Genomic DNA, 144,179 nt, shown 5'->3' with positions numbered 1-144,179 from the left:
AGAGGATTCACACGTTTCAATTTCTGCCGGGGTTCTTGTGTCCCAGCCTTACAAAGCGTTCAGCAATCTGGAGAAAGGGGCTGATGGGTAGATTCAAGAAGGAGTCTAAAGATGAAAGATAATTTTGAAAGGCATTGGGGGTCAGAGGATCTTCAGCTAAAGGAGCTAGAAAACTACTCCCTGGTCTAAGGACCCCATGCTATTTATTTAACACAATTTGTCCTAAGGCAAGGTGGAGATATACACTTCAAAGGGTAAGGTTACAGAAGCATTGTCAGTTTGGGGAATAGCCTACAGCTGTTCAGGTGTTTGGCCAATAGAAGGCAATAAAATGCTCTGAGCTGTCTGGCAGCAAACAATCATATATACAAATCTTTAGATTTGGGGAAATGTCCTATTCAGGTTTCTTGGGAGATGCTTTTTAGCCGTCCCAGATGACTCAGCCCTGCTGACATGCTGAAACTGGCTTCCAGCAAATTTCAAAACTAATTATAGAACTATAGTCATCAAGACAATGTGAGTTGGCATTAAGGATAGACATATAGATTAAGGGAATAGAATTGAGAATTTATGGCCAATTGATTTCAACAAGGATTTCAAGGCCATTCAATTGAGGAAAGATGTCTTTCTTTTCTTTAGAGAAAGCGGAAGGGAGAGGGAGAGAGTGAGAGAAACATCGATGTGCAAATGAAACATCCATCAACTACCTCCTGCATGCTCCATACTGGGAATGGAACCAGCAACCTTTCCTCACACAGGACAATGCCCAACCAACTGAGCTACACTGGCCAGGCCAGGAAAGAAGTCTTCCAACAAATGATGCGACAACAGCTGAATAGCCAGATGCACACCTTACACAAAGACCAACTCAAAATGGATCGTAAACTAAATGTAAGAGTTAAAATTATAAAACTCTTGGAAGAAAACATAGGAGTAAACCTTTGTGACCTTGGGTTACACAAAGCCTTATTATATATAATAAAAAAGTAATATGCAAATTGACCATCATCCAACACACAAGATGGCCACCACAAGATGGCCAGCAGGGAGAACAGTTGGGAGGAACCAGGCCTGCCAGGGAGGGCAGTTGTGGGCTATCAGGCCAGGAGGGGAGGGCAGTTGGAGGGGACCAGGCCTGCAAGGGAGAGCAGTTAGGGGTGACCAGGTCTGCAGGGGAGGGCAGTTAGGGGTGACCAGGCCTGCAGGGGAGGGCATTTAGGGGCAAACAGGCTGGCAGGGGAGCAGTTAGGCATCAATCAGGCTGGCAGGGGAGTCATTAGGGGGTGATCAGGCTGGCAGGCAGAAGCAGTTAGGGGCAATCAGGAAGGCAGGCAGGCGAGCAGTTGGGAGGCAGCAGTCCTGGATTGTGAGAGGGATGTCCAACTGCCCGTTTAGCCTGATCCTACCAGAATCGGGCCTAAACAGGCAGTTGGACATCCTTTGAGGGGTCCCAGATTGGAGAGGGTGCAGGCTGGGCTGAGGGACACACCCCCCCATGCACAAATTTTGTGCACCGGGCCTCTAGTTAGATATAACACCAAAAACACAAGAGGCAAAAGAAAAATAAATAAATTGGTTTGCATCACAATTAAAAACTTCTGTGCCATTAGGAAAAGGAAAAGAAAACCCACTGAATGGGAGGAAATATTTGCAAATTGCCTATCTAATAAGGGATGTGTGCCCAGAATACACAATGAACCCTAACAACTCATATAAATAGTAAAAAGACAGCTCAATTTTAAAATGGGCTAAGGATCTGAAGAGACGTTTCTCGAAAGAAAATACACAACTAGCCAATGAGCACATGAAAAGATGTTCAGCATTGTTAAGTCATTAGGGAAGTGTAAATTAAATCCATAATAGGATACCACTTCACACCCACTAGAATGGCTATAATAAAAAAAAAGACTTTTAAAATTAAATGTTGCAGAGGATGTGGAGAAAATATAAATTTGTACATTGCTAATGTGAATGTAAAATAGTATAACAACTGGTATAACAACAACTGTGGGAAACAGTTTGGCATTGTGTCAAGAATAACAGTTACCATATAATCCAGCAATTCCATTTCTAGGTATATACCCAAGAGAAAATTTTTTTTTGTTAATCCTCACCTGAGGATATTTTTTTCATTGTTTTTGGTGGTTTTTGTTTGTTTGTTTGTTTTTAGAAAGGGTAGAAGGGAGGGGGAGAGACAGAGAGAGAGAGAGCCATCAATGTGAGAGAGACATAGACTGGTTGCCTCTATGATCCGACAGGTGCAGGATCAAGCCTGCAACAGAGGTATGTGCCCTAGGCCAGAATCAAACCCATGACCCTTCAGCCTGTGGGCTGATGCTCTAACCACTGAGAAAACTGGCTAGGGCTCAAGAGAAATTAAAATATGCATTCATACATTCACACAAAAACATGTGCACAAATATTCAGAGTTGCATTATTCACAACAGTTTAAAAATAGATACAACCTAAATGTTGATTAACTGATGACTGGATGAATAAAATGTGGTATATCTATATAATGGAATTTTATCTGGCAATAAAAAGGAATGAAATTCTGATATATGCTACAACATGGACAAACCTTGAAATCATTATGCCAAGTGAAAGAAGACAGTCTCAAAAAAACACATATTATATGATTCTATTTTAACGAAATGTCCAGAATGGGCAAATCCATAGAGACAGAAAATAGATTAGTGGTTGCTGAGGACGGAGGAGGAGGGTGTAGAGTGATTGTTCATGGTTATTGTTTCTCTTTGAAGTGAAAAATAATGTCCTAATATTATATTGTAGTGATGGACCCACAACTCTGAGTATATTAAAAACCATTAAATTGTACACTCTAAATGGATAAATTTTATGGTACATTAATTATATCTCAATAAAACTATTTAAACCAACAAAGGGTAAATCCTTGGTTTCATTATTAGAAATTTACCACATTTACTAGTAATACTTTAAACAGAAAGAAATTTAAAACAGGAAGTTGAGTTATTTCAAAATTATTGAAAAACCTTGAGAGTGGGCTGGGCTTCCAGGAATGACTCAGAACATCATCACTATACTGCTTACCCATGGGAGCTGCTGCCTCTGCCACAGCCCAAAAGCTTGGGAACTGTTGCGTTCAGAAACTCGTCATTTTAGCTTTTAGGGATCAGACACTACTGATCAATTCCTCCCCCACCCCACCCTCCTTCACAAATATACCCTGACCATCTCTGGACACCCATGAGTTGGTGACTGAACACTGAGACCGTGGCTGCAGAAATCTCAATGCCTTCATAACCAGCAGGAACAGCCAAAGCTGCACATCGCACACATGTGCACTTAACAGGCATGATCTAGTTGGTCACTAAACCCTAGCTGCAAGGGAGTCTGGGAAATGCAATCTTCACCCTTCCAGCCCCTGCAGTACAGGAAGGTACATAGAAAGAGGTCGAAATGAATGTTGAATAAGCCAACCCACCATCACCAACGGCTGCAAGGATGACCACTGCTTGCAATAATGAAAACATTGGAAACAACCTAACTGCTTGCAATAATGAAAACTAACTATGCAACAGAAGGTGTTTGATAAGTTAGGCTTCATCTATCTGATGAAATCCTAGACAACGAATAAATTTGTGTTGTAGAAGTAAATGTTGTGACTTGAAAAATGTTAGACACACACTGAAAAAAGGCAGGTGACCAAATAATACTTACAGGCAACTTTCACGAGAGCAGGAACCACCTCTGGCTTGTCCTGTGTATCCCAGTGGCTGGCACATGCTTGGCACAGAGTAGATGCTCAATAAATATTTGTCGGATGATTAAAAGTGATTTCATCTTTACAAATTAAAATCCTTTACAACCAAAGAAAAAGAAGCGTAGTGGGAGGTAAAAGGGAGTAAATGGTGATGGAAGGAGACTTGACTTGGGGTGGTGAACACACAATACAATATACAGATGATGTTTTATAGAACTGTACACCTGAGACCTATCTGAGTTTATTAACCAATGCCACCCCGATAAAGTCAATTAAAAACCATTTACATATGCACATAATTTAAATATGATATAGCAACACTGAAAGAAATACAACAAAATGTTAACAGTTGTTCTCCTTGGTGGTGATATTTGGAGTGACTTTTACTTTCCTCTTTTGGCTCTTCTGTATTTTACAAATTTTGAACAGCGAACATTCATTAAAGCCAATTAGGAAAAACCCACAGATGTTCTGTTAAAGCCACGGAAAGAAAACATGCCTGCCTCATTTCTCTGTCTCCCACCGGTCCTGACACAGGGCTGAGCCCCAATTCACGCTTGGCGACCAAGTGCGTGTATCTCCACTTGCTACCTGAGGGATTTCTGGGTCACTCTCAAGGAGCCTGAGGGTGGAATTAAAGCTTCTAAAGTAGTCCTGACTCTAATACAGTGGTGCTTCTTCCAGAGAAAACTGGCCAAGTGCCAAAGCCATGTGACCTTTTCCCAGTCCCAGTCTCCAGTGCCTGCCTAGGCTGTGCGAGGTGAGGTCATGCTCAAATTCTTTTAGAGGAGATCAATGATTCAGCTCCTCCTGTACCCCCGTCAGGCCCTGGGGACATTGCTGCATTGGCTCCCAAGCCAGCAAGGAGGCCTGACCTCACTGCTCCCAGCTGTGCTCAGCCAGGCAAAGGCGAAGTGGGGGCGGTGGAGGGTGTCTGTCCTCTAGGGCTGTCTCTTGTTATTGCGAGGAGCCCTTCCGTGTGTGGTTTCAACCACTTTCACATACACAGCTATTGAGGTTTCAGTTCACATGGAGAAGAGTGTAGAGACCAGGATGAGGAAAGTGAGAATTCCAGCTGCCACCCAGAGTCCCACTTGGGATAGTGAGGTAGAGCAGTGCTTTTCACGGGCTGTGCCACTAGCATTGTTTAAAACATGCACTACCTGAGTATTTAGTCAGGGCCACTGGCCTCTTTTCCCTTAGATTAGTGGTTCTCAACCTTTCTAATGCCACGACCCTTTAATGCAGTTCCTCATGTTGTGGTGACCCCCAACCATAAAATTATTTTTGTTGCTACTTCATAACTGTAATTTTGCTACTGTTAATGAATCACAATGTAAATATCTGTGTTTTCTGATGGTCTTAGGCTCTACAGCGGCGGTTCTCAACCTGTGGGTCGCGACCCACAGGATGAGAACTGCTAGCAGGGTCGCTAGCATGTTTGATAGTCAGCACCAGCCATCACTTTCATTCAGCACACCCATTAGTCAGATGGGAAAACTGAGGCTCTAAAGGGGAAGGGACATGGTCAAGTTCACACAACCAGAAAAGGAACGTGTACAGAGAGGTCTCCAAGATCAATCATGCTCTTCAGAGGCTCCAGGCAGGACCAGAGGGAGAAGCAGAGAGGGACGTCACAGAAGGATGGGAACTGGTCTTTCGGGAACAGCTTCCCTCACAGGACCTGCAAACAACCCCAGCCTCAGGCTCAGTCCAACCTCAAGAGACCATGTGGGAGAAAACGCTTCCGCCCCTGACCAGCTGGGCACCATTTCCCTTTTTGGCCTTAATTTGCTTGTCTTTTAAATAGGGCCCTGCAATTATGATAATCACTAAATTCAGGCCCTAAAATGTCATAGTTAATGATTACATCATTATCGTCCCCAAACTCATTCCTAACCATGTCACTCCCCCATATAAAAGCTTTCTCATGGCTCCCTATGGCCTAACCTGAGCCTGGTATACAAGGCTCTTTGTGATCTGGGCCCCACTAAGATTCCCAGGCTTAACTCCTTGCAAGTACCCCTAAACTCCAGCCACACTATTTGATACCCCTTCCTATAAATTCTCCACACTCTTCCTCACCTTTGACACTTTGCCCCTATATGCACAGATAGGCTCCATTGCATCAAATGCTCCCCTTTGCCTGATCTGCCTAACTCATATTCATACTGTAAAACCCAGACTCAGCATTGCCTCCTCCATGAAGCCTGCCCTGATCTGCCCCCACAGAGATTCTCTTCATTTGGGCTTCCTCAGGCTTCAAGCTTTCCATCAACACAACCCTGAGCACCGTTTATGGGAATTACTGGATAAGATCGAGCACCTTGTAACCTATTTCCTCCACTGACCGGAGAGTTCCTTGACAGTAGGAATGTGTATTATTCATGACTCAGTCCACAGTAGGTGCTCCATAAATGTTCAATAAATAAGTTATCCAATAAGTAAAGTAATCTCTTTAAAAAGCACTCCCACAGCTCTGTCTCTAGCTCTTTCGGGGTCTCTAGACCATGTGAGCCCTGTCTGGGCCTTAGTGTCCCTAGATATAAAATGGCAAGGCTGAACCAACTGGCCTCTGAGGGCATGGCCTCTCTCTCCCCACAAGCCGTGACAAAACAGAGACCCAATGATGCTATCAGGTTACTCTAAAGCTAGTTCATCGAAAGAGGAAATTGAGACACAGAAAAGTTAAGCAATATCCATGGTCACACAGCACCTCATATGTGTGGGCCACATCTTCACCCACCATTGAGTTTCCTTTAAGGTCGCATACTTCCGCAGACGCGGCAAACACTTCTCAGGCACCCGTGCCATGCCCAGGCCCCCTCATCAGGACAGAGACGAGCGTCTCAGGCAGAGGGAACAGCCGTGCCAAAGCTCTGAGCTGGGAGCACGGCTGGCATGCCAGGGATGGCAAGGAGGCCAGAATGGTGGGAGCTGAGCGGCAGGGAAAGAGTGGCGGGAAGGAGGTCAAAGAGCAGCAGGGTCAGAACATAGATGATTGGCGGCCTGGTGGGAGCTCGGGCTGTAGTTGGAGTGAAATGGGGAGCCATTGCAAGTTCTTGAGCAAAATAGTGGCATGACCCGACTTACATTCAAGGGATCCGTCTGGCTGCTATGTGGGTGGGAATGAAGGGGAGGGACAAGGGCAGAAGCAGGAAGCCCTACTCCAATGAAAGGCAGCAGGGGCTTGGACTAGCGAGGTGGCAGTAAAGGTTGTGAGAAAGGGTTGGGTGCTGGAGATATTTTGAAGGCAGAGCCATCAGGACATATTGGGGCTGGGGCCTGAATTGAGGGGGGTGGGAACAGAGAGTCAACGTTGACTCCAAGTTCTGGGGCCTGGGCAGAAGGAATGGCAGCGGTGCCATCCACGGAGAGGGGCCGGCTGGGAGGACCGGGTTGGGGGTGGAGACCAGGAGAATGGAGGAGGTGATGGGAAAGCTGGGTCTGGAATGTAGGAGTGAGGACAGGGCTGAAGATGCGAACATGTGAGTCATCCCTATACATACAGATCGTGTCTAAGATGTCAACGTAAGCAACATCCAAACCTGTAAGAATTTTTGTGAGTTTATCTGAGCCAAACTTTTCCAGGAGGCCGTGTCTCAGCAGATTGAGAAAATGCTCCAGAGAATGATAGTTTTGCGCCTCGTTTTCTACATTTCAATTAAAGGGGGAGGCATAGGTAGGGTGATATGAAATTCATTGGTGGTAGATTAGGGAGGCGGCAGAAAGCAAAGCGGGGCCGGGAGGGGGGGGGGGATCTCTGGGATTGGATGAAGAGTAAAATGAATAGACACATACTTCATTTACCTTGGTGGGCATAGGAGAGTTAACAAGGACCATTGACAGCACATAGAGGTGGTATGCATGTCAGGGAACAAGAAAACAATGGAGGGTTCCGTGGTCTTGCAGAGATTGAGCCCTGAGGGGTCTGGAGAAAGGGATTCCTCAGGCATTTCAAAGCCATGCTACCCTACACACAAAGACTAAAGTAAAGACTGATCCTTATCAAGGGAGATTCCTGCCCAAGACGTGACTCGTGACTCGTGACTCCAGTCATGACTCCCTTCCAGTCAGGGAGTTTCAATTTCAGACTGACCCCTGTGGCTACGGTAGGTCTCTGAGCGGGTAAGGTCGCCTCACAGGCCTCCCCTGAGCTTGTCAGCTTTGGTATGCGGCACAAAAGTCACAAGGCTTGCTGACTCCTCCTGGGGTTGGTATGGGGACTGAAGGAGACGATGATGGAAAACACAGGTCCCTGCACACAGTGAGCGCTTAGCGAACGGTGGCCACGCCGCTGTCGATGTGGCGGCTGTCACTGGGACAGGTGACTCTGGGGTTAAGCTGTGAAGGACAGACAAGCACGAGGAGCAGTGCAGGCAGAGGCACGGAGGTGTGAACCCGGCCGCACCGCCTCCCCAGCCCCGGCCTCCATCCTCTCCTGCTGGGACACTGACACCAGCCTCCTCTCTGCTCTCCCGTGTCCCTTCTCCCACCCCCGGAACAACTGGCCCCGCACAGGAGAAAGGCATTTTGCAGAAAGCATGGTTTTGTGGCTGGGCACGCCCCGTCCTGCGCAGGTGAGTCAGTTTCCCCACGTATAAAAGGCTTTCACACAAGCATTGGAGGTGGCTGAGCTGGGGTGTGCTGCTCCCTGTGAACCTGGGACGGGGATTAATGAAGGCCGGAGTCCACCCCGCCTCTGCCCTGGGGTGTCACAGGGGATGTCCTATCTGAGCTCCAGCAAGGCCATCCTGTGGGTGTCTTGGAGCTGCTGATCTAAGAGAAATGCACTTTTCCCAGGGCCACTTGATGGCTATGGGGTAGCAATGGGGGTTGGGGAAGGGAGGTGGCCTTCTGGGTTCAGCTGGTGGGATGTGTCAGAACATGGGACTGGGACGCTCAGGGAAGGGACAGACAGAGCATGAAACCATCGCGACAGAGCCGGGGCTTGTCCCAGCTCCAGAAGTGTCACCCAGTGACCTCGGACAAGCTCCTGCTCTTTCTCAGCCTCACTCTTCTCATCTGGAAATTGGGTGACAGAGCCACTCATCATGCAGACAGAGAACTACTCAAGAGAATGACAACCTAGGGTCTTGTGGGGCCAGATGAGGAGGAAAACAAACCAAGAAAAGGCCATAACCTGCATAAGTCTTTTTCACACAGAGCTGGCACACAGTAGGTGCGCGACAACACCAGCATCCACTCTCACCCAGGCCCCAGAGCTGACGTGAGGGAGCAAATGGAAACGAGGGCCTCGAAGCCCTTGGAAATAATGAGTCATGAAAATAGCCAACATTTGTGCAGCTTTCTCCTGTGCCCAGTGCTCTGCCTTGCAATTACTCCTTTCTTCTTGAATTTGGGAGGTCAGCGCTCTCCTTATCCCCATTATTGGGGAGAGAAAACGGAGGTGCAGGGATGTGAAGGTGTTTGTATGAGGTCACACAGCTGGGAGGCCGTCATCAGCTCTGCCTCCAGGCCTCCACAGATGGCCTCCTGAGTACCCAGAGAGGATGGTGAACTGAGAAGGTGGGTCCTGACGTAGGACTTGTCCTGATCCGAGATGAGGAATCCGTCACTTCCCTCTTCCCATCTCTCCACGCCCCCAGCAAGCCACTGTTGCTTAGGAAAGGACAGGGTTAATCTAATTTGAACCTCCAGGACATGCATAGGGTGATTCATTTTATTTTTTAAAAAGAGGAAGGAGGAGGAGGAGGAGGAGAAGGGGGAGGAGGAGGAGGAGAACCTCGCCTGTCAGGTCTCATTTAGAAACCTGAACATTCTGAAAATATTGATGAAGAAAGGGGCTGCATCATGGGAATGATGCTATCCAATGTGACAAGGGGATTTTTTTCTTAGGCCAGAAAGGCAGAGACTGAGAATTGCTCTTCTGGGGGTCAACCAGCTGGGGTGTAAGCTCAGGAGGCCATCTGTGGGGGAGCAGTGGGGTGAGGGATGCGCTCCCATCCCCCACTTGCTCCATTTCCTGTGATTGTTTATCAGAAGATAAGGCCTTGCTTACTCCACTCTCACAGTCACAGCAAGTCGAAATCACAGACCCTAGCGCATCAGAAATTCACTTCTTGGTTTAACCTTCTCATTTCTCAAATGGGCAAACTGAGGCCCAGGGAAAGGGAGAGAAGCACTCATTCGATCAACTGTCAATCAATAAACATTGATTAGAACCCATGATGCAGCTGGTCGCCTCCTGCCAAGGTGACCAGGGATATTGAAAGGCAGCAGGCAACCTTCATGACTTCAGCTTGGCTTTAGGTTCCCGCTGTGTGGTCTAGGGGAGGTTATTTAGGTTCCCTGAGCCTCGGTTTCCTCTGTAAAATGAGGAGAATAACCTTAAACCCCATAGTTGTTGGAAAAGTCAAATCAGGGAACTGCAAGGGTCTCTATTCAGCTCTTTGTTTGCATGAACAGGCACAGATTCAAGGCAGCTTAACAACATCCAAAAAATCAATTTTGTTTTCGGATAAACACGTGTGAGTCATGGGGATGACTCACACGTGTTTATCCAAAAACAAAAACATACTACACACAGAGCTGTGCCTGTACGTTTACAGCAGCTCTATTCAGAACTGCCCCAAACAACCCAAATGTCCTTCAGCGGGTTAATGCATAAATGAACGGTGGTACATCCATTCAATGGAATGCTGCTCAGCCATAAAAAGGAGCAAATTGTGGACCTACAACAACATGAATGAATATCAACTGCATTGTGCTAAGTAAAGGAAGCCACACTCAAGGGCTATGTACTGTAGGATATCATTTTTATGACATTCTGGAAAAGACAAAACAATAAGAACAGTAACCAGATCAATGGTTGCCAGAGACAGAGGGAGGGAGGGAGAGAATCACCTGCAAAAGAGCAGGAGGAAATGGGGGATAAAGGGTGGTGATGAAAATGTTCTATATCACCATTTTGATGGAGCAACACGACTGGACATGTTTGTCAACTCACTGAGCTACACACATGAAAAGGGTGAATTGTATGTAAATTGTAACTCAGTAAATCCAACATGAAAAAAATAAAACAACAAGCTAACAAACCTAGCTTCAGAAGAGACAAGAAATGAAATGGGCCCTAACCGGTGTGGCTCAGTGGCTAGAGCGTCAGCCTGCGGACTGAAAGGTCCCAGGTTCGATTCTGGTCAAGGGCATGTACCTGGGTTGCGGGCACATCCCCAGTGGGAGGTGTGCAGGAGACAGATGATTGATGTTTCTCTCTCATCGATGTTTCTAACTCTCTATCTCTCTCCCTTCCTCTCTGTAAAAAATCAATAAAATATTGTTTTTAAAAAAAAAAAAAAGAAATGAAATGGTCCTAGGAATGAAGCCGTGAACTTGAACCATTACGGGCAGACGTCGGAGACACTGCAGGTTTGGTCCCAGACCACTGCAATAGAGTGAACCTCACAATACAGTGAGCCACCCAATTTTTGGGTTTCCTGGAGCCCATAATAGTTCTGTTTACACTATACTGTAGTCAATTAAGTGTGCAATAGGATTGTGTCTAAAAAAATGCATGTATCTTAATTAAAAATACTTTATTGCTAGGAAATGCCAACCATCATCTGAGCCTGTTTGAAAAATAGCACTGATAGACTTGCCAGATGCAAGTCTACAAACCTATTTGTAAAAAATGCAGTATCTGCCAAGCATAAGCGAAGCACAGTAAGATGAAGTATGCCTCTCTTTAGAACTTGTGTCAGAGCTGTAAGATATAAAGTCCCAGGAGAGAATCGGATTGGCTGAGTTCGGGTCCCAGGCTCGCCTCTAACTAGAGTTGTGCAGGGCCGCTTGATGGACAACCCCACCAAGCCTGTAGAAAAGGGTCCTTACTCAGAAGCAAAAACGTAAATTGTACAGAGGACCCCATCAATTGCAGAGGCCTGTAGGTCTTGGGGTTTATTGCCCTGGACACTGATGTCTGCCCTTCCAAGAATAAGACCAAACTCCCCATCTCTGAGGCGTTGGGACATGGGGGACTGCAGGTCCCCCTTGGATGTGAAAGTTGGGTTTCAGATGAACTGGGTCAAGCTGAGTGTGGCTTCAGTCCTACCAGCATTCAGTTCAGGCAGGTAGTCACTCCAGTGGCTCATCAAACAGGCAGGAGACACAAGTGGTCGGTCATCTAAACAAGTGTTCAGCCTAGGGCGTCATTTATTTCCATGAAAGAAAGTGTGTTCGACTCTTATTGACTGAAATGGGTGTGTCAGGCAGACACAACCGGTGACTCAGCCTAAGGTGGGGAGAGGCTGCACAATCGGTGGTTCATTCCCTGTCTCCCTCTGGCCGCCCCAAATGGCCATGGGAGCTTGGCCAGAAACTAGCCCCAAGGCGTAGCTACCCTTCATGACATCCTAGCAGAATCGGTTACAAGCATGGACTTCGGAGCACTCACTCGGCCCCTTCCAAACTGGGTGACCTTGGGCACGTCATTTCACCTCTCTGGCTCCCCTTTCAACAAAGTAAACGATTTTCCAAGCAGTTTCTTTGATTTTAAGTGTGTGTGTGTGTGTGTGTGTGTGTGTGTGTGTGTGTGCGCGCGCTCCAAAAGCATAGTTAGACATAAATAGGGTTGCTACGTAAACCAAAACTCGGTGTACTGTCTTCGAAATTCCGAACTTCAGATGTGGGAACTCTCACCGGCATAGGGGGATGATGAATTTCCTCTTTATTCCTCTTTATGTGCTGTGCTTGTGGGTTTGGTTTCGTAAGACTGTGCCAATATTGACAAAGTTTTTTAAATGGGCTGGTGGTGGAATTTTTTTTTTGGGGGGGACATATTAATTTTCTTTTTTATCTCTGTCTATATTTTTTCTACCTACTAGTACTTTGCCAGAATTTCTTTATTTTGGAGTCTTTCCATTTTTATGAAAGCTCGATTCTAAATGTAAAACAGGTTATTCTTTTCTTTTGAAAGCTAACCTTTAACTACCAAAGTGGTACATACAAATAGTCCTCCACTTACTAGTACAACGTTTCTCACCTCCCAGGGGACCTGAAACCAGCTTTAATCACCACCACTTGCTCCCAGGCAGGGCGCCCATACCCCTCCCACCCCTGTCAGCAATTTGGAGTGTGTTTCCAAACTTCCTTCTATATATTTACATTCACACATCTAATGTGGACTTGTGCTTTTGTTCTCATAGAAAATAGACAGTCTTGTGGAATCATCCCCCGCATAACGTCCCCCCCCCATTGGCTTTTCCCCCTCCTAAGAATTATGACTTGCAATTGTCTCCCTGTCCATACACAGAGGACTACCTCTTCTGCTCTTTAACTGCTGTGTAATATTCCAAGGCTTAACTTATTTATCCTTCCCCCTTTGCTGGGCACTTAGGTTGCAGCCAATGTTTGCCATAACATATAAAGCGGTAGAGACTCCCCCCGGTACACATCCCTGGGGCACACGCGCAAGTGTTTCCGTTGGGTTTTTAATTGGAGAATGGGACAATATTTGCAAAGGCTTCTAGAGTTTTATTATTGGCTTTTTTTTTCCCAACCACCATAAAAAACACACCCATGTTATTAAGATGTAAGTCATATCTCATAAAATGCATGTGTTTACATTGTGCAATTCAATGGTTTTTAGTATATTCACAGATTTGTGCAACCATTCCCACAATCTAATTTTAGAACATTTTCTTCACTCCCCCCCTTTCAAAAGAAACCCTGTTCCCATGAGCACTCACTCCTCATGTCCCATCCCTGTAGTTCCTGACATCCATTCATCTGCTTGCTGTCTCTGTGGATTTGCCTATTCTGGGCATCCTATCTAATAAAGAGAGAATATGCTAATTGACCATCACCCTCTCACAAAGATGGTGGCGCCCACAGCCAATAAGAAGGGAATATGCTAATTGACACCCTCAAAGATGGCGGCGCCCACTGCCACAAGATGGTGGCGTCCAGTCCCCTTAGCCCCGCTGGGGCAGCAGGCACACAGCACAGCTGGGCCCACCCCTAGGCGGGTCTGGCCGCTCCACCCCCACCCCCAGGTGGGTCTAGCCGCTCCACGCGCCTGCCTCCAGAGTCCCCCAGACCCCTCAGCCCCCCAGCCACCCAGGGCTGGCCCGAGGCACAGGCAAGACTCGGATGGTGGCTGCCCAGCTGCCCAGGGCCGCCCAAGGCTCAGGTAACCAGGGCCGGCTGAGGCTTGTGCTGCTGGCAGTGGCAGCAGCAGAGGTGTGATGGGGGCATCACCTCCCACCCCTGAGGGCTCCCAGACTGTGAGAGGGGGCAGGCCAGGCTAAATTTTCATGCACCGGGCCTCTAGTTTTATATAAATGTAATCACATAATATGTGGTCTTCTGTGACTGGCTGCTTTCACTGAGCATAATAGTTTTGAAGTTTCCACATGTTGTAGCATGGATCAGTACTTTTATTATTATTGTTGTTGTTGTTAAATAATCAACCATTCTTTTTGAGTGCCAACTCTCTACCAGGCATGGTGTTAATCCTCACAGAAAACCTATGAAGTAGGCACTACTTTGTCCCCATCATACAGATGAGGAAACTGGGATTAGAGAGTGCTGTGACTTATCCATGGTCGCACAGCAAAGGGAATGGCAGAGCTGAACTTGCACTGTGTCCTTGTAGCTGAGCCATGCTGCTGCTAGAAGCAGGGAGGAAGTGAAAAGTGTCTCATAGGCCCGATGTGCTCATCACAAAATCTCTATATTCATAGGATGCCTCTAGGTCACTGTCATGACTGCTGCTGATGGCCCTGTGAGGCTGGGCAGCGTGAGCAGGATGGTTTGCCCAGCTCCCAATGGCCCCAGACGTTACCAGCGTCAGAGGCCCTGGTTCCTCTTGTGCGTCTTTTCCGACGGCTCCCTCCCTGGGTACCTCCCACGCCCGGTATTTCTTCTCCCCAATCCTAATGTCTTAACGTCTCATCTTTGGGGACTGCTAGATCAGGTTAGGATGTTACATTTTGATTAAAATTGTATGCCAAGTAAGTGATAATTGGTTGTGAGTAAGGGTCTGAAGCGGGTTTTCCTATGAGTAAAGCACATTTTACTGCCTGTAATGGGCAGGACTCCACTCTCCAAAAATCCTAACACTCCCCATCCCCTGGGGTGTCTGGACAGTTAAGAAATGGAAGCACTTAATGGTGACAATACTAGAGTCAACTTCCTCTCCTTGGATCTTACTCTCTTTCACTTCTCAGGATCTCCTTCTCTGAGCCCGGTGGGCTAAGCGTTTTGAGTTCTTTTCTTTGGAGACTGGTATTTCAGGTCACACAGCCTATGAGAAGGGGCCCTGGGGTGGAGTCTGGAGCTTTCGAACTCCATGTCAGTCCTTGTCACGCCAATTCAGCATGGATGACACCAGGCGAGCCTCATGTTCCATCCCACTCCCATTACAATGCAATTCCCAACGGCAGATGGAGTAAAAGCAGCTTTCTAAACGTTCAAAATCGAGGGGCGCGGTGCAGGGCCAGTTGTGGCTTCTCTGCAGCGTCGGGAGCACCTGCCCCTGCCCTAACTTGCTGTGGGACCAGGGGAGATTGTTTGCCCGAGGCCTCTGAGGCTCAGCAGAGGGCCTTCTACCCCTAACAGATGTGACTGGAGAGTACGTTGGGCTCAGACCGCTCATCTCTGATGGAGGCACCAAGGCTTCTTAGAGGCCCCAGCACCACACCCTGGCTCCTGGTGCTGCCATGGACAGCTGGCACCACAGATTTCACCAACCAAGGCTCTGAGCTGGGCTAACCTCCAGAGCTTGTCCCAGGGCTGGACAAGTCGCTCTCTCTCTCTCTCTCTCTCTCTCTCTCTCTCTCTCTCTCTCTCTCTCTTTCTGCCACAGGTCACTTATTTATTCAACAAACATTTGTTGAGCAGCCACTAAAGCCAGGGGGGTGGAGGGAGACAGAGGAGCACACACACTGGGCCTTAGACAAGGCAGACTGTGACTGTCCTGTGGAGCTGGGGGCTGGGATGGGGTTCTGCTTTTATTTATCTATTTATTTTTTTAAATATGTTTTTGTTGATTTTCGGAGAGAGGAAGGGAGAGGGAGAGATAGAAACATCAATGATGAGAGAGAATCATCTATGGCTGCCTCCTATACGCCCCCTACTGGGCATCGAGCCTGAAACCTGGGCATGTGCTCTGACTGGGAATCGAATCGTGACTTCCTGGTCCATGCATGGGTTGATGCTCAACCACTGAGCCACACTGGCTGGGTTGATTCTGCTTTTACAGAAGTGGAAACTGAAGCCTCAGTGGGCTCATGGCCCACAGAGCTTGAGTGGCATAGTTGGGCCTGAGACCCTACCCAGGGGACAGGGCAGCGGGAGAAGGATGTAGTGTGACAGTGGAGCCGAGGACACCATGAGCAAGTCAGTGTTTCCATTTTAAAAATGGACACATTGGGAGGGCCACCCGGATCAAGGGCACTGTTCTCCGCTCCCCACAACCGAGGGCACATAGGTCCTGCCTCCACAGGCCACCAGCCATGCTCCCTTTCAAAGGGCATGAAAGGTCACACCTACCTCTTGACCTTTTCTCCAAGTCTCCTGTTCTCACCCCTACCTCAGCCCATCCCACCTCAGGGAGTCTGGCCCTTCCCTCCCTGGACTGGATCACGCCAGACGCTGCTCATCTGCCATTAGTCACCAGTTGGTAGAAAAGCGGAGGCTTCCAATGCCTATCACAGTCCCACCTACACTGTCCCGTCTCCCTCTCCCCTCAGCCCATCCATCCAGGGCCATCTCTTGCCTAGGGACCCCTCGTCCTTGGGGAATGGCTCAGCTGAGCCAGGGCCTGGGAGCCCAGCTGTGCTGTGTGACCTCAGGCAGTTTCCTCAACCTATCTGAATCTGAATCTTTTTCTTTTTCTTCCTTTCCTTCCTTCTAGTTAGTTCCCCTTCAGTTCTCTCTGACTCATCTCTCTCTCTCATGCCAAAAACATGCATTGAATGTCCGCTGCCCACCAGACACCATCAGAAGCAGGGCGGGCGTGGCAGGATATAGGGCTGATCCCTGAACCATGGAAGAGTCAGTGCAGGCGTTTAAACCAAGGCCAGATTCGATGCCCCACTTCCTGACTATGTGACCTTGGGCAAGTCACTTCACCTCTCTGAGCCCGTTTCCTCATTTAACAAATGACAACAATCATATTGTGAGATTTAAGTGGGGCATCTGGCTGGTAATGGGTTACTCAAAAGTTCTAAAATGTCACCTTTATCTCTACCTCAAGGCCTGGAAATCCTTAAGAAAGTGAAGGGGTGACCTCTCTAATGGTGGGGTCCTTGCATCAGCGACCCTGGGTCTAAGACTTATTTGGGAGGCAGGGCGTCCTTCTGAGCACCCCACAAATAGTCTACATTGTTTGCCACCTGCTTCACCTACACATAAGAACCTCACTTTTGTGGAGGAAGGGGACTCCTGATCTTAAATATGCACATAAAATGTTCTATGTACAATTTATTGAACATCTACCATATGCTCAGCACTGAACAGACATTGACTCTAACCCCTAGAAGCGGGAACTCTTATTACACCCATTTTATAGAAAAGGAAACTGAGGCTCAGACACATCTAGTAATTTGCCCAGGGTCACACAGCCCGCTCTAACCATTGTACAGCACTTCCCTTGCACAAAACGATGAAGGCCCCTGTCTGTTCTGAAGGGGAACCTTGAGCCCATGACCACCCTCCCTGGGCCTCAGTTTCCCCTCAGTAAGCTGGAGTTTTTAATCATTACTTGTGCAATTATGTAAGACAAGGCAGGGTTTCCCAGTAACCCCTGAACAGATAGACAAACTGAGGCCTGAGCAGGGCGAGGGCCCCCTGGCCGCCGGAGCCTTCATTGTCCCTCAGGACCACTTGTCATTTTTTGCTCCAAAAAGCAGGGACCCGGTTATCCAGTGCGCACTGTTGACTAGGTCCCGGCCTCAGTCATTTTGATTGAGCCTTACTCCAGGCCCGTGAGGGACGAATTCTTGCCCCCGTTTTGCGGAGCGGGAAACTGAGGTCTGGAGAGCTGAAATACCTGCCCAGGGCCACACAGCTGGTCAGGGCAGAGTGGGTACTGGCTTCTTGACTGATGTTCACTCATCCTGCTCCTTCCTCTGAGCTCTCGCCAGCTGCAGGGGACAGATTCTGTAACAGTATCTGTAAAACCGGGCAGTTACGAGCGAGGTTCACTCATTTCACAGGTCAGCAGGACTCAACGCTGTGTCCTGAGTCTGTTCACTAAGACCCAGGCAGGGCCCATTTGACCCAGGGACAAACACCCACTAAACAACACAGGCTTGTTCCCTGCACTTTGTCCCACGGGAATGGGAACTGGGACCAGTTCTGTAGCCGAAATCCCTCAAGAGGTATGGAAGTTATTGTAGAAAAAGGGCTTGAATCTCTTGCCCCTGCATCTCTTGCTCAGACCTCACGGTAGGTAAGAAGCATAGAAGTCTGGGGGAGTAGAGGGCCCAGGAGGAGCGATGCCGCACCCCCCTGCCCTGGATGCTAGTGGGAAGGGTCAGAGGTTGAGTTCCTGGAAAGTTTTCTTTGTTTCCTTCTGGCACACGGCGGGCCTGCAGGGATGAGAGTAAATGGGAATGGAGGGAGGATGGGGAACAGGTAGTGATGAGTGGCGGCTGGGTGAGTGGATGGCTAGATAGATGAATGGGTGGGCAATGGATGGGTGGATAGATTAGATCTATCATCTGAGGGACGGATGAGATGGGAAGATTACCTGGGTTTTGCTCCAGGAAGAGGTGAGCCTGTCTCTGTGGGTATGTCTGCATCTGTACACGAGGCTGTGTCTGCATGTGTGTCCATCATATGCATCTTTGCATATCTGTGGATGCCCCCATCGGCTTCTGTGTCCTTATCTGATGTCATGTTGGTGTTTCTGTGTGTGTCTGTGAGCTGGGTGCATCTGGACACCTGTGTATTGGTATGTGGCTCCTGGTGGGTACCTGTGTGTCTGCCCGTGTCTATGTCCTGGCGTGTCTCCATGCTTTTAACTTGATTTTGTGTCCATGTCACTGTACGACCAGGTTTGTCTGTTGTATGTATAGGAGTGTGTCTGTGACTGTGTGGGCTCCACATGTGTCTGTATCTGTATGTGTGTATTTTTCTGTCCAGGTGTCTGTTACCCAGGGTCTGACACTGTGGGTCCAGGTGTGCCTGTGCCCTGATTTAACTGTGTGTCCTTGCTGTCCCAGCCCTGCACTCTGTCTGCTCCCCCAGGGGGAGCCCTTGCCTGGCCACCATTCCCTCCTCCCTCTAGGGCTCCTGCTCTGGCTGGCCAGCCCAGAGCGTGGGCCCAGACTGGGCAGTAGCAGCCTCAGCAGGTCCCCGCCTTCCCTCTCGGCCCCGCCTCCGGCCCGCCCCCGAGCGGGCTATAAGTTCCCTGCGCTCAGCCTCCTCCACAGCGGCTGCCAGTGGTCCACCCCGGAGGGTCCTGCCACCAGTCCCAGGAGACACTGCCACCCCTGACCATGGCCGAGGGTGAGTATTAGGGTCAGGGCTGCTGCTCCTCAGGAGCCCTGTGCCTGGCTGTCCCTCCCTGGTCTCGGTGCTAAGCCAGTGCAGCCGGGGTCAGGACAGGCTGCGGCTCAAATCTTGGAGAGCAACATGCGGTCTGGGCTGGGTGAGGGCTGCCTGGCTCCCAGTCCTGGCTGGGCTTGGGGCCTCAGTTTCCCCATCCCCAGGGCATAATCATTGACCCCTGGCTACCTGGGTCAGATGAGGCAACGGAACACGAAGGCGTGTTGTGAACTGTGAAGTACTATGTAGTGGACATTGTTCCTGTCCTCAGTCAGTTAGTTGGGCTGGTTGCTGTGTGTCAGGTGGCATAAAGCTGTGCAGGGGGCTGTTGGCCTGGCCTCAGAACACCTAGCTTTGGATAGTCCCTGCCAGCTGTGAGGAGGCGTGCCTGCTGAGCCAGGCCGTGTGCAAGCCGACCCTGGCCGGCTCCTTGGCACCCAGGGGCCAGAGAGGAGGTTCCAGCATCCTGTGGGCGAGTGGGCTGACAGCAGGATGTCCTCTTAGGTCCCTCTGGCTCACAAGTTCTGCACCCCTAGTCCTCGGCCAATTGTTGAGTTTCAGTTTCCCCTTCTGTAAAATCTTCTTTTTTCAAAAAAAAAAATTTAATTTGAGAGAGAGAGAGAGAGAGAGAGAGAGAGAGATCTGGATTTGTTGCTTCACTTATTGATACATTCATTGGTTGATTCTTATGTGTGCCCTGACCAGTAATTGAACCCGCAACCTTGGCATATTGGCATATTGGGACAATGCTCTAACCAACTGAGCTACCCAGGTGATAATGCCAGCCCTTGGTACATCTGTGAGGGCTGAGAGGAGTGGAAAAGGGGCTCAATTAATTTCCCACCTGCCCCCCCACACACACACACACACACAGCGCTACCATGCCACCATGCCAGGGGAGGGAAATCTACAATGAAGGATGTCCCTGCAGTAATGCTGCTGGACCCAGCATCCCAGTGGGCTCTTGGGTCAGCTCTCCATTTGAAATGACCACTGCAGTCCGGGAAGGAGCTGTGGGGAGAGGGAATGTGGACGGGGCCATGGGCCACTTGGGGCAGGGATGAGTGGGAGGAACCATGAACCTGCTTGACCTGCTGTGTGGTCTCAGGTCCTTCTCTGGGACCCAGCTCCCCGTGTGTGGGATGGAAAACCAACTCAGGGCTGGCTGTGCCATGTCGCCAAGGTGGCCCCTTGTCCCCAGTGCAGCTTCTTATCCCCATCCCCAAGAGTGGGGCTCAGTGGCCTTGGAGATGACAGTTATGACGAGCCTCCTACCCCAGTGCCCGAGGGGCCACCTCCTACAGGAGTCCCCCGGGCTGGAAGGCCTCGGGTCCTTCTTCCGTGCAGAAATCCTGAGATTTCAGACCCTAGGGTTTCTGCGCCTTTAAGCTGGGCACGACTTTTGGAAATCCTTCCCCAGACAATAGCCTCAGAGCAGGGACTGTCCATCGCTTGGTCTCCCAGCGGGACAGCAGTGCTCTCTCTCCTGCTAAGCAGCCCAGCGGAAGTTCTGCTCCGTGTGCAGGTCTCTCCCGCAGTGATTGCAGGGGCACGGCTTCCCGGCGTCCCCTCCCTGGCTGTAGAATAACACAGGACACAGAGGAAGAGGGGAAGGGAGGAGAGGCGGGAAGACGGAGAACAAGCCCTGAGCTGTGAGTGAGGTGGCTACTAGTGCGGGCTCCACAATCTACTGCCCTGTATTCAAACCCCAACGCTGCCATTTGCCGTGGGACCTGGGGCCACATAATGCCTATCTCTGCCATGGCTGGGCACTTCGCACCTCCCTTTTGGGATATCCCATGGCAGGAGGCAGGAGGCCTGAATTGATGTCCCAGTGGAAGGACTGACTTGTAGGGTGACTTTGGGCAAATCCCCACCCTTGGGCCTCAGTTGGCCACATACTTCCCAAGGGCCCCACAACTCTGAGAGTCTGCCTTGCCCTCTTCCCCCACCCTGTGGGCTTCCCAATCTTGACCTTGAGCTTGCCAAGGTTTATGAAGTTTGTGCTTCCCTCAGACCCCACCCATCCCAGCACCCCTACCCCTGCCCTGGTCGTCAGCTCCCTCTGAAATATAAATAGACTTTTCACATATCAAGCTCCTGCCCTGAGCTAAGCCCGGGGAAAGGGTGTCCCAACATCCCCAACATCCTCTGCTAGAACTCACTGCAGCCCTTTGAGGCTTCAGCGAAGGAGGCACAGAGAGGGAGAGACATCTGTCCAGGGTCACACAGCGGCACAACAGAACTGAAACCTAGATCCAGAAGACTCCAAAATCCCCGTCATTTTAAAAACCTTGTGTTATGGAGAATATTGAACACACATAAAAGTATAGAGCGCCCTGCTGGTATGGCTTAGTGGTTGAACGTCGACCTATGAACCAGAAGATCACAATTCGAGTCCAGGTCAGGGCACATGCCCAGGTTGAGGACTCGATTCCCAGTGGGGGGCATGCAGGAGGCAGCTGATGGACCGATGATTCACTCTCATCATTGCTGTTTCTATGTCTCTCTCCTTCTCCCTTCCTCTTTCTGAAATAAATAAAAAAATTTTTTTAAAGTGGTGAGAATGGGGGGGGGGAGGGCATGTGTGGGTGTGGGGTGGGGGGTAATAGTAAGATATGTACACATATAATACCTCAATAAAAATATTAAAAAAAAAAGTGGTGAGAATGGCATAATAAATGTGCATGTTCTCATCAGTCTCAACCAGCACTAGCCTGTAATTGCTCCTGCCTCCTGCACCCTCAGCTAACCCCCTCCCCGTTATTTGAAAGCATTGTTTCATTTGTAAATATTTCAGTATATGTCTCTAAAGGCTAAAGCCTCTTTTTTAGATATAAACAAATGAACAAAAATCCCTTAACATCACCATTATTCCATTAGTATTCACATTTCCAGTTGTCTCATACATGTAATGTTTTAAGTAGTAGTAGTTGTTGTTTTTTTAATCTGATAGCACAACGGTTAGAATGTCTCTTAAATTCCTCATTATCTATAGGGTCTCCCTTTAACTCACCCCCATTTTTATTTGTTAAAGAAACCAAGTACCTTGCCTTTTGTTTCCCTCAGTGTGAATTTTGTTGTGTCCTCGTTCTTTGTTTAAGATGTTCCTCAGTCCTCTGTATTTCCTAAATTGAAAATTGAAACTAAAAGGCAAGCCTGTGTAATTAACCTATCCCAAATACTGCCCTTGCTTTAACAATAAAACAAAACAAAACAAAACAACACAAAAAAAAACCTGTAATGATAGAATAGCTGGAGTTTACTAATCATTTATTGTGCAACAGGCACTGTTCTAAGCGAAGGAGCATGGTAGGGGGTCGTAGCTGGCTGAGGGATGCCCCCCGGGCTCATGCCCCTCATTGTCTCCGTAGATCTGATTGTGGAGAAATGGGACCTGGAGCTGGAGGCCAATGGCCGCGACCACCACACGGCAGACCTGTGCCGGGAGAGGCTGGTGGTGCGGAGGGGCCAGCCCTTCCGGCTAACGCTGCATTTCCAGGGCAGGAGCTATGAGGCCAGTGTGGACCGCCTCACCTTCAGTGTCTCCACTGGTAAGTACCGTCACACCCTGCAGCCTGCACTGTCCTGCTCTGTGCTTTGATTGTCCCCTGACAGACAGTGGAGCAGGTGACTCCATTGCTCTTTGCCCCCAGAAAATTCCCAGGAGTCACTAGCCCATTTCCCAGATGAGGGAACCGAGGTGCAGAAAGTTGAGAGATGCCAGCCAAGGACACGCAGCTTTGTAAACAGTCTGTGCTTCTGGACAGCTTGGTTCCTAAAAACCTGTTATCATCAGGGTTGGGGTCAAGATCTTTTGTGCTCATCCCCACATCAAAACAACTTTCCAGCTCTTATCAATAGCTGCTTCCCAAATTCCACACAACCAGCCAGGCCTCTGGGATCAGGCCCAAAAGAGGTCTGGGTGCTGGAAAGAACCCAGCTGGCTCCAGCCCTAGGGAGGCTGCCTCAGGCTCAGGGCTGCACGGACAGACCTGGGTTCTAGTGCAGACTGGGCTGCCTACCTGCTGTGTGATCCGGGGTAAGTTGCTTAGCCTCTCTGAGCCTGAGTTATCATGTGAAAAGCAGTCACGGTGAAGCGTTATTAAGTGAGAAGGGCCTTACTTGGGGGAGTGCCCTGTTGACGTCAGTGGCTGTTGCTGATTTTGCTCCAGTGGTGGGTAAAGGGACATCGAGACCCAGCCACCCCATCCCCAGATGCCCAGTGCCCATTCCTGGGAAAGTGGCCTTGAAGGCCGAAGCCATTGCTTTGGTTTCCAGTGGGAACCACTCCTTTGAGGTCATCGAGGGGCCACCTGGCTGGGACTCTGGCCCAAGGGTGGGAAAGGCCAGCTGAGGTCTCCGAGGGCAGGCAGAGCATCGAGCAAGAACTAACTGCACCCATCTGGCTGAGGCCTGTGTTTATTTACCTGGGAGGCCGTTTGATAAGGCTTATCAGAGCGCCTGCAGACTGGCCACGGATATCCCCTTCATCCCTTTCCTCCCTCCCCTTCCGCTTTGGGCAGGGGCACACCCACTACCCAAAGTCACCCCCACACACCCCGCACCTATGGGGCCCTTTCTAACAAAGGGGCCTCCGGCTAGTCTCAGTTCCCCTTCTGTAAAGTGGCAGGTCGGAGTACGTGACAGTGGTGCTCTGGGAAGAGCCAAGCGTAGGATGATGAAAATCACATCTACGGAGCACCTACTGTTTGCATGCCCGTTCTAAATCCCCCATCTCGGAAGCACAAGGAGCCCCCATTTTACAGATGGGAACATTGAGGCTCAGAAAGGTCACGTTACTTGCTCGGGTCACACGGTGTCTAGGAGGAAAGAAAATTCAAACCCGACCCTAGAGTTGAAGTTTTTTGTCACTGTGACCCCACAGCAGGCCCCTTCAGGTGCCTGCCAGGCCTCAGTGTATTCCTCTGTGAAATGGAATGTAGACAACCACCAGCCTGGCAGCCTGTGATTTCCCCCTTTTTTCTTCTTTCTTTTTCAAGGTGTCCCCTTTCTTTCTCCTCGATTATCTAAGTGTTGGATAGTTAGGGTTCCAAGTTCAAGGTTGTGGAGGTAACCAGCCTTCCCACCCCAACAACTAATCTCTGTTCTCCAGTCTTTACCAAATTATCTCAAACCGTAGCCAACCTGCCCCGGCCACTTCCACAGCCCCGGCGGGCAGCCACGGACGGAGGTCACAGTATCTCTGGATGCACACAGCTTCCCCTGTCTGAGCAACTGAGACCCTCCCCGGGGCCGGGGAAGCCTGAGGACAATAGAAGGAAGCCAGGCCTCCCACCTCAAGGCCTGGCTGGTGTCAGCGCCCAGCCCCGGGCCTGGCCTGGGCACCCTAGAAGGTTGGAACATTCTCGCGTGGGATCATCCTGTCCTACCTCTTTAGGGAAACTGAAGCCCAGGGAGGGCAGGTCGCTGGCCAAGTCACCCACAGAATGAAGCGTGTGGCCTGACCCCACACATCCCCGAGGGCTGTGTGTTCCACCCAGACAGTCCGAGACCTGACAGGCTCTGTTATGGGGTACAGACCACAGGAGACAAACACCACCTTTGTCACCGGATTAAAGCTACACTCCCTCCAAGGGAGGGCCAGGGCGTGGGGGTGAGTGGGGTGGGAGTGAGACCAGCCCGAAGGAGTGAAAGGAACTCTTATGAGGCTAATAGAAGGCTTTGCTCTGGGAAGGTTCCCCTCAGCCACCACCCTGGCCTCCTGCCACCCTGGTCTGGGATAGGGCCCCGGACCCTCAGGTCCCCAGAGTCATTTAGGCCCCACAAGAGTGCAGTGTGGAACCGCAGCCCGGGAACTTTCAAAGCCAGCTTACGTGAGCCGCGGTGAGGCCCGGGACAGCCTGTCTTCATGCCCCCTCCAGGCCCCTTGGAAGAAAGGGCCGTGTGTGTGTGTGTGTGTGTGTGTGTGTGTGTGTGTGTGTGCACGCCTAGGTGCTCCGTTGTCCTGGGACAGAGAGAAGGGAAGTATGTTTCCCGACCTTTCCTTGGGGCTGGTATGTCAATAGAGACTGTGGCTATGGGGCCCGGCACAGGTTGTAACCGTGGTGACCAGGTCATTGATCTTCCAAACAGGGACAACTCTGAGAGTGAAAGGGATGCCATTCATAATTATACTAGGACTACAGGCATAGACTGGGACTGTCCCGGCAAACTGGAACATAGGGTCACCCCAACTTGACCCCTCTTGCCTCAGTTTTCATTTTACTCCAGTCTTCAAAGTGTTGTATGACCTGAGAATGCTGATTTTTAATGGTCCCCCTTTTTTAAATATTTTTTTTAATTAATTTCAGGGAGGAAGGGAGAGAGAAATAGAAGCATCAACGATGAGAGAGAATCATTGATGGGCTGCCTCCTGCACACCCCACACTAGGGATCGAGCCCGCCACCTGGGCATGTGCCTTGACCGGGAATCGAACTGCGACCTCCTGTTTCATAGGTCGACGGTCAACCACTGAGCCATGCCAGCCAGGCTTTAATGGTCCCTTTTGATGATACTGAAGATAGCTCACATTTCTGTGTAATTACTACTTCCCAGTCACTGTTTTTTTTTTTTAAATATATATTTTATTGATTTTTTACAGAGAGGAAGGGAGAGGGATAGAGAGCTAGAAACATCGATGAGAGAGAAACATCGACCAGCTGCCTCCTGCACACCCCCTACTGGGGATGCGCCTGCAACCAAGGCACATGCCCTTGACCGGAATCGAACCTGGGACCCTTCAGTCCGCAGGCCGACGCTCTATCCATTGAGCCAAACCGGTTTTGGCCCAGTCACTGTTTTAAATGCCTTCTGTGAACTCTCACTGAATCCTCTAAAGAGTGTTAGGAGGTGATGGCGACAATACACAAGACCTTTTATTTATTGTGCACTTACTATGTGCCAGGCACCTTCTGAGGCATTTCACATGCCTCATCTTCTTTAAGCTTCAGACTGACTTTGTGAAGAGGTAGTGCGATTGGCTCCATTTTACAGGTGAAGAAACCGAGCCACAGAGAAGCTAAATAGCTGTCCAAGGTTACAGAGCCAGTTTCAGACCTGGAACCAGACGCTCCCAGGCATGTGGTCTAAACCTATTTTCTTCTTTGATGAGAAAAGTGCAGATCCGAGAAGCCTGGTGACTTAGCTCAGGTCACACAGCGCTCAGGGCCTGAGTGGGGGAACCAGAACAAGATAGGTTCTCGGGCCCCAGTACTGCTGGCCTCCTCCCTCAAATGCCTACTGTGGGAGACTGTGAGCGTCTAAAGGCTCACAGCTCACTCCTGGCACCCAGGCAGGGTCCCTGGGCCGGTGTCAGGCCTGTTAGTTCATGATTATATTTGGGCCTGGGTGTGGATGGTGGCTGGGCGTTGGGAGGGAGCCCCTCCGTAAGAGCAGGCCCCGTATTGTCAGCAGCAGTGGGCTGGGCTGCAGGGAGGGAGGTGGGAGGTTAAAAATAAACCTTCCTGGGCAGCTGCCCAGTCGAGCAGAGAAGGTTCTGTTTCTCTTTCCCGCCACCCAAGTCCAGAAAGGGAGGCCAGCCGCCCTTGCCCTCCCTGTGACTCAGACCTGCCTGCCTGGGCCGGGCCGTGCCCTCCACCTGAAAAAGCAGCTATTTGAGGCAGGCTCTCTGCCTCCCTGAGCCTCGAGACCCCCTCAAACCTCCCAGGGGGCATCCTCTGGGCATGAGAGGTGCCGAGGGGACAGCCAGAGCCCAGAAACCTGGGCTCAGATGCCAACCTTGCCCAGGGATACTGAAGCAAGCATACAGCGGGCACATGCATGCTTGTTTTGATTTCTGACCCTGGGATAGCCTCCGTTTCCCCCCTCAAGGGGTCCTGGGGGAAGCAGGGAGTGCCCAGGCATTTCATAAAGTGCAAACGGCAATGGGCAGGTGAGAGACGGCTGTGAGCACTCCTAGGAGCTGTCCTGGAGATCCAGAGGCCAAAGGCTGGAGGGGCCACCGGGGATCCCCGTCCCATCCTATACGGAGTCTGGGCTTCTTTTCCTGAAAGGGAAGAAGGACGTTAGCGGGTAAAGGAACTAGGCAGGAAAGGCGGGCTCCCGGGAGCATCTACCCAATTCCTGTCCCTGCTGCAGGCGGGCAAACGGAGAGGGGGATGGGCTTGTCCAAAGTCATGCCAGCCCAGAGCAGCGTGACGGACCCTGCCCCAGGCTGCACTGACCCCTCTCCCAGGAGGAATCTGTCTACAGCTCGTCGTGCATTCCTACAAAACCACCCTCCAAGGTTGGGGTTTGATCCCCCTTTTACAGATGGGAAAACCAAGGTTCGGGGAGATGAAATCTCTTGCCAAAGTTCTCTCAATGGTTAGTGGCAGAACTGGGCCTTGAATCCAGGCCCAAGGACCCCTGGCATGTGCCCGGCCCCTGCCAGTCCTGACTCCCTCCCTCCCTGCCCACCCCTGGCTCATGGCCCCTGCTTTCTCCTTCCACAGGCCCAGCCCCCAGCCAGGAGGCCGGGACCAAGGCCCGCTTCCCGCTGTCCGATGCCGTGGAGGAGGGTGCCTGGACGGCCTCAGTGATAGACCAGCAGGACAGTGAACTCTCGCTGCAGCTCACTGCCCCAGCTCACGCCCCCATCGGCCTATACCGCCTCAGCATGGAGGCCTCCACCGGCTACCAGGGCTCCAGCTTCATGCTGGGCCACTTCACCCTGCTCTTCAACACCTGGTGCCCAGGTGAGGCGCACTCCACCCATGGGCAGGAGGGAGGTGGGCAAGGCCAGACGCACCCATGGGGGCTACTGAGGGTGGGAGGTGGGGCAGAAGAGACATCAAGGTGGACTGAGTGAGGCCCACCCTGTGCAGCTCCGTGCTCAGCTCCCCCAAACCCTGCGATGTGAGGACTCCTCCTATTCCCATGTCCAGAGGAGCAGACAGGCTCACAGAAGCACAATGACTGGCCAAAGCCTCCCAGCCTCCAAGCCATCTTATCCCGTGTCTTGTCCACATGTCCCCATGGCACTGTGAGCTGGGCGTGGAGGTGGCCCGGGGTCGGAAGCTCCACTCAGGAATGGGGTGCCCATGGCTCCCACCTGGTACTGTTTCACGAGGCTCTGTTTTAAACCTCACCAGACCGGCAAGTGAGGGGAAACCAAGGGAGGTGGCGGGGTGGGGTAGCCAGGAGAGGGGGGCAGGAGCAACCAGTGCCGGGGGAGAGGTCAGCAGCCTCGTGTCACAGGCAGGAAACTGAGGCTCAGAGAAGTGAGGTGGCTTCTGGCAGCTCCTTCAGTAAGTGGACGAGGCTGGACGACACTGGGGAGTCAGAGGGGACGCTCAGGAGGACCGAGGCCAACCTGAGCCGATGGGAGGAGGCAGGCGCTGCCACATCACCTCTTGGGCCTCAGCTTTCCCATCCGACTAACGAGGCAGTCAGCTGGGTTTCCTTCCTGCTCCTACACAGCAAGGCGGAGAGGGAGGCCCTGTGGGTGGGCCTCAGCCGAGGAACGGTGTCTCCCCTCAGAGCCTCGGCCCAGGGCAGAAATTCCGGTCTCTCCAGAGTCACATAACCAGCTTCTCACAGGCCATTGCTTTATTTTTTTTTTCTTCTCCACTTGGGGGCATTTGATAACATATTTGAGCAGAAAGATGTTTTATTTTCTCTTGTACATACTTGGGCTTTTATTTGTCATTATAACAGTGAGACAGGAGACCGTCCTCTTTCTAAAACCTCAAGCACTGCAGAGACAGCCACCCCTTGTCACCCCTCCCTGGGGAACACCATCATAGCCACCTTGGGGGGCTCAGCTCCTGAGATTTGGGCTCATGTGCCGGAGATATCACTGCATTGAGCTCCTCTGTCTCCTTAAACGTAAAAGGATCCCACAAATGCATCAACCCACTGGGTTGTTTTTCTTCTACAACATGTCTTGAGGATCTTTCCACATTCATCTGCACACATAGACTCGTTTTTTTTATGTGTTTTTATTGATTTCAGAGAGAGGAAGGGAGAAGGGAAGAGAGATAGAAACATTGATGACAGACAATCATCAATCGTCTGCCTCCTGCACGGCCCTTCCTGGGGATTGAGCCCGCAACCCGGGCATGTGCCCTGACCGGGAATCGAACCGTGACCTTCTTCTGGTTCATGGGTCGATGCTCAACCACGGAGCCACACCAGCTGGGCCATCCGCTCATTCTTTTTGAGCACCTGAGGGACCATATCCTGTCCGTGTGGCTCTTTCATTCATCCGGTCCCCTCCGTCAGGGTCTCACCATGGGGAGGGTGGGGCAACGAGCACCCTTGCTTTCGTGGCCGCATGGGATGCTTTCTCAGGACAGACCCGGCCTTGCTGGAGCCGCTGTGTGCTTGCTTTGGTATAGGTGCTGCCGAAGCGGGCACACGCGTGCTTGTTTTGATGTCTGACAACCTGCAGGGCTTGCAGCCCGTTGGCAGCCCAGCCCGTGGAGCAGGAACATGCAGTGTCCTCCTGCCACCCTGCTCTGTGCGATTTCAGAGTCCAGCGAGCAGGGAGCAAGGTTCCGGGGATGTCTCCTTCCTCTGGAACTGTCCCCTTCCTGCCCGCGGGTTGGCGTGGCGGTCAGCCAAGCAGCACGGTGACTAAAGTGACCCACATCCCAGGGTGGGAGCCTCGAGGAAGCAGTGACTGGAAAGCAGGAAGCTGGGCTCTGTGGGGGGTGGGCTGGACGGGGACACTGTTCTCCTTCTGGGGCAGAGGGCAGGATCCGCCCGTGAAAGGGGACCCCCTGTCCCTGCGCTCCACATGGGCAGGATCAAGTGCCCGTTACAGTGAGGCTTCTGAAGTGCCCACCCTTACCTGAGCTGGGAACCTGACCGGGGGACACCCAGCGTGCCGACACGCTCACGCCGATGGGAAAACACCCGTGGGCATTTCTTTCCCTTTCATTCTCTTTCCCACACTGCCAACTGATTTATCACCACATGGTTCTCTTATCCTAAGGCTAATTTTCATTGCACAATTTCCCGAGCCAGAGAGCAGGGTACATAAGACGCTCAGCCATTGCCACGTCTGCCTTCCTCCAAGCAGTACGAGCGGGGGTGCTGGTCACTGCAGAGGGGCCCCAGGGGCCCTGGCCGCTGAGTTCTAGCCCGGCTTTGCCAGGAGCGCCGGCTGCGCTTTCTCAGGCGGACTTCAGAAGGCACAGGGCCTGGGGCCACCATTCCTTCAGGGGCCCACAAAAACATGTCAATTGTTTTAAAATCAGAAGAAAACAATAAATGTTTAGGCCAGAGACTTTGTCTTACTATATAATATTACTATATCTATCATTAAAGCAATGTAGTCATGAAATATATTTTTAATATATACATTTTTTTTAATGGAAGCAAAAATGCCCAAAGGCATAACGTGGCTCTGGAGTTCCCCTTCCTCCGTTTCTTCACCTGTGACATGGAGATGGTGAAGGCCAGCCTGACATTTAACCTCCTGCCCTCTGGCCCCGGCTACCTCCGCTCCCTTGTCTGTCCTCACTAGTCACAGGGAACTAAGTGCCCTGCGTTTTTCAGCAACTTGGCTGTCTCTGGTTCCCGGCTTAGCATGTCGTCAAGGCAGCAGACGCCACCTGCTCCAGGTGGCTGTGCCTAACCCCCGAGCTGGACAGGACCCCCCTCCCCAGAGCCGCAGACACACTCTTCCTTGGCTTTCTCTCCACCCTGAATAGTGCTCCTTCCTCACGCTGGCTCAGGCTTTAGCTCACGAAGCACCTTTCAGATCTGCCACCCATTGTGCTCACAGGGAACACAGAGAGGTGGGCAGAGAAGGAGACCTGACCCGCTCAGGGCCACACAGCAAGTGAGGACCAGAGCCAGGGGGCTCCCCACTCCTGCCCAGGCTCCTCTGCCTTTTGTTTTAGCATCAGTTTTCCCATTCTTAAATATTCTTGAGGCTCAATTTTTCCACCTGCAAAATGGGGCTTTCATGGATCCCTTCTACATAGGGCTCTTGTGGAGAATAAGCAAGCTATTATATACCACACTAGAAGCCCGGTGCACAAAATTCGTGCACGGCGGGGGGTTGTCCCTCAGCCCAGCCTGTACTCTCTCCAATCTGGGACCCCTGGAGGGATGTCCAACTGCCCGTTTAGGCCCGATCCTGGTGTATATCCAAGCTATTATATACCACATGCTTATCACAAATCCAACCTGGCGAATGTTGGATGAAAGGCAGCCCGCTGTTGCTGTCACTAACTGATAATACAATCTCTACCATTGACATGGGATTATGTGTTAATGATTAGTTTTTCAGATTAAATGATAGAAAGGCTTCTGAGACGCCGACCTGGCCCCGGGGAGTTGGCACCCCGGATGCCAAGTCTGCGGGAACCCTGGGCCTCACCAGACCCAAAGCTGAGGCCCCTTCCTTCCCACCCACAGCGGATGCTGTGTACCTGGACTCAGAGGAACAGCGGCAAGAGTACGTCCTCGAACAGCAGGGCTTCATCTACCAGGGTTCGGCCAAGTACATCCACGGTGTCCCTTGGAACTTTGGGCAGGTACGGTCTCACCCGGCCCCTCCCCACCATCTCAGACCCACTGTGTGCTGGGCCCCGGGTCTGAGGCAGTCAAGCTGCCAAAGTGTGATGGGGCCTCAGAGCCGTCCACCCCATGTTGTCAGCATTCAAGGTCCCTGAAAGGGAGGCTCAGAGACAGTTCAGGCCAGGCCTGAGGTCACACAGCGAAGGGTTTGTGTGCTGCCGTGGGAGCAGCAGCCCCAGATATTCAAGGTGGGAGAGAATGAGGGGAGCCTGTAGGAGTTGTGGGCAGGCAGTCATTCCAGGAGGGAGAAGGGGAACATTCAAGGCCATATACCAAAATAACAGGCAGCACTTGGCGAGTACTTACTGTATGCTCAGCATGTACTGAGAGCGGGCTTTAAACCTTTATCTCCATCGGGGGACCTCAAGCTTAAATATACATCAGAATCACTGGGAAAGTGTGTCAAATAACACATCACTGGGCCCATCCCCAGTTTCTGATTCAGTAGATGTGGGTGTGGGCTGGGATTCTGCATGTTTAACAAGTTCTCAGGGGATGCTGATGCTTCCGATCTAACGTCAATACTTTGGGAACCGCTGGTCTGGATATATCAGCTAGCTACTGCCGAATAACAAACACGCCTAAACCTGAGAAGCTTAACTCTCTGGGTCAGCCAGGGCATGGCTGTCTAGGCTGAACTTGTCTGACCTCAGCTGGATGGTTCATCTCTGCTCCCTGTGGTTTCTCATTCTCCCAGGCCAGCCTGGGCTGGTTCTCCAAACCATTGCTGTTTTCCTCTACCATTCAGCCTCCCATAAAAACTCTTGAGACAGTGCTGAGAAAATTCATGAAGCAAGAACTATCTCACCCCTGACCCCTCAACCTCCTGATGTAAAGGAAGGGAATAACTGCCCTCAGGGGACAGGGCAGTTCCTGAAATAGGCACCATGTGATCTGGGCTTTGAAGGAGGTGGGTGCATGTCTACTAGGCCAAGGGAACTGCATGAGCAAGAGCTTGGAGATGGGAAAATGTATGCCTTAGAAGTATCCTGTGGCCTGGGGAGCACTGTACTTATGAAGGAGGCCCAGGAGGTGAAGTGGGAGAAGTCAGCAGTGTTCAGGTTGGAAACTGGCCTTAATGTCAGGCTGATGGCAATAGGGAGCCACAAAAGGGTTCAAGCCGTGGAGAGAGACCTGTGATGAGGCCTGGTTTGGGACAAGACCATCGAGATGGGGAGCAGGGGGCAGACGGAAGAGCCTTCGAACATGACAGAGCCGTGGTCCAATGGAGTGACAAGGAGGGAGTCCTGCTTCTGATAAAGATAAATTTGAGTTGCAAGGATGAGAAGGTGTGAGCCATACAGAGAGTGGCAGGAAGAGCGTCCCAAGCAAAGGAAATAGCCAGTGCAAAGGCCCCGCGGTAAGAGATGAGATCCAAGAGGGGCACCCCGGCCGCAGATCATGCAGGGCCTTGCAGGCTACAGAGGAAGATCTAGACTTTGATGAGTACGGTAGAAACAGAGGGGTGACGAGATTACCAGTAGATTTATACCTTTCTAATCTACATCCGTTCCAACCAGAGCAGTGTGTGTGGGTGGGGTGGGGGAGGCGGGGGCCCTCATCCGCTCTGCAGGGTGAGTCAGGTTTTGGGGGAAGTAGGAGATGTGGCTGAGCAGAGAGGGCAAAGGGACACTGGCAGGGCCTGAGGTGACTCTGAGGGTAGAGAAGCCCCAGGGACACTGGGCTCCCCACTCAGCGGTCTCTACTCCAAACCCCCTGGACCCCCCAGCCAGACCCTGGATGCAGGCACACCCTTTTCCCGTTCTCATACACTCAGTCTTTGTCCCACCCCAGCCCCTCCTCGGCCAGGAGCAGCTGGCATCACCGTCTGTGTAAGGCAGGCTGACCCCCCCCCCCCTCCTCCTCTTGTTTCCTCTGACACAGTTTGAAGACGAGATCCTGGACACCTGCCTGAAGCTCCTGGACGTCAACCCCAAGTTCCTGAAGAACAGTGGCCGTGACTGCTCCCGCCGCAGCAGCCCCGTCTACGTGGGCCGGGTGGTGAGCGCCATGGTGAGCGAGCAGCAGGGCCCACCCGAGGGGTCCATGACAGAGCACAGTGCGGGTTCCCAGGGGGTGGGTGAGCCTCAGCTAAGAGAGCTCGTATTTAGAAAGACAAAATCTACCCACATGAGGATAGTGTCACGTGATCCCTCCAAGCAGTTCATTCGTTCAGCAAATGTTTATCAAGTGCCGCTATGTCCCCGGCCCTGGAGGAACAGCTGGGTTGAAGACATGTGTGGTCTCTAACTTCAGTGAGTTTATGTTCCAGTGGGAGAGTGAGCGGAGACAGACATAACCAAAACGTCAAGTGAATGAGTTGCATCGTCATAAATAATGATGCAGGCGCTGAAGGAACCCAGATGTGTGAGAGTGTCTGACCGCAGGGCCTAACCTCAGAGAGGGAGGGGGCCTCCGTGAGTGATGATCCCTGAGCTGATATACTAACTGGGAGGAGGCGAGCCTTCCAGACAGAGGGTTCTGCTTGTGCAAAGGCCCTGACTAGGTACCGACTCGGGAGGTTTGAAGAGCAGAAGGGAGGCCAGTGTGTTGGAGCAGAGTGAGCACGGCGGAGCAGGGGGCGGGCGGGGCTGCAGAGGTGGGCAGGGGCCAGACCACGCAGAAGCCTGGATTTTATCCTCGGTGGGGAAGGGAGTTGGGGGAGGGACACAATCTGGGCAGGAGCCAGAACTGGTCTTTGTACTCAGATCACACGGTGCCATTCCCCTGCCACCCCGTGGACACAGTCACATCTCCAGCCTCGCGTTCGTGGCCTCGACCCCTCTCCACCTCCTGCCTTCCCTTTCTCTTTCCCGCACCCTGGCTGCCAGCCCCAACCATCTCTGATGTACCACACAGCCTGTCACACCTTCGCACCTGCTGTTCCCTCACCCTGAGACTCCCTTCCCTGCCTTTTACTATGCGCTGGACTTGTGCTCTACCTGGCACAGCCACCGCCCTCTCCCAGACTTGATCCCCCTGATGCCCTGCTGGTTGCAGGTCAACTGCAATGACGACCAGGGTGTGCTGCTGGGACGCTGGGACAACAACTACGCGGACGGCGTCAGCCCCATGTTCTGGATCGGCAGCGTGGACATCCTGCGGCGCTGGAAGAACTACGGCTTCCAGAAGGTCAAGTACGGCCAGTGCTGGGTCTTCGCTGCTGTGGCCTGCACGGGTGAGCTGCACACTGGGGTGTGGGAGGGCCTGGAACCTTTTCTCGGCTCCATGAGCCCTGGAAGTGGGTGCAGAGAGCCCTGGAGTGGGAATCAAGAGGCCCAAGGTCTCGTCCTATCTCTGCCACCAATGCCATCAATGTACTGTGTGGCCTGGAGCCAGTGGCTGCCCCTCTCTGTTCCTTTTCCCACAATGAGGGATGTTATTGGGGGGGGGGGGGAGGCGCAGCATGGGCTCACGGTTATAGACTTTGGAGCCAGGCACACCTGAGTTAAAAATCCCCACTTTTCCATTCACTTGCTCTGTGACCTCGAGCAAATGACTTCTTTCTGATCCTCAGTTTCCTCATCTGTAAAATGGGGACAACAGGTCTACCTCCCAGGGTGGGTCTGACATAAAACTGATCGGCACGGAACTTGGCCCCGTGTAGGTCTTCTTAGGTCTGACCATGAATAAGTTGATAATATTATCATCAATGTCAAGAAAGAGAGCACTTTCTAAAATGCAGAGGAGGAAAAGAGAAAGCAATTTAAAAAAAAAAAAGGGGGGGGGCGGGGGGGGAATCACTAAAAAAAATTCTTGAAAATTTAAGCCCAGAGAAAGGTTGAAGATTGTTCCAGAGCTGATGATGGTGCTTTGAGAATGGGTTAGCATCAACCAGTTGGGAACATGGAATCAAGGGTGGAATTCAAACCCCAGCTGGGCTTCTTACCATGTGTGTCCTTAAGAGTAAATCACTTAACTTAAATGGGCGTAATAATAGTGCCTTTATTCTGGGGTGATGTAAAGATTGAGTTAGCATATGTGAAATGTTCAAATTATTTCATATGCATAACAGCAAATACATACATAGTGCTGCGGCCATTACTACCACTATTATTATTATTATTATTATTATTATTATCATCATCATCATCAGGCAATCTAAGAGGCTGATCTTGGGTTCCTAGCTTCTCTGACTCTAAGACCAGTACGCAGGCCCAGAAAGGGGTCCCAGCAGCCCCCACACTTTCCTCCACTCCAGCAGGCTGGATGGGGACAGCCTGACCCCATTTCCCAGCAAGCCTGCCTCTGCTTTTCCTTCCCCATCTCCACTCCTCCACGACTGTCTGCCCCCATGACCTCTGAATTCCTCTTTCTCGTGGAACCTCCCTCTCCTGCCCCTTTCCTCCGAGGGGCCTACAGCACACCTGCTCGGAGAACCCCATGGGTTTCCTGGAGAAGCCCCATCTTTGTGGTCTGAGTCCCTGCGCTCCCCTGCGGATGCCTTCTTCCCCCGGGACTGTGACCACCTGCAGGTTTAGCTGCAGATCTTGCCCTTGACTGTCCTCTTCCCCGTGGCCAAGGCTAAGTCAGGGTCCTTGCAGCCTCCTCCCAGGCATGGCGTGTAATGGAACCAGGAAAACTTAGGCAAACCAGGGGCTGTCTGACTTCCTTGGTCCCAGCATTTCTTCCCGAAGCCAAATGGTGGGTTGGTCCGTGGGCGCTGGAGTCTTACTGCCTAGTTTGATCCCAGCTCCACCTCCAGCCCCTGGGTGGACTTGGGCAAGAGAATTGGTGTCTCCAAGCCTCAGTTTCCTCACCTGTAGAATGGAGACAGTGGTGACCAACCCAATTCACAGGAAGCTTGTAGGATCCTTAGCACCGTCTCCGGCTCAGGTTAGGTTTGCGTTGGGGGTTGCCAGGGGAAGCTGTGATTCCTCATCTGGGTCATGGGGCATTTTCTGGACAGACAGACATTTGCAGTGATGGGCACTGTGACACACTCTGCTGGTCCACCCTGGGCACTGGCAGACTGGACTGCCCACACCCAGCACCTCTCTGAGTCATCACAACATCCAGACAAGCAGCTATTATTAGCTCCTCTCAGAGGAGGAAATGAAGGCTCAGAGAGGGGAAGTGTCTTATCCGAGGTCACACAGCTGGTGGGTGAGTGGCACCGCCGGGCTTGGAACCACGTGTGCTTGACTTGGAGGAAGCCTCCCGGCCTTAGACTGTGATGGAGGCTTCCCAGACACCACCCCTGGGGACAGGCATGGTACCTTGCTCCTTGGGCAGTGGGGACAGGATCCTGGTGGCATGGCGGGGCAAGGCCTAGGTTTGGGCCACCAGCCTTCGCTGAGGCAGCGGCCAGTCTGGCCTCTGCCCAGGCCTCAGGGCACAGGAACCAGGCAAGAGGCTCCTTTCCTGCCTCCCAACGCCCACACATCTGGCCTGAACCCTGGGCCTAGTGGATGGCAGGCAAAGTTCACCTCCCTGCCCCCACCCCCCTGATTTAGCAACTCAACCTCCGTCAAAACTAAAAGCGAAACAAAAGTCTTGCAGGTCATGTTGGTAGGGCTTTTTTGCTTCACTTCTTTTTTTAGCTATTTACTTTCTGTTTCCTACCCTGAGAATGTGTTACTTTTACAATATACATTAAAAAGCACCTGAAAGATGGGGAAGTAAAAGCCCCATAATTCCATCTGTCAGGAGCACCCAGTACCGCCATTCGGGCAAGATTCATGCCTGGGGTTCCCTCCTCTCCATGTGCTTTGGAGTAAATGCAGGACCCTCCTCATCCATGACTGTGTCCCAGCACATCTGACGACACTGCACCTGCACCCTGACCTTATTTTATAGAAGAGGAAACAAGGCCGCGAGAGGCGGAGGGACTGGCCCCAGGTCACACAGCAGGAAGCAGCGAGGGCTTGAATGGAAGGTCTCCTGACCTGTGTTTCCTCTTCTGCCTGTTTCACTGCTTGCCCCCCACTCTGAATCTCTATCCTTCCTTCATTCCTCCCTTCCTCCCTCCCTCCCTCCTCCTCTCTCTACCTCACCCACACCTTCATCGCGTTTGGCAAGATAGTCTGTGCCAGGCCTATGCTGGGATACGAAATAAGACAGATCCCTCCCTGCCTCGGAGGACTAACTAAAGACCCCCTCACGTGCCCACCCATGGAGAATGATGATGAATCCCTAGTCTTGGTATGAATGCAAACAATGGGGCAATTTAAACCCAGCCATGTGGCTTTCCTGGAGGACAGAACAGCACATGCCAATGCCCTGTGGCTGGTGGGAGTGTGGATGCTGGAGGAGCAGTGAGGACGCCAATGTGGCTGGAGCAAAATGTGCAGGAGGCAGTCAGGGGCCAGACCCTGCAAGGCCAGGGGGCCACAGCCGGAGGTCTGGCCTTGACCTCAAGGGCCACGGGGAGCCATTGCAGGTTTAGCAGAGGCATGTTGATGTCAGATTTGCATTTTAGACGTTTCTCCTATTCGCTGGGGGTACAGAGTGGACATGGGGCGACTAGCAAGGTGGACGCCATTGTCTGGGTAAGGGGATGACCCACCCTCACCACTTGGACAGTGGGTGCAGTTTTCACTGGGGTACAGATGGGCATGTCTTCAGATCCTCAGCCCGACCCGTAACCCCTCTCTCTGTCGTGTCCCCCCTCCCAGTGCTGCGGTGCCTGGGCATCCCCACCCGAGTCGTGACCAACTACAACTCGGCCCATGACTCGAACAGCAACCTGCTCATCGAGTACTTCCGCAACGAGTTTGGGGAGTACGAGGGTAACAAGAGCGAGATGATCTGGTGAGGTGGGGCCCAGGTTGGGGGTGGGGCCCTGTGGTCTCCAGGAGGGGAAATCTGGGAAGGCTTCTCAGAGGAGGTCACATTTGAATTGGGTTTCAAATCTGAATAGTTTGTACAAGGGGAAACGGGGTGAGGGGAGGGCTGTCCAGGCAGGGGGAACAGCAGGAGCAAAGGCCAAGAAGAGAAAACACAGCGCAATACGTGGGTGGTTTCAGGGAGTAGTTGTCGGGATTCTGGAGGCCAGGATAGGGGCCTGCGCTTCCAAAGGCAGCGGCTGTCACCCCACCCAAGGCTTCCAACTGGGAGCAGGTCTGGAGGGAGAGACTGGAGGTGGGGTGTGGTCCGGGCAGCAGGGGATGAGGCCTGAACCAAGGCACAGCCTGTTTCCAGAGGCTGGAAAAGAAGGGACAGAGCCAAGAAATGAGGAGGAAACCTCAGCTGAACATCAGGAGCCACTGCAAGGGGAGGGCGGTGGGAGAGGCGCTGAGAATGACACTCTGCAGGAGCGAGCACCTGGCCAGGGCCCACAGAGGGAAGAGCAAAGAGGAGTGTCAGGGGGCCATGCTGGGCTCAGCGGAGGACCAGGCGAGTGTGGCCTGTGGGGAGGTGAGGAAAGCCCGAGTGTGAGTCCTGGCCGACATTCCGCTTCGTTTCCCAACAGGAACTTCCACTGCTGGGTGGAGTCATGGATGACCAGGCCGGACCTGCAGCCGGGCTATGAGGGGTGGCAGGCCCTCGACCCCACGCCCCAGGAGAAGAGTGAAGGTGGGTAGGCGTGTCCCCACTGCCTAGATGAGGAAACTGAGGCTCAGAGAGCACTCACCCAGAGTCCCTCCGCTGGAGAGCACAGGGCTGGCATTCTAACCCAGGTCTGGCTGACCCGAAGGTCACCGACTGGCCCATCTGGTGCGGGGACCTCACTGATGTGATATGCTTCTTTGTCCTTTGAAACGTCATTCCTGCCCGCTGTGGGAAACAGAGAGTAAGGAGAAGCATAAAGAAAATATCAGATAGCAACTTGTCCTCTCCCTCCTCACAAAGCATCGTTAACATTCTCACACAGTCACCTCCAATTAGATGCTTGTTTGCATATGTGTGTGCAGGCGAGGAAGAGAGAACCAAGGCGAAATTGGTGAAGCCAACTCAGAACATAATACCTAGGGTTTACAAAGTAAACCAATTACATTGAAATAGAGTTATCAAAAATTTTTAAAAACAAATTTGTAATATAATCACATAGATTTCATATGACAAGATCTAGTGGTAGAATTAATACATTAGGTAACTTGGTAGCAGAGATAAACGTTCTCTCCAAATATCTGTGGCAACCATGAAGTGATATGAAAGTATCTGTGGTTTTCTGGGAGATGAGTCATACGTGCACCTAAGATTATGGTTTGCCTGCTTTCACGGTCGAAGGAAGTGCTGTCCCCGTGCAGTGAGGAGAAGGACCTCACCTTCCCCCATCCAAGTTCACGGACCCCTGAATTCTATTCGTTGCACCTTGGGGGTCCGTGGACTCCAGGTTAAGAGCTCTGGCTGTAGGCGGCCTTTTATGCTAATTTGTCACTTTTCCGAATGCCATTAGCATCTCTCTACCAGGCAGTGTTCTGTGATTTGAATTTGAATTTCAGGTTATCGTGTTCCATCAAATGGACGCACCATTATATAGTTACCCGGCCTCCAGTCCTCAGCTTTCAGATGTGTGGCCAGTTTGAGGCAGCTGTAAACCACACTGAGGTAGACGTTGGCGCGGGTGTTAAACCAGTCAGAGGCCCTGCCTTCTCTAATGCGGCCAGCTGCTTGGCTCCCTCGGCTCCTTGGGTGCTTTGGGATAGTCTTCTATTTTATTTATCACTTACACGGCACCTAGTATATGCCAGTCCTCACTAGGAAGGTATAAATAGCATCCCCAACAGGAAACCGAGGCTCAGAGAAGTTAAGTAACTACTGCAACGTCACCCAGCTGCTAAGAGCTATGATTTGAACCCCAAAAGCTGGGCTCCAGGGTCTCTATCCTTAATTCTTAGCTATGATGCTTTCCTAGCAGTGGAGTCCCTGAGTCCAAGGGCTTTATGGCCTCGAGACTTTTTGCCACGTGTGGTTGACTTGTGGAAGGGTTTGGAGGGTGCCATCCTACCCTCATCCCAGGTGCATCTCTGCCTCCTCTTTCCCCCAACCAGGGACATACTGCTGTGGCCCAGTTCCAGTTCGTGCCATCAAGGAAGGCGACCTGAGCACCAAGTACGACGCCCCTTTTGTCTTTGCCGAGGTCAATGCCGATGTGGTGGAATGGATCCGGCAGGAGGATGGGTCCATGCACAAGTCCATCAACAACTCCATGGTTGTGGGGCTGAAGATCAGCACTAAGAGTGTGGGCCGTGACCAGCGGGAGGACATCACCCACACCTACAAGTACCCAGAGGGTAGGTGCCCAGAGCCTTCAACACTGCCTTGCAGATAAGCTGCCGGTTTTACCAGCCCGGAGTGTGTGTGTGTGTGTGTGTGTGTGTGTGTGTGCGTGCGTGTGTGTGTCTGTGTGTCTGTGTGTGTGTGTGTGTGTGTGTGTGAGATTTGGCAGTCTGCATACAATGGCCTGTAGGTTACTCTCCATTCCAAAAAATTCCTTAGGAACAGGTTATACTTACCAAACACACTGGAAGACGGTGGTAGAGGATAATTTGTTTAGGAAAATGATTCTATATTCCACAGAAGGATTCCATTTGGTCTTTAAGCCTCACTTTTTGGGGGGTTGGCTTGACTCAATAAAACTGAAGGGGATGTCTGTTATATAGGAGAGGCATGCATCGTAACAAAAATGAATGATGTCCGTGTTGTGTGTTAACAGCGCTCACCAGCAGTGGCACCTGCAGGTGTAGATGGGCAATTCCCCACTTTTTCATTGCAATGCACTTGTACTAGAGAGGCTTGGAAATCCAGGGGGCCCTGGAGGAGAGGTTCTGGAACTCGGTCGTGTTTATTTTTGCCGTAGTTCTCAGACAGCCGGGGAAGTGCGCAGGACGGTGGATGGGGAGGGGTTAGATGAAAGAGAAATGGACCAAGAGAGATTTAAAGATAAGATGGGTTCAATCTGGCACAAAAAACGAGACTTCTTTCTGTTGCTAATGTTAAATCAGTAGGAGGTGGAGGGAAGGACGTGGGTTATTTTTAAAATTGGATTCCAGCGCATCTGACAGCCAGTCCAATGCGATTGATGTTTCTAAGCATCTGCCCAGCACAGCGGGGCTCACAGGGATGACGAGGAAACCAGACCCCGGCCCACATCTGGCCCACATCTGGCCCTCACTGACTTCCCAGGGCTGGCTGGGGGGTGGCGGTTCCGAGGCCGTGCTCTGGGTGGAAAGGATAACAGAAGGAAGAGATGTTCCCGGGCCTCTGAAAGGTCCAGAGAGGATGGTTTGACAGGAGGAATAGAGATGTGCCCCCAACAACATGTTGGGGAGAATGAAAGGAGCATAGGAGAGAGGTAACGGGAGGATAAGGAGGGCAGCCTTTCCTGTTGGAGAGCTCCATGGGGGGGAGGGGGCCGGGGGGGGGGAGGCAGGGGATCAATTCTGTGCAAACACTTGCAGGCGAGAAAGTTCAAATTGTATTGATGCTTACTACGCGCCAAGCACTATGTATGTGACATAAAGATAAGTAAATACAATCTTAGTCCTCAAGCAGCTCAAAGGGCAACCACGGAGACAGAAAACAGTTTGGTGAGCTAAAAAACCGTAACTGGCAACAGGCAGCTGTGAAGCTCCAGAAGACACTGTGATTGATTCATCCTGCGGAAAGGGCTCATTTGGGGCAGGGTCTTGAGGGATGCATAGGAGTTCACTTTGGAAAATGAAGAAAATATTCTTTCCTCCTCCTTGGCACAGAAATGTAGAGATGACGCTCTTTCGGGGCTGGCTCTGAGTCACCCGGACTCTGAGAGGCCAGCTTGCTCCGCCCCAGCCTCCTTCTTATTGAATTAGGTTCCAGCCATGGAGATCTCTTGCCTGTCCCCACAGGGTCCGCAGAGGAGAGGGAGGCCTTCAGGAAGGCCAACAACCTGAACAAGCTGGCCGCTAAAGAGGAGACGGGGGTGACCATGCGGATCCGCGTGGCCCGGAGCATGAAGATGGGCAGCGACTTTGAGGTCTTTGCCCACATCACCAACGACACCGCGGAGAGCCACGCCTGCCGCCTCCTGCTCTGTGCTCGCACTGTCAGCTACAACGGGGCGCTGGGGCCGGTGTGTAGCTCCAAGGACCTGCTCGACCTTTCCCTGGAGCCCCATTCTGGTAAGGCCCTTTGTTCCCGGGCCAGTTATGGACCACAGACCGGTGTGCTAGGAAGGGCCCTGAGCCCTGGGCGTGTGCAGTTTACCTCCCCATTTTCCAGGGGAGAAGACTGAGCTCAGAAAGGTTAAGTGGCTTTCTCAGGACCACACAGCTGGGATGTGGCAGGAATGAGACTCGAACCTGTGCTGTCAGCAGCTACACTGCTTTGTTCCGTCTCATGTTCCCAGACTCTCGACTGCTCTCTCCCAGCTAATTCCTTTCCTCTGTCTCCAGCAACTCCCGCAGCCAGGAGCCTCTCTCCCCTGGAGGTGCCCAGCCTCTGAGGGAAGAGGTCCTGAACGCTAGGGCCATGTGGCTGCTGAGCACTTGAAGCGCCGCTGGCACAACTGCAGAACTCAAGTTTCCGTTTCCCTTTGTAAACAGCCGCGTGTGGCCAGAAACTGCCACAGTGAACAGTGTCGCTGTCATGGTGACAGGAGAAACTGTCCAGTCCGCTGCGGAGAGAAGGTTGTCCTCCTAGCCCTGGTTGTCTCCTCATAAATGTTTAGCCCTGGCGCCTGTCCCGTCCGCCCTGTAAGGCAGACCCCCTTCCCCTCCCTCCTTAGTTCCGTGTCTCCCCTGTTTTGGGGTAAAATAATGCCAGTAGATGACCCAGCCCTCAGCCCTGGGCAGAGCCTCTGCCTGCACGGTCGTCTCCTGGGTCCCTTTTGTTGCCCAGCTTTGTCACCATGCCGGGTTGTCTTCCTTAAGACGGGGTCATCTGGGGCTGGGTCTTGAGGGATGCATAGGAGTTCACTTTGGAAAGTGGGCAAATAAGCCTGAGGCCCTGAGAGGGGTTGTGGCCGCTGCTGAGGTCACTTGGGAAGGCGGCCCAGAGCCCTCCTCCCGCCGCCCAGCAGCCCAATCCTGCCATTTGCGTGAGGAGCCAGAGGCATGAGAAGGGCAGAGGGGTCATGGAGCTGGGAGAGGACCTGGGGGCAGTGGAGTGAGACACTGACGGTCCTCTGAGGGCCGTGCTGGCTGCACCTCCGTGTCCCCCTCAGAGACAGGAGAGTCATGAGCTGATAGTGTGGGACTGCCTGGCCAGGAGGGGGCGCCCCGCACACTGTGGGCACTTCGTACCTGGGAACTATGCTAGGTCGCAGAGCTGCGGCGAGGCCCAGGGCCCGCGTGCTCCGTGTTTGTGCAGGTCGGCCCGCCCTCTCCTCTTGCCTGCCGGCCTGCATGTTTCCGCTCCTTCATTACCTCTGCCTCGGCCCTGGGCCCGGGGGCTGGCGTGTGGGGCACAGCCACCCAGGTCCTGAGGAGGCCTGTCTGTGTTTCAGGCCGGGGGGGCCTATGGGACTGACAGTGCCACCTCCTGGTTTTGTCTTGGGAGCCACAGGGGCACTCCTGGAGCCGCGTGTCCAGAGCAGACGCTCGGTCAGGGTCCCTGAGCAGGGCCAAGCCCTCAGGACAGAGTCACTGGCACTAGGGCTGGGGTCCCAGCACGTACACTGGTGAGAGATGCCTTTTGAGGCCAGTCCGACTGGCTTTGAATGTGGCCACTCCCACCTCCTAAATGCATGGCCTTGGGCAGGTGGCCATGCCGCCTGAGCCGCAACCCGTACTCATCCGTTAATTGGGGCAGCAGCGTGCCCACCTACCCGGCCCCTGTGAGGACGCGTGCTCAGGAGCCGGCTGGAAAGTGTAAAGTGGTGCCGGGCGTGGCGGGGCCTTCGCTCCTCCCCGAGCAGAAGTGCAGACGGGCGTGGGAGGCGAGAAGCCCCCCGGGCCTTGCCTGATCGCCTGCTGCGCCAGGTAGTGGTCTCAGTGCTGGGCGCAGTGTTGCCTGAGCCCTGCTGCCCTGGGTGGCATGGCAAGGACCCAGCTTGGCCCTAAGCATCCAGGCCCTACGTGTCAGGTGTGTGGGGTGGTCAGAACTCCCAATTCTGCTGACGGGCTGCGGGTGCCGGGGTGTTTCTCTTCTCCATCCCAGGCCTCGGGTTCCCCGTTTGGACAAAGCCTGATTCATCTTAGTAGAGCCCTTCGGCCCATTTGTTGGGATGCATACATGTCATGCCCTTCTTGGGCTCAGAGCCACTTCAAAGGGAGGAAGTGTCCTTCCTGGAATCTGTGGCAAGACGTGAACTTCAGCCTGGACCAGGGATAATGATTTCCTCCCGGGCCTCTTTGCCGCCCAGATGCCGTCGGTCCCACGGAGCCATGTTCCGCCGAGGCATCCGCCAAGCCTGTCAGTGTTTCTCCTCATCCTGGGGATGCGTTCACACAGGGGGTCCTGGACCCACAAGGGGGCCCAGCCTGCAGGGAGAGGGCAGAGGACGGTACCCTCAGGCTGCAAGGCGGAGCTAGTCCAGGGGCCCTAGGGGGCCTCCAGTGTCAAGCTCAACCTGGGATAGGTTCTGTGACTCTTGAAAAACCCCACGCTTTGGCTGAGTTGCACATTATTCTCGGATGATAAGATCTGGGGGATTTCCATGTGCTAATGGACAGGAAGCTGGGCCCAGGACGGCAGAACAGAATCCAGTCGCCCCCACCCTGCCTCCTTGCCCTGCTGCGTCTCTCCCTCCCCTGGCTGCCCCTCCCTTTCTCTCTCTCTCCTCCCTGCCCCCTCCGGGGGGGTCACTGGGAATGCAGCCCATTGGTGATCACGCCTGCCCGCAGCACCCTCCAGAACAGGCCAATCACCTAAGGAATGACGGAAACCACCGGACAAGTTTCCTTCTCTCGGCCCGGGGCCAAGGCCGTGGTCCCCGCCGGTAGAAGGCAGTTCTCGAAGGGCCAACCCCACCCGGCTCAGCCTCCTGGAAAAGTCAACAGCTGGGCCGTGGCCTCCGGGCTCCTGGACCACAGTGTTTCCTTTCTTCCCTGTGGAGTTGGTCAGACTTTCCACTCTGCCCCACCAGGAATTTTCTCTCCTTTTTGTCCCTTTTGGCGGGAGACTGGGTTTTTCTTCCCCTAATGTCATCTGATCAGAGGTTGCGGCAGATCCACCCTGGGAATGAATGGCTAGAGGGCTGGGCACACGAAGGCAGCGTTTTCCACAGGGTGGGATGTGGATCATCTGTGAGAAAGGGACTCTCTCAGGTCTGCGCACTCCTTCAGATGACCTCACGGGGAGCGTCTCAGCGGGTGCTAACGGGTCTTCGCATCCCAGCCCTTGCTAATCTCCCTTTTGAACAGTTAGCTCAGGTCTCAAACTGAGAGCCCTGAGCAGACAAGACTATCTCCCCGGAATTGAATAAGCATGACTTGGCTTGTGTTTATTTTTTACCAGTTACCTTCTATTTATGGCGAATGAGATTGGTTTGCTGCAAATGATGATGAAACGTTTTCGCTGGTTAGAATAGGCTAGAAAGTATAAATGAGTGGACTGAAAGAAAAATAAGGAGCAACGAATTAGGATACTCTCAGAAGTGTGAAAAATCGTGAATGGCTGGCGTTTGGGACATGCTGGTCTAGTGGTGGGGGAGGAAGGGGGCAGATGGCAGGAAAAGAGGCACCAGCATCTCCTGTCACGGCACTGGGAGGATGGAGAGAGGCACAGGGATGATGACGGAGCCCAGGGACCCTCCCTCCAGCGATCCTGTGTGGCAGGGGAGGCCCAAGAAACAGGGATCTGTCCAAGGCTCTCGGTGACCAATGGGACAAGCAGTGCCTGGCTCAGGCTTGCGTATTCTCAGTGCTGTGTTCTTTTCCCTGCTCTTTCCTGCCTCCTACAGGCCTCGGTGTTCTTGTCAGAGGAATGGGCTGACAGTCACACTTGGTTTCTCTGCAGTGGGAGGGGTTGACCCTGCTTCCTTCTTTCTTACTCCCGCCTTGCTGTGCGGCTCTTGCTCTGAAAGGGAGGAAGTGTCTCAGCGCTGCCGATTGTCTGGGGAAACAAGGGAGAACAGGGAAAACAGAGAGGGAGGTCATCTTCCCAGGCTCACACAGCCGTCATTGGCCAACCAGGGCCCGGCCTCCTGATCTGAGCACCTACCGGCACAAGTGTTTCTTTGTCTGTAAAATGGTACAGTCTTACCGACCTCATGGGGGACGGCGAGGTCCTGACTGGCTGAGTGACTTGCCCAGCATCCCTGTGAGCAAAGCGGGGAAGGCAGGATCAGCACCCAGGCCTGTCAGTCTCCAGGCCTTCCCCGACCAGCTGTTTTACTCCCCCTGCCCACCTCCTCCCTGGGCACCCTGGAGCCAGGGCAGGCAGGGGGAAGGCCTGGGATCTGCCCAGCCATCCTCCAGCTGTGTGAGCTCGAGCACATCCCTTGCCCTCTCTGTGCCGGTGGAAATGCAAGAGGAGAGGTGGGGCTGTGTCCTGGTCATTACATGTGCTCTCCCCTCCCCCCTGCAGAGAACAGCATCTCCCTTCCAATCCTCTATGAGAAGTACTGCGACTACCTGACGGAGTCGAACCTCATCAAGGTGCGGGGCCTCCTCATCGATCCAGCTACCGACATCTACCTGCTGGCCGAGAGGGACGTCTATCTGGAGAATCCAGAAATCAAGATCCGGGTAAGGGGCTGGCTGGGCAGGGGCCCAGGGCAACCCCAGAGCTGGGGGAGGGCAGGCCTAGTGCCCCTGCATCCCTGCTCCCTCAAGCTCGTTGACACCTCAGGGATCCTCATGAAAAGCATCATGAGGCCCAAAGCATCATGGGACTCATATAGCCTCTAGGGATGAATCCTAGAATCTCAGCGTGGTAGAGTCATGGCCTTCACGGATCTCAGAGTCATGGACCCTTAAAGGCTAACCTCCTAAAGCTAGATCCCCAGAGCCTGGGACCCTGGTGGGACAGGGAGGGTGGAGGAGTCAAGGGCATAGACTCTGAAGTCTGACTGCCTGGCTTTATGGCTGGGTGGCCCTGGGCACGCTACTCTGCCCCTCCGTGCCTCAGTTTATTCATCTGTAAGGTGGGCGTTGTAAGGATTAAATCTGCATCCACAAGAAGCCCATAGAACCATATCCAGTGCATTGCAAGGGCTCAATAAAAACTGACTATTGTCACCATCATCATTGTCGTCGTAGTGATTCACTTCAAGGAGCCACTCAGGACCCCAAATGCAGCAGTTACGAGTAAATGGTGAAGAGCAGAGGGTGAGGGAGTGAGCACCGTGTGCCAGATACTCTGCTAGGAGCTTGCACGTTATTCGCTCAGCAGTCCTTATGAGAACCCTGCAGCCAGGCATTTCTCTCCCGCGAAGAAACCAAGGCTCAGAGAGGGTAGTGACTTTCGGGGTCACACAGTGAGGAAGGGGCAGAGATCAGCTGGCTCCAAAGCCTGTGATCTTCCCACTCGAGGCCCTAGAACAAGGGAGGCGGTGAGCCCCTCTGGGTTGTGTGGAGCCTCCCTGCCGCTCCATGAAGGAGGCTGGGCCGGTATCACCACCGTGTTTTCCAGATGAGGAAACTGAGGCACGGAGGTCAGGAGTGAGAGTGGCAGGATGGGCATGGCTATGTTCAGCAAACATTGGGCCAAATTGCGGCAAATGCAGAGATGGCCCAGCCGGGACCCTGCCTGCCCTTGAGGGGTCCTGGGCCCCTCCCTCGATGCCGCCCCTTACCTCTGCCCTGTGCCCTGCCCCAGATCCTGGGGGAGCCCAAGAAGAACCGCAAGCTGGTGGCCGAGGTGTCCCTGCAGAACCCGCTCACCGAGCCCCTGGAGGGCTGCACCGTCACTGTGGAGGGGGCTGGCCTGACCGAGACACAGAAGACCGTGGACATGTGAGTGTCGCTCACTCCAGCCTGGGGACGGGGAGCAGCGGGCAGATGCTGATGGGGGGGCACCACGCTCCGGCCCATAACCCCTCCTCTCATCCACACACCCACCCCACACCTGCCTGAGTACCCTTGGGGCAGAGTTCCCCCCCTCTCATCCTCTCAACACCCACACCCCTGTGTTCCATGCACGTGTCTCACACATCCCGTCACTAACCACCTGTCCCCAACGCACAGGCCCTCACATAAACACAGGCATCTGCACCCTGAATGTCTACACGTGTGTCCTAGATGCACGTCTATGTACAGATGCACACATGAGCATATACACTTATTTTTCACTTTATTATTGGAATGTAACTTACATGCAGTAAAGAACCCAAATCACCCATGTACAGCTCAATGCATTTTCACGCATGTGGTCACCTGAGCACACCCACTCTTACCGCAAGCACACCATCCGCTTCCATGTGTGCATGAGCATACACACACACACACACACACACACACACACACACACACACACACACCGCCCCTCTATACAAAGCAGGCTGCCCAGGCCCCCGGAGAGCAGCGGATCCATTTATTTCAGTCTTTATTGTCAGCATTAAGCTGGACATCGGTGGGTACAGAGGCTCTGTGCTAAGTTCCCTGTATCCACGTGTCATGCTGGCCTGACCCCATCGTGGGCACTGGGCTTGGCATCTCCTCCACCTCCTCCTCTCTCTCCACAGCCCGGACCCCGTGGAGGCGGGGCAGGAAGTCAAGGTCAGAGTGGACCTGCTGCCTGTCCAAGTGGGCCTCCACAAGCTGGTGGTCAACTTCGATAGCAACAAGCTGAAGGCCGTGAAGGGCTACCGGAACGTCATCATTGGCCCCCCCTAAGGGGCTGCCGGGCCAGCCCCACCTCAGCCAGCCCACAGCCCCAACTTGGTCCCCAGTCTTTCTCCCAAGCTAATGAGGAAAATGTGCCCCCCCTTGGGCCCCAGACCCATCTTGTCCCCTGAGCCTGTTCCCACCCCTCACCCATGAGCGATGTTCTGTGCCTCCACAGCGGGGCTGACTGGGCTTGGGATGGAGAAAAAGAGACCCACGCCTCCCCCTCCAGCCCGGATGCCGTTTGGAAAGCAACGATCACCCCCACATTGTCTGCTCTGTACCACAGTCCCTTGGAGCACAAAGGAGACTGTGAGACAGGCTCCCGAGTTGGCTGGATCAAGGAACTCAGCACCCTAGCGTGTCCTGTGCCCCTTCCCCAGACTGTGCCCAGGCCCCAGGGGTCCCTGGGAGAGCCAGCGCAGGTGGGGGTGGGGAGGGTCCCAGGTGAAGGACGGGCTTGAGCTCCTCCCACATCCCAGAAGCTCCGGCCCACAGCTCTCCCCTCCCCTCCTCACGATTGTGAAGCACCTACGTGCAGGTGCCTCCTGTACTTGCTGGTACTCTCCTGGCTGCCAGCCCATTTAGTCACCACGGGAAACGGCAGAGCGGGAGCTGATTTCTCAAGGAGGAGACCGAGTCTCGGAGGAGGGAGGTGGCCCGCGGGCACAGGCGGGCTGGTGGGTATTCCAAAGGCTGGGGAATGTGAAGGCCCGGGAACGGAGCACAGGCCTCTGACTCCGAGTCCAGCGCCCTGTTCATGCCACCAGCCCTGACCTGAGGGTGTCAGGGAGGCCATCTGGGACCTGATCCAAAAGGACGCAGTTGGGGTGAGGAAGTGGGAAAGCATTGGGAGAGGTGGGAGCCCCAGGGGCAGCCAGCCGCTGCCTTCTCCTCTCTGGGCCTCGGTGTCCTCACCTCCGAGGCCCTCTCAGCTCTCCCGACGCCGTGTATGACCCGGCAAGTCCTACTCCCTGGCTCCGCAGAGCTTCGGCCACATGCCCGGGTGTTTCCAAGAGTGAAACCAGGACCAGGACCACGGCTCTGCCCCCAGCCTATCCAGGCCCCACACCTGTGCCCAGGCACCTTCCGTCAGACCCCAGTTCCAAGGGAAAAGAGCCCCAGAGGCCCCTGTCCGACCCAAGAGCCTACCCAGCGCAATGCCTAGACTTCACAAGCGCCTTAGCTGCCCCTGCTGCTCACTAACCAAGTGGGTCCGCAGCTCGGCCGCCCCCTCTTTGCAGGACCGGGGCCCTGGAACACAGCTCAGAGAGCTATGAGCTGTCATCTCTGGCTTAATCCCCCACACTCTCCACGTGACTGGGTCTCCCTAAGGCTGGAGGAGGGGGAAAGGGAGCATTCTCCGTCTGGAGTGGGGTCCCAGCCAAACAGGGTCCCCCAAAGCCCGGGGAGGGCCTGGGGGAGCGTCACGCTGATGCACTTAGAACTTGCTGCTTCGCGCAGGGGACGAGTCACAAAGGGAGCCGACACATCTGTTTTATATATCGCTCTGTCTCTCTAAGGTTTTATAAACGCTTTCGGGTTCCAATAGGCAGTAGATATGCTTTTGAGCCACAGGGAGCGAGCACTGAAATAAAAGAGTTTATTTTGCACATTCAAATAAGGTCTGTCTGGTTCTTTTCATGCTTTTGAGGAGGGTGCGTGGGTGAGCTCATTCACCCTGGGACCAGCCAGGTCCAAACTTGACTGGCATTCAAGGCTCTCCAGCCTCTTTCTCAAACAAAACATGTTTGGGCCACAGTGAACTTCCCGTATCTCCCCAACCCGGTGTACTTGCCAACTCCTTAGCTTCCACCGCACGTCTAGTTGCCTGAACCTCGTGTCCTTCCCCTTCCTTGCCCATCTGGTGAACTCCTACTCATCCTCTAATGCTTAGCAGCAAAGACGCCTCTTCTGTGAAGCCTTCACAGATTTCTCCTCAGGCCCCCAGAGCCCTGCAGCGTGGACCAACTCAAACATTTGCCAGTGAATTTCAGTTCCATGTTGGTATATCTGTCCCCCTTGCCATTCTATCTGACGTTCTCAGGGGCGGAGGCCAAGTATCTCTTAAATACACGTTAATAAATGCTGAATTGGTAAACCAAAGTATTTGAACTCAGCTCTCATAAAACCAGTGCCGTCCAAAAGAAATGTAACATAAGCCACATTAAAAAAGAGTGAAGAGCTGAAACCGGTTTGGCTCAGTGGATAGAGCGTCGGCCTGTGGACTGAAAGGTCTCAGGTTCGATTCCGGTCAAGGGCATGTACATTGGTTGCGGGCACATCCCCGGTGGGGGGTGTGCAGGAGGCAGCTGATCAATGTTTCTCTCTCATCGATGTTTCTAGCTCTCTATCCCTCTCCCTTCCTCTCTGTGGAAAATCAATAAAATATATTTAATAAAAAAAAAAAAAAAGTAAAGAGCCCTGCCGGCGTGGCCCAATGGTTAAGCATCGACCTATGAACCAGGAGGTCATGGTTTCATTCCCGGTCAGGGCACATGGCCGGGTTGTGGGCTCAATCCCCAGGATGGGTCAGGCATCAATGATTCTCTCTCATCATTGATGTTTCTAACTCTCCCTCTCCCTTCCTCTCTGAAATCAATAAAAATATACTTTAAAAAAAAAAAAAGACACAGGTGAAATACACTTTATCTAATATGTCCAAAACATCGTTGCTTCCTCACGTAACCAATATAAAAACTATTAGTGAGACACTTTACAGTCTTATTCTCACACACTGTCTTTGACATGTGGTGTAGAGTTCACACTGACAGCTGCCTCCGTTCAGACTGGCTGCACTTGAGGTCTCCATGGCCTCAGTGGCTACGGGCTACCACAGTGGGCGGGGCCATGTCCAGACGGTGATTCCAGGAGTGTGGGGACTTGGTCATTCACCTCACCCCCTCCCCACTAGTGTTTGTTGATTGGATAGATGATAGAAGACAGTCTCTGGTCCTCAGGGAACCCATGTTGGAAGACATGACCTGCTCCTAACGATAAATCAAAATAAACGGGTCACATTATCTAGGTGCTGGATCCTTCTGTTCCTTGAACCCTGCACCCTGGTTCAGGCCTGCACTGCTGAACATTTTACCAATTACTAACTTCCTGGAGACGGAAACCACTAGCCACTTCAGGCAGAGAGCGAGTTCATTGGGAAACTGGTGGCAGAGGCCTCCGAAAGGTGGGAGAGCAAAGAGAGGAGTGTCACCCAGCAATCGGGAAGGAGCTGCGCCACCGGACGGCCAGCCAGGAGCCCCGGAGCCCGTCAGTCCGCACCACCTCGCTGCCGGAGGGGTTGTCCCTGCAGCCCTGGTACCGACAGAACCGCTGGACCTACAAAGCCTGCCCAGTCCTCCTGCCTTCTCCCCACTGGCAGAACCTCCTCGGAAACTGGTTGGCCAGGGACTCTGGAAAATATTATTTCCAGGCTCCAGCCCCCTGAAAACAGAGATGGCCAGGCAACTGGGGATGGAGGAGGGGATGGAGTTGAGTAGCTGCTTCCTCTGAGAAGTGCACCCTTCCCATGATCTCCACCTTGGAACTCTTACTCAGCCTTCAAAACCCTCCTCTGTGAAGCCTTCCTGGACTGCAGCCAGTGCTTCAACCTCTGGCTCCCCTCAGCACGTTGTAAAAGCCCATTGCGACACTCCGCAGCCTGTTAGGAACAGCTGTGTGTGCGCGCCCTATGTTCTGGAGCACCCTGAGGGCAGGGTGGGCACACACCCCTGAAAGGGGGCCACCAAGTGGACTCTGGACTGCCAACTCTGGCTCCCGGCCCTGACTGCCCACCCCGCACAGGGCAGGTCTGCCAGTGCTGGACAGATGCAGAGGTCTCTCCTGAGCAGCCCCTAAGCCTGCTCCAGCCCGGGGGAGCCCACTAGCCAGGAACCCAGCAAGGAGAAAGGCCTTGCTGGTCACACAGGCCCACTTTACAGACAGAGGAAATGAACCTGAGACCCTGCTCGCCAAGCCGGATGTGAGGGCCGAGTCTGGGCCCTACGGTACAGCCCGTACGTGCGCTGCCACAGGGCAGCTCCGTGCTGCTGGGCCCCCTCCAAGCTCGGCTCACAGCCCTGGCACCAGGGGCCTGGGCTCTGGAGTCAAACAGTCGCAGGATCAAAGCCTGGCTCTGCCACGCTTATGCAATGTGGTGTATAGTTCACACTGGCAGCTGTCTCCATTCTGCCACGGATCCGCAGTGTGGCTTCAGGCAGGTTCTCAACCTCTCTGTGCCTCTTGGGCCTCCTCTGCTGAGTGAGGACGAGATGGTGTCTACTTTCATGGCCAACGTGCAGGTTCAGGAAAGTGGTGCACGGAAAACAGAGCTGCCCCTGGCCCATTGCAACCCTAACACCCACCTTTCCTCCAGGTCAGGAACGTTCATGTGCACTGAGTCGTTTACTCCTCAAACAGCCGAGTCGTGTAGTCTCCTCCGCACCCCCCCTCCCCCGCACTAGTTTATAGCTCTCATTGCAGAGCTGGACTTGAACCCAGGCTGCTTCCCGTCCCCAGGACACAGCCGAGCCCAGAGGAGGCCCGATTTCCACTGAATTCTCCTTCCCAAATTGTTCCAGAACACGTGGGGCAGAGGCCTCCGCACAGCCCTGGCGGCCATCGTGGAGTGTCTGATTGGGGCCATCTTCCCACCCCCAGAGTTCCTCTCCTCTCCAGCTGCTCTTGTTTGCCTAGGATGCCTGCCAGCTCACCCCTTGGCCTCAAGCCACGTCCAGAATAACAGAATGCGGATAGACTCTAAGAAGGAGCAGCTGAGGGTAGAGGGCCAGGCCAGAGCACGTGTGCCGGGAGGCCAGGCCTGGGTCAGCGCGCCCTCCTGGCCTCCCTGCTTCCCTGCCCCACGGGCCCAGGCAGAGACGCAGAGACACACAACTGGGGAACCGGGAAGCCCTGTGTTCTGTTTCAAGAGCCGAAGTCCAAAGGGACCCCTTAAAAGCAGAAGAGTTGGGAAAAAAAAAAGATGATGCATCAGCCCTAGCCTTGGCTCAGTGGATAGAGTGTCCACCCGCAGACCGCAGGGTCCCGGGTTCGATTCCGGTCAAGGGCACGTACCTCAGTTGCAGGCTCGATCCCCAGCCCTGGTCGGGGCGCACGAGCTGTAGGCAACCAATTGATGTGTCTCTCTCGCATCGATGTTTCTCTGTCTCTCCCCCTCCTTCCCACTCTCTCTAAAAGTCAATGGAAAAATATCCTGGGGTGAGGATTAACAACAACAACGCATCAGCCTTGAGAACCCAGGATCTGTAATGACACGCAGCACCGGGCCCCTCACAGACCTCAAGTGAAGCAGAGGCAGCAGACACAAAAGGCCATTATCGACAGAGCTGCGCTCACATGCAGCTCGTGAGCAGGCGGAACTCATCTGTGTGTGAGAAGTCGGGGCTGTGTTTTCCCTGGCGGCGGGGAGGCAGGAATGGAATGGTTTGATTTTCCTCATCTGGGTGCTGGGTAAACAGGCACACTCAGCCTGTGAAAATGTGCCAACTGTACTGTTATATAATGGTCCTCTCTTTGGATGTATGGTCTACGTCCATAAAATTTCAAAACATTTGGTTCTCGAAGGTTCTAAACTTAAGTTCAGAGGGGGGATGGAGGAGAGGGGCTCAGCTCCAGGGTGCTCTCCATTCTTCTTCTGGGAGAGGGATACTAGTAGGTGCACCTCCAGGGATACTGTGAGGCTTAACCAAGATGTCCCACGAGGCTGCAGGGCTAGGGCTTGTGCGTCTCATTTGCTGTGAACAGCGTGAGGCACGTCAGTCAGCAATGAACACGCTGAATGAATGAACATAAAGCTGGGTTTCTGTCATCTCGGCCAATCTTCAGAACAGGCCATAGAGATGGTCATCCCATTTCCCCAGTGGGGAAGCCGAGGTGCAGAGATGTCAGACAGCTCACTCGAGGTCACCCAGCGAGCCGATGGTGGAGCAGGAATTAGAATCTGTTGACCCTCTCGACCACAGCATCTCACAGCAAGGCCTGGAAAGTGGAAGGGAGGACTTGATCCCCAGACCCTGGGCAATGGAAATGGTAAGTCTTTCCCCATCAGCACCCCAGGGTCTGAGAAAGCCAGAGCTAGAGGCTGGGCTCACAAACAGTTACCGCATGACCCAGCAATTCCACTCCAGGTATACACCCAGCAGAAGTGAAACCATGTGACCACACAAAAATTTGTACAGGAATGTTCATAGCAGCATTCTTCATAGTAGCCAAAAAGTGGAAACCACCAGAAAGTCCTCAACTGATGAATGTATAAATAAAATGTAACATATCCCATAAAAGGAAATATTCAGCAACAACAATGAGTGAAGTCCCAGTACACGCTACAACATGGATGAACCTTGAAAACATTATACTCAGTAAAAGAAGCCAATCACAAAAGACTCCATGTTGCATAATTTCATTTATATGAAATGTTCCAAAGAGGCAAATTTATATATATAAAAGGCTAATATGCAAAGTGTCCCCTCGGGAGTTCGACTGGGAGACCTGGAGTTTGCTCACTTGCTATGATGTGCACTGACCACCAGGGGGCGGCGTGGAATGAAGGAAGGTCCCAGCCGGCAGCTGGAAGGCCCCCGATAGGCCCTGATCACCAGCCAGGCCTAGGGACTCTACCGGTGCATGGATTTCGTGCACTGGGCCTCTAGTATATAGAGAAGAAAGTAGATTGGTGATTGCCTGGGGCTGGAGGGATTGAGGGACTGGGAGTGGGTAATGGCTATAGGATATGGGTTGTTGTTTTTTTGTTTTGTTTTGTGTTGTTGTTGTTGTTGTTCTTTTTGGGGGGCGGTAATAGCATTAAAGCAGATCGCCAGTGTGAGGTGAGATGTGCCAGGAGAGACCAGGGCTCAGGATAATGGGACCAGCACAGCAGTCATGAATAGGGTGCCAAGCATCCTCTCAAGGCATCACCTGCACGAACTTGCTGGGCCCTCACAACATACTGTGCGGAGGAGCTGGCATTGCCTCCTCCGCTCCACAGGGAGGAAGCTGAGGCCCAGAGAGGTGACACGACATATCCAAGGTCACACAGCTAGAAAATAGTGGAGCCAGGACACCAACCAGGCAGGCTGGCTCCACGGCATTTGCTCCTAACCTCCTGCTCTGTTGTCCTCTGTCACCTGACGTGGGTTTATGAAATTAGAGGGTCTTTGACAAGGAAGTCAGAGGAGGCCTCTTTGAGAAGCTAATGAGAAAGCTGATCCCTTAAGGAAGACGAGTCAGGCCAGGAAAGTGGGGTGGGCGGGGGGCGGAGGTGCTGAGGGCCAGGCAGAGGCCATTTCCCAGGAAAGTGGGGTGGGCGGGGGGCGGAGGTGCTGAGGGCCAGGCGGAGGCCATTTCCCGGGAAGCCGATGGCGCGGAGCTCCGGGACCCTCACTTGCACGGCCGGCCACACAGGAGGGTCGGAGGCAGCTGCTGCAGCTCCAGGCAGGACCCGAGCCAGGGCACTCTCAGGGAGCATTTCCATGTAAGCACTTCTGGGGGATCTCAGAAGAAAGGAATCTGAAGCCTGAAAATCTCCAGCAATGTGCTGTGATTTCTTTTCACGTTCTTAATAAATATTCCTTTTTTTTTATTTATTGATTTTTCACAGAGAGGAAGGGAGAGGGATAGAGTTAGAAACATCAAAGAGAGAGAGACATCGACCAGCTGCCTCCTGCACACCTACTACTGGGGATGTGCCCGCAACCAAGGTACATGCCCTTGACCGGAATCGAACCTGGGACCCTCCAGTCCGCAGACCGATGCTCTATCCACTGAGCCAAACCGGTTTCGGCAATATTCACTTTTGTACCCAATTATATATTCATCATTTTTATTCTTTTTCTTAAAGATGGTGCCCCCAAATTAAAATGAAAACCACGGTGTTTTAATGGCAATCATGAGCCAGGGTGCCAAGCATCCTCGCACCAGAGGAGATAAAACAAAGAGCCCCCGACACACAGTCTCAGTGAAGGCGTGGAACCAGGAAACGGTCAGGGGCAGTGGGAGAGGAGAGGAGATTGAAGGACCACTTGGGAAGCTATCCACAGTATCTTCCCAAGCAGACGAACGCTCACTCCCTACGAGGCCGCAATTCCTCTCGTGATGTTTACCCAATAGAAATGCCAAGTCTGGCCCTGACCGGTTTGGCTCAGTGGATAGCGTCGGCCTGCGTACTGAAGGGTCCCAGTTGGATTCCGGTCAAGGGCATGTACCTTGGTTGCAGGCACATCCCCAGTAGGGGGTGTGCAGGAGGCAGCTGATCGATGTTTCTAACTCTCTATCCCTCTCCCTTCCTCTTTGTAAAAAAATCAATAAAATATATATTTTTTTTTAAAAAGAAAAGAAAAAAGAAATGCCAAGTCTGGGTGTCCTCCGAAAACATGTGCAAGAATGTTCATAGCAGCTTTTTCTTACACTGTCCCAGGGTTGAAAACAACCTGAACATCCAACGCTGGCAGGGTGGTATATACACTGCGGTCCAGTCATTCAACGTAACAGTCTAAGAAGGAGAAAGGCCAAACTGCAGCTACGTGCACGATTGCTGGAATCCCACAAACACGTTCCACACAAGATGCCACACAGGGGTGCACACGGACTGGCTTTGTTCCTACGAAGTTCAACGCCAGGCAAAACTCCTCTAGGATGGGAGAAGTCAGTCAGTGCTTACCGTACCGTCAGGGGTTGGGCAGCAACTGGAAGGGAAGCATCTGGGGCTGGTAATGGTCTGATCCTTGAGCTGGGGTGCTGGTTCGCACGGGCGTGTTCGGTTTGGGGGAATTCATCGAGGTGTACGCTTACGGTGTGTGCCTTTTCTATATGCATGTTATACCTTAATACGAATTTCCCCGGTGGTATAAGCTTCAAGCCCCTGAAAACCTTGACCTTCCCCGCCCCCACCCTTTCAAGACTTTTATAAGAGCCGAACTGATGACACACGCCGAGGAGCAAGATCTCACATGCTCTCCGACCTGTCCTTGGGATCAGAGCGGGATTTGGGTTTTATTCTTGTGAAGTGGTTTCCGCTGGAGGGAAGTGAGTGAGAGGCGATATGAGGGAGTACTGGGGTTAAAGGGGGGCTTGGGAGTGGCTATGGAGAGCCCCAGTGAACGGAAGGGCAGAGGAGGCTTCCTGGGTGGGATCTCAAAGGCAAGGCAGGCATAGAGGAGGTAGGGGTGGGTGGAGAGGGTTGTTTGGGCAACAGTGGGGAAGTAGAATAAGAGAGGGGCGATTTGTGTGCAGGACGAGAGGGCAGAGGGAGGTGTGGTCTCTGACGATTCCACAACCAGTCGGTCACCCTGGCACCACCAGGCCCGGCTCCACCTGGAAGCCAGCGCTCCCTGGGCCAACTCCCCCTTCATTCCTTCTCGGGGCTGGCCAGCCTGCCCAGGGAAACGCTAAGGGGCTCACAGCCAGAGCCGGCAGCCACCCAGATCTTTACAGCCCTGGCGTTTTGTCTCTCTCGGTCATGAACCTGGTCTTTCTTTGTCTCCTTTCCTGTTTTATTGACACAGGCCTTTGGAGCGGACTTGAAGCTTGACGCTGTTGTATCTTGTGTCACTGAGAGCCCGGTAGCCTTAGTGAAGTGGGTGTACTGGCCCATTGTACAAATGAGGAGAGTGAGACCTGACCCGGTGAAGTGACTCGGGGCCAAGACTACCCACCCAGTGAGAGGCAGAGCTAGAGGTGAACAATAATAACAACAGCAGCAGACATGCTTTAGCTATAAGTGGTGCCGGATGCTGTGCTGAGCACTGTGCATCCATTCTGCCACCCATTCAGTCCTCACAACGACCCAGTGGGAAAAGTTGCAATTCTTATCAGCCCCTTAAAAAAACTTTGAAGGCCCTAACCCGTTTAGCTCAGTGGATAGAGCGTCGGCCTGCGGACTAAAGGGTCCCAGGTTCGATTCCGGTCAAGGGCATGTACCTTGGTTGCGGGCACAGCCCCAGTGGGAGTGTGCAGAAGGCAGCTGATCGATGTTTCTCTCTCATCGATGTTTCTAACTCTCCCTTCCTCTCTGTAAAAAACAAAAATTAAAAATGAATAAAAAAATAAAAAAACTTCAAAGTCTTACATACATATGCATAAAAGTGTACAGATTATAACAACCTGGAGAGTTTCCACAAACTGAACCCACCCAGGTGAAAAAAAAAAAAAATACAGCACTTGATACAACACCCAAAGCACAAATGACAAAAGAGAAGACTGATAAAGTAGACTTCGTAAACATTTAAAACTTTTGTATTTCAAAGAACACCATTAAAAATATTGCTAGAGATAAGAAGAGCACTGTATGGAGTAAATGTTTTAATTTACCAGAACATATAACTGTTTTAATTTTCTGTAACCTGATGACATGGGTTCAAAATGTGAAAAACAAAAAATTGATAGAGCTCTAAGGAGAGATACACAAATCCAAATCATTATGGAAGGTTCAATACGTCTCTCTCAGTATTTGACAGAACATGAAGACAAAAAGTCAGTATGGATATAGAAGGTGTATTTACTGGGTAAGTTATACTGCAGTAACAAAAAGATCCAAAGTCTTGGTGGCTTAATACCGCAGAGGTTCATATTTCACACAGAGTCCAGTGGGATCAGCAATTGCCAGGGCTATTCTCCTCCATGCAGTGACCCAGGGATCCAGGCGTTCCCATCACATGTTTCTGCCAATTTATCCTGTGGTTTCCGCAGATGCTTCTCAAGAAGAGAAAGTGGGAAGGTAGCACGGGCTTTAAATGCCTTGGCCCCGAAGTTACATGTCTCACTTCCATTCACATCTCTTTTTTTATATGTATACTAGAGGCCCAGTGCACAAAATTTGTGCACAGGGTGGGGGGTGTCCCTCAGCCCAGCCTGCACCCTCTCCAATCTGGGACATCCCTCTCACAATCCAGGACTGCTGGCTTCCATCCACTCTCCTGCCTGCCTGCCTGATTGCCCCTAATCACTTCTGCCTGCCAGCCTGATCACCCCCTGACCACTCCCCTGCCAGCTTGATTGATGCCTAACTGCTCCCCTGCCAGCCCGATTGCCCCTAACTGCCCTCCCCTGCCAGCCCGGTCATCCCTAACTTCCCTCCCTTGTAGGCCTGGTCATCCCTAACTGTCCTCCCCTGCTGGCCCACTCACCCCTAACTTCCCTCCCTTGCCTGCCTGGTCACCCCTAACTGCCCTCCCCTGAGGGCCTGGTCCCCCCCAACTGCCCTCCCCTGCAGGCCTTGTCCCCCCAGACTGCCCTCCTTTGCAGGCCTTGTCCCTCCCAACTACCCTCCCCTGCAGACCTTGTCCCCCGAAACTGCCCTCCCCTGCAGGTCTGGTCCCTCCCAACTGGCCTCCTCTGCCGGCCCGGTCACTCCTAACTGCCCTCCCCTGCAGGCATGATTGCCCCCAACTGCCCTCCCTTGCAGGCCTGGTCCCTCCCAACTGCCTTCCCCTGCAAGCCTGGTCCCCCACAACTGCCCTCCCCTGCTAGCCATCTTGTGTCCACATGGGGGCAGCCATCTTGTGTGTTGGAGTGGCGGACACTTTACATATTGGGCTTTTATTATATAGGATATTTTGTTGATTTTAGAGAAAGAGGAAAGGAGAGAGATTGCATACATTGGTTGATTCTTGTATGTGCCCCAACTGGGAAATGAACCCACAACCTTGGCATATCAGGATGATGCTCTAACCAACTAAGCCATTCAGCCAGGGCCCATTTACATCTCTTAAGCTAGAACTGGTCACATGGTCTCTCCTATCTCCAAGGGTACTGAGAAGCGTAGTTTGCCGATGTCTCTAGAAAATAGAGAGAATCAGGTAGGAGTGAGCATTTGCAGTCTCCATTCACTGGATTTCAACAAAACAATGAATAAGCTTGACCTAATGGACATATATAGATAACTCTGCATCCAATATCTTATTTTCAAGCACATATGACAATTTGCAAAATTTGACTATAACCTGGCTGTAAAGCCGGTCTTATGAAATTTTAAAGAATCCAAATCACATGGAGCATGTTATCTAAGCAGCTATTCCTTGTAACTAAAGTATAAGTCAATAATGAGATAATTCAAAATTTTCCATATGCTAAGGAATTTAAAAATACACTTCTAAATAACCCATGGGTTAAAGAAGAACTCATTAAAGGAAGCCAGAAAATATTTGAATCAATTAATAACAAAGAAAATTCGCATCAAAATTTGTAGGTGTAGGTAAATCAGTACATAGAAGGAAATTTTATAGTTATAAATGCATGTATCAGAGAAGAGCTGAAAAATGATAAAATAAACCTTTACCTCAATAAGTTGGAAAAAGAATATCAAAATAAATATAACAAAAGAAAAAGTAAGTAATAAAGGCAAGAACACAAATAAATAAAATAAGAAAGCAAAAATTAAAACAGAGCTAATCCAACAAAGCCAAAGGTTGGATCTTTGAAAAGACAGCAAAATTGACAACCTCCTGAATAAAATTTCCCTAGAGAAAAACAGAAATTTCCCTAGAGAAAAACAGAAATGGCACACACACATACAGAAAAACAGAAATGGCACACACACATACAGAAATGGCACACACACACACACACACACACACAATATTAGGAATAAAAAAGTGGGATGTCACTATAGATGCTACCAACATTACAGAAAAAAGAAGATGTTTTGAACAACTTTGAGTCAATACATTTGAAAATGTAAATGAAATAAACATCCTATAAAGGCATAAAATATTAATTTTGACTCAAGACAAAACAGAAAAACTAATAAATCCTCTATCAGTGAAGGACTCTGAAAAAAGAAAACTTTCCAAAAAGAAAACTTCAACTCTGATCGCTTCACTGGCAAGTTCCAACATCCAAAGATGACACAATTTCAGTCTTCCATGATCTCTTCCGAAGAATAGAGAAAGAGGGAGCAAGCCCCAATTCATTTTATAAGGCTAACATGGCCTGCACACCAACATAGGACAAAGATATGGGGGGGAAAGAAAAGAAAAAAGTTACAGGCCACTTTTGCTCAGAAACTTGAATGAAATATCCTATAATAATAAAAGGGTAATATGCTAATTAGACCAAACGTCCTTCTGGGCATCATTCTGGACATCCTTCCAGAAGAAGCCAGGGCCAGAGCGAAGCAGCCTGGGTCCCTGGCGCTTGCCGGCGGCGGCGGCCAGAGGGAAGCAGCTCGGGTTCTGGGAGCCTGCCAGCGAAGGCCAGAGCAAACCCCAGTCCCGGAGGGAAGCAGGTGCCAGCAGCTGGGGGAAGGAAGGTCTACTCTTGCACGAATTTTCGTGCATCGGGCCTCTAGTCCTTTAATAAAGTGTTAACCACAAAAATCCATCAATCTATAAAAAAGTACCACAACCAAAATGGGCTAATCACAGGAACCCAAGGTTGATTTTTTTAAATTATATTTTATATTTATGGCTGACATTATTACATCCCCCCACCCCTTTTCCCTCCTTTGCCCACCTCCACCCAAACCCCACCCCGGGCCCCCCTCCCTCTGGCCCTCCTCACATTGTTATCTGTGTCCATAGACTATGCATCTATGTTCTTTGGCTGTTCCCTTCATCTTCTTCCATTCCATCCACTCCACCCACCTCCCTTCTGGTATTTGTCAGCCTGTCCCATGTATCCATTCCTCTTCTTGTTTCGTTCATCCATTTATTTTGTTCATTAGATTCCACATATAAGTGAGATCAAATGGTATTTGTCTTTGCCTGACTGGCTTATTTCACTTAGCTTAATAATCTCCAGGTCCATCCATGCTGTCACAAAAGGTAAGATTTCCTTCCTTTGTACAGCTGCATAGTATTCCGTTGTGTAAATGTACCACAGCTTTTTTATCCACTCATCTACTGATGGGCTTTAGGGCTGTTTCCAGATCATGGTTATAAACATAGGGGTGCATATATTCTTTCTGATTGATGTTTTGGGATTCTTAGGATACATTCCCAGAAATGGGATCACTGGGTCAAAAGGCAGTTCTATTTTTAATTTTTTGGGAAAACTCCCTACTGTTTTCCACAGTGGCTGCACCAGTCTGCATTCTCACCAACAGTGCACTGGGGTTCCCTTTTCTCCACATCCTCACCAGCACTTGTTGTTTGTTGATTTATTGATGGTAGTCATTCTGGCAGGTGTGAGGTGATACCTCTTTGTAGTTTTAACTTGCATCTCTCTGATGATTAGTGATGTTGAGCATTTTTTCATATATCTATTGGCCCTATGTATGTCCTCTTTGGAGAAGTGTCTATTCAGGTCCTTTGCTCATTCTTTAGTTGGGTTGTTTGTCTTTTTGGTGTTGAGTTGTATAAGTTCTTTATATACTGTTTTGGAAATTAACCCCTTATCAGAGGTATCATTGGCAAATACGTTCTCTCATGCACTGCGTTCTCTTTTTATTTCGTTAGTGGTTTCTTTTGCAGTGTAGAAGCTTTTAGTTTCATGTAGTCCCGTTTGTTTATTTTTTCCTTTGTTTCCCTTGCCTAGGAGACATATTGGCAAAAATACTGCTATGAGAGATGTCTGAGGTTTTACTACTTGTATATTCTAGGATTTTTATGGTTTCGCGACTTACACTTAAGTCTTTTATCGATTTTGAGTTTATCCTTGTGTATGGTGTAAGTTGGTGGTCTAGTTTCATGTATCTGTCCAATTTCCCCAACACCACTTATTGAAGAGACTGTCTTTACTCCATTGTGTGCTCTTACCTCCTTCATCAAATATTAATTGAGCATAGTGGCTTGGGTCAATTTCTGGGGTCTCTGTTCTGTTCCATTGATCTATATGCCTGTTCTTGTGCCAGTACCCGGCTGCTTTGATTACAATGGCTTTGATATCCAGTATTGTGATCCCTTCAACTTCATTCTTCTTTCTCAAGATTGCTGAGGCTCCATTCATGTAATTCAGCACATAAACTGATTCAAGGGCAAAAAACAACATGCAAAAGACCATTTGATAAAATATTGATACTTATTCATGATTTTAAAATTTAAAAATAATGTGGGAAATTATTAATAGAAGACAATTTCTGTAATCTGATAAAGATTATGTCTGCAGCTAACAGTTAATGGTGAAATATTGCAAGCTTCTCTTTTTGAGACCAGAAATAAGTCAAGGATGTCCACAGCACCCATTTTTTTCAACGTTTTATTGGAGGTCTCACCAGTGCGGTAAGGTGAGAAAAAGAAATAAAAGGGGTAAGATTCGGAGAAGAAATAAAAGTCATCTTTCGAAAGTGTGGACAAAAGGGGGTTCTACAGAAAGTAACCTCACAGGGTGATCTGATCATAAATTCCCAAGCAGGCAGGTCTGGTGAGCAGTCTTGCCCCAGGCCCAAAACGTCTTTAGTAAAAGGTTTATCTTCGCTTTCAGCAAGCCCCGTCCATCGCTCTTGTACATGGAGGTTAACACACCTTTAAAAGGCCAGAGTAATTCTCTTTACAGACCCCTGGCAAGCAGCCACCCTCAAGGAAGCACATAATTTTGCTTACCGTCCCATAATCCAATCCCTGCCTGGTTTTCTCCCACCTTCACGTAATCTTCCTTCCATTCCCTCCTTCACTCCCAAGTGCATAAAAGAAGCTGTGAAGCCCTGGCCGGTGTGGCTCAGTTGGTTGGGCGTCACACCGAAAGGTCTGGGCCCATGACCGGGTTTTAGGCTCGATCCCTGGTGAGGGCTGTGCATGAGGCAGCTGATCAACATTGTGTTCTCACATGATGTTTCTTTCTTCTCCCTTCCTTTCTCTCTAAAATGCAACAAACTTACTGTCCCTCTCCCGAGCATTTGAGATCTGGCTTCCTGGCAATTGTCAGTTTTGGCTCAAATAAACTCATAAAAATTATCTATAAGTTCCTTATGTCAACAAAGTTGATATAATTATGTATAGAGAAACCTCAAAATAGTCGACCACTATGTTATCTAAATTAACAAGAAGATTTAGTGTTTGTATTAGATACAAAATAAATATATTAAAAATATGTTTCCTTACAACAACCTACTGAGTTATTGGATGAAGCCGCGGAGGGCAAGTTTTGCACTTGGGGGCGAGAAGCTGTTCTTAACATTCAGAGGTGACCCTGTGGAAACAGGCTCTTCCTTGTGTGAGCGAGCTCCCCGTTACCGGAAGGGTTCAAGCAGGGGCAGGATGGGAGGCGTCCAGGGGTGCTGGGAAAGAACTTGGGCTCGAGTGAGAGGCCAGGCCCTCCCTAAGCTGGCCCTCAGCTCTTCTTACACTCAGCCCCGGGAGTGGCCTGTCTCCTCTCTTTTGGCTCCTCTCAAAGTCAACTTAATCCCTCCGGTAAACCCGTGAAATGCGCCAGGATTTATAACTCCAGGAAATGTTTGTAACAATTCTTAATCTTATCAGGGTCCACCCCCCTCTCCTAGGCTCTGCTTTCAGAGAAAACCCACAACAGTTATTTCTCTTCCCCTTTCCCCTGCCCCGGCCCCATCAGACTTACTTCCTAGTCCAAGTTCTCTGGCGGGGCGCACAGCTCCCCGAGTGTGGTGGGTGTTGGGCTGGGGGCTTCTCCACAAGCACAAAGGATAAAGGTCACTCTGTTCACAGGCTCCCTACTGCTAAGAATCCTGTCTGTCTTCAACACCACGGACCCCGTTTACAAAGGCAAATCCTTGCAAACAGTGCCACACTGAGCACTTCCTAGGGGCCCGCCCGGCACGGTGCTAAGGGCTGTCTGTGTTTGACTTCTCCAAACCACCCGTCCATCCCCGTGAGGTGGGCCTATTACTAGCTCCCCGCGTCCCACAGTAAGTGGGACTTGGGACTGGAACATTCTCGGTTCAGACCACACATTCTGGAACCCCATGCTACCTGGTTTGAACAACACGCAGCAGTAGAGCTGCTTTCTTTGGAGTCAGGCCGCCTGGCACTTTGCAGCCACATGACCTCGGGCCTCGGTCTTCTCACTTGCAGAATGGGGCTCAGAGGCACTTCCGCTTCTCAGGGTCATTGAGAAGGGTGATCAATGAATGAGCTGGTGAGTGTAAGGGCTCATCACATGGTGCTCCAGACACGTTGGTTGTGGTTATTGGCAGCTTCTGGGGTCTGGACTCTCAACACAGCGGAGCTGGAGCCATGAGCTTGGGAAGATGCTGCAACCCCGGAGCCGAGGCAGCCTGACCCTGCCAGGGAAAGGGCCATGGCCAAACCCGCACTGCTCGCAGCTGGCGCATTGCGGGCAGATGCAGAGAGGCCAGGCTGTTAATAAATCTGTCAGTTCCCAGGATGCCCCGGGCCCCTGCTCTGACAGGCACCACAGGATGGGGGGGAGGGGTAGCTGGCAGCAGACCCAAGTGTTGGCTGAGCCGCTAGATAATCTGGAATGAACTGTCTCTCAAGCTGGAGGCATTTAACCTTGCTCCCCCCAACCCCTGCCCCCCAGGCCTGGGCTCTGGGATGAACCCCTTTCTTCCCAGCCCCAGGGGAGCTGAGAGCACAGCTTGTGTGAAGGAGGGCTGTATTGATTATCTATTGCCACCTAAGAGATTACCCCAAACTTAGCAGCTGGGGGTAACAAATACCAGCTCGCAGCTTCTGTGTGGCGGGAATCTGAAAGTGGCTTCCCTGGGTGGTTCTGACTCAAGGTTTTTTCACGAGGTTGCAATCCAGGTGTTGGCCTTGGTGGCAGTCATCTCTCAAGGCTTGACGGGGGGGAGGGGGGGTTGGCGGGGGGGTCTGATTCCAAACTCACGTAGCTGTTGGCAGGCCTCCCTCCCCAAGAGCCACTCCCAAGAGCGCTCACAGGGGCCTCCCCACAAGGCCACCTCTTCTTGTCAAGAAAGCTGGCCTCCCCCGACGCCAGCAATGAAGAGAGAGCAAGAGGTGCACCCACCCTGGAAGGCACAGCCCCTTTACAGCCCAGCCTCTTCCTCCATCCCTGCTGACATGGCGCGTTTGTCCACTGCAAGTCGCTAAGTCCAATCCACAGGATGTGAAGGACAGGAGTAGGGGACCCCTGGGGCCGTCTCAGAGGCTGCCCGCCTTGGGAGAGGCGGGGGGGGGGGGGGGGGGCGCTGCTCCTGGGACACACAGAGACCCAAGTCCGGCTCACCGACGGGTGCCCCTGCCCAGGGAGCCAGGAATCGGTCTCAGCTCCTCATTCCACCTATTGCCAAGCCCTGTTGGCTCAACAACCTAAATAGCTCTCAGGTCTGACCACTTGCTCTCTCTTGACTGTCCCGGCTCCAGCCAGGCCCCCACTGTATTACACCTGGGTGAGGTCCCCATGTCACCACTGCCGCACTCGTCCCCCGGCGTGTGTTCTGCTCCCTTCAATCACCACCCAGCCCTCCCACCACCGGCTGCGTCTTCCTGATAATAGTCAGAGGGGTCCTTTCCCGATTGCACCATGCCTTTCCTTGCTGAAAACCCTCTGAGGCTTCCCACTCGCAGCACCAAGACCCGAGTTCTCTCCAAGACAACAAGACTCTGCCAGGTCTGGCTCCCCCGAGCCTCGACAGCCTCACCTCGCCACGCTGTCTCCTTTCGGTGCCTGGAACATGCTCTGTGCCCTCCTGGCACAGCCCTTGCGTATGCTGTTCCTCTCCCAGGAAGGCTTTTCTTGTCCCGCTCACTTCGGTGACCCCTCCTCACCCTTTGGATCTTGGGCTCCAGAGCCGCTTCCTGGAACAAGCTGTGCCCATCCAGCCCTGACTTGGTTCAGTCTCCTGTTGGAAACTCGACCTCACGTCCTAGCGCTTTGCTAGGCACACTGTCCTTTACCTGGTTGGCCACTGTGTGTCCCCTCACCAACACTGCAAGTGCCACGAGGGCAGGGACTGCATATGGTTTTGCCAGCTGCCTCCCTAGTGCCAATCACCAGTGGGTGTTTAAGAAACACCCGTTGAACTTAAAAAAAAAAAATCCTCACCCAAGGATGTTTTTTAAAAATTGATTTGAGAGAGAGAGGATGGGAGAGAGAGAAATATCGATGTGAGAGAGTTACATCGATCAGTTGCCTCCCATACGTGCCCCAAGCAGGGATCAAACCCACCACCTAGGTATGTGTCCTGATCGGGAATCGAACCCGCAACCTTTTGGTGTATGGGTCGACACTCCAACCACCTGAGCACCAGGGCACATCTGTTGAATTTTTTAAAAAATTAAAATTCTTGTGCAGATGATAAAACCACAACTTTAGAAACATAAATTCATTAGAACCACAGATCTGCAGGGCTCAAAGGGGGCTCAGCAACCAGCCAACAAACCTCCTTGTTTTTGGAAGAGGAAACTGAGGCCCAGGGACAGGGAAGGACTTCCCAGGCTGCAGGGTGAGTGAGAGCGGAGAGGAGAAGCCAGTCCTCTGATGACCCCTCACCTGCCATCGCCCATCTGCCACCAGCCCCATTTGCCTCCTATCACCACCTGAGCTTCCCGCCGGCACTTGGCAGACGCTAGCGATCACCTCCATTAGCCTTAAGGCCTTGGCACAGAAACCCTGGAAACCTTCGGCAAAACCTCCTGTCTGGTAAATTATTTTCTCAGTTTTGGAACTACTTACAAATGTATGACTGGTCCTGAAAACAGTTCTTTTCACCCCAAATCAAGAACCAGCCCTGCTTTTGAAAAGTCAACATTTTGGGTTCCTCCCACATGGAGCCCTTAACCGTCTGAGCGAGCCAGGACGTGAGGTAATCTGGCCAACTGCGGGAGAAACTGAGGCCGGAGAAGGCCAGAGACTTTCCCAAGGTCACACACAAAATCAGTGGCAGGGCAGGGACTGGAACCCGGGCCTCCCCTTCTCCTGCCAGTGCTCCTGGCTCTACAGCCGGTGGCAAGTAGCAGACCGGATGAACTTGAAGGCACCTGCAAACTCTGATCCTCCTTGGAAACAGGGATCCTTCCTCAGACTATGGTCAGCTTTGCAGAGTCCGGTCTTAGATCCTCTGCAGAGAGTAACTCTCGACTTCCAAAAGCGGCAACCTGGCGATTCAAAGCAAACACACTGATACTGCAAACAAACTGGTATTGCAAAAACAAAGTGGTATTCAAAACATGCCCAACTCGTATTCAAACCGGTGCCAGTATTTTAAAAAATGAGAGATTTTTACATACAAATCCAGGTTTCCACCTCCTCAAAGAAAAATCAGACAATCTGGCAACCTTTGCTCTGCCTCCTGTCACGCGGACACTTGGCTGGCCTGCATAGCGGTGGTCACACACTCACCTGCCCACAGCTGCCCACACTCCCTCCTTTCTGTTGCCTTCCCAGGCCACGAGGCATTTGGGTTTGTGGCATTTATTCTACTGGATTTTAAGACTCCCTGGAGAAGTGGTCCCATAGGTTCTGTTTGATGCCTCCAGGGACAGGGCGCTCAATGCCAGTCTGCTCCAAGGCTGGGGCAAGGAGATGGTGGTGGGGAGGGAGAGCTGGATTTGGATCACGGTGTATCTGAATCCATGTATAACAGGTCATGCGATAATGTAATTCCAGAGCCTAATAAACTTTAATTGCCTCATAACCAGGTCTCTCCATGCTTGTTTTGGCCGAGGCAGGTACTAAAGCCACTCTTGGGAATGACTTCACAGACTTCACGTCCATCGAAATGAAGTCCAGATGCCACTGCATTCCGGGCAAACCAGGGGCTGGGTCTGGACAGCCCTTTGGAAGTGGCAAGGCCAGCTACCGCTGCTATCAAAAACGGGGCTGCAGGTCCACCTTTGGATTCTTGAGCAATGACGGCTCTCAGATTGCCTTTGTGACCTTGCCAGGAGCCGTCACCACCACCCATGTTTCATAATCTATGGTTGGGGGGGGCCTTCTAGCAATGTGAGGCCGCTGAGCACTTCATCAAGAGGCAGAATCAGGGCAGATACTCTTAATAGAGTTCTTGGCAAGCGTCAAACTGGAACTTTAAAATAGCAATGGCTTGGTTCCCACCACACTTATCAGTAACCATATCTCCATGCCAACAGAATGATGAGAGGCCGGGACTATTAGCTCTGGGAGAGGCCTCATGTGTTTTATCTTGTCCAACTCCCTACCTTCATCGAAAACTTCCTACAGCGCCCTAGACAAGAAGGGTGGGCCAGCCCTGCAGGGCAACACATCTTCCTGATAAAGCCCTCCCCACTGACACCTCCATCCCCCGCCCTCAGAGCAAAAGCCATGCTCACCTTCACCTACAGCCCACGAGCAGCACCAGACTTGCCCTCCCCTTGTTTGCAGACAACCCACTCCAGGACATCTATTCCTTCCTGGGGGGGCCTTGAATTTGAAGCCTGGCCACCGTCCTGCAATTAGCCAGCGTCCCTCTTCAGCACCTGCACAACAGTTGTAACTTAAGAGGACAGTTTTTGCTCCCAGGACCTACAGGGAAGTAAGGCTGAGCCCAGCTGTGCCACATCCTAGGCTCACAGATTGTCTCAGATCAGCAAACAGATTTTATTTATTTAACAAATACTTAGTTGGCTTAGCTTACTTTAGCGATATGATTCATTAAATCCCCATGACCTTCTAAGAGAGAGTCCATTATTCTCATCCCCAGTGTGCAGATGCTGAAACCAAGACAAGGGAGGGGAAGCCACTTGGCCAAAGTGCCAGTTAAGTGAGGACATGTGGACTCGGATGCAGGTCATTGGAGTCTGGAGCTGGTGCTCGTTACCCGTCCTTGTCGTTGTCAGTGTTGGACATGGGGGTGAAGGCCTCCAGGGAGACCAGGAAATACCAAGTTTTCCTGATAAGTCAGCCCCACCCTGACTTCTTTGCAGTGATGGGAGTTGGGACTTCACCTCAGTTCCAAATTCAGGGCTCTTTGCTCTGGCCTAGAGCATGCTGAGTGGACTCATCTGATTTAACTAAAGTGGAATTCCTCAGAGTAGCAGTATCACCAGATCCTATTCAGAGGAGTGGCTGGCTTGGATTCCACATGCATATCTGACAGGACACAATTACCCAGCGGGTTCCTGGGCCAGGGAGAGAACCCAACCTAGGCATCTGATATTTTATTTTTTAAAATTTTTTATAAATCTTTACTGTTGAAAGTATTACATGCGTCCCCCTTTTTCCCCCACTGACCCCCTCCAGCCCGCCCCCGCCCGCTCCTCTCCCCGCCCCAGGCCTTCACCACCCTATTGTCTGTGTCCAAGGGTTATGCATGTATGCATACAAGGTCTTGGTTGATTACCTCCCACCCATCCACCCACCATCCCGCCTTCCCTCTGAGATTCTGCATTCTGTTCCATGCTTCCATGTCTCTGGATCCACTCTGTTCATCAGTTTATTAATTAAATTCCACATATGAATGAGATCTTGTGATACTTGTCTTTGTCTGACGTATTTCACTTAGCATAATACTCTCCAGGTCCCTCCATGCTGTCTCAAAGGTTAAGAGATTCTTCTTTTTTTACTGCTGCATAGTATTCCGTGGTATAAATGCACCACAGCTTGTTTATCCACTCATCTCCTGATGGGCACTTGGGCTGTTTCCAGATCCTAGCTACTGTAAATTGTGCTGCTATGAACATAGGGGTGCACACATTCTTTCTGTAGGCATCTGATACTTTGAAAGTGCACATGTCAGAAGACCCATTCCCCAGCACTGCTCATGGGGGACCCAAGTCCTTCTGATTGAGGCCCCAAAAATAAAATAAACAAAAGTTTATTTTAGGAACCTGTTAGGAAATGCATGGAGACCATATTAATTCATAGCCCAGTAATCTAGAAGTCATCATTAATCCAAATGTGGGCAAACCCTTTCTTATAAAGGGCCAGGGAGTAAATATGTTGGGAAAGGCAGCCATACACAGCCCGGTGGCCCTTGAACAACTGCATAAGACTGTACCTGGGACCCGAAACATTTCCTTACAGGTGAGGAGCTCTCACTGCCTGGGCTGGTGTCTCACCTTGTTTGGAAGTATCTTTCCCCCACTAGCAGGATGTGTACTCTGCATAAGCATGTGCATCAGATGGCACCCGGCCAACCCTACTGCTGCATCTGTTCCCAGCAGAGAGAGGGAAAGAGAGAGGAACATCAATCAGTTGCCTCCCACACATGCCCTGACCAAGGATTGAGCCTGTAACCTGAGTATATTTCCTGACTGGGAATTGAACCCACCACTTTTTGGTGTAAGGGACGATGCTCCAACCAACTGAGAGCCACACCAGCCAAGGCCCTTTAACATTTCTTATTGTTCAGGTCTAATGGTGATGAATTCTTTCAGCCTTTGTTGCTTTGAAAACGTTTATTTCACTTTCATTTTTGAAAGACATTTTTTGCTAAATACAAAACCCTAGATTGACAGGGTTTCCTCCCCCCCCCCCCCCCCCCTTAAACACTTTAAAGATATCAAGCCATTCTTTTTTTGGCTTGCATAATTTCTGACAAGAAGTCTGCTGTCATTCTGATCTTTGTTCTTCTGTATATATTTATTTTTATTCTTTATCACTGGTTCAGCAATTTGACTATGTGTCTTAGCATGTGTAGGTTTTTCTCATTTATTCTTCCTGAGGTTTACTGGGTTTCTTGGATTTATGACTTTATCGTTTTCATCATATTTTGGAAATTACCATTATTTCTTCAAATATATATATTTTTAATTACGTTTTTGATTTCAGAGAGAGGGAGAAAGGGAGATAGATGGAAACATCAGTAGAGAGAGAATCATTGCGTGACTGCCTCCAGCACACCCCCTACCGGGGGTCAAGCTTGCAACCCACGTATGTGCCCTGACCAGGAATGGAACCATGATGCTCAACCACTGAGCCAATAAACCGGGCTCTTCAAATATGTTTTCTATCTCTTTTCCTCTTTCCTCTCCTAGCACATATTTTTGACACTTGGTACTATCCCCTCAGGTTGCTGTTTATTCCTTTAATTCCACTGATCTTTTCTTCTGCAGCATCCAATGTGCTGTTAATCCCACTGTTTATTTTAAGTTCAGATATTGTATTTTCATTTCTAAAAACTTGATTTGGATTCTAAAAATATATATCCTATTCTTTCCTTATTATGTTTATGTTTTCCTTTATATCCTTGACTATTTCTTATATAAATAATAAATGTCTTTGTTGGTTAATTTTATAGTTATCATTTAGGACCTATTGATTTATTTTTTCTCCTGGCTCTGGTGATTCTTTTATTTACATGCCTGAGGATTATTTGTTGAATGTCACACATAGTAAATTTTTACATTGTTGAATCCTGGGTTTTGTTGTGCTTCTTCAAACAGTTTTGGACTTTATTCTGCCAAGAAATTATTTGCAGATCAGACTGAGGCTAATTATTTTTTATTGGCAAATTGAGAGCAGCCTTTACTCTAGTGGTAATTTAGCCCCCTACAAAGACATGACCTTTTAGAGGATTCTATGCCGGGGCTGACCAGCAGCCCCTGAACGATGGATGAACAGATTACTCCAACACAGTTTCACTGTGAAAGAGAGGGCTAAGGGGCCGCCTGGCTGATACCAACCAGGCAGCCTTGACTGCCTGTCTCGTTAGGCTTTTATTGGAATTTTTATCTTCAGATACAATCAGTAGGGTGAGTTATCTTGGGAGGACACATGTGTTTACATTGTCCTCTAAGCAAGGGCACCCAGGGATTAAGCATAAGAATTCCAGTAAACACCCAGGGGTTTATACATGCACAGACTTGTGTGGAAAGGTCAAGGAATAATTAGGGGCGCCGCCTTCAACACTCCCCTAAATCTCCACTAAGTCAGAATTCCGGTAAACAGGGCAGGCGGCCTTCCACACACTTCCCTTTCATCAGAATGTCCTCCTTACAACTTTCCAACAAAGTCTCGTGTGCTCCCCAACAATCTATATATATAAAACCTTAATATGCAAATAGACCGAACTGCAGAACAAACGAACAAACGGTCGCTATGACGTGCACTGACCACCAGGGGGCGTGCGTGGACCATGGTGGGTGTCAGCAACAGGTGGCAGAGCATGAAACATGGTGGGCATCAGCCATGGCGGGATGGTGGAGCAGGTGAGCGGGGGCGCCACACCAAGTCGGGGTGCTGGTCACTGTCATCAGGGCAAGCCTCTGATGGTTACTGAAAATTCTTTGCTCCCGCACACTGCTGTCCCGCCTGGCGCTCACACCTGCTGCAGGCGCCAGTCCCACTTGCACCCGCAGCTGGTGCCGGAGCCACCGCTCACACCCATTGCCGGCATCTGGCACCGGTCCCAATCACTCGGCACCGTCAACGGGTCTGAGCAGCGGCTGCTGGCCCCAATCGCCCCTCAGGGCTTCTCCACCTTCCCCTGCTCCTGAGGGGCGATCAGGGCCAGCAGCCGCCTCTCGCACCCACTGTCGGCAATGGCCCCGATCACACCCGCAGCCAGAGCCGCCACTCGCACCCATTGCCAGTGCCCAGCACTGGTCCCGATCGCTTGGTGCCATCAGCGGTGTGAGCATTGGCTGCTGGTCCCACTCGCCCCTAAGGGCTTCTCCACCTCCCCCTGCTCCTGAGGGGCAATTTGGGCACCAGCCCTGCTTGCATCCACTGCTGGTGCTGGCCTCAATCGCTCCGTCCCATCAGCAGATGTGAGCGGGGCCGGCGCCGTCAGTGTGTGGGAGCAGTGGCGGTGGGAGCGGGGCTGCCAGTAGGCAGGGGATCAGGGGCCGCAGTGGGAGGGGCTAGGCAGGGGCATGGAGGATGGGCCGAGACCAACCCCTGTGCCCACCGCAGCCTCGGGGCCCACAGTTCAAGGTGCACAAATTCGTGCACTGGGCCCCTAGTTATACTTAATGCTCTGTGTATTTCAAGGCCTCTCCACTCTAGCTAACAGAAACTATAACTATTCCCAGAGGCACTGAGCTCTGGGAATTATTTGGCCTACTGCTTTTGTTTGTTCTTTCCCTGGTCCGATGGAATTTCATCCCACACGTCCTAATCAGAACTCACTTAAGGATCAAGATTTTCAGAGTTCTGTCTCTGTGCAGCTACCTCTTCAGTTACATCTCCCTGCAAATTCCAGCCACATCAGCCTTCCTGAACTCTGATCTCGGTCTCCCCGATTCAGTGACACAGGGGGCCTCTGGCTCCCGTCTCTGGGCTGCATTGGAGGCACCTTCAATGAGGAAGATGGGGAATCCCCTCTTCCCTGTTTGTTTTCCTTCCATCGGGACTCACAGTTCTGTGTTTCCTGGTGTCGTGTCTGAAAACATTTGTTTTATAGATCTTCTCTGCTGTTCTAGTTGTTTATGGTGGAAGGAAATTCCCATAGCACTCAATCCTTCATGGGTTGAACTTTATACTAATTATTTTCATTATTGGTTTATACTTTAAAATATCATTTAACTAATAGATGGTAATTTATTAAAGATTGTTAGAGACCTTTAAGAAAATTGTGTTTGGAGTTAGTTCATTAATATTTCTGTTTTATAATTCTACCAGAAAGCCAGGCTCTGTCAAGATTGCTATAAAATGTTGAGCTAGGAAATGATCTTCAAGGCTAACCTTATTAATAAAAAATTAATTCATTATAGGCATACCTTGGTTTATTGCATTTTACTTTATTGTACTTCACAGATATTGCAATTTTTAAAAACTGGAGGTATGTGGCAACCCTGGGTTGAGCAAGTCTAATGGCACCCATTTTCCAACAGGCTCAGATGATGCTTAGCATTTTTTAGCAATAGAGTACTCTTTAATCAGGTATATACATTGATTTTCTTAGACATAATGCTGTTGCACACTTTAATAGACTACAGTATAGTGTAAACATAACTTTTATATGTACCAGAAACCAAAAATTTTGTGACTCACTTTATTGCCATATTCATTTTATTGTGGTAGTCTGGAACCAAATCCACAGTATCTCCCAAGCACACCTGTACTTAAGTTAATTTTTTAAATTCACTTTTAAAAGTGTTCAAAATTTTTATAAAGGTAGCAAGACCATTTAAAGGGAAATAACAATCTCTTCAACAAACTGTGCTGAGACAACTAAATATCCACATGCAAGAATAAAGTCGAGCCGAAACCGGTTTGGCTCAGTGGATAGAGCGTCGGACGCCTGCGGACTGAAAGGTCCCAGGTTCGATTCCGGTCAAGGGCATGTACCTTGGTTGCGGGCACATCCCCAGTAGGGGGTGTGCAGGAGGCAGCTGGTCGATGTTTCTCTCTCATCGATGTTTCTAGCTCTCTATCCCTCTCCCTTCCTCTCTGTAAAAAATCAATAAAATATATTTAAAACAAAAAAAAAGAATAATGTCGAACTCTAATCTCCTACCATATACAAAGGTTAATTCAAAATGGATCAAACACCTAAATATAAAACACTAAAAGTACAAAATCCTAAAAGAAAACGCAGGAGTAAATCTTCATGACCTAAATATAAAAGTACAAAACACTAAAATTACAAAATCCTAAAAGAAAATACAGGAGTAAATCTTCATGACCTTGTTTTTGGCAATGTTTACTTAGATTTGAGGCAAAAAGCATAAGCAACAAAAGAAAATTTAATTAATTAAAATTAATTTTGAATTCATCAAAGGATACTATCAAAGAGTTAAATAGACACCCACAGGGTGAGTCAAAATATTTGCGAATCATGTATGTGATAAGGGCCTATTATCCAGGACACATATAGAACCCTTACAACTCAACAACAACCCAACTAAAAAAACAGGAAAAGAGCTTGAATAGATGTCTCTTCAAAGAAGATATACAAACGGTTAACAAGCTCATAAAATGCCCAATGTCCTTAGTTATTAGGAAAATGCAAATCAAAACCACAAGGATGCCAAAACCGGTTTGGCTCAGTGGATAGAGCGTCAGCCTGTGGACAGAAGGGTCCCAGGTTCGATTCCGGTCAAGGGCACGTACCTTGGTTGTGGGCACATCCCCAGTGGGGGGTGTGCAAGAGGCAACTGATCGATGTTTCTCTCTCATCGATGTTTCTAGCTCTCTATCCCTCTCCCTTTCTCTCTATAAAAAATCAATAAAATACATTAAAAAAAAACAACAACACACAAGGAGATATCACATCATCTCCACTAGGATGGTTATTGTTATGGACTCAATTGTGTTCCCTCCCAAGATATGTTGAACCAGTATCTATAACTGTGCCTTATGTGGAAATTAGGCCTTTGCAGATTTAACCAAGTTAAGATGAGGTCATTAAGATGGTTCTTAATCCAGTATGACTGGTGTACTTATAAAAAGGAGGGAAATGTGGATAAAAACACAGAAGGAAGGTGACCATGTGAAGACAGAGGCGGAAGTTAGTTACATTGCCACAAGCCAGGGAATGCCTGGGCTCCAAGAAGCTGGAAGAGGCACGGAAGGATCCTCCCCTAGGCTTTGGAGGGAGCAGGGTTCTGCAAATGCCTTGATTTTGGATTTCTAGCCTCCAGAACCGAGATAAGAAATCTGTTGTTTTAAGCCACCCAGTTTGTGGTACTTTATTACAGAGCCTTAGAGCACTGATACAGGTTTAATTTTTAAAATGGAAATAACAAATGTTGGCAAATGGGATGCTTAACTTTATGTGTCAACTTGGTAGGGCCATGGTGCTCAGATATTTGGTCAAACATTCCGGATGTTTCTGTGAAGATGTTTTTTGGGTGACATTACTGTGGGTGTTTTTCATCTAGTCAGTCAAAAATCTTAACAAAAAGACTGACATTCCCTTGAGCAACAAGAAATTGCTGCCAGACGACTGCCTTTGGACTGGAACTGCAACTCTTTCCTAGGTCTCTAGCTGCTGGCCTTTCCCTGCAGACTTGGGACTTACCAAGCTTCTAGTTGTGTAAGCCAATTCCTTAAAATAAATCTGTCTCTGCATATGCACATCCTATTGGTTCTAATTCTCTGAAGCACTCTAATACAGCAAGGATGTGGAGAAATTGGAACCTTCATACATTGCTGGTGGAAATAAAAATGGTGCAGCCACTGTGGAAAATCATTTGGTGATTCCTTAATGAGTTAAACAGAATTACCATAGGATCCAGCAATTCTACTAGGCATATACCTACAAGAACTGAAAACAGGTGTTCAAACAAAAATGTGTACAAGAATGTTCATAGCAGCACTACTGACAATACCCAAAAGGTAGAAACAATATAAATATCCATCAACTGATGGATAAATGAATGTGGCATATCCATATAATGAAATATTCAACCATAAAAGGAATACAATTCTGACAAATACTACAAAATGAATGAACCTTGAAAACACTATGCTGAGGGAAAGAAGCCAGATTCAAAAGGTCACATATTATAGATTTCATTTATATTAAATATTCAATACAGGCAACTTCATAAAGACAAAAAGCAGATTAGTGGTTGCCTGGGGTGAGGGGAGTAAAGGGGTACAACAAGAGTAAATGCTTAATGGGTTTGGGGTTTCCTTTTGAGAGGATAGAAATGTTCTGGAACTAGATTGTGGAGATGGTCGCATATCACAAATGTACTAAATGCCACTGAATTGCACACTTTTAAAATGGTAAATTTATGTTATGTGTATTTTACCACACACACAATAAAACACGTGTTCCAAGTACACACAAAAGACTAATTCATGAGTTCACTAATTAACAAACAAAAAATGAACTTCTCAAGTTAACAAAAATAGAACAGTGAAGCGAGAATTAAAGGTCCTAAAATGAGTCATGTGTGTAACCATTGCAATAAGTAAGCAGGCCTGTGGAACTCAATTCACAAAGCAATTTTATTTTTGTCCCCAACTGTCCCTTAAAACCCACTTTGTGGGACTAGTGCATTTACTAACTCTAGAAGAAAACTCAGGTCTCCACAACTTCTCCAGTCAATCTTATTTAATAACTAAAGGCCCGGTGCACGACATTCATGCACTCAGGGAGGTCCCTCAGCCCAGCCTGCGCCCTCTCACAGTCCGGAGCCCTCAGTGCATGGGGAGTGGGCCTAAGCCAGCAGTTGGACATCCTTAGAGCTGCCGCGGAGGCGGGAGAGGCTCTCGCCACTGCCACTGTGCTCACCAGCCATGAGCCCAGCTTCTGGCTGAGTGGGGCTCCCCCTGTGGGAGCACAGCAACCACCAGGGGGCAGCTCCTACATTGAGCGTCTGCCCCCTGGTGGTCAGTGTGCATCATAGCAACCGGTCATTCCACTGTTGGGCCAAAACCGGCTCTCCGACATCCCCTGAGGTGTCCCGGATTGCGAGAGGGCACAGGCCAGGCCGAGGGACCCCACCTGTGCACAATCGGGGCTGGGGAGGGACGCGGGAAGTTGGCCAGCAGGGGAGGAACCGTGGGAGGGCTCTAGGGCATGTCCAGCCTGTCTTGCTCAGTCCCGATGGGCCGGATCCCAGCAGCAAGCTAACCTATGGGTTGAAGCATCTGCCCCCTGGTGGTCAGTGCACGTCATAGCAACTGGTCAGTCGACTGATCCCCTTGTGATCAGTGCACATCATAGAGAGCAGTTGAGCGGCCTTAGCATATCATTAGCATATTACACTTTGATTGGTTGAACGGCTGACTGGCCAACCAAACAGCATATTAGGTTTTTATTATCCTATCTAATAAAAGAGTAATATGCAAATTGACCACCACTCCAACACACAAGATGGCTGCCCCCATGTGGACACAAGATGGCCGCGACAAGATGGACAGCAGGGGAGGGCAGTTGGGAGGGACCAGGTCTTCAAGGGAGGGGAGTTGTGGGCGATCAGGCCAGTAGGAGAGCAATTAGGCATCCATCAGGCTGGCAGGGGAGTGGTTAGGGGGGTGATCAGGCTGGCAGGCAGAAGCGGTTAGGGGCAATCAGGAAGGCAAGCAGGCAAGCAGTTGGGAGCCAGCAGTCCAGGATTGTGAGAGGGATGTCCGAATGCCCATGCCTAAACGGGCAGTCAGACATCCTTTGAGGGGTCCCAGATTGGACAGGATGCAGGCTGGGATGAGGGACACACTCCCCCTCTTTGTACACCGGGTCTCTAGTATAGGATAATAGTAATAGTAACACTACTACTTATAAAGTCCCATAGTCACCCTAAAGGTGCAAAACAGTTTCAATTCAGAAATTTAAATGTCCAATCCCATGTTATAATCAAAAGAATTTATCATTTGAACTTAAGGCTATTTTGGAGGCTGCTGCAGGCTGGAAGCCAGCATTGTTTAAGGTTTAGGGCAGTGGGAGTGAGGAAAGGGAGAAGAAGCAAGAGAAAATCCTTACTTGTGGTGACTGGGCACTGGCTGGGCAAGAGTTTCATTACTTTCTCGCATAGGCTTCTCCAGCATCCTGAGTGGCTTGTTCTCTCCCAGGCATCTCTCAGGGGTGGTACCTACCCCCTGGCTCTTTATTTCTTGCTTCTTCCTCCGCACTGCAAGGCAGATTCCACCTCCTTGAGGAGCCAGACCCGTCTCTTGGTCACTCTGAGGTGACCCATGCCGGTTCTCCTGCATGCAGCTCACAACTGGTCCATGGGAGGCAAGCATGCATCCCCTGGCCCAACAAACTCTAGGAATGGAGGCTGCATCCAACTCAGCTGCCTTTCCACGGCTCCATCGTCAAAGCACCTAGCCAGCCACTGGAATCTCACTCTGTGGGTTTTTCCAGGCAGGGGTCTAGTCTACCTGATCACCACCCTACAAGGGACACATAGTAACCTCCATGGAGGCCCCTTCCCTAGCCGTGAGGTAAGAGGCAGAGGCATCCAGTGCTCTCAAAACACACAAATGAATCTCTTCAAAGAAATCCCCACCAAAAACCCTCTTCTTTCAACTCTAACTCCTCTTTTATACCCTTAATGTGGATGACAAGTTTAAGGGGGCTACAGGTTTTTTACCATCTCCATTATAAAAATAGCATATGGTATACATATTGTGGTATCTTCCAAAAAACATCGATTTTAACCTTATTACCAAGCCCGGCCGGCATGGCTCTAAGGTTGAGTGTCGACCTATGAGCCAGGAGGTCGCAGTTCAATTCCTGATTAGGGCACATGACTGGATTGTGGGCTCGATCCCCAGTGGAGAGGGCATACTGGAAGCAGCCGATCAACAATTCTGTCATCATTGATGTTTCTCTCTCTCCCTTCCTCTCTGAAATCAATAAAAATATATATATTTTAAAAATACCTACATTCATTGTTGAATGTATAACAGCTACTATGGAGTCCCTAATTTGTCCCAGGCATGGCACTAGGCCCTTTTTACAAACATCTCATTTAAAGTTTATAGGCATATTGTTTTGTTAACTATTTTATCATTTTCATAACCGAGGATTGATAACTGGCATTAAAACTGTGGAGTGCATGTTAGTAAAATTTTCAGTAGGAAAAATTATTCTGAAAGCCTAGTCATAGAACTTCAGATCTGGAAAGGGCTCCAGAGGTTGTTTTGTCAACCTCATTCATTTCCTTAAGAAGCTGCAGAGGTCCCGAAAGGCTTGAGTTGAGGGACTTGCCCACGGTCATCACAGTGAGATGAGATGTGGGTTATCACTTGCCACAGCTGCCTCTTATTCATAAAAAGAAATATTACATTCTGATTTATACTGCTAATTTTAATATTTTTCAAACCAGTAGTAGAAATGAATTTTTAATGCAAACTATTTCAGAGTCTAAAAAATTGAACAAACTGGGCTTCCAACACCACACAGAGCTGTATGAATCCCAATTTACTATACGGGAGAATGGATTCTTAATTGAATCTGTGCCTTAGAGTGGGAGAGTAATTTTTAAATGGAAAATCCTGTGGAGGTGGTGATGAGAATGAGTTGAGTCCAAGAGAAAGTAAGATAGCAAACTAGGCTGGAAAATAGCTTTTTCTTAAAGATCTGAAGGAAACCAAATGCAGATTGTTTGGGCTCACACTGAACTATCTTTACTCCATCCTCCTAGTCTTGGCAGGCTCTTGGTTTCGGATCCTTTTAGATGACGATCTCTAGGGTTTCATAAACCTCTTTCCATACATTAGCACTATGGTGACAGTATTCGTTTAACAAATATGGGAACCTAGGACATGCCATTCAGCATTGCATTCTTCTCATGCAACCCAACAATCATAAGCTTTTAGGGTTGGCAGGGAGCCTAGAAATAACTGAGTCCAATACCACGTTTCAAAGATAAGAAAACTGAGGCCCAGAGAAAGAAACACCTGTCCCAGGAAGGTCACACAGTTAATGGTTCTAATCACAAAAGTTAAGCATTTTGACAGATACATGAACTCTTGAGTAGTTCCATCTTCAGCTCTGTGGACTTAAGAGTCACATTTTGTAGCATGAAGTGCTAATTAAACCAGAGGAATTACGGACTTACTATTTATAAGTAGGAGTGAAGATATTAACTTGGCCATGAAACCTGGGGCACAGAAGGAGCTCTTGTCTCCTGAGATCCACATATTACATTGAACCTTTGTATTTTAAAACAGAATGTGGGTAATGCAGTCTCAACTCTCCTAACCTGGGACCTGGGCTTGAGTTGCATTTAGTCTAGAAGGACCAGCTATTGTAGTTTTCTGTATCATGAGATAAATGAATAACCCTACTCCTTCAGGCAAATGCTGCCCTCACCCAGTGGAAAGGTTAAAACCATCTTTCCAAACACCAATCACTTCAAAAGGAATGATTTCAAAATATTTTTCTATTAGTTTGAGTTTTAACAATAATACTTAGTTAACATGCTTCATTGAATTTAAATGTGAAAAGGAGAAAGGAAACCCACAAAAATGTTTTTAAAAGCATACCACTCAGGTTTAAATTCTCTCAACTTTTTCCTCTCGCTGTTCAGAATGGCTTTCACTGTACTGCCAAAATCAAATATCTCTCAGGAGGCCTAGTGGTGCAAACAAAAGTGCTGAAATCAAAGAACTTGCAAGTTTAATCTGTCAGAGACTGTGGTACTGGGGAGAAAGTCACTTAACTTCTCTTCATCAGTTCCCACTTCTATGCAATGAGGATAAAACTGTGGAGGTACCTCTCCTGGGTACTGTGTGGTTGGCTAATTAAAGCTAATTAAGCCCCTGGAAAATACTATGTAAGTGCTGGGTATTTATGTGCCACTAAGACCCACAAAAACTCCTCAGGGACAAGACTCTGTGCAGACAGCACAATCTGTATTGGTGATTACTAATTACCCACTGCTTACAAAGAAAGCACTTGTGTTCTGCAAAAGGGTAGGGAAAGGAAACAGCACACAATGTCATTCAACAACACCATCTTTATTCAAAAATATATATCTATGAGACATTTCAGAATATACTGCTGCCAAGAAAGACAGCCTATACTTCTAAATAAAGTCCTAAATTAATATACAAATTTAAGCTTTAAAAATATTCTTTAAGAAAAAAGGGGGGAAGAACGAAGACTTTCTGAGGAATATGACCTAAAGGAAAGGTCCTTTAAGGTCTATGGATGCCCTAAGTAAAGAAGAAAAAACACAAAATAAAAACCACCCACCCCACCCTGCCAGATCCTTAAATTAAACAAATGAAGTAAAGCACACTTGGGGAGGATATGGGAGAATTAGATTTCAAAAAACAAAAGCATTTCATTAAAACAACAAAAAATACCAAAACTAACTTCCTCACAGGAAGTCCACTAGTAGTAACAGGTGTTAAGAGGCCAACATATTCTTTTACATAATTGCTAGTTTCATTTCTTGCTCTTGCTGCAATAATTATGCACCAATGGCTGGTTAGATGCAATCAGATAAAACATCAGAGTAGGCAAGATTCATTCTGTTATTAACATTTCATCTAGCTGATCAGAGCAAATATCTACCATACCCTTTTTTTGGGTTGATTTGTGGCTAGTAAAATTTTGCATCCTTGATGAAAACATACAGAATGTCCAAGGATCTGTTCAGAAACATGCTCTTAGGTAGAACTAAAGCAGCATACCACATGGGGAGAGGCATATGTGCAGAAAGAGCAAAGACTCAAATTCATCTTGCAATTTTAGTGAAGTCACCCACTGCCCTATGGCCTCTGGGAGAAAATTCTTATATATAGACTCATTAATTTAATCATGACAGGACAACAGGCAGTGTCAGAAGAAACAACACAGTCCATATTCAAATCTGAAAAAATAGCTTAAATGCTACTAGGTTCTACACAGAGTTAAATTGAATACCTGCTGTGACTTTTCACTGTTTTCACTTTTGGCAGGCAGGAGGGCTCCTTTAAGGGAAACCTGCTATACTTTTAAAAACATAGGTTATGTTTTAACATGTAAAATTACATGTAATTGGCTTTTTGGTAATCCTCAGAATAATGGAGAATCTGATCCCATTTTATAGCTTTGGGATTTCAACCTCTGGGCTATAATTCCTATTACACTATTGGGGCAAATGGTTTTCTGCCCTTTCCAATGTCTAAAATAAGCCTGCCAAAACAGAATGATTTATAGTTAGCAGGTCTAACCTTTACTAAAAGCAAGTAATGTCAGCTGGCATGATAACAGAATTAAAACCCAAAATTAATATCCCTAACTTTCCCCCTTCCCCTGCCCGAAATAAGCTATTCAGTAACATCTGATACAAAGTATCCTGGGCACAGGGACACGTGCAATGATGTGACTGACGGACAGATGAACATGCACGGTGTCACATTTGCAAGGGAGATAAGCAAGTGCAGTCACCATCCTGAGGACATATGCCCACACAGTGAATTGTTAGTGTGTGCCCTACTCCCCAAAAGAAAGGGTCAAAGCAGCACCCACACAGAACCCAGGCTCTCAGCATGCCTTTAGCTTTCGGCCCACCACTGCCATTGCTAACAAGCACCTTCACAGCTAACTGGGGTCAGAAGGCTGTTTTTAGGAAGGTGTTCTATGACGCTGGGTAGACCCTTGAAAAGGGCAGCCCGTTTGTAGGAACCTGAAGCAAAGTACTTATTTTAAACTCATCCTTGTAATTCCTGTTACTCTGTCTCTGAACTATGATTTTATGTCCCAGATCAGCTCCTAATCTTCTTGCTAGATTCTCTAGTCTGCTTACAAAACAAATGCATCCAACCCTCAACTATACATCACCAGAAGTAATAGTAGGGGAGAATCAGAGATTTAGCAAACTCCTTATGGCAAAGCTGCTTGACAGTTGTGTCTCCCTTCGGGGTTGATGGAGTCAGGAAAGCCAATGACTCCAGGTTGAATCCCTCAGTGGAAGCCTGTACTGAACTTGAACGAGCCCAGCTCAGACGGAAGCTGCTTTCACGACACAATGCTATCATCAAGGACAAGATTCTTCTGAAAGCTTCCAGAAGTACACATGATTTTCATAACTTCTTGAGTATAAAGTGAGAGCTAAGAATGGAAAACAACAGGGGCATAAAAACACAAAGTGGGAGAGTTTGTATTCTTTCCAAATATCAATCTAAACTGGATTCCACTCACCACTGTTCTGAATTGTGCTCAACAGGAGAGGCTGGAGAGGAGAACCAGAGTGTGTGGTTCTTTCTAGATTCTGGGGGTCAGGCAGAAGGAGGGATAGAACCAGGGGCTACAAGGTTATTTCCAACCATGACTTGCCCTCTTCTTTCTGCTGGTAGAGATGGGAATCTGGGGCATGGCACCTGCCCTAGTCAGTAGAAAAGAGGTCACCAGCAGAGGGCAGGGGGGCCAAGCCCCCTGTGACGTTGGGCAGCAATGAGAGGTCTGGCAAGCTCTGAATATGGGACTTCAGTTCCTTGCGGACCTGGGTTACCCGAGCAAGCTTCTGTTTATATTCCTAAGGAAACAAAGAGAAGACAATACAGTAAGTCTTTGCGTGCTGGTGGCCAAGTTTAAGGACCCGATACAGACATTCTCCACCCTCTTTTCCTACATTCTCCCCACCAGATCGCCCCTCCCCTATTCAGCTAAAGGACAATGCTAGGTTTTCAAACTCTGTAAAACTTTATATAAAAAAGGAAAGCAGAATTCAATACTGGCAACAGCATGAAATGGTATTTCACTAAGCACTTGAGATTTGGATGTAAAAAGAAGTGACATTTTGTATTTACAGTGTGTTTTGATTTTTAGCTATCTATTTCAAAATGCCTTATAAAATACAGATGCTTAGGGTTTACAATTATTTTGAAGGCTATACCTAGACATGGCTAGAAAAATCACTATAAAACATACTTTCTGTGTTAAACTTGGGAGATTAAACCAGATCTATCATTTTTGCAGACAATGACTACACGAACTCAAAATACCCAATGCCACTACCTATGCTTATTCCATTTCCGAGTAACTGCACAAGTCCCTGATGAGGTTTCTAGTCTACCCTAAACAGGCCAGACTTATCCTCCAAAAGCCTAGCTTTCATCAAGTCACCCCTCTGAGAAAGTGAAGCACAGCACCACACTGTTTCCACCACTGCTCAGAGTTCAAGGTCTTCTAAAATGAGCTCCTGCCAGCTGTATTTCTTACAACTTCCCCACCCCTAGGCACACGCTACTGCATCTAGGGCCATTTCTTCAGGATTCTCCTCAAGCCCAGAGGGGAACACAATCTAGCCACGGATCTTTGTTCTCCTGGTCCCAGCAAAGCCCTGCCTCCACTCCTCTGCCTACCCGCTTCAGTTCCACCTCTCTAGGGAAACCTTTCCTCCTCGTCCAGGAGACTGGTCTGCACCTCCGCCTGCTCTGGAACCCTCCTGTGCACAGAGCATGCATGTGGGCCCCTTACCAGCCTGCTCTTAGGCACTCTCCATTCATGCTAGACTTCCATGTTCCTCTAAACCAGCAGTCGCCAACCGGTGGTCCTCGGACCACTGGTGGTCCATGAGGTCAGAAAGGTTGGCGAGCGCTGGTTTAAGAAAACCTTTGGAGCAGCAGTCACCAACTGGTGTGCTCCGCGGACCACTGGTGGACCGTGAGGTCTGAAAAGTTGGCAACCGCTGCTCTACTAGTAAATGATGACAGGAACTGAGTATACCACTTTCCCTCCTCAGCTCCCAGTTAAAGGTTCTCTTGGTAAATCTATATGGAATAACCCACCAGGTCATGTGAGGTCTGTGGTTTACAGCCCCCTTGGGGCTTGTCTTTTTTCCTCTAGCTGTGCCAGCCTCCTTAGTGTTTCTGCAAGGACAAGGATGTTTCTGAGACTGGGTCCTTGCTGACTAATGCCTCTCCTGCAGGAACATAAGAGAAAGCACTGGGCTAAGACTCAAAGACCTGGGTTTAGTTTTGGCTCTGACTCTAACTTGTTATGTGACTGGGGACAAGTTTCCTCTCTTCCTTCATCCTCACCTTCCTTATCTGAAAATGAAAGAAATGGACTTGATCTTTCTTCAAGTTCTAGATCCCTTCATGGCAACACCTCATGCACATTTGGAGAGGCAGAGGGTTTGAGGGCATAAGCACGCTTGGGAAGAGTGATAAGACAGGAAATAAGTTAAAAGAAGAACACTCAGTTCAAGTTGTAAAAATGAAGTCCAAGCAAGGAGTGGAAGAGGGGAATCAGGGATGCAGGCAGGCAGGGTCTGCCCCCACATTCCCACAGGCAGTCAGCCTTCCCCTGAAGTAACGGTCGCTCACACAGGTCATCAAATGGAGAGACTGGGAAAGAAAGTAAGCGCTCTCGGCACCACATTTATTTTTTTTGTGTGGAATTGATATAACTATAACCACAACACGTAAGTACTTAATAATGAGCCCCTCATCAAACTTGTAAGCTTCAGAGGGCTAGAACCAGATCCGTCTGCTTTCTCCCAGCATCCACCATGCCCAGCAGGACTCTGAACAGTAGGTGTCCAACAAAATTGCCCAAAGAAATAATAGTATATAAAACATAATATTATGAGCAAGTATACAGTATTAATCAGCTTTAATTCCTGAAACTAAAGACTAATTTCAAATGTGAGGATCTAAAATGTCAAGTTCCCTCCCTGTCCTTCCCTCTACAAACATTTTTCTTCATTGGTTTTACATACTTCAAGGAAATCAATAGAAGATCCACTCTATTACTGGGCCTGGATTCATTTAATTAATTTCTCCTGAATTCTAGGTAGAAAAAGGATAAAATACTTACTCCCTGCTCAAATCCTCTGACCAAAGCTGACAAATAAAAGCCGCTTCGATTTGAAGCCATGCACTCCTGGCAGCTATAGGGCACTTCATTTGAAGGAATTCCTCAAGAACAGTTGAATGTCACTGAGTCTCTAATGAGCTAAGCTGGGACTAGAATCCAAGACTCCTCACTCTTGGGTGATCCTCAGACTGACTTAGCAAATCCATCTGAGGCTAAAAGGAAAGACAGTTGATCTGATCAGATACCACCTTAGGTTCAAATATCTCTCTCCCAGGCAATCTTTAAAACAAACAAAAATACCATTTGCTTCTATTTGTGGTGGGGTGTTATCATAATTAGGTGTTATTATATCCTAGATATCATAAAAAAAAAACCTTCATTTTAATAAAAAGAAACATGTTCCACATTAAAGTCCTCTTGTTAGGCCACTCTGAAAGCTGATGGATCCTGCCCATACCTCCTCATGCTACCAGTTATTCTTTCCCTAGGGATTTCTATTTTAAAGCAGATGCATGAGCCTAGGAATAGGGCATTACTAGAAAAGAATGGGATTGAAAAATACAGAGCTGCAAGAAACAAGGTTGATATACAAAAGTCAATCACTTTAATACATACCAGCAATAAACAAGTGAAATTTGAAATTAAAACACAGTATTTATTAGCACCCAAAACAATTAAAAACTTAGATATAAATCTAATAAATATGCACAAGATTGTCTGAGAAAACTACAAAACTCTGATGAACAAAGAACTAAATAACTGAAGAGAAATTCCATGTTCATAGCTAGAAATGTGGTAGGCAGACAGACATGGGCAGAGCAACGATGAAGGGCCAGGTACAGAAGGTCATTTAGGTGGAAAGCCCCAGGTGCCCAGGTAGGGACAACTGTATGGTGGAACCTTGCTCCCCAGGGTGACCTTTCCTCCTCTAGCATATCGCTGGTCATGTGGTTTGAGACCCCTGACCTTTTCTCCCTAGAGATACATCTAAGCCTCAGTTGTAGTTCGGCTCCAGGCCCAGAAAAGCAGTAAAAACAAACAAGCGACACCATGGCTGACCTCAAGACCAGCTGCATTGACTAATGACCTTCTGCCCTGGCACTGACCAAGCAATCAGTGGAGACCTAGCCCCTGAAAGAACACACCTGGAAAGCTGCTGAATATTATAATGAGATATTCCCCTGGGACCTCCCCTAAAATCTTCACCCTTAAAACCATTAGGACGAGGACCCAGTGGCTCTCCCTTCGGGAGCACGCCCACCCCTTTCCCTTTCCCTTACCCACCCCAGGCACATTAGCATTACTTCCCTCACTCCAAGCTCCAAGGGCCCTTCCTTTATCTGTGTAACTTGTTTCCTAAGCCCATTTCTTCTAGGAATTACTTTTTCTACCTCTGTGATTTTATAAATAAACTAGTGGCCCAGTGCACAAAATTCATGCACATTAGAAGGGAATTAATTAGAGGAAATATTTTAATATTACTCTTTGCCCTTTCTCTATAACAGAAGTGGCAGAGATGAAATAAAATTAGTAAAATGTATATGAAAATCTCCCTCCTGTCATAGAGTCTGGGGCACACTGCGGGACCTAGAGTCAAGTCCCTGCCCACCACCTGCACACACTTCGAAAATGCAGGAGACCAAGACCTGGCTGGCCCCACCCCCATTGGGTGAGACCCAGACATGGCCGGCCCCACCCCCATCAAGCCTCTCCTGGTGGTGCAGGGGGGGGAGGGGGGGTATGCAGCCTCAGGTCCCCAAGCCAGGTGCCGGGTGGGAGGAGGGGGTGCACAGCCTGAGGTCTCCCGTCAAGCCCTGCCGGGGCTTGGGGTCCCTTGCCCCGGCCAGGCGCCGTGCAGCCTCAGGTCCCTGCTGTTTGGTCGTGTCATTATGGCATCCCGGCTAATTTGCATATTCCTCTATTACAGTGGTTGGCAAACTGCGGCTCGCAAGCCACATGTGGCTCTTTGGCCCCTTGATGTGGCTCTTCCACAAAATACCATGTGCGGGTGCGCATGTACAGTGCGACTGAAACTTCGTGGCCCATGCGCAGAAGTCGGTTTTCAGCCTGGGCGAGTCTATTTTGAAGAAGTGGCATTAGACGAAGTTTAAGTTTAAAAAATTTGGCTTTCAAAAGAAATTTCAATCGTTGTACTGTTGATATTTGGCTCTGTCGACTAATGAGTTTGCCGACTACTGCTCTATTATATAGATGGTCTCTTATATTTTGGGTCTTGACTCTGAATTCTCTCCTAGCCAGACCCAACTACCAAGGTTGTTGAACCCAGGTCCAGTCTAACACCTGGTGCCATTCCTGCTGCCTACAACAGGAAGACTCAATACTGTTATGATGTGAGTTCTTCCCAACTTTATCTATAGATCCAATGCAATCCCAACCAAAATCACAGCAAGTTCTTTTGTGGAGACAGACAAATTGATTCTAAAGTTAATATGGAAGGGGAAAAGATTTAGAATAGCCAAAACAATATTGAAAAAAAAAAAGTCAGAACTACCTGACTCCAAGACTTACTATAAAGCTACAGTAATCAAGACAATGTGGTTCTGGCAAAAGAACAAACAGATCAATGCAACAGAATGCAGAGCCCAGAAACAGGCCCGTATAGTCATCTGATCTTTGACAAAAGAAACAGAAAGGATACAGTGGGGAAAGGCAGTATTTTCAACTAATGGTGCTGGAACAATGCAAAACAAAAACAAACAAACAAACAAACAAAAACACACACACAAAAAAAATCTAGACATGGGTTTTACATCCTTTATAAAAAGTAATTCAAAATGAATCACAGGCCCTAGCTGATTTGGCTCAGTGGATGGTGTCAGCCTGTGGACTGAAGGGTCCCGGGTTCGATTCTGGTCAAGGGCACATGCCCGGGTTGCGGGCTCGATCCCCAGGAAGGGGAGTGCGGGAGGCAACCAATCAATGATTCTCTCTCATTATTGATGTTTCTATCTCTCTCTCTCCCTCTCCCTTCCTCTCTGAAATCAATAAAAATATATTTTAAAAATGAATCACAGATAAAAATGTAAAAGCACAAAACTATAAAATCCCTAGAAGATAACACAGAAGAAAATCTAGACGATCTTTAATTTGGTGATGACTTTTAGATACAACACCTCAGGCAGGACCTATGAAAGAACTAATAAACTGGACTTCATTAAAATGAAAAATTCCTGCTCTGTGAAAGACACTGTCAAGAGAATGAAAATGTTTGCAAAAGACATTAGGAAAATGCAAATTAAAACAATAATGAGATATCACCACATACCTATTAGAATTGCCAAAATCCAGAACACTGATAACAGCAAATGCTGATAAGGACTTGGAGCAATGGGAACTCCAATATGTTGCTGGTTAGAATGCAAAATAGTACAGCTACTTTGGAAGACTAGTCTGGCAGTCTCTTACAAAACTAAACATACGCTTACCATAGGATCCAGCAATTACACTCATTGGTATTTATGCAAAGGAACTGAAAACTTATGTCCACACAAGAAACTGCACATGAGTATTTATAGCAGCATTACTCATAACTGTTAAAAGCAAACAAGATGTCCTCCAGCAGGTGAATGAATAAACAAATTTTGGTATAGCCAAACAACAGAATACTATTCAACACTAAAAAGAAATGAGCTATCAAGCCATGAAAAGACATGGAAGGACCTTAAAAACATAAGACTAAGTGAAAGAAGCAAACGTGAAAAGGCTAAGAGTCCAAGTACATGACATTCTGAAAAAGGCAAAACTATGGCAAGAGGAGCTTAGAGTGGGTAGGGAAGAATAGACAGAGCACAGAGAATTGTTAGGGTAGTGAATACACGGTAATGATGGATATGTCCAAATGAGTAGAATGTACACCAATGTAAACCCTAATGTAAACTATGGACTTTGGGTCATTACAATGTGTCAATATAGATTCATTAAGGGTGACAAATGTGCCACTCTGGTGGGCTATGCTGATAGTGGGGGAGACTATACTAGTATATGTGTGGGGGTAGAGAGTATATGGAAATCTATGTTCCTCTTAATGTTGTTATGAACCTAACACTGCTCTAAAAAAAAAAAAATGGCCTTAAAAAAAAACCACCCTTAGCCCAAAAGATTTAAATACATCAGCAAGGGTGTGTAGGTACATACTTGAATATCCAAATACAGGTAAAGATTGCCTTTAAAACTATTAAAATATGTTACCTGTTTAACTGGGACAGTTGAATGACCCAGTTTAATGCCTTGAGGAGAGATGATCAGGTTAGAATTCACAACCAGCTCTGACTAGGTCAAAAGTGAAGCTTTAGTAAATTTTTAGTCCCTAAATAGATTCAGTAGCAATTGACTGTGATCTCTCCCACCTCTCCCATTTTTTAAAAAAGATTTAGCCTTTTCCCAAATAAAGTCATCTATAAATATTGCCATAGATCAACAAAAAAATTAAGAGTGAATCCAGTCTGGCTGGTGTTGCTCAGTGGTTGAGTGTCAACCCATGAACCAAGAGGTCACGGTTCAATTCCCGGTCAGGTCACATGCCTGGGTTGCAGGCTTTATCCCCAGTAGGGGGTGTGCAGAAGGCAGTCCATCGAGATTCTCTCTCATCAAGGATGTTTTTCTCTCTCTCTTCCTCTCCCTTCTTCTCTCTGAAGTCAATAAAAACATTTAAAAAAAAAAGTGAATTGCCTCCCAATTCTTCCCCTTGGTCAGATCAGGGCACTCTCTCAATAGCTGCCTTTCCAGTTATTCTCTCTGGTTCTGGACAGGTTAAGGAGACAGACCTCAGGAAAATCAGAGCATCTTTTTTCTCAACCTACCAGCCTACCTTCTGGACAAAAGTGTGATCCACAAGCTCTGCTGCTACAAGGTTCCAAACTGTGCCCTCAGCAACTCCTGCTCTCATAAGAAATCCAGGCTTCTTCGCATGACAATAAAACCAACTTCAGTGAAGAGACCCATTCAAGTTTTTCTGACTCCCTTAAGTGTGCTGCATCCCACAATTTCTTTAGCACACAAGCACCACTCAGGTAGAGAAATGATGTAGTAAGGTGGTTACATGCACCTTGTGTAAATTACCATACGTTTGTGTGTGATAGAACACTAAGCCTTTAATCTAACACTCATGCTACCTGTCTGGTACAGGAATTGGAGAAGTCAAGACCTGCACTATTTCTCTCAGCAGGATGATCCACTGCAGCATTCCTGCTCATCACTCTTCTCTCCCCACCCACTGATTCATCTCAACCACAGTTCACATCTCTTTTCTGTATCCTGTCTTCAGACACTTGTCTTTCCTCACTACCAATCTTAAGCAAGAGAAGACAAGGCAAACTCAAGCAGTCCTGTTGCTTTTTCTTTCCTGTTCATGCATAATTTATACTGGGGTGGTGGTAGAGGTGAGGGGTTGAGCTGAATCCTCCATCTGGCTACATGCACCTACGGCAACAAATTCTACCTCACCTCAGAGAGGCGGAGAGGAGCTGTGAAATAGGTAAGAGTTCTATCAGACTTCTGTTGCTACTCTTGTTTCAGGATCCTTGAAGAGGAGTGGAGGGGAAAGTGGGCATCTGTGATAAACTGCCTGGGTTTATCTGACTGCCAAGAAAAGTTTAAAATGAAGAGGATAAAGGCCCAATTGTGTAGTTTGAGATAATGCCTAGGATTTATGCTCTTGGCAAAACTTTGGAATCTCAGTTCACAGACTTTCCAAAGTTGCAGGAAAATGTGTCTCCAACATCCCCCTGTTTCCAGTGGGTCCAGCTGACACTGTGTGAACACAGCCCATTATGGAGCACCAAGACAATTGGCTGAAAGGAGCAAGGCTTACACATTCTTTGCCTTTTTTGGTTAGAGCAGTAAGCCAGACCTGACATGCTGCAGATCAGCTCTGGGATAAGAGGGTTAAAAATGACAAGGGCTGACATTGCAATGACCTTTCTGCAGGAATTTCATTTCCAAAACAAAATTATAAGCATTTCCTCTAGCAACTCATGTAAGAAATCCTGAGCAAAATGTAAACATTGTCAAGCCTATATTTTTCTTGCTAGGAAGTATTTACGTAAGAAAAATTGTATTAGAAACAACACCACAGGCAGGGGCTTGACTTGATGAAACAAAGATTTCCAGTATAAGACTCATGTTTCCCTTTATCTTGCCCTGTTGTGCTATAGGACAAAAGGCACATAAAAATAACCTACTGCTCGGCTACTCCCAATTTAGAGTCATAAAGGGTCATTATGCATGAAGCAGTTTATGAAGGACCTGTTTTAAAGGTGACCTGCCACACTGAGTTTAAGTCAAAGAACTGCTTCATCACATGAAGGTTGGGAGAGCCAAGCAGAAAGGGGAAGCTGGCCTTCACCCTACTATTATTTAAAATGCCCACTCAGCCCCCCTCATCCTGCGGGGGGGTGGGGGTGGGACTGAGGCTCACAAGGACCTACACTTAGAAATCACAGCTTCTACTTAAACCACAACTTAATTTTTTTTCTTTCTTCCTTTCTCTTTCATTTGTTTGTTTGTTTGTTTTAAAGGAAAATACAACATATAAATCTTTGGACTGAAAATAAAAATGCTACTTCTAATTTCTCTTCAAAGATCTATGTGGGAATAAAAAACCATCACTGACCTGCAACTTTCTCCCAGCCAGCTCCATGCTCCCATATGACTTAGTGGCAGCTGGGACATTTCAAAATGATACATTCTGGGTGTCACAGCAAGACTTGAGCTGCTGAGTAAGTTGCTGGGGAAGATACAAGGAAAGAGGAAGTTGTGGCTCCAATTCCAGTGCTTGGGGTCTCTCAGCTCCATTACCAAAACCAGTAATAAAGGTACACATGAAGTTTTCCCAGAAGGAAAAGTGACAAAATGTTTACAATGGGAGAAATGTTCTCACAGCAATCCAGCCACCCACTAGAGGAATCAAATGGAAATGGGCTTCTTAGGCTTGCAATCATACCACAAACCAAGGGTTTTTAGGGCACTTCTTTCTCCCCAGAGGACCCTTTACACAGGGCTTACAGGAAGCTTCTACTGCCACCACAAAACCCCCTCTGACAGGGATTTGCAAACGCAAGAGAAGAATAAAGAGTTAGTATTTATACATAACTAAAATAATAAAAATAAAATCAATTTTAGGATTTGACAAATGTAATTATAAAGATAAACACTTACAAATTATAATGATAAACACAATTTAAACACATGTCCACTATGCTTTAAAAGAGACTTCTTAGAAAAAGTCTCTTGGGAGCCTTCAAAAATGTTTACATTACTTATGTAATGGGTCTCTCATTATGTAAGACCAAATACTAAAAGCATAAGAAAAACTGTTTACTAGTTATAATTAGTTCTCTCTCTCTTTTTTTTAAAAGTTAACTGTCAAAAAATATGTTTTATGCAAGAACAAAGCCCTACAAGCGGATTTCCTTAGGGACCACTTCAATGGAAAATCAGGTTATTGATGCTGTTCTGACAAACATGAAGGGTGCAGATCTTTCAATTGTTTCTCCTTTTGAGCCAAATATTGGTAGTCAAGCATTCCTGGAGGGCAGCTGAGAAGCAAAGGGTAGAAAGGAAAGGGACTCTTTTCACACAAAAGGATTTTGAGCAATATTTACTACAATTTTAGGTACTAGGAGGTCTGCCTGGGGCAAGGCAATCTGTAGGTTACTGCACTGAATTTGAATACAGCTCTCTCTTCAATACTTCAATTCTTTTCCACAAGCAACCAAAAAAGGAGGGAGGTTGCTAGGATAAAACAGAAAAAAGAAGAAAAAAAAAATCCAGTCAGAAAAATCCAAGTTTAAATCCTGTGCTACCACTTGCCTGCAGTGTGACATGACTTCACCAGGCTAGACTTAATGTCCTTATATAAAAGACAGGAATGGAAATAATGTCTACACCATGGGGTGGCTTGAATGAGACCAGGAACTTGCTAAACTGTTCAATTTGAATGAGCAGATCTGAAGGGAGAAAGAGCACCCTCCTATGTTTATTATTTTATGAGCAGTATTTAATTTTTTTGATTTACATGTTAGAATTGAAGAAAAAGAGAATTATTGATGAGATCTAAAATCCTTCCTCTCTCAAACCATTTGAGTATGTCCTGAAACTTTAGCACTTTTCCTAGAAGCTAGCTTGTGAAAATGAAAGGGCTTGATCTCCAAGACGGGGGGAAAGTCAGACAATTTTATAATTAGGTGGCACCATAGTCCAATCCTATCAATCTAAGGCCAAGATAGGGGAAGGAATTTGTCTATGGAGTAACAAGCCTAGATCTCATGGGAACATTCTCAAATTGGAAGAAGTCCCCATCCAAGATATACAGGTGAACTTCCGGTCAAGATGGCAATGTAGGTAAATGCGGCACTCACATCCGCTCACAACCACGTCAAAATTACAACCAAACCACAGAACCATCATACAGAACCACCTGAAACCTGGCTGAATGGAAGTCCTACAACTAGAGAAAGAAGCCACATTGAGACTGGTAGGAGGGGTGGAGGCATGGAACGGGATGGTCTGATACCCATGTGTGCCTTGTTTTTTTTAATCAGGAGGGATATCTTGGCTGCAGAGGCCTTCTGTGAGAAGCAAGGGGTCCCAGTGTGGGAAGAGAAGTCTCTGTAACTTCAGGCTGTAAAAACAGCAGGAATTGTGGCCGAGTGACACATCCCAGGCGTTCCTCTAAAGGGGCTGGCGCATATACTTACTTGGACTCACTCCCTCTGAGATCTAGCACTGGGGCAGCAGCTTGAAAGGATCCAGGGACATACAGGTAGGAACTAAATTGTCTGACATCAGGGTAAGAACTGGGGGGCAGCTTTCTCCCAGACAAAATTGTTGATAGAGGTCATTGTTCCTATGCTGAGACCACCCCCGCCACAATGATGACTGGCAGGTGCCATATCTGAGTTTCTATCAACCTGGATCACACTGTTTACATGACCCTGGGGACTACCTGAAACCCCACCCCACCCCACCCAATTTGCAGCCCCACCCAAACTATTTGCAGTGGCTTTTCCATAAAATAGCCTGTCCTGGCTCAGGCTTCAACTTTCCTAAAATCTCTCAAACAAGCAGCAGCTGGCCTCAGTGTGCCCCATACCTCTCAATAAGAGGCCCCAGGCCCGGCACTAGCAGCAGCCAGCCTTGGTTCACAGCTTGGTCTCTCCTGGGGAGCTCTAACCCCAACACAAGTAGCAGCCACCTACAGATTCCTCTGTAGCTTGTGCCTGGTGGCCCCAGGCGGGTATAGACAGCAGCTGACTTTGCACCTCCTGGGAGGCTCCACACATCCAGTGATCAGCTTCAGACCAGGCCAGATTACAACCCTACCACATCCATGAGTGACACATTCAAGGGGCAGACTAAGAGAGCACCATAGTCCCACTGAAGCAAGTCCTGCAATAGGGGCATCTCCTGCACAGCAGTTTTTATGCTGTAGACACAGCTGGCCTGAACAGCCAACTGGCTGGGGGAGTGGGGGTGGGTGTCAATCTCTCCCAGTGACACCAAAAGCAATCCAGGCTCAACTACAACAAGATAGCGCACACAGCCCACACAGGGGCGCATCTAGAGTGCTCAGTCAGGTAACTAGGAAGGTTGAGCCACTGGGCCCTACAGACACCTAATACACAAGGCCACTCTACTAATTCCAGGAGACATACCAGCTCTACCTAATACATAGAAACAAACACAGGGAAAAAGTCAAAATGTGGAGACAAAGAAACATGTCACAAATGAAAAGAAATCTCCAAAAAAAGAACTAAATGAAATGGAAGCAGGCAAACTAACAGATGCACAGTTCAAAATAATGGTTATAAGGATGCCCAAGGAACTTAATGAGATCTTTAAGAAACTTAGTGATAACTTCAAGGAACTTTGTAACAACTGCAAGGAACTCAGAGAGAACATCAACAACATAAAAAAGGACCAATCAGAAATGACATATACACTAACTGAAATAAAGAATAATTTACAAAGAATCAACAGTAGAGGACACTGAGAATCAAATCAGTGATTTGGAATATGAGGAAGCAAAAAACAACCAATCAGAACAACAAAAAGAAAATGAATCCAAAAATATGAAGACAGTGTAAGGAGCCTCTAGGACAACTTCAAGCATACCACTGTTCGCATCACAGGGGTGCTGGAAGGAGAAGAGAGGAAGCAAGAAATTGAAAACCTATTTGAAAAAATAATGACAGAAAACATCCCCTACCTGGTAAAAGAAATAGACATACAAGTCCAGGAAGTACAGAGAATCCTCAAACAAGAGGAACCCAAAGAGGCCCACACCAAGACACATCATAATTAAAAGGCCAAAGATTAAAGATAAAGAGAAATCTTAAAAGCAGCAAGAGAAAAGCAGTTAGTTACCTAGCACTCATATGACTATCAACTGATTTCTCAATAGAAACTTTACAGGCCAGATGGGAGAAGCAAGAAATATTTAAAGTGATAAAAAGCAAGGACCTACAACCAAGATTACTCTACCCAGCAAATCGATCATTTATAATTGAAGGTCAGATAAAGAGCTTCAAAGACAAGAAAAAGCTAAAGGAGTTCATGATCACCAAACCAGTATTACATGAAATGTTGAAGGGTATTCTTTAAGAAGAAGAGGAAGAGGAGGAGGAGGAGGAGGAAGTGGAGGTGGAAGAAGAAAAAGGAGAAGAAAGAGGAAAAGAAGTAGAGGAGGAGGAAAGATAAAAATGTGAACAATAAAATGACAATAAATACCCAATTGAATCTAAAAATCAAAATAAATAAACAAGGATTCTAATGAACAAAATAAACTGATGAATAAAATAGAACCAGACATGGGAACAAGGAACAGACTGAAGACTCTTAGAAGGAAGGGGGAAGAGGGGAAGGGAAGAGATTAACCAAAGCACTTAATATGCATATATGCATACCCCATGCACACAGAAAAATAAGAGTGGTGAAAGCCTGAGGTGAGGTGGGATCTGGGTGGAGGGGGGCAATGGGGGGAAGAAGGGTGTGACATCTATAATATTCTTAAAAATAAAGATTTTTTTTAAAAAAAGATATACAGGTGACTATTGAACAACATGGGGTTAGAAGTGCCAACTCCCTGAATAGTTGAAACCTGCATATAGCTTTTTTATTCCCCCCAAATTGTTCAAGTCCCTTATATAAAACTACAGGCCCAATGCATGAAATTCGTGCAAGGGGCTTGGCCCCCACTGCAGCGGTGGCTGCCTCTGCCTCCGCTGCTGTAGCTTCATCCGGAAGGTCATCCAGAAGGACGTCCGGTCTATTTAGCACATTACGCTTTTATTATTATAGATGGCATAGAACAATGCATAAAGTGAGTCCCCCACATCCATGGATTCCCGACTATGGATCAACAATATTGTTAGTTGATCCTACAGTTGGCTGAATTTGTGAATGCAAAATCCTAGCATATGAAGAGTCAACTGCATACTTATTGAAATGGACCTGCACAGTCCAAATCTGTGTTGTTCATGGGTCAACTGTACTCTGACCTAGCCTAGAGATGAACTGAGCTGCCACCTCATATCATGATACTGCTACTGGGGTAGGATTGGTGATGCAAGATTGACAATACAGAGAGGATTTTATGATCTGGTCAGAAAATAACCAAATAACCCATAAACAGAATGACAAACTACATTGTGCTCTGAAGGAAAAAGGTAAGAGAGCTATGACAGTATATATGGGAAAGGGGAGGGGGCAGGGAAGACGTGGCTTTATGAGGTAGAGATGGGAGAGGGGTGTCAGGGAAATACTGTTTGACTTGGGATATAAAAGATTAATGGGAATCAACTAGATAAGGGTTAACTGGTAGGAAGTAAAGGGACAGAGTGTTCTAGAAAGAGGGATTAGCACATGTAAAGCCAGAGACAAAAAAGGCCTGCACAGACAAAATGCAATGGAACATGGCAGGAGATATATGGCTGATAGGGTCAGCAGGGGCCAAGTCATGGGATGTATGTGTGTGGGAGGAGGGAGAAATGGAAGCATCAAGGATTTGGGCTCATATTCTAGGAGCAATGAGAACTCATTTAAGTGTTTAAGCAGGGGAATGACATGCTCAGAGCTGCATTTTGGAAACATCAAAGGTTGCCATATGAAGAATAGATTGTAGGACATAAAAACAAATGCAGAAGGAGCAGTAATGAGGCTACTGCAGGGGACCAGATAAGAGACAATGACAGTTTGGACCAAGGTGGTGGAAGTGGAGACAAATGAAGACGAGGGGGACAGATTCAAGAAAAACTGAGGAGATAAAAATCACAATGGCGCCGAAACCGGTTTGGCTCAGTGGATAGAGCGTCAGCCTGCGGACTGAAAGGTCCCGGGTTCGATTCTGGTCAAGGGCATATACCTTGGTTGCGGGCACATCCCCAATGGGGAGTGTGCAGGAGGCAGCTGATCGATGTTTCTAGCTCTCTATCCCTCTCCCTTCCTCTCTGTAAAAAATCAATAAAATATATTTTTAAAAAATCACAATGGTTTGGCAATTACTCCAATGTGGAAAACCCACAATGATAGCTCATTTGGCAGAGGTGCAGCAGAAGAACTGAGAGAGAATCTGGGACAAGAGGAGGCTGAACTGACCAATTTGGGAGGTGAGAAAAATAGAGGGAGAAATACCGGATGAGGCCTAGGGTCTGATTTTGATGAACCACGATACCATTGTCTGAGGTAGGGAAAGAGAAGAAAAAGAAAGTTTACAAGGAAGGAGATGGTCTGTTTTGGCCATATCAAGTTTGAGTTGTCTGTGGAAATAAGATATATTGGTCTAAACTACAAGGAAGCGTCTAGGCTAGAGAACTATATTTAAGCCACCAGCATATTTTAAGCATGCAACTCAAGAAAAAGGTCCAGAATGAGAAAAAGTCTAAAGGAATTTACAGGCAAGGATGAAGAAAAGCTTATTAAAGGAAAAACAAAAATTAGAACTAGCAGAGAATGGGTATAAGAAACTGGAGAAGGAAAAACAATAAATGGTAATAGTATTAAATGCTATAGAATGGGCCAAGAGGAGAAAGCGAGCCGAGACAGACTGAAAAGTATCTTTTGGTTTTTGAGATTACCACAGGTGGGGGGATTCTGAAGACAGCCCCTTCAGAGGAATGTTGATATGCATGTCAAGACTCACTGGGTTCAAAAGTAGAGGTAGCAAGGGAAAACAGGATACTGTCATAATTAAAAAGGGATGTGGTAATCGTGTGGGGTGTGCTTATGTGAATGAGATTTTAAAATATATGTATACATTAGTGAGGCAAAGCATGCTGTCTTCTGAGGACACCCCCTTCAGCCAATCTACTGGAGACTTCTGCAAAAAGGAAAATAAATTGGCCTTAAAGACTCTGCATGGTAAGGAAAAGCGGATACTAACAACTTCAGGTCAAACAAGTGTTGGAACCTGTTTGTCTCAAGTGAGGGTAAAATTGCTACTTTATAAATAAAAAAACCACACCAAAGATAAAGGCTGTGAGGATCACTGGCCTCACAGAGAAAGCAAAAAGAGCCTGGAAAGGGAATTGCAGATCCTTATCTCTGAATCATAACTGGGGTAAGCAGTAGCTTTGTGGAAATAACTCCTAGTAAGTCTATGCCCCAGAATAAAAACACTGTAGACAAAATATACTGGACATCATGAAGAAAAAGTGGGATATGTCCATTCAAAATCACTATCCAAATTCTAAGAATGCTTAGAAAGCCGCTGGTAAATTTTTGTTGAGTTTAAATTTGCAAAGTTATTCTGCTTAAAATTCTCAAAGTATCTAATGGCAAGAGAACTGTCCACACTTTTTCCTAAAGATGCTTACAGGATCTGAATATGGAGGAGAACAAATAAGGAGATCTGTGAAGTCCTAATGACAGCCAGCTGGTACCATTACTTCTTCACAGGAAGCGTGCCACACCTTAGGAGCGCATGGACTTCATTTGCAAAGGTTTGTTTTGACTCCTGGTTATAATAATGAACATTTTTGCCTTTATTTCAAGTCCTACATGTCATAGAAAGAAAAATGAAGTCAGAGATGTAATTTTCAAGTGTGCAAAGTACACTACAATCCAATTTGACTTTCTTCAAAGATCACAACTTGAAGTGGGACTAGAAGGACCACCTTAACAGCACAGGCATACCTTGTAGATATTGAGAGTTCAGTTGCAGATCACAATAAAGTGAGTTGTAATTTTTTTTGCTGGTGGAAGGTCTTGCTTTCAGTTTGTAAAAATCACATCTGTGAAGTGTAATAAAGTGAAGCACAATAAAACAAGGTATGCCTGTAGTAGGGATACTCATAAAGACTAAAATTAGATCTTTGCTCAAAATAACATGTACCCATTAGGTTAAATGGACACTAAGACACAAGCTCAAATTTCTGTAATTTGAACTCTGTTCTCAAAGTTATGCTAACTGAAGTCAATGTTATAATAAGTAGCTGCTATTTCCCCACAGCTGTTTCCAATGTAACCAGATAATTTAAAACTCAGAAGAGAGGCCCGTTTGTCTAATTAAACTATTCAATGTTCTTTCCTTCATAAAACAAAAATTAGTCTTTAACTTGTGGATATATATATATATGTACACACATATGTATGTACACGTACACGTGTACACACACACACACACACACACACACACACACACACATCTTGTCTGTTTATAAAACTCAATGAAATTCTAGAGTGCTTAAGATGCTTTGGAAAAAAAACAACCCCCAAGAAAAACTAAGGCAGAAATGCATACTGGTGGCAAAGACCGTGAAATGTATGTGAATTTCAGCATACTATAAGACAGGCAGATAGTTTCAATACACCTAGAATTCATATTTAGAAATTTACAGGGGGAAAATACAAATAATGAAAGCTAGCCCAAAGTTAATTTAAAAAAGAAACATAAATGCTCAATAAAAATAATTACTGAATACCCAATCACAGGTATTCAAGCAGTCATTTAAAATGCTTTTAAAGTTTTTATTCATAAGGGAAAATAATCAAGTGGGGAAAAGAGGCATGACAGAAAACTGTCCACACATTATGATCATTTAAATTTTAAAATTAAAAAAAAAAAATAAAGGAATAACAACATTAAAAGTAGTTATCTCTGTATAGTGAGGTATGACTTTCACCTCAAGTTTCCTATGATGTGTTTCTTTTAAGATCAGCAGAAAAGAAATAAAGACAGAACTGACAGAATTAGCTGATTAAGGATCACTGTTCTGGCAGATGAGCCCGGTGACAAGGGGCCAAGATGATGCTTTGACTTATCGTGTAAATATGTACTTTATAAATATAAAAAACTAGTACTACATACACCAGTTAAAACTCAGTGGAGCTGTTCCAGAAAGTAGGAGAAATCACCAAAAGTTGGCCTATACATATGAAAACAATGTTACAGCTAAAAGTACGGAATGCTAGGTGAGAGCTTTGAAATCATGTCACTTTTTCGATGTGAAGTCTCATTCCCTTAGGTTGCCCAATATGCAAAGTAGATTCTAATTATTATAATGAGGCTTCCCCCCCCACCCCCCGCCTGAAGTGAAAAGAGATGACTAAACATTGTGATATAGAAAGAATGCACACGTACATGCACCTTGATGTTCTAGCTGCAAGTTTGGCTTGAGCTATAAGGGTCAGTGATGACTGACATAAATGAAAGGAATCCAAGGACCCAACATACTAGTACAGCCTCTAAACTCCATATTACTCACAGAAACACACAATTCAAGAAAAGTCTCCACCTACTGGAGGAAAACCTGGAGGGGCCGGGGGGGGGGGGGGGGGGGGGGGAGGGGAGGCTCCCATATCAAAGCAGGGATGAAAAAGCAGTGAGCAAACCATGGCCTGCTATGTAGGGAAGGATGAATCTAGGACCCCATGACCACTTGACCAGTATAAGCAGACTGACCTTTTCAACAACTGTTCTAACAGCACATGGTGCTGATAGCACTGCTAGTGTTGGGAGGAAAGAATTATATGCGAAGGAGGGCAGTGAGTGCAAAGGACTGGTGGACAGGTGGGGCTAGGCTACACAGCTGTGAGAGGCAGCTGTAAGCAAAGCCTCTCACTTCCTTCCTAGAGTCAGGAGTCAGGAGATCGGGGTTCTGGTCCTTGTGATTTTCTGTGACCTTAGACTGCTCATAGAAGCCCTGAGCTTTGTTTCCTCATCTAAAATGAGGATTAGATCACCAGGTCCCATCTGTTCTTAATGGACAATGAGATAGTGGCTTTGATCATCATGGGAAATGGGGAGAATTTACTCCAAAGTTGACTCTCTGTCTCCACCTATTGCCTAACCCATTATTCCAACGAATGCTTCTAACCATCTGTACCCTGTAGGAAGGTGAAGGATGCTGCCAAAACAACAGATGGCCATCAGTTTGGTTTAGTACCCCCACAGCTATAGCCAAAGAATTTCTCAAGTTGTTATAACCAAATTACAAACAGAAATATGAAGAATCACAAGGCATTTGGGCCATTTCCCCTTTCCCAACTGTGTTGTCTGAAGTAGAAGACTCTACTCCTGAGTATTCATTATAGCCCAGGGGGAGGCACCAAGCTGGGGGAAACAGCAGCGGTTTCAAGTTTAATGAGCCAATCCTTCCCCCCACCTCCCTCAGAGCAAGAACATGCAAAGGCAGGACTGCATATTTAGAACCCTGGTAGCGGAATGCATACTCTCAAGCTTTAGAAAGGTATATATTGGAGGCTACTTTGGAATGCATGATACAACCATTTTAATCCCTCTACATAAGATATTAAGGTTCTTGGGAATTGTTGAAATGATTCAACATTAGCTACTCTTCTGTGTAGGATGTCTTCCGGCTGTTGACCTTATGGAATCAAATTCAGAAGAATGCTCCCAAGATGTTTGCCTTGGATTCTATTCCTGGTCTGTGGCTAATTCCCTTCTCTGGGCCTTCAGTTTCTTCACCAATTCAGAAGTCAGACTATATGATCTCTAGTCCCACTCAGCTCAATAATCCTGTTAAAGACTTCACACAGACATTCAGGCCTCCATGTGCCACTTTATTTTGCAGAGTCAAGTTGGCTGTCATGACTTGCCCTAGTAACTTTGTTGAGCACACATGCATATGTACTCATTACTCTAGAGCAGTGATGGGCAACCTTTTGAGCTTGGTGTGTCAAACTTCGCCAAAAAACTGAGCATAACTCGGGTAGCGTATCACTTTGAGGAAAAAACATTATTTCGCAAATGTTTCATCCTCAGGAGCAGCAAATGTTTCATCCTCGTCATGCGGCCGCCTCAGCGGCTGCGTGTCATCAGAAATGGCTACGCGTGTCAGTGCTGACACGCGTGTCATAGGTTCGCCATCACTGCCCTAGCATGTTTTTAAAAATCCTGCAGCAGAAATCAAAGATGATCTAAAAAATTGGAAAGAAATCTCATGCTCATGGATTGGAAGACTTAAGATTGTAAAGATGGCGAGAGTCCCCCCAAAAGCCATCTACAGATTCAATGCAATCCCTATTACAATACCAATACACTTTGTTGCATAAATGGAAAAGCTCATCCTCAAATTCATATGCCAATTGCAAGAGGCCTCTGATAGCCAAAATAACAGAGAGAAGAACAAAGTTTGAGGATTCACATATTTTGATCCTACTATGAAACTATAGTGATTAAAACAGTGTGACACTAGCATAGAATAGATATATAGATCAGTGGAATAAAACAGTCCGAAATAAACCCATATTATCTCTGGACAATTGAGTTTTGACAAAAGTGCCAAGCATTCATTCACAAAAGGAAAGAAGTGTCTCTTCAACAATTGATGCTGGGACAATTGGATATCTACATGCAAAGAATGAAGTTGGTCCCTACCTCATTCCATATATAAAAAAGTTAACTCAAAATGTACCAGGGACTTAAATGTAAAAGCTAAAACTATAAAACTCCTAGAGGAAAATCTATGAGTAAATTTTCATGTCCTAGAATTTGGTAATGGATTCTTTTTCATTCTCATCTAAGGACTTTTTTCCATTAATTTTAGAGAGAGTGGGAGAGAGGGAAAGACAGAGAGAAACATCAATTGGTTGCCTTCTGCACGCACCCTGATGAGGGCCCGGGCCAGAGAGGAGCCTGCAACCAAGGTACGTGCACTAGACCAGAATTGAACCTGGGACCCTTCGGTCCACAGGCCAGCGCTCTATCCACTGAGCCAAACCAGCTAAGGCAGATTTTTAAACATGATACCAAAACACGAGCAACAACAACAACAGATATTGGAACACATCAAAATTAAAAACTTTTTTGGTTGCGGGCACATCCCCAGTAGGGGGTGTGCAGGAGGCAGCTGGTCAATGTTTCTCTCTCATTGATGTTTCTAGCTCTCTATCCCTCTCCCTTCCTCTTTGTAAAAAATCAATAAAATATATTTTTAAAAAAATTAAAAACTTTTGTGTTTCAAAGGGCATTATCAAGAAAGATTAAGACACAGAATGGGAGAAAGTATTTGCAAATCATATATCTGATAAGTCTATTACCTAAAATGTATAAAGAACTCTTGTAATACATCAACAATAATATTAAAAACCCAATTCAAAAATGGGCAAAGGACTTGAATAGACATTTCAGGGGCTCGGGGGAAGACAATACAAATTGCCAACAAGCATAGGCAAAGATGCTCAATCATTAGTCACTAGGAAAATGCAAATAAAAATCACAATGAGTTACCACTTCATATAGGCTAGGATCAAAAAGGGGGGGGGGGGGAATAGTAACAAGGATATGGAGAAACTGGAACTACCATACATTGCTAGTGGGAATGTAAAACAGTGCTGTGGTCGGCAAACTGCGGCTCTTTGGCCCCTTGAGTGTGGCTCTTCCACAAAATACCACGGCCTGGGCGAGTCTATTTTGAAGAAGTAGCGTTAGAAGAAGTTTAAGTTTAAAAAATTTGGCTCTCAAAAGAAATTTCAATCGTTGTACTGTTGATATTTGGCTCTGTTCACTAATGAGTTTGCCGACCACTGAAATAGTGCACCTGCTGTGGGAAACAGTTTTGTGGTTCCCAAAAAGTTGAAGACGGAATGACTCCAATTCTATTCCTAGGCATACATATACCCAAGAGAAATAAAAACTTGTACACTAGTGTTTATAGCCATAAAGACAGAATTGGCCAAAAGAAACAAACAACCCAAATGTACAACAGATGAATGGACAAATTGTTGCATAGCCACACAATAAACAATTTAGCCATAAAAAAGAATGAAGTATTGATACATGCTAAAATATGAACCTCAAAATCATTATGGTAAGTGAAAAAACCAAACACAATTGTATGAGGTATCCAGCATAGGTGAAAATATACAGACAGAAAGCAGGTTGGTGGTTGCCAGGGGCTTGAAGGAGAGGGTATAGGGCAGGGGTCCTCAAACTTTTTAAACAGGGGGCCAGTTCACTGTCCCTCAGACCATTGGAGGGCCAGACTATAGTTTAAAAAAAACTATGAACAAATTCCTATGCACACGGCACAAATCTTATTTTGAAGTAAAAAAACAAAACGGCAAAAACACCCGCATGTGGCCCGCGGGCCATAGTTTGAGGACACCTGGTATAGAGTGTGACTGGTTAATGGGTATGAGGTTCTCTTTTGATGTAATGAAATGTGAAATGTTGTGGACTATAAAATGGTTCTTTTAATGTTCTGTTAATTTCTCAATGAAAAAATATCTGCAGATAAATCACTTTTCAAGCAACTTAAAAGAAAATCTCTTCTATACAGAAAAATATCAAGTGCTGAATTCCACTCATAGAACAAATATTTATAAACTTAAAAAATATATTAGTTAAGAAATTAGAACTTTGGGGAGAAAACAGACTCTCAAACAAATAATTACATTCTCAAAGTTCTAAGAATTCCATGTACTTATACACTGAAGGCAATTAAAAAATAAAAGCTGATTTCATTAGCATTCTCATGTGGTAGTTTTAAAACAAGGATGGGCAGTGTTAAAAATGAATGTTAGAAAAGATAGATGTACTTGCTTATGTACTGTCCTCATCAATAAGAGACTTCTGGAAGAATGCATAGTAATATTGCATCTTTCAAGTGGCATATATTAGCAAGTTTTACCATGACGATGAGGATAACGAAACAGTCTATTATGGGATATGAGAGAAAAATCTGAGATTCTAGAGAGCAGACTGTTCACATTTTTAGCAAGCATTAAGAAAGAACTAAAACCTCTCTCAACATCTTACGTTGTATCTAGTCATTTGCTTTTTAAATGCAGCAAATGTAGCTCCATTTTTACAAAAAATGATTTTTCTCAAATGGCTGAAAGGCGGTTTGGGATAGTTCAGAATCTGTACTTTCCAGTGGTGAGTCTTCCCTGCTCTGATTCTTAAGAAAGAATTCCAATGCCCAGATAAGTAGAGAAATTTGGGCTGGAAAGCTACAGAACAGATCCAAATCTTTGATCCTCTCTCTGCCCTAATGACCCCTCATGGCATTTAGCAAACCACTGGTTGTAGAGACACTGGAACGACCCCCTTGCCCCCCAATAAATGGAGAAAAATGCAACTGTGAGGAAGGGAAACGAACAGAGTTAATCTACTCTACCAATCCAATCACTTTCTCAGAGACTGTCCTCTATGGTTGCTTGCCACCCAACAACAGCTGCTCATGATAATCAATGTCTGACAGATCAGAGAAAGCCCTTAATGTGTCGCCAAAGGGCAGTTCAACAGATGGCATGGTGACTTACAACCAGAATCATTAATTACACACTCTTATTAGTCCCGGGGGCACAGTGCTGAAAATGCTTTTTCAGTGAAAGACGAGCATTTCAGATAAATGACCGTCTGGTACTGCCTGCGAAGCTCCCTTAAGGACTTCTGGTCAGTGTTGATTTCTAAATCTAAGCCATACTATTTTTACAGCCGTTTCCCATCTTCCACTTTCAGGCTGGCTAGGAATATGCAGTTCCCAGTACCACCTCTCATCATCACTCCCATAATCACTGCAGGTAAGCATATGATTAAAAGTGCCCATCATTCATTTCCCCCCTCAAGTCAGATGACTGTGTTCAAAGGCAAACACAATCTCAGCCACAGGACTAGTTCAATTTTCCCTCCCTTGGTACCAGAGAACAGTGTTTCCTGAGTGCAGGGTGGGGCAGGGGGACTATTCCCTCCCTCCCTTATCTACTCTCGCATTTCTTGTTATATGTGATTGATTCTCCAACTCAAAACTGTCCTCTTGTCCCAAACCACTGGCTGCAATGTCTCCATGTCTCTTCAAAAAAAAAAAAAAGGAGAGGCAGACACTACTGAAAAGGAAGCCTAGTAGCCTGGGGTAAGCAAACATTCCCAAAAGTCCACACTGGTGGCTGTGTTATCCCAAGGGACTAAGCACCACATTTGTAATTAAGAAGCCAAATAAATGCATGGGGAAGAACTAGTTCTTAAGCCCTTCCCCAAAAGCATTCAAACTAATGCCAACTCCAGATAAAAAGTAGTTCCTTCTAACAGTTTGAGAACTGGGCTCCATAAACATGACTGGAACTTCAGACTGACTGCAAACAGGGCTTGGAGGCAGACTACTTATTGGCTTTAGCATGATACAAGTCAGAAATCAATCTTAATATAACCCACAAGAAAGAAAAACTTTAAGCATTTCCAAAATACCACCAAATAAAGTCTTTGATGTAGCTGACTTCTATTCTTTTGTACCTCAATCTACAATTTTTAAAAAATGTGAGTTCAAACTAAAACAACATTAAGATGCTAAATGCTATGATTTAAGAATTCATCGTGTGTTTCCTCCATTCCTATTTGTTCTTTCTTGGATATATAAAAATGTGACTTCAATTTTCAATTAGGTTCAAATAATTGCAATATCTGAAAGATGTTCTCATTTCATGCATTTTTATAAGACAAAATGAAAACAAAAGTGCTAATGAAGGCATCATAAAAACCTCCTAAAGTGGGCTACAGGAAAGGAAACTTGGGGAGTCTAGGTCTGCCTTGCAATGTACTCACTTCTAGTTTTTTCTCCTTTTCTGACAAAACATCTTTCTGGTTCTGGGTGTACTCCACCAACATCCGAGCCAGCTGGCGCCGGTCTTCCAGTTCCGCCGCCAGGCGCCCGTTATATTCTGCTAGTAACAGACATGCTTCATCTACTGTTTTTGAAAGACGTTCAGCTGCCTCTTTGTCTAAGTACAAATAAGACCAAAAAATAGAGACAATATACAAATCACATAGGCACCATTGCAAACATTTCTAGGGGAAGTTAACAGTTTCTCTCCAAAAGTACAGAGTCCAAGCATAAGCCAGAACCTGTGGATAAAAAATGGACTGGCTGATGGAGAAACCCAAAGGCATTCACTCCTGTCAATAAGACAAGACACTTCTGAATTACTTGAAGTGAGGCAATTGTACAAGGAGGGGAATCTGGCAAACAAATATTTCTAAGTGTCTACTCCTGCAAAAGTTCTACAAATAAAACAAACAAAGAAATATTTAATGTCATACATGAAATAATTTTCCATGTCTCTGAGAATTCAAAATGACTTTCATATTATTTTGTTACGTATGCTTTGAACAATCCTCTAAAATACAAAATACAAGCACTATAAGGCACTGTATGGAATACAAAAGCTAGCACTCACTTATTGGGTGTGGAAATTGTAAGAAAAAATAAAACACTACATTACAGGTGTGATATCGAGTCAGCTAAGGAATTGGGACTCAAAACCAGGTCTCTAAAATGGACCTACAGGACTCTACATCTTAAACTATACAAGCCTTGAAACTGGGTCTGAGTTTTCTTCTTCCATTCAGCAAAATATCAGGTCTGATAAAACTGAGGCTTTCAAATGCTTCTGAGCATGACCCACAGTAAGCAATATACTTTATATAAACACATAAAAATAAAAGAAAGAAAAGTTTATCCTTACTATGTGCAAAGTGCTCTATCTTCTATTCTATTAAAAAATAAATGCTAGTCATTACCTACCCAGACTAATTTCATGTCCAATTAATGGGTTGCAACTCATTGTTTGGGAAAAAACTGTGATGAAGTATCAAAGTATAAGAAAGGTTATTCTTAGAAATGATGAAAATGGTTCAATGTTTAGGAAATGAGAGGAAGAGACAAAGGATGATTTATATTTAAAAGAACAAATAAAATTACACATGGGTAGTGGTGAGATTAGACCTTCAAATATGTATACCTCCTTTTTAAAAGGCCTTTGAAGATCAAAAGAGTAGATGGGTATTTTGAAACAAAGAGCACCAAGGACTCTAGTTCTATGAGACTAAAAGTGAGTTGGACAGTGATACCATTGCCATTATTACAAGTTATTAGAGGTGAGAGACCTCAGCATACTCATAGGTAATTGAGAATTAAGAATTCCCAACAGTTTCTCTGGCAAACTGCTCTTTGGCTTTTAGGTGCCTTCCTTTTTTTTTTGTTAATCCTCATCGGAGGATATTTTTTCCATTGATTTTGAGAGAGAGTGGAAGGGAGGGAGGGAGAGTAAGAGAGAGGGGATGGGAGTGTGTGTGGGGGGGAGTGGGGGTGGCAGGGAGGGAGAGGGAGGGGGAGAGAGAGAGAGAGAGAGAGAGAGAGAGAGAGAGAGAGAGAGAGAGATATCAATTGGTTGCCTCCAGCATGCACCCTGACCAGGGCCAGGGATCAAACCTGTAACCCAGGTACATGCCCTTCACCAGGAATCGAACCTTGATCCTTGGGTGTGCAAGCCGACGCACTAACCACTGAACAGCACCAGCCAGGGCACAGGTGCCTTCTTAATATGAATATTGGGAGATGAACAGTTGAGGGATTCCGAATTAAGTCTGATGCCAACGATCAGGCACTTCTACCCCCTTCAGGGGTAGGAAAACAAAAAGATGTTCTTGGTGAAGGAGGAGTGAGCCAGACAGAACACAAAAGAGAGACAATCTCAGTCATAGAGGGTAAAGAGGACAGTGAAACTTATTCTTCTATATTGGTGGTCAAGTCTAAGAATAAGCTACTGGGGTGATTAGGCTGGTTTTACCTTTGTTTAACTATATGATTTTTATAACATGGTCAATTCATTAAGATGTTTAAGCACTCTGTGGCAAAAAAAAAAAAAATGACATGAAAAACACAACTATTTAAGATTTTTAAAATATCAATTCTCACTCTCTAAGAACTTGGTACAAGGGAGATAATTCATTCACACAAATAACTACAACCCAGAAAAATAACTTGTAATAGTTTTATAAGCTATAGAAAAAAATGCAGTGAGATGTTCCCTTCAAAGAACTTACCTGTGGTGGTCCTCAGGTGCTCTGCCCCCCGTTACACAGATGAAAGGCTGTGTGGCTTTCAGCCAGCCTCCACTGTGCACGAGCATCACATTCCCTCTTGCTTCCTCCAAGTCTGTTTCTGCATGGGTCCCATTTCCCCATGTCACACCGATATCGCTCTTCCTCTCCTGAAGCACCACCAGCAGCACACAAACACGCTACTCTCTCTTTGGCCCACATTTCACTCTCCAATTACTGGCCCATTTCCCTGCTCCCTTTACAGCACTCCTCAAGGGAGCTGTCTGTACTCCTGGTACCCAACTTCTCTCCTCCCACAGTCAATAAGCCCACTGCAATTAGACTTTTACACCTGTCAATCCTCTGTTCAAAACCTTCCAATTAGCTTAGCAAATATCTGAGCTCCTACTGTGTGCCCAGCACTGTTCTAGGCTCTGAGACAAACTGAACTTGGGGGCACAAGACAAAACCTCTGTGCCTCCCAAGTTCACATGCTCAGGTAGAAAGAGAAACGACATGCTATATTTTACTTATTTATCAACTGAAGATAAGAACTCTGGAGCAACTACTAGGCAGAAGAGAAAGAACAAGGCATTGGAAGGGAGAATTGTAATTTTAAATAGGTGGTCTGGGTAAACTTCACCGAGGTATGTAAACCAAGGCCTGAAGGAAGTTACAGAACTATCTGGGGAAGACCATTCCAAACAGAAGGAACAGCAAGAACAAAGACCCTAGGAGAGGAGAGTGACTGGCAGGAAGCCCATATGACTGGAGCAGCGAGCAAGGGGAAAGTAGTGAAAGTCTAGGTGGTAATAGGGGCCAAACTGTGGACACCACTGGTTTTTACTCTAGGGGACTGGGGGAACCCAGGGAGACTTGATCTAACTTCCATTTTAACAGATCATTCTGATTACTGTGTTGAGAAAAGAATGATGGTTGCAGGTGGGGAACAAGGAGGAAGCAGAGAGACCAGATAGGAGGAGATTGCTAATCCAAATGAAGATGGTGGTGAGGTGGTGACTCCCACCAGGTATTGGCAGTGGAGGTGTTGACAAGGTGTCAGTTACTGGTTGTGGTCCCAATCAACAGAATAATGAGGGAGCCATTTACTAAGATGGGGAAGACCATGAGAGAAACAAGGTTTGGAGGAAAGATCAGAGGTTTGGTTTGGGGCAGGTTAAGTTTGAAATATCTATCTAGATAGCCAACTAGTAATACTGAATAGGAGGTTGGATGTATGGGTCTCAAGGTCAAGAGAGGTTAACACTAGAGATATAAATTAGGGATCACTAGCAAACAAACAAGAAAACAAACAAACAAAAAATACCCAAAAACCTGTTAAAGTAATCAGACTAGATGAGCTGAATTGTCAGTGAACCCAAGAGAAGAGGACTAAGTACTTAATATTAAGAGGTCAAAGAGAAGTGAAGAAACCACAAAGGAAACGGAAAAGACACAGCCAGAGAGAGAAGAGGAAACCTGGGAAAATACAGGTCCGCGCTTGCTACTGCTGCTGTAACAAATCACCACAAACTTAGTGGCTTAAAACAACACAAACAGATTATCTTAACATTTATTATTGCGGACCCTTCTTCCAAGTGTATCACCCTGACTTCTGCTGTTATAATCATATCTCCTTCTGACTCTTGCCCTCCTACCTCCTTATAAGGACCACGTGATTATATCGGGCCCACCCGAATAGTCCAGGACAATGTTCCCATCTCAAGATCCTTAACTTAATCACACCTGCAAAGTCCCTCCTGCCATGTAAGATAATATGTTCATAGGTTCTAGGATTTAGGACATAGACATTTTAAGGGGATCATTATTCTGTCTACCACACCAAGTGAGAAAGTATTTTCAGGAAAGAGAAACAATCAACTGGGCCAAATGTTACTGAGGTCGAGTTAAGATGACCTCAAGTTAAGATTGGGCAAAATATTCACCACTGAATTTAGCAACAGAGAGGTTATCAGCAAAATTGATGAGAAGTTTCAGTAAAATAGAATCAAAAGAGAATGAGAGAAGGAGATACGGAGCCAGATGAGCATAGGCAATCTAAGATATTTTGCTATAAAGAACAGAGAAATAAGGTGGTAGCTAGGGGAAGATACAGGTCAAGAAAAATTTTCTCACATGGGAAAAAACAACATGTTTTTATGCTGTGAAGAATGATCCAGTAGAGGAAAAAAATTGGAAGATGCAAGAGAAAAGTGGAGTTCTGTTGGAGCAATGTCCTTGAGTAGGTGAGAAGGAACAGTTCTAACAAACAAGTAGAGGGACTGATTTGGAAAACAGCATGTCATCCACAGAAAGAGGAAGAAAAGTCAGCCAATGTGTGTTTTGTTTTCCTCAGACTCATACAGCTGTGCAGATCCAGGATAGAAATAGGTGAAAAGCTGGCTTTAAGAATGGTGACTGCCAGGGGGTGGGGGTGGGGTGGGAGGAGTGAGGAGAGGATGGGATGATAAGCTGTTATTTAATGGGTATAGAGTTTCAGTTTTACAAGATAAAAAGAGTTCTGGTATTTGGTTGCACAACAATGTAAATGTACTTCTGAACTGTACTCTTAAGATTATAAAGATCCTAAGCTAAGTAAAGAAAAAAATGAGGACATAAGGGGAGTGAAGGTTGGGAAAAGATGGAAGGATCAATAAACTGTGAAATCTAGCAGGGTGTGAGCTGAAATAATTTTTGTATGATTTAGAAAGCCTCCTTGTTGTGTTCTCAGCTGAGTACATTGCTGCCTGAAGGTCTTTCCATGTACTGTTCCCTCTGCCTGGCAGCATGTCTTCCTCTCAGATAACTCATGACCTGCTTCCTAACTTGGGGGACCTCTGATCGAAGATCATCTCACCAGAAAGGCCTTCCCTGACCATTTTTAAAATAGTAGTACCTCCTTCAATTATCTCCACCATCACACCCCTGCTTTATTTTTCTTTTTGGCACGTAAGCCATGAGGAGATATGGTAGTACACCACGAGCATCTGCTACACAGTGTGCCTCAAATATTTGTTGAATGAAGGAAAGGCTTCATGAGCCACCTTGATTTCCTTTAAATGGATATGGAGGGAGTTAATGAAGCAGCCAAGTCAAGGAACTGGTAGGGAAAAAACGGTGGACCTCAGAAGAGAGTGGAATGAAAGGTCTGAGCTTTCCTAATGGAAATAAAATAGGCTTTGCAGCCCAGGTTGAAATCCCAAGATCTTGGGCAAGACCCTTAACATCTCAAAGACTCAATTTCCTCCTATGTAATACAGGGATTTATATTCAGTTGTCTCAAAGATTAACACGAAGAGTAGAAGTATATGGCACAGAGCATGTTCTATAAATATTAGTTCATGCTTCATTCCTTCTTTCAATTCCCCATGCATAAAGGGAGATTAATGTCAACTGTCCCTCCCTGTTTAATTGGGGGTGATCATCAATAGGGCAAACTGACACAACTAACAATACACATCTAGAGTTCTTGGCATCGAAGGCACTATCATCTATGGGGAGTGTCAGTGTGCAATGTATACATCACACAGCACTGAAATATATATATATTTTAAATAAGTCATGAATTTAATGTCTTCCCCCTTCAGTCCCCAGCCCACACAATTTGCACTGTGTTTTCAACAGACCTTACTTACAATGCCACAAGATGTGTGGCATGCCAGCATATTTGCAATAATTCCTAGAATCTCTATTCAAGCTTGGACTATTGCAGCAGCTTCATTGTTTGGCATGTGAGTTATGTTTCTACATCCCAGGATGGCAGAGCACCTTATACCAAATGGAGAGTCTACACCTGCAGACATAAGTATGCCATAGAGTTTGATGAATTAGAGATATGTCCTTCTTCCCTCATCTTTCAACCAAATTCTTCCTTCTTACCTGTTATCTTTTCCAACAGAGAAACATCTTGCACTTCCTGGGGCAAAGAAGCAATTTTCTGTCGGACAGTAGCATCCCCTGATGCAGCATTTTCCAGGTCCTGCAAAGCTTTGATTAGTTCCTCAGTCTATACAATAAAACACAAACAACACTATCCGTTAACACATGGGGTATAAAACAAATTAGTTGGAGTTAAATGAGGTGGAGGCAAATTCTAAAAATGATCATGTCTGACATTTACGTGCCCATGGCAGAACATGAGTAAAATTCTAATAATTCTATATCCTTTCACAAAAATCTATTTTTAAAGAATATTCTCAATTTCTAGGAGTAAAAAAAAAAAAAAAATGCCAAATCCAAATACACTATAAAACATAAATCCATGCCAAAGTCCTGCCACGCAAAGACAAAGTCAAGCCTGCTGTCTGGCAAGCTTCACTGGGTGGATTTTGTACCTGATGCCCTGAGAACTACCCTTTGGTGATTCCATAGTATTGGTCACCTGCGCCACCTTGTGGTCAGAATCTCCAACTAGAGGTCACTTCACCAAGTCACTCTGCCCTATCCTCTGGGGATCAAGACATACCAAGAGGGGTCCTGCAGTAGGATCTTGGGGAGAGTAGCTTCCAGGGTAGTCATCATCCTCCTCCTCTTGTATCTGTTGAAAAGTTCGCTTCAGAGATTTCTTCTCCTCTGTTGCTACAGGAAAGAAAGAAGTGATAAATTTGAGAACCCAAAGCCTACAAAAGTAAGCATTAAATGTTATGCATAATGGGTCACATGTAAAAAAGGGCAGGAGGGTTCATTTTCAGAGATAGCTTAACATTAACCTCTTATGAGTTATTTTAAATTGGTGGTAGTTCTACTTTACTGAATAGAGTCAAAATGGCCTTAGTCTATCATCTCAGATTGACTCACTGGAAAAATACTACTCAAAACAAACATCTAAAATCATGTGAAACTTACTAAATTAACACATTTCATTTAAAAACTCATTATCTTAAAAAACAAAGTTAACAGAAGTAAAATGGTAAGAAATCCATCAAACAATATAATGAAGCAAACCGATGTGTGCAAGAGCTTATAGAGAATATGCTGCATATAAAATAAGATTTGTTATGCTTTCTGGGATAAGTTCAGAAAATAAATAGTAGAGAGAAACCCATCAAAATTGTTCAAAACTCTAAACACAAGCATCCTTTATCCTTTTAAAAACAAAACAATCTTATCTTAAAATTAAAAATAACTGAGAAATATGATTGATATCACTGGGAAAAATTACTTAAGTTTCCATTTTAAAATTAACCACTTTTGAAGCTAACAGTTTACATTTTTAATTATCTGTACTGTGTGCTTTTATCTTGTTATGATACATGTATTAATTCCAAGATCATTCATTTTGCACCAAACTGTACAATACAAAATAAGTGCCAAACAATTATGGGACATAAATCTAAATGATAAATTTAGGTTTGAAAAGTAAAGAAACTATTGGATGCCCTGCCAGTGTAGCTCAGTGGTTGAGCGTCAACCTATGAACCTGGAGGTCACAGTTTGATTCCCGGTCAGGGAACATACCCGGGTTGCGGGCTCGATCCCCAGAAAGGGGTGTGCAGGAGGCAACCAATCAATGATTCTCTCTCATCATTGATGTTTCTATCTCGCTCCCTTTCCCTTCCTTTCTGAAATCAATAGAACAAAACAAAAAGAAACTATTGAACTCCTAACATGTGCCAGGCATTGCAATAGTTTCTTTACATTTAATCTTTCCAACAATTCTAAGGTGTAATATTTCCATTTTACAGGTGAGAGAATGAACTCAGAGAGATTAAGTAACACATTTAAAGGTATGAATACAAAATCTGTGCTCTTTTCAAGGCAGTCACATTATCTAGCACCACACAATTATCCTCTCATCCGTTAAATTAGGGGTCACCAGGCACCTACCTCAGAACTCTGTTAAGTTATAAACAGAACATATTCTTCTTGCTTAATTGAACATTTTCTTCCAGAACCAACGATGTAGTTCCTGTTTTCTACCTTACACATTAATTGGCCAAGCTATATTTGATACGAAAGCCAAGTTAATATCATGAACTTTATTTTTTCTTAATGATTTTTGTCTATTCTACTAATAAAAGAAACATCTGCAATACAGGCAGACCTCACTTTGCACAATTCTAGTATGCAGAGATTTGTTACCATGATTTAGTTAAACAACACCAGTTCCTCAACAACATTGTCCAAATTTCATCTACCATGGCATATTAACTACGAGTAATTGCATAAAGAACAAGTATCACTACTAACTGCAGTCCACAAATCACTATATAAGTAATAGAAGTGCATCATGATCAGTAACCATATCACTTCTTCAAGGTCAGTGACTGGTTATTCAGTTCAGACACAGACAGTAGATTGTTATATTATCCCCAATGCTAAAATCCACAAGACATTTTATAAAAATGAATAATCAAAACAAAGAACTGACTGACAAAGATGAAAGAGCAGCAAAGAAATTAAAACTAATACTATCTAAGTGCAATCTGAAGGGGGACCGTCAATGGAGCTATAGCAGAAACAGCTAGCTGTAGGAATGTTGGCACTGCCACAGGCATCTAGAGACTCTGGACTCAAAGCCAGAGGAACTTAGTGAGACCAACTGATCAAATCAATGAAGAAAGTGGTTATGATGAAAATGACAATGTCCCAGGGGAAGTGATGCTGACAAAGAACTTCATATTAAAGGAACTCTGAGAGATATTTTCATGACATTGAAAACAAAGAATAAAATGTTGGAAGCTGAACCAAACTTAGGAGTATGACAATTCATTAAGACAGAAAAGATACTTGTTCTGTATCATAAACTGTACAAGCAAGCAAGCCCCATTTGAATCACTTGTTACAAGTTTGTTACAAAGAAATAAAACACTTTAATTCTCAATGCTTCTAATCTTTTGTTATAGCATGCTAAATATTAATTTTACTATTTTGTTTCCATATACAATTATAATCAACAGTGAGATTTTAATTCTTTAACAAAAAAATCTTAAAAGTTACAGATCATAACTTTATTGATTATTAAAATCACTTTGCATGGTTTCAGCTTACATGGTCACTTTTAAACTGCTGCACTACTATGCAATGCAAGGACTGCTGTATTTTTAAAACAGAAAATCTATTAGGATATACTTTGCATTGAAATATCTAGCAGTGATTTGCATACAGTAGCTATCTAATTAATGGATAGTGTGAAGTATGACCCACATAGAGATTTAACCACTACACTTAGAATTTAAGCATAAGAGCAAAAAAATAGGGAAAATTTGTATTATTTTGTTCACTTCCAAATATCTAGAAGAGTAGTCAATAAACAATTGTTAAATATATTAACTAAAGTAAAAAGAATTATAAAACTTGAATCCTTTAGTTTTCAAACTCTCATACAAAAATGTCTATAATAATAAAAGCGTAATATGCTAATTAGACCGGACGTCCAAAGCCGGATCCCAGGTGCAGCTGGAGGGAAGCCTGGTGCCTGCAGCCAGGGGAAGGAAGGCCTACTCTTGTGTGAATTTCAGTGCATCGGGCCTCTAGTTTATATATAAAAACCACACATCACTAAATACCTCAGGACACTCAGAACCACTGAATTGAGCACTGGCAGGCCCCTTAGATCAGGGGTGGGGAACCTTTTTTATGCCAGGGGCCATATGGATATTTATAACATTACTAGAGGCCTGGTGCACAAATTCATGCACAGGTGGGGTCCCTCGGGGTGGCCTGAGGGGATTGGGCCAAAACCCGCAGTCCAATGCCGCCTGCAACTCCTACCTGCCACTCCCACTCATCCTGGCCCCACTGCACCTGTTGCGGGCTCATGCCCAATCAGTGCCTATAAGGAGAGGTTTGCACTGCTGCAGCAGTGCTCACCAGCCATGAGCCCTGCGTCAGGAGCCTTCCTGAGGGGAATGGCCTGCAGGATTGGGCTGAAACCAGCTCTCCAACATCCCCTGAGGGGTCCCAGATTGCAAGAGGGTGCAGGCCAGGCTGAGGGACCCCACTGGTGCACGATCGGGGCTGGGGAAGGACCGCAGAAGGGCTCCAGGGCATGTCCGGCCCATCTCACTCAGTCCTGATCGGCTGGACTCCAGCAGCAAGCTAACCTACCAGTTGGAGCATCTGCCCCCTGGTGGTCAGTGCACATCATAGCAACTGGTCAACCGGTCAACTGTCTGACCCTGGTGGTCAGTGCACATCATAGTGAGCGGTTGAGTGGCCTTAGCATGTCATTAGCATATTAAGCTTTGATTGGTTGAACAGTCTACCGGTCACCGGACAACCGGACACTTAGCATATTAGGCTTTTATTATATAGGACTCGAGGGCCATACAAAATAATCAACTTAAACCTTAATCAATAAAGAAATTAAAATAGCCAAAACCGGTTTGGCTCAGTGGATAGAGCGTCGGCCCACGGACTGAAGGGTACCAGGTTCGATTCCAGTCAAGGGCATGTACGTTGGTTGCGGGCACATCCCCTGGTAGGGGGTGTGCAGGAGGCAGCTGGTCGATGTTTCTCTCTCATCGATGTTTCTAGCTTTCTATCCCTCTCCCTTCCTCTCTGTAAAAAATCAAAATATATTTTTAAAAAAATTTAAATAAATAAATGTAAATCCTGAATCCTCCCCACCACCCACCCCCCCCCCAAAAAAATTAGCCTGCCTTACCGGCTGGCATGACTCAGTGGTTGAGCATCAACCTATGAACCAGGAGGTCACGGTTCGATTCCTGGTGAGGGTACATGTCTGGGTTGCGAGCTCAATCCCCAGTTTGGGGTGTGCAGGAAGCAGCAGCCGATCAATGATTCTCTCTCCCTTTCCCTTCCTCTCTGAAAGCAATAAAAACATTTAATTAACTCACCCTTACTGCCTTGGCAGGGCCAGACCAAATGATTCTGCAGGCCTTATACAGCCCTAAGGTCAGACATTCCCTACCCCTGCCTTTGATAAACCCATGTCTTTACTTTCCCCATCTGATTTTTCATGAGACTATCAAAAACCACAGGCCGTGGTTTGTTCAAATGTCCAAAGTCAGAGAGCTCATTGGTCTGGGTCCTACAGCCAAGTCATCTGCCCCCTAATTCGGAGCTCCTTTAAAAAAAATAATTAATCTAATTCTCACTTGAGGACATGCTTAGAGGAAGGGAGGGAGAAAGAAACACCAATGTCACAGAGAAACATTGACTGGTTGCCTTCTGCACGTGCCCCAACCTGTTATTGAACCTGCAACCCAAGTAAGTACCCTAATCAGGAATCGAACTGGCAAACTTTCAGTGCACAGGATGATGCTCTACCAACTGAGCCACTCTGGCCAGGCTGGAATTCCTTTTACCACTTTATGCTGCCACTCACTCACAGACTGAAATCAAACTAATGCAAATAATTTTAGGACCATTTCTGTCCTTTGCCATTCTGATGGAAGAGGGTGCAATAATAGGAGGTAACAATTATCATCCTACTTTTCCAGTTCTCACCTATCTCCACTTGGAGGACCTACTAGAAATGAATTATTCATCATTTCCCCCATAGGATTCCTCTTTTCCTGCGCTACTTATTTCTATTATGAACACTTGCACTGGTCTCATCTTCCAAGTACAACCCCTTGGATCCACCAGAATCTCTCCCAAAGTCCCAACTTTTAGCAGATTCCACAGCTCTGAGGGGTATCTTACGTATCTCCTCTGCTCCTTCCCATAGCTTCTTACCAGCAATCTGCCCTATACCAGGTCTTGTCCAGACCACTATCCCAATTGGTCTCCCTGACTCTAGCAGCTCTTTTTCCAACTTATGTTAAACTAGAGGCTCAGTGCATGAAATTCGTGAACTGGAGGGTAAGGGTCCCCTCAGCCCGGCCTGTGCCCCCTCACAGTTCGGGAGCCCTGTGATCAATCGCCCCAAAGAGGTAGGCCTGCCCACCTGGCCAGGGCTCCGCAACGGATCGCCCCCACAGAGGGAGGCCCCACCCACCCAAAGGCCTGGGCCTCCCTCAATGGGGCAATCATGGAGGTCTCCCCCCCCCCCCGATTGATTGCCCCACCAGCTAGTGGCCTGGGAGTCCCTCTGCAAGGCGATCATGGGGCAATGGCCAGGCCCCCAACCAATTGCATGGCACCTACCTGGCCTGGCACCATTGGGTATTATAGCATGGTTGTCCGGATGGTCGTCCCGCTGTTCAGCCGATTTTCATATTGTGCTTTTATTATCATAGATTAACCTTCCTAAAGCTGAGCTCTCACCCCATCGTGCCTCTATTAACCTTTTGCACTCAGATGTCGAGTGTGACTCGACAAGGTTAGCATTAAATCCCGAGTAGAAGAAAAAAGCAAGCGAGTGCAAAGGGTTAAAAAACCTGAAATGGCTGGCTACCCAAGTGCAAAGCTTCCTTACTCATGGTAATGGTAATATCACCTTAAGTACTCCCTCTCTCTCTCAGGCATCATCTCCCTCTAACTCCCACAGCACTTGGCCATTGCTACTTTGCATGGCCACTGGCAGACACTGACCTTACCTCTGATAGAAACATTAAGTGTCTATTATTTTCCATCCCTGTAATACCTAGGCAAGTGTCAACACACTGAGCTTGAAACTCGTTGAAGGCAGAGGACGCACAGAACTCGGAAAACGCTAGTGGACTGCCAGAAGTGACTATCACTGCGTTCCTCTACACAAACAGGACAGCCGGCTTTGGTAACTACCCTGACTCATCTGTACAAAGTTAGCAGTCACAATGCCCAGTATTCTCAATCTAGTCAGACAACCATTAAAAATAACCTAGGAGCCCTAACCAGTTTGGCTCAGTGGATAGAACATCGGCCTGCAGACTGAAGGGTCCCAGGTTCAATTCTGGTCAAGGGCATGTACCTTGGTTGCGGGCACATCCCCAGTAGGGGGCTGTGCAAGAGGCAGCTGATCGATGTTTCTCTCTCACTGATGTTTCTAACTCTCTATCCCTCTCCCTTCCTCTCTGTAAAAATTCAATATATATTTTTTTAAAATAACCTAGGAAATCTGTCAGTCCCCTTCCTACATCTAAATCTAGGATAAGGCACCTTTCCCCTATCAATTTGGCTTCTGATCACAATTTTTATACTCCCTTTTTATTCACTCAAACACTGTTACAGGCAAGGCAAACAGACACCACAAGTGACCCAAATCCTTCTGTCTTCATACTGCACTCCTTCTCTCCTATCCTCCAACCTGTCTCTGTCTCCAGGGGAACTTGTACTCAGCTAACTTTTAAGTAATCCTAGTTACCTAAGAGTTTATGATATACCTCTTGGAGACCTGCATTTTGGTAGATTTTCAGACATTATGGCAGACCATGAAACTAATTTTAAGTCAAAAAGTTAGCATAAAGGTTCTCAAATCACATCACATTATGTAGTCATCTGCCTGTAAACCTGGATCTCCTAAAGAATGCACTTGAAATTTTCTGGGGCAAAGAAAAACCCACAAATTTTATATTTCTTTTATAATGAGAAAAGATCCAGGAAATATTGTTTGCAACAGCTTCCTTATTCTTTGTTCCCTCCTTGCAAAATAAAGAAAAAAATCTGCAACAAACAAAGGGCTGACATTTCAGGCAGTTCTGAAAGCACTTTATCCAGATTATCTCACTGAACTGAGCAGCCAGGTCCAGACTTGAACATGGGAAAGCTGGGCCTAGGACTTGTGCTCTTAACCACTATGCTTTCAGATAGTCTTGCACAAAATCTGAGAAACTAAAAATACTAATTAAGTCTCCTTCTATTTTTGCTACAGTTCATACAGTATTTAAAAACTCGGAATATTAGATTACTAGAGACCCAGTGCACAAAATTCGTGTACTGGTAAGGGTCCCTAGCGGCTGCTGGCTGCTGGCTGCCGGACAGGTACTCCCTCCCTTCCCTGGGCCACCTGCGGCCGCTGGCCAGGGCCTCCCTCCCTTCCCCCAGCCAGCCCCAGCCAGCCCCAGCCCCACCCCCTGGTCGAACTCCCAGACAACTCCCAGTTGAAGGGACAATTTTCATAGGATTAGGATAGGGGGACAAATAAAAGCTATATCATGACTTGATTAATAACATCTTATCTACATTATCTCAAATAATGCTCACAACCCTATAAGGTATTACTATTAACAGCCATTAAAGTACAGTGAAGAACCTGAGGCCCAGACAGGTCAAATGCTGTGCCCAAGGTCACAAAACTTGAAAATGACAAAGTTGGGATTCATACTCTGGAAGTCTGATGTCAAACCCCTGCTCTGAATAGCTAAGCTAACCACCCTAAGACCCAGGAAAGTTAGGTGGCCTGCTCATGAATTCATACCCTAATTCAAGTCTACTGTGCTTTTAGAATGAAGCATGGTATAGAGAACACAGGCTTTGAAGTCACATAGATCTGGATTTGAATTCTCCATTATCAATTATATCTACTTAGACAACATTACTATACCCTTGTGAGCCTTAGTACTCTCATCTGAAATATGAAAATAGCATGAAGGTTCTCAAATCACATTACAAAATGTAGTCATCTGCCTATAAAGTTGTGATTTAATTCCCAAATTAAAAGAGTAGTTGTAAGGAGCTAAAATAAATTACTATGAAAAGCAGTGAGCAGAGGCTGGTACCTAATATATGCTCAATTAAATGCTATTTCCTTTGTATCTGCCTTTCCTTTCTAAATCCTTCTACAACTATACAATAATGTGTGGTTCATGTATGACCCATTCAGTCAAGCAAAAGCATGAGTATTCCCAAAAAGAGAGGCAACCTTAGAACACCTGGTCTTGCACCTGGGGAGACTGGTACATAACTCAAGAAATCTCTAGTTCTAAAACAAAATTCCTAATTTCATGCATTCTCCAATGTTAGAACTGTCAATGTTCCACAGGAAAAATTTTATTTCAAAGATAAATTCTAAAGTTGTCTAAAAATAAAGAATTGCCCATGAATTAAAGGTGAAATATAAAAAGACTATTTAAATTTACAAACAAATTACTGGAGAAAGCATCCATATTTTGAAAGGATTGTGGTAAAATATTCTGATAACTCAGGTCCAAAGAAGACAGTGAAAAGACAGAGTGACTGACTAGGACTAATACACATGTTGGAACCTTCCAAGGTGTTTTCGTCTTTACAGAATACAGGAGAAATTATCTTTAGCATTATCCTCCACCCAGAGGAATACTGCCTCCCTTGTTGTTAATATCTAGATGTTCAAAAAACTGAGAAACCCAGTGAAGCTATTTTCAAACCTACCAGGGCCACAAATTCCCCTATTTGTCTGGCTGCTCTCTGAGTGCAGAACTATTTCTCACTCTTCTCTCCTCCTATAGCATAGCTGTTTAGTCAAAGCACATGTCTGGCAAGTACTTGTTGACCTGAAATTCAACACTTAGCTTCAAACATTGTATTTCAGAGCTCTCCTACTTGCCCACAGGTATTTTAAAAAATTAGCACTGTTTACCAATGAACTCTGAGGCAGAGTAAAGATTGCTAAATAATTCCTCAACACTGTGCAGAATACCACCAAAGGACGCAATACAAACATCACCAGATTCCGAGGTAGGAAACATCTTGCTTTTCAGGACCTACTGTGCAGAGTGACCCCAAAATTGTTGTGTGTGTTGTTTTTTTATCAACTCCAAGTAAAACAACAATGACCTGCAGTCTGAAAACATTTATATCATTCTTAGGGAGCCTGTAACCTCTAGTTTCACAGGAAAGCTATCCTCCCTAAAATACATATAAACTCAGATCTGGAAGAGATCACAGAAGGTACATAATAACGGGTTGCCGAATGAATGCTATTGCCGTGGTTGTATTCTACAGCAGAGACATGTAAGAAGTACTAGAGGAACACAGGGGGAATGGCTCTAAGTGCTAGAAGAGCTAGGGAAGATGTCAGGATGAGTGGCAATTCTTGAAGAATGAGTTCACCACACAGAGAAAGCGGTAGAAGGACATTTCAGGCAGAGGTAACAACAAATGCAATGGAAGAGGCACCAGTAGAGCACCCAGAGGGAAAATGGTTTGGTGTGGCCAAAAGAATATGGTATATATAAGGGAATGACAGAAGAATCTGGAAAAGTAAACTAGCTCAGATTCTAAAGGGTCCTAAATAATTTATTAGTACTTGGACTTGATCCTCCAGGCAATGGGTATGTGTACAGATCAGGTCGTAGCTTAGAAACATGTCATGCCAACTAGAGTTGAACAACTAAATAGAAGTCAAAGAACCAAATAATGTTTGTTCTTATCTTTAAATAACATAAGCTCTTAAGGACTTGGCAAAACTAACTTACAGAGATGTACACACTTCCCAAGGATATCCTGAGTTCAGTAGAGACCAAAATCAATTTTAGACAGAAAGCTGACAATCATCAAAAGTATGATCCAAAACCACATCAATATTTAATTAAACCAATTCTAAAAGGGCTAAGGGACTTATCCACGATCCCAGAGTATTTAGTGCCAGAGCTAGGACGGAATCTTTGTCCAAGGTACTTCCTAATCAACTCTAAAAAACATTGTTGTTCCTTTCCCTGGTGCACAGAAACTGAAAGGCAGGAGAGCCAAGGAGGGCACAGAGCAAAGTTAGGGTGTGAGATGAATAGCATGAATACTAGAACCAGGCTTACACGCTGCGAGCACTACATAAATTCTCACCATCATTTATGATCATCTCTTTGAAGAATCATATAATCGCTGGTGGTTCACAGCAACCCCCACTGCAGCTTTTCATATCTGATTCGAAAGTAGGCAAAGACCAAGAGCTGTAAACATGTGGTGATGTTTCTACCTTTGGGGGGAGGGCTCTTGGAGTCCTCCATAGACAGCTTCAGCTGCTGTATGAACTCGCCGCCATACACACTTCTTTCTTGCCAGATGTTCAGCAATCTTTCTAAAGGTTTTTTACAGCCTTCATCTGCCTCTCTGCCCAGAAAAGATGAAAAGATATATATAAGCTTATGATTTTTTTGTTTTTAATTAAGATAGATGTACTTTTTTAAAAAATCAACAACTGACTAAAATATTTACACATTTAAAAACAGAAGGAAGAGTAAGGTATATTTTGTGATAAGTGGATACCCAACACTTGAACAGAAAACTACATTCTTTCTGTGGCGGAATGAGAGAGATTATATGGTAAAAGTAATCTGTCTTTTATCCCCTTTGAAAGATGGGCAACTAAGACAAAAAGTCAATGGCTGATTTTTACAGACAGAATTATCAAAATTTGATACTATCAATCAAATCTGCCCAACTGCTGCCTAAGTGCCTATAGATAGCCTCATTACTGCTCTCCCTATTAATCATGACAGCTCGCTTTTTAAGAAGACATTAACTGAAATCTAGTGCCAGACATTCTACTGGAAACTAAAGGGGACCAAAACTTTTAAGGATAGGAAAAAAAAAAGATTAAAAAAAAATGTTTAAAATGGGGAATAAATTCAGTACTACTCATCAATGCTAACACACCTCTGCATGTATAAATACAGTCATATACACTGGTCTCAACTTTAAATTAACTGCTTCACAATTATCTTAATTCTGGGCTAGGTCTATATTCCATGTTCACACAAAGATAATCTTAAAACACACTGAGCATAATACAATCCTTAGTAATTTAGTTTTTCCTGACATATTATACTCTTGAAACAGATGGTTTTTCAATGAGGTGACTGTAACTAGCATTCAGTGTGAATCAATAGCTTACCTAAAATGAGACAGCAAGTGGAAGAGTGGGGGAAGACTTTCTGAAAGGAAACAAATTCCCTCATCATCCACCTGTAACTATGAATTTTCCTGGTCTGTAGAGCTGTCTGGATGTCAACGATCTTACACTAAATGACTTCAAACAAGAAGAGATACCCTGACTTCTTCATAAGCCAGTATCTTTAATTTAATAGGAACTTCATCCCAAATCGAGATGAGAATTTCATCCACCCTGAGCCCTGACAGCACTTTTCTCAAACTTATGTTAATACTCATGGTGAGCCCTGGCCGGCTTGGCTCAGTGGATAGAGCGTCGGCCTGCGGACTGAAGGATCCCAGGTTCAATTCCAGCCAAGGGCACATGCCTGGGTTGCAAGTTCGATCCCCAGTGTGGGGGCATGCAGGAGGCAGCCTATCAGTGATTCTCTCTCATCATTGATGTTTCTATCTCTCTCTTCTTCTCCCTTCCTCTCTGAAATCAATAAGGAAATTTTTTTTTTTTAAATACTCTAAGTGAGGTAAGCTTTCAGCCTAATCTGGTCAGACTATGTGAGTTATGAATTATCAGTGTCAAATTTCACTGAATTGGGGTTAAAACACTAAATCAGAGTACACACAAATCAATTTGTTGTTGTTAAACCTTTTTTGTTGTTGTTAATCCTCACCCGATGATATTATCCCATTGATTTAGAGAGAGTGGAAGGGAGGGGGAAAGACAGAGAGAAACATCAATGTGAGAAAGACACATGGATTGGTTGCCTCCCGCACACAACCTCACGGGGCCCAAACCCACAGGGCTGGGGATCGAGCCTGCAACCGAGGTACATGCTCTTCACTGGAATCAAACTTGGAACCCTTCAGTCCGAGGGCCAATGCTCTATCCACTGAACCAAATCGGCTAGGGCAAACCTTTTTCTTTTAGTCAGAGGTGAGGGTAAGAAAAAATTCCACTAATAGTTTATAAAACTTAAAGACATGAACTAATTATTTGATATTGGTATAAAACACTTTTACTCCATCTTCAAAATATATCTAGAAACAAATTACTGCTCACCTCTTCCTCAGCTATCAGCTTGGTCGAAGCCACTATCATCTCTTGCCTGATTACTACAATATAGCTTCATTACTGGTCTCCCAGATTCCATCCTTGTCCTCCTACAATCTATTGTAAAGCTTAAAAAATAGAATTCTAGCTTCTGCGATAATGCGGAGGATGTCACTCTTGCTCAAAACTTCCAGTTTGTTCTCAGAATAGAAGTGAAAGCCCTTATAAAACCTATAAAGCCCATTATTTATCTGGCCTCACCTTTGACCTCCTCCCCTCAACAGCTACCATGGCTCTCCTGCCTCAGGGCCTTTGCACTTAAAGTTCATTTTGCCCGGAACCACATTCCCCCCAGGGTGGCATGGCTCATTTGCTCTCCCCCTCTAGGTGTGGATTTACTCCACAGCAACTTCATAGTGAGTCCTTCCCTAATGCCCCTAATTTAAAATTACACTCCCCACCCCTATTTAATTCTTCTCCGTATTACTTATCTTCTGATATGCTATATAGTTTACTTGTTTTTTGCACTCTTTCCATTTGAATGTAAGAGCAGGGATCTGTCCCACCCCTTTGCTATCTCTACCCTAGAACAAGCTCAACAAATATTTGTCTAACTGTAATCTTTTTTAAAAAATTTAGATAGGTTTCAGTAAGCCATACAATTAGTTAACTTAAAGCAACCATCCTACTACATCAAGGCAATTCATGCCAACATCAGACATCAACTATAGCACTCACCTGTTCATTCATTAAGGTTTATGAAATACTATGCTTGGAATGCAATGAATTAGGCCTAGGTCCTGACCTCTAGGGCTCCATCCAATAGTCTTTCACCTTTCCATACCCTACCTGGGGCTTCACATTCTAGCAACACTGGACCATATATATTTTCTACTCAGAATTTGCTCTCTCTCGTACATGTGCCTTTGTTCATGCTATCTCCTCTCCTTTGAATGGAACCCTCAAAGTATTAAACAAGGTGAAGAGGGAGAAGTTGTGAGTGATTCAGGTGGCTTAAGTAATAGCAGAAGAATCTAGAGGGTTAGAATAGAATTAGATTATAGAAGGTCCTGAATGCCATACTGTGGCCTTTATCCTGAAGACAAAGGGAGTCCCTGATTTGATCAAATGTATGGTTTAGAAAAATAGTCATTACAATTAACCAAATAATAACTAATCAGAACTTGGTACTTTTAACATAAAACGTGTTCTCTGCAAATACTCCTTTCACTTAAAAGAAAGATAAACCTTAATCATGACAACCAATTCTTACCTAGGATTTCGTTAAAAGGGAGGGGAGTGGCACTACACCAACCCACCCACCATCTCCGGAGGTATTTGGGATTCAATTAAGACTTTTAAGACTGATTTAAGCACAGCTTCAGCCACATTATTATACAATGGAAATTGATGCTCAAACCTGTTATAACCTGAAGACATTTTCAATAGGCTTTCACCACTAAAGGCTAAGTCCAAAAGGGGGCTCTAGTTTAATTGGTGAAGGTAATTAACCAGGGCTATATTAAGTCAAGGTTTTGCCCGGTAAGTTTCAAAGTTACAGATAAAATAGTCAAGAAATCTTTTTTACTGATGAGATTTTGCCATAAGTAGCTCTAAAAAAACTGAAGGCACTTTAGTACCTAGAACTGAATACAACTAAAGCAATAAAGTAGTTTTTATAACGAAAGAAGTTATCTTTTCATGGTGCACTAATTCGGTTCTAAATTGAGAAATCTTTAACTAAAGAAACACCAAAAAATAACTGCCACTAATCAATGAATAAACTGGAAAGTGATAATTATATACATAACTTAGTATGTTGAACACAACTTAGTACTATATATTTTAATTCTGATTATAAAATGAATCACTGTAAAATTGATCTAAAAAGTAAAAAGTGTGTATTATACACACACAGAATTGCTGCTTGGAGTGTCACGCCAGCTTGGGGCCTTTTCTTCCTCTGCAGTTTTAATGGCACTTCCTTGGTACAACTACTCTAATTTCTGTATTTCTGTCTTATCCCATGTACAGTAGGCCTATGGTAGCCTACTAAGGGCAAGAACTTTTTCAAAGTATCCCAACACTTCCAATAGCACCTCATGTATAGTTGGAGCAGAAATGTTCCTCTGCAACTGTTAACACAGAAAAGAGTTAACACAGCAAGCCTGAGACTGCTACCCTTAGAAAGGCCTGCTTACAAGGTTGGCCCTTGGCAGGCATCTGGGAACTTGGGTTTCAGAAGTGTTCCTGCCATTTCCTAACTAATAAGGGTGGTTTACTGTTCCTAAATTATTTGTGCAAACAATATGGTTTATGCTGAACACCTGCTTTCTTTCTGAAATATTGGCAGAGGATGCCTGTGGCCAACCACAATAAAAATCCTGGGCACTGAGTCTCTAATGAGCTTCCCAGGTACACATTTCACATATGTTGCCATAATTCAATGCAGGAGGAATTATGTGTCCTGTGACTCCACTGCAGCGATTTTTAACCTTTTTCATCTCATAGCACACATAAACTAATTACTAAACTTGTGTAGCACACCAAAAATTATATTTTTCCCATCTGACAAAAACATAGGCATAGCTCTGGCCAGGTGGCACAGTTGGTTGGAGCACTGTCCCATACACCAAAAGGTTGCGTGTTCGATTCCTGGTCAGGGCACACACCTAGGTTTTGAATTTGATCCCTGGTTGGGGTACCTATGGGAGGCAGCCGATGTGATGTTTCTCTCTCTTCCCCCAAAATCAATAAAAACATATCCTTGGGTGAGGACTTTAAAAAAAAAAAAAAGTGTAATTTTGATTCATTCACAACAGCGCCTATTGTTGTGTTGGCTATTGTCACTTTTACTCTGACAATCTAAAGGAAAAGAGGTCAGTGTCCTTGACTAATCAGGTATTGCATGTTTTAAAATTTTTTGTGGCACATGGGCTAAAAATCACTGCTCTGACGTGAAAGGCCTCTTGGAAGCTTACACTTAGTCTCCTCTGGACTTCAACCCATGCACCTTTTCCCTTTACTGATTTTACCTGAAATCACCAAACCTAGGAGTGGTCTTTGGGACCTGTGACACAATGGTAAATAAATATGTATACAGTGCTAACTCCAAATTTGTCTCCAAAAATTAATTCCCTACTGAGATTCAGATGACAGGCATACCTTTGAAATATTGTGGGTTTGGTTCCAGACCACTACAATAAAGGAACCATCTCAATAAAGCAAGTTGTATTCTTTTTGCTGGTGGAGGGCCTTGCCTTCAATTTGTAAAAAACTCAACATCTGTGAAGCGCAATAACGCAAAGCACAATAAAACCAGGTATGCCTGTATTTTATCCATCTGCCTATCTGGCACTGCCCCTTGGAATGTCTACCATCAAACATAACATGGCCAAAACAAAACTCTGGATTTCCTCTACCATACTGTTTTCCCAAACCTCTTCTCCGTAAGGGTGCCACTGGCCACCCACTACGTCAAAACCCCCAAATAATCTTTGATTTCTGTTCCCTCACTACCAACTCCTACTCCACTCCCACCAGCCCTACCAGTTTACATTGGGGGGGGGGGGGGAAGGGGAGCAAATCCATCCACAAAGTAAACAATCAATAAACAGAAGCTGTTATTAATCTTCTCACTGCTCCAGAGTCCTAGCTGATGTCGCCTCTAGTCTTTACTAGAGCAATACCCTCTCCAAATTAATGTCCCTGCCCCTCACTTGGCCCTTATAACCCATTCTCCAAAGCCAAGCTGAAGGGATCGTTAACAGTGTGAGGGAATATATCCTTCCCCTGTATAAAACCTTTCAGTGATTTTGAAACACTTTCAAGGCACCTGCCTACCTCTCTGATATCATCTGGATGCCACAATTCCCTTTGTTCATTGTGTTCTAACCACACTGACCTTCTTTCTGATCCTCTTACCATGCCAAAATTATTTCTACCTCGAGTTCCTACTTTACATGATTACCTCAAATGTCATTTCCTGAGAGAGACTTTCCTTCACACTAGAAAAGAGCCCTCTCTAGAATGCCATTTATTCTATTAATGTCCACATTATCACTCTCTGAAAGTATCTTGTTCATTTATTTGTCCTTATTTATGGCTGCTCCCCATTGTCTGCATCAGTTCTGGGTGCACAGAAGGCACTCAAATACACGTTGAATGAAAGAAAACTAAGGTGCACAACCATCTCCAAACTGAGAAGGAAACAAGAAGTCATTTGTGTGAGGGAAAAGTTCAAAGTCTGGTTAATTAAACCGCTATCCAAATTAAACCTACCCCTTGAGTTTGGCAGCTTTCTGACTTGAAAGGGTTCATTTAGGAAGTATGGGGGGTGAGGGAAGAGGTAGAAAAGTATCATAGACTAGAGGCCGGGTGCATGAAATTCATGTACTAAGCGGGGAGCGGGGGCGGAGGTCCCTCAGCCCAGCCTGAGCCCTCTCGAAGTCTGGGAACCCTGCTTCTGGCTGAGCGGCGCTCCCACTGTGGGAGCGCACTGACCACCAGGGGGCAGCTCCTGCATCTGCTCCCTGGTGGTCAGTGCGCATCATAGCGACCAGTTGTTCAGCCTTTTGGTCTATTTGCTTATTACCCTTTTATTATATAGGATTCCTAATCGATTCTGGTCAATAGTAATAGGTCAATTACCTTTGTTCATCAATTGGCCAAAGGAGATCCATACAGAGAGCACTTCTAACTACTGATAAGATACATTAGTATTGAAGTGGAATGGCTGGACTTTCTGTCTAACAATGGTAGGGGGAGGGGGCTTGGAAACATGGGGATCCCATATATAATACTCAAATAGGACACTAAAAGAACTAGAAGAATGCAAATAATAATAGTACTAATAATAATGAAATAAATAAATTGGGGATTTTTTTTTTTAATTAAAAAGGACCAGGTTTACTTCCTCACAATGCCACAGTTCCTCCTGGATGGGTCTTAAGATGTTACCAAGTAGAAAAGGGATTTTCTATCCTGGTATTTATTGTTCATTCTCATTCTGCCACCCCCTTCTATTAACCCTTTTCTGGATTTGGGGCAGCTAACGATTACTGTTCAATTTTTAAATAAAAATGTTACATTTAATAATGCTACAGAAAACTATTTTAGTCAATTTCCTATACCCTAAATTAACTAACTAATTCATTAAATATTTACTGAATCCCTCTCTGTGCCAGGGCAGACTAAAATGTTGCCCAGCTCCTGGGACACCAGCATTCACAGCAAGGCTACATAAACGGTATCCCCTTAAAGCTACATAACCCTTGCCGAAACCGGTTTGGCTCAGTGGATAGAGCGTCGGTCTGCGGACTGAAGGGTCCCGGGTTCGATTCCGGTCAAGGGCATGTACCTTGGTTGCGGGCACATACCCTGTGGGGGGTGTGCAGGAGGCAGCTGGTCGATGTTTCTCTCTCATCGATGTTTCTAACTCTCTATCCCTTTCCCTTCCTCTCTGTAAAAAATCAATAAAATATATTAAAAAAAAAAAAAAGCTACATAACCCAGCAGCTCTGTGCCAGACACTTCACTAAGCGCATTCCTATGAAATAGCAAAGACCTTGGACAAGTCATTGTACTATGTACTTTCAAACATACTGTTTTGCCTTTTTTTTCCACCTTGTATGTGCCCTGACTGGGGATTGAGCCTGCAACCTTGGTGTATCAGGACAAGGCTCTAACCAAGTGAGCTATCCTGCCAGAACATTTTTTTTTTCTTCCTATTGATCTGAGAGAGAGGAAGAAAGGTAAAGGGGGGGGGGGGGGGGTTTGAGAGAAAGAAAGGGGGGGGGGGTGGCAGAGAAAGGATGTTTCAAGTGCTAGACTGGATTTGTTGTTTCACTTACTTATGCATTCATCATTTCTTATATGTGCCCTGAACAGGATGGAACCCACAGCCTTGGCATGTTGGGACGAGGTTCTAACCAACTGAACTGCCCAGCCAGGGTGACCAGTTTTACTTTAGCCTCACAACTCTAATTAGGAAACTTGGGCTCAAAAAGCTAAGTATCACATATAAAGTCACTCAGCGTTAGAGGCAGAGCTACAGCCAATGTCTAAGAAACAGAACGAAATCTCCTCAAAACAAGAAAAAAGCCTATCTAACTCTAGTTTCAAACAGCTACTCTAGTAGTTTGTTCTAAGCTTACTCTCTGTTATAAGGAGGTAAGTTCATAATACATTTTCTTTGTTCATCAATTTATTCAAGTTCATAACACATTTTCTTCAGTGCCCATGTTCACCAAAAGAGCGAGCCAGCTATGTAGTGAACAAACAAAAGTCTTTTTTTTCACCTCTAGAAATCTAGATGTAATTTCTTCCTTTTGGATTTCTCATTTTATTCCATCAAATGTTTTAAATCTTTCATGGAATGCAGACTTATTTTCACATTTAAGACCTTTCACGTACACTTTAGACCCAAGAACAATTTTTGTTTAACCCACTAGTCTCCTTTGTGTACGTCCCAATTTCCTTTTGCAAAGACATTTATTTTTTTATGTTTACTGAATAATAAGTCTAGTGAAAAATCATTTTTCTCTGCTCTTCCTAGGCAACTAACTTGTGTGTATAGAAAAACAACTTGTTTTTAAATGAATAAGAAGGATTTATAAAACTCTTAATCAAATGGATGTTTTCTGTGATACTAGGTATATGTGTGCTTTATGCTCCAGTCCTCTCTGTTATAAAAAACACAACAGTGCAAAAACTTCATATGATATAGCCAGAGCAAATATCTACTTTCCACACTAGTAATTATCTTTGCAGTGACAGTAATGGCCACTATTTCCAGTAAACCAGACATCCAGAAGGAAGTAGGTAAAAATAAAGGCATAAGTAACTAATTTCTTGCTAATAAGGTTTTATTACTGGAAGGTTCCCTTGTACTATTTGGCTTTATGTTTTTTGATCATAAGCTAGAGACAATTCAGCGAAAACAAAGAAAAATATACCATACTCAAGAAATGAATTCAATAAATAACTACATCTAGGGAAAATGATGATTCAAGTGCTAGACTGAATTCCTTAATGCATCAAAATGTTTATATGTCTGAGGCAGTGTTTAAGGGCCTAGCAAAACATAAAACCATAACTTAGCCTTTGCATCACTCTGTGAAGCACATCTGTAAAGTACAAGTTATCAATTTACAAAGGTTTATCTTGAAAAAGAAAAGAACAAAAAGGAGGAAAGGTAATGTATTTAAAAATAGAACAAAAAACGGGACAACATACCTGGCAACATGAGAAAAAGCATCCACAAGGACAGATTCAAATTCTCTAGTGAATTCAGGTCCTTTCCTTTTACTGTTTTGGATGACATCATTTGCTAAATATAGAAAAGTAAGCTTTCTATTTGATTTGGCTGGAAAAAAGAAAAGATAATTTAACTTACATTAAGGAAATTCTCAATTCACAATTCTCTGCCCTAAGCTACTCCTAAGTTATATACTATTAAGACAAGCATTATCTATTTGAGGTCAAGTCTGCTATGTGTTTGAAAAACAAACTAAGGAACTCCTTGACATCTCTAACAAAAGAGGTTTGAGAATACAATTTTTGTAAAAACAAAACAAGAATGGACCATCTTCATTTCTGTGTTATTTTAACCAGGGTAATTAATGAGCAGTAAAAATGAAGATAATCTGAAGAAAATTCCTAAAGGATAAGCAGTCAATATTCTCCAGAAGACATGTTAAAGCCAAGGTTTTCATTTATTTTATTGTAAAAATGAACTTTCCTAACTCACTATTAATTGTCAAATACTGCAGAATGAAAAACTGAGGTGGGTTCTTGTAATTTATGCTCCTAGACTGAGAATTTCTCTTTGAACATTCTAATACCCATCATCAATTACATCCACTCTAAAATCCAGAGCAATCTCTAGATGCACCAATGGATATTATACCTCAAATACAAATATACATTAATGCTACATTTTTAATGAAAATTTAAACATGTCTGAAATCTGGATATGCAAAGTTATGGGTCCCACAAAAAACATAATTTTTCTCTTATACATACTCTTTGTAGTATTTGCTATTACTCTATATTAGGTATCATCTATTAAACCATAAAAATTTCAGGCAATATGTCTGAGTTACAGTTGCTTGAGGGAACATTACTGAATTTCCTGGCTATTATGCACATAATTTCTCAACCGTAAGGTTACATAATTACAATTTTTGATACGAGTTTTCTTTTAAAGGAAATAAATAAGAACACAATCAGACAGTTCAAAACATTAAATTTTCTTAAAACACAATGCCAAAGTACCTGAAAAATTCAAGCAAGTCCTATGTTAACCTTTACACACACCTAGTCCTTACTCCACTTCTCTCAGAAACCACTAATTTCCTTTGAAATGCACACAGCATGTATAAATTCTGACACTTTTAGGACATCTGACACTTTTAAGTATAGCCACTGAAGAATAACCCAAGTTAAAAACAAGATTTTTAGAACATGTTATAGTTTAAACTGATGACTTAAAGTGCTCAAAAAATATTAAATATGAATATACCGAATTGTATAAACCTTCTGGTAACAACCTAATTTTGATGACTAACTGGTGAGAAATAATAAAAACCTGGAGCTATGCTGCTACAAAGGTCTGATTATGACAAAATGTTGTTTTGTTTTTGTTTTTAAGGGGTAAAAAGCAAACCTTGTTCTGGGATGTTGCAATAAGTGAAACTACCAAGTCTATAATGCCATGAAAGTTAATAGATTCAAAAGTAAAACAGAACTTCAACAAAGCAAATTTAACTTCACAAAAGTGAAGCTTTACAAATTCCATATGCTTAATGTTAAAAAACCCAGAATTCATATTATAAAATGCTATGGATATTCAAGACTTGATATATTTTTCAGTATTACAAATATGATAGCTAAGAGGCCAGCGAGCCAAGGTTTTCACTATCAACACCACCAATTATTTTTCATCATCCTTAAATTTAGCAATGAGTACTTATTTAGGATAAAACTTTATCCTTCCACATTCAGCATCCTGAACAGTCAAATAAGCACCATGTGTGTAAAGGTGATATGACAAAGCCCTAGAGCACTTAAACACAGTCATAAAGCACACAACACACACACCCTCCACTCCAGCTCCAAGTGACAGCTCACTTGTTCAGATTCTTTCCAATATGACAAAATAGATCTTTTCACACTCTACTGATGCCCATTCCAAACTGGTTGAAATAGTTATTAGGCAAAGTTTAAATAACTAGCTGATCAAAAATTTTCACTGTTTGGCTGGTTTTGACATCTAGAAAATTCTGTAAGTTTGTAAAAAAAAAAAAGGCTTTTTTATTTGCATTCAGGACAAGATAAAAAAAATTAGTAAAAAATATTCATCTAAGAGTATTTTACACCGAACAGTTTCAAAAAGAAAGAGAGACTAGACCTCAAAGAGATAAATTAAGAATCAGTCTTAGAAAATAAAATAATACATCGGCAATAGATGTAGTATTTACATAAGAAAGAGTAATCATTTTAAATCTGGTAAATATTTTTTGAAGGCAACTCAGAGACAGTTTGTGAACATCTTAGGGAAATTGGCTTGACCATAGACAGAACTGTCCACTTATAAAGACTTAGAGTTGGCTAGAACCTAAGGGGGGATCAATTTGAACATTAGGGCACAAAGTATTTTCCACTTTAGTGTCGGGGCATTTTCAATTCATGAAGCCTGGATATTAGGAAGCTGTGTCCTGATACTTGGAAGAGCATCCTCTAGCTTTGCACTGTCCAATATGGCTGCCACTAGCCACATGAATAAACACTTGAATTATGACTAGCAAAACTCAGGAACTAAATTTTTTATTGTATTTATTTAAAATTTTTATTGCTTAGTCACATATTTCAAGTGCTCAATAGCCACCTGTGGCAAGTGGCTACCTTGTTGGACAGCACAGAGATAAAACATTTCTATCATCACAGAAAGTTGTATGTGTTTATTCAAAATGTCAGAGACCACAATTTAACTGCTACTAACCAACTTTTTCACTGTGTAACAGGTACCATGCTAAATACTGTACATGTTACAAAGAAACGAAGAGGTCTAGTTTCTTCCTCAAAACACAACCTAGTGAAAAAGAGGTAACTAGAAAGAATGAAATACAGAAGTCTCTCAGTATTATCTCTGGGGTGGAGAGGAAGGGTATTGGTTCCAAGACCTCCCCATCCTCCTAACCCCTGTGCCAGTACCAGTATCTACAGATGCTCAAGTCCCTTATATAAAACTAGAGGCCCAATGCATGAAATTCGTGTAAGAGTAGGCCTTCCTTCCCCCAGCTGCCAGCTTCACAGCCTCACCCCCGCCCCCTGCCCGTCCCCACCTTGGCCTGGCACTGCCTGTGTCCACCACCACACCCCCCACTGATTCCCCAGTTCCGCAGAGTCTGTCCCTACCCTACACCCTCCCCATTCGATTGCCCAGCAGAGGGTGTCTTGGGCATCCCTCTGCATGGCGATCGTGGGGTGATGGCGGGCCCCCCACACCCGCAGACCAATCGCATCACACCTGCCTTGGCTGGCCTGGCACCAGTGTGTGTCATAGCATGGTCATCGTTCTGTTGTTCGGCTGTTGGGTCGATTTGTATATTATGCTTTTATTATTATAGATTATATACTAGAGGCCCAATGCACAAAGATTCGTGCAAGAATGGGCCTTCTTTCCTCTGGCTGCTGGCACCGCCTTAGCTCTGGCTGGAGCCGCCTTTCTGCCTTCCCACACTGCCCAGAGGCCCAGAGCGGCTGGAGTCGTGCACCATGATGCAAGCACCTCACCCTGCCCCCAGCCACTCGGCACCTGCGTATGCAAATTAACCTGCCATTTTTGTTGATTTAATTTGCATACTTACTCCTGACTGGCTGGTGGGCATCTCAAAGGTATGGTTAATTAGTATGTTACTCTTTTATTAGGTAGATTAAGTATTATAAGTAATCTAGAGATGATTGAAAATACATAGGAGGATTTGCTCAGGATGTGCAAATGCTATATATCATCTACACTAATAAAAGAGTAACATGCTAAGTGACTGTTACCTTTGCAACACCCACCAGCCAATCGGGAGTGAGTATGCAAATTAACCCATCAAAGATGGCAGGTTCGCTCTGGGCCTTTGGGCAGCGTGGGAAGGCAGAAAGGCGACTCTGGGCTGGAGGGGAAAGGCAGCTCCGGGCCGGAGCAGAAAGGCGGCTCTGGCCGGAGCGAAGGTGGTGCTAGCAGCCAGGGGGAGGAAGGCCCATTCTTGCATGAATCTTCATGCATTAAGCCTCTAGGAAAATATAAACACTATGTAAGTAGTTGCTACATTATATTGTTTAGGGAATAATGACAAGAAAAAATAATGACATGTTCAGTACAGATGCCACCATCCTAGACCTAACTACACAGTACACATCAGCAACAACATAACTTTTTCTCTGGAATATTTTCAATCCATGGTTGGATACAGAACCTATAGATACAGAGGGCCAAGTGTAAATGTTAAACTGATGTCGGAAGGGAGGTAGTGATTAATTCTAATAAAAGTGCTACAGGTTTGGTTGGAAGGTTATGATCACATTCACTTACTAAGTGCACTGAGGCCCTGGGTACTTAAAAGCACAAGTTTTAGTGTCAAAGAGCTCTGGGTTCAGGTCCCAGCTGTGTGACCCTGAACAAAGCACTTAATCTTTTCATACCTTTATCTTCTTATCTATAAAATAGGGATAACAATGCTGGCCATAACTTTCCATCACGTGAGATTAGGGTTAAAGGAGCTTAATAAATGAATGCACTTTCTAAATTGTTCCCCCATCACCACCCCAATAACTCAAGTAGGGTGAAGTGGGGAATCAAGGCTTCAGAAAAGATGTGATATTTGAGATGGACTCTCTAACCTGACTCAGAGCCTACCAGATGGGATCCTATAGAAGCCATTCACATTTTTTCACACCTCAGATGTTAGAAATATTTGAATGGCACAGTGAGGTACATGAAGGAGGTTCTGGAACCTCTAGGCTCTATCCCCCAACTTCCCAGAAGGCTGAAGGGACCCCTATCTTAGTCTAGTACATATTTAGAGGTGGGTCTCTGCTAGAGGACTAGAACTGAGTCTCCTGAAAGAATCCTGAATTTTGGTGTCTGCCAGCCTGATGTAGTCTGAGCTTCACCGGTTGCAAGGCCTTACAAACATCACTTAGCCACTTCAGTTTCCTCATCCATAAAACAGGGTAGAATCCCCACCTCACTGATAGTAGAGAGCACAGGTGAAGTTGTTTCTTAAAGGGCCTATCATATATAGGCTGTCCGAAACAGCTCTAAGCTTCGTGTCCTCAGCTTTCTGCTATGGAACTCATCACTGTAAGCAACATGAAGGTGAAGACCCCGCCTCACAGTGAGCAATCACTAACCCCATCTCACTGATATTTATCGAATGCCAACACTGCATCTGACACCATTTATGATAGATTGTTCTCTTTACTATAGCCTCAGAGTTTTCCCATCTGCAAAGTTTCTACTTCACAGGACTCTGAAAATTTAAAAAATGACAATGTATGTAAAGATGTCAGTATTGGGCCTGGCACATGATAAAGGCACAGTAAATATCATCATCTCCATTTTACAGGTAAGGAAACAGAGGACCGAAGAGGTTAAGCTGCTGGGGTCAGTAAATGTCAAAGTCAGGCTTAAATTCCAGAGAGGTGGCCTCTGGAGCCAACATGCTTTCAAGCACCCAACCTAGTGCCTGGCACATAATAGGCTGAGATCCAGGAATGCCTGTTAGATGGTGCGCGGGGTCTAGAATCAATGAAAGTTGCATGAGAAGAGGAGCCTAGGTGGTGTGGCCCTTGAACCTCTCTATACTGGGAGTAACTGAACCCACTGCACTGGACTGTTCTGAAGACTGAGTGCGAGCATATATCTACCAGTCCTGGCATAATGACTGGCACCGAATAAGGGCTCTGTAAGTGGCAGCTATCCTAGTCCTCCTTTTACAGGTGAGAAAACAAGAGGCACGCAGGTGGAGAAACTCGCCCAATAGCGCCCAGATAGTTAAGTGGCTGAGCAAGGACTCATCCAGGCAGTCTTACTCCAGAGTCTGCTGGCTCTCACTCCAAATGCCCAGTGAAGCGCCTGGCACACAACAGGCTAGGCCAGTAACCTCCACAGGGCGCTCAACACTGCCCAGATAATAATAGTTACAAGTGTCAGGAGGAACCCAAAGGGAAAACGGCTGGCTGAACTGGGAGTCTGAGCACTGGAGCCCTGGGTGATGGAACCTCCGACAAGTACCTGAAACCTTCCCGGGCCTCATTTCCCTTTTCCGAGAAATGGGGATAACACTGTCTCCAACCTCAGAAGCCCAAACAGACCCCGGGCCTGGAAAGCAACGCTCATCGAAGAAGCTAGAGGGGCCCCTACAGTGGGTGGAGGAGAGGACAACCCGGGGAGGGCTCCAGAGGGTGGGGGGAGGGTGTTTACCTTTGCGGAGCTCGCGGTGCCACACCGAGACGATGGGTCCCGCGTGCTTGCGGTGGTGGATGAGCCACAGAGACAGGGTCTGCACGCTCTGCTGCGAGTTGCTCAGCTCCGAGAGCTTCTTCTCCAGCGCGGATTCCGAGAAGGAGGACATGGTGGCGGCGGTGAGGCCCGGCAGGGAGCGGCCTGGGCCGCCCAGTGCGGCGGGAAGAGCGACGGCAGGAGGCCGGGGCCCCACCAGACCGCCCGCGAGACTCTTTACTCACTGACAGGCAGCCAGGCAAGCAGGGGGGGGGGGGGGGATGGGTCTCCGCAGTAACAGCCGCCGGAGCCGCCGCCACAAGATGGCCACCGACCTCTCACCCCGCCGTGCAGCAGGGTCAAAGGGCAAGGGCCGGAGTAGCTGGACGCCGGGAGGTCTCAGAGCTGTAGATACACTCCTCCAGTGGCGGCGGCGACCTCTCTGAACCTCGTTCAGGGCACTTCGAAAGCGACAGAAGGGGAAAGGAACGCAGTTCGGCGGCCTCCGGAAGATGCTTTCGCCGCTCGCGCCCGCACGCCGGCGCAGTGTGTCTCACTGGAACCCTTTCTCCGGCTCCCGCAGAACCTTTCTGGCGCGGCGCGGCGCGCTAGTTACGCGTCACTTCCGGCGGGGCGGAGGAGGCGGGACAGTGAGGGAAAGGCTGGAAGACGAGGTAAGGGAAGAGTGGCGGGAGCAGGAGGGAGATCAACAACTGGTGGCCCTTAGAAGGGGATCCCGAGGGGACACTGAGGCCGAGACCATGACCTGGGTATGGAGGGAGGCTTTCTCACCTGACAAAATCTAGGCCGCATTCTTCCTCCATAAACACTGCTCCCTGGCTGCCCACCGCGCAAAGCTTTTTGCTCTGCCAAGCCACCCACGTGCACTTTTCCCGCCTCCATACGGTAGCTCTTACTGTTCTTTCTCCAAAGGTGACGCCCCTCCGTCTCACCTGATGGACTCCCATTCGGCTCCAGGTCCACCCTTTAATGTCCAGTTCTTATGTCATAAAACACACTGTGCTGCTCTTGGCTCTTAATTGGTTGCTTTATTTGGGAAAGTACATGCTGTCTCTGAGGGCCCATTTTACTGTTCCTCAAATTTAAGTAAGGTTAACTTTGGAGGGGAGTTGGAGGCAGAGAAGTGAATGGGTCCATTGACCTTTAAGAAACGCTGTTTCAGACAATAAAACCCTTTACTGTTTTCAAAAAAGTTTTAAATTCCAGTTATCAAATCAGCAGAGAAATTTGTCTTTCTGCTCTGGGAATAGTGGTAGGAAGTTAGTTTCTGTAGACATATGGAATTTTAGAGTTTCCTGATCATCATGGAACTATCAGTTGTGGGTGGACTCCAGCTAG

The 144,179-nt window shown here is 46.8% G+C and overlaps 2 protein-coding genes across 6 annotated transcripts; one reads left to right on the top strand and one right to left on the bottom strand.

The window, feature by feature from the left end:
- Window positions 1-22,613: 22,613 nt before the first annotated feature.
- TGM2 (transglutaminase 2) lies at window positions 22,614-51,047 on the top strand. The gene is made up of 12 exons (XM_008149629.3): window positions 22,614-22,815; window positions 27,719-27,961; window positions 31,638-31,756; window positions 33,684-33,812; window positions 34,800-34,977; window positions 38,417-38,552; window positions 39,214-39,317; window positions 40,736-40,978; window positions 42,572-42,844; window positions 47,193-47,353; window positions 48,426-48,562; window positions 49,291-51,047. The coding sequence occupies exons 1-12, from the start codon at window positions 22,614-22,616 to the stop codon at window positions 49,439-49,441; spliced, it is 2,076 nt and encodes a 691-aa protein (XP_008147851.2). The 3' UTR covers window positions 49,442-51,047.
- An 8,874-nt stretch (window positions 51,048-59,921) lies between these two features.
- On the bottom strand, window positions 59,922-143,086 carry RPRD1B (regulation of nuclear pre-mRNA domain containing 1B). 5 transcript variants are annotated; one of them, XR_008557647.1, is made up of 8 exons: window positions 142,803-143,086; window positions 136,559-136,688; window positions 127,361-127,494; window positions 117,104-117,216; window positions 116,518-116,644; window positions 110,362-110,537; window positions 94,972-95,085; window positions 59,922-60,136 (listed from the first exon to the last, which is right to left on the bottom strand). XR_008557647.1 is itself a non-coding variant. In XM_008149631.3 (7 exons), exons 1-7 carry the CDS (start codon window positions 142,951-142,953, stop codon window positions 85,903-85,905), a joined length of 981 nt encoding a protein of 326 aa, XP_008147853.1. In that variant the 5' UTR covers window positions 142,954-143,086; the 3' UTR covers window positions 83,525-85,902. The 5 variants fall into 5 exon arrangements, 2 of the variants coding, with proteins under 2 accessions (XP_008147853.1, XP_028013539.1); XR_008557648.1 differs by lacking the exon at window positions 59,922-60,136 and adding an exon at window positions 85,610-85,628; XR_003620667.2 differs by lacking the exon at window positions 59,922-60,136 and adding an exon at window positions 85,970-86,052.
- Between the last annotated feature and the right edge of the window lie 1,093 nt (window positions 143,087-144,179).

Source organism: Eptesicus fuscus, chromosome 12 (assembly GCF_027574615.1).
Source record: "Eptesicus fuscus isolate TK198812 chromosome 12, DD_ASM_mEF_20220401, whole genome shotgun sequence".
Taxonomy (NCBI): Eukaryota; Metazoa; Chordata; class Mammalia; order Chiroptera; family Vespertilionidae; genus Eptesicus; species Eptesicus fuscus.
The sequence above is the reverse complement of the archived record's forward strand: the minus strand, read 5'-3'. Positions and strand labels throughout refer to the sequence as shown.

What these genes read in the sequence shown, in the direction of transcription:
- RPRD1B (XM_008149631.3), bottom strand. Translation starts at nt 142,953, where the DNA reads ATGTCCTCCTTCTCGGAATCCGCGCTGGAGAAGAAGCTCTCGGAGCTG. An exon ending in CAAGAGCCCTCCCCCCAAAG is followed by an intron (nt 117,217 to 127,360) that starts GTAGAAACATCA and finishes TCTTTCCTGTAG; the next exon opens with CAACAGAGGAGAAGAAATCT. An exon ending in AAAAGGAGAAAAAACTAGAA is followed by an intron (nt 86,053 to 110,361) that starts GTGAGTACATTG and finishes TTGTTTCCTTAG; the next exon opens with GAATATAAACAGAAGCTTGC.
- TGM2 (XM_008149629.3), top strand. Translation starts at nt 22,614, where the DNA reads ATGCCCCTCATTGTCTCCGTAGATCTGATTGTGGAGAAATGGGACCTG. An exon ending in CACCTTCAGTGTCTCCACTG is followed by an intron (nt 22,816 to 27,718) that starts GTAAGTACCGTC and finishes CTCCTTCCACAG; the next exon opens with GCCCAGCCCCCAGCCAGGAG. An exon ending in ATCCAGAAATCAAGATCCGG is followed by an intron (nt 47,354 to 48,425) that starts GTAAGGGGCTGG and finishes GCCCTGCCCCAG; the next exon opens with ATCCTGGGGGAGCCCAAGAA.